Source organism: Salvelinus alpinus, unplaced genomic scaffold (genome assembly GCF_045679555.1).
Source record: "Salvelinus alpinus unplaced genomic scaffold, SLU_Salpinus.1 scaffold_41, whole genome shotgun sequence".
NCBI classification, from domain to species: domain Eukaryota; kingdom Metazoa; phylum Chordata; class Actinopteri; order Salmoniformes; family Salmonidae; genus Salvelinus; species Salvelinus alpinus.
In genome coordinates, this window is record NW_027255982.1 from 1,536,594 (window position 1) to 1,655,650 (window position 119,057).

Below are 119,057 nucleotides of genomic sequence, written 5' to 3' on the forward strand. Positions count from 1 at the left end.
GGAAACACCACGATCCTGGTTGTTGTGGATCAGTTTTCTAACTCCTGCCGTCTCCTTCCTTTGCCCAGTCTCCCTACGGCTCTACAGACTGCGGAGGCCCTGTTCACCCACGTCTTCCGGCACTACGGGGTGCCTGAGGATATAGTTTCTGATCGGGGTCGCCAGTTCACGTCTAGGGTCTGGAGGGCGTTTATGGAACGCCTGGGGGTCTCGGTCAGCATCACCTCAGAGTAAGTGGAGCAGGTGGAGAGAGTTAACCAGGATGTGGGTAGGTTCCTGCGGTCCTATTGCCAGGACCGACCGGGGGAGTGGGCGACTTTCATCCCCTGGGCAGTGATGGCCCAAAACTCCCTTCGCCACTCCTCCACTAACCTATCTCCTTTTCAATGTGTACTAGGTTATCAGCCGGTCCTGGCACCGTTCCATCAGAGCCAGATTGAAGCACCTGCGGTAGCCGAATGGTTTCGGCGCTCAGAAGAAACATGGGACGATGCCCATGTGCGCCTGCAGCGGGCCATCAGACGGCAGAAGGCGAGCGCCGACCGCCACCGCAGTGAGGGTCTGGCTCTCGACCCGAAAACCTACCCATTCGCCTGCCCTGCCGGAAGCTGGGTCCGCGGTTTGTGGAGCCATTTAAAGTCCTGAGGAGACTGAACGAGGTTACAGCTCCCTCCTGATTACCGTATTAACCCCTCGTTCCATGTGTCTCTCCTCAGGCCGGTGGTGGCTGGTCCGCTCCAGCAGTCTGAGGTGCGGGAGGTTCCTCCACCCCCTCTGGACATCGAGGGGGCCCCGGTGTATACTGTGCGAGCCATTATGGACTCAAGGCGTCGAGCGAGGGGCCTTCAGTACCTCGTGGAGTGGGAGGGGTACGGTCCGGAGGAGAGATGCTGGGTGCCGGTGGCGGACATCCTGGACCCTTCCTTACTGCAGGAATTTCACCGTCTCCACCCGGATCACCCTGCTGGAGCCGCGCGTCAAAGGGGGGATACTGTCACGACTTCCACCGAAGTTGGTGCCTCTCTTTGTTCGGGCGGCGTTCGACGTCACCGGCTTTCTAGCCTCCACCGATCTACATTTATTTTTCCATTTGTTTTGTCTGTATTGTACACAACTGGTTCCCATTACGTTTGAATTATTTCCCTATTTAACCCTCTGGAGCCATCATGGTTTTGTGCATGTTTATTGTTGTCAGTTGTCTCGTTTATGTGATTCTGGATTTTCGTTCTCCTTGTTGGAAGATTATTTTTGAGTAAAGTTACTATTATTACTCATCTCTGTGTCCTGCGCCTGACTCCGTCTTACCCACATCACCTAGACTCTGACATTTAAAAACGCTTCTGAAGTTTGTAATTTCCAAATTTCAGACATCATTTTCCCTTACGAAAAATGTATCAACCCCTACAAAAATGTCCATTAATTATAATCCATATAATAATAAACATTTCCTGTTTCTGCAGGATTCTTTTCCTGCTGTAGTAAACAGACCTTAATCTTAGAGCAGATTTAGACACAGCTAGTTTGAATCCTGCTTCAAAAATACATCAGGTTTAGTGCCTGAAGCATGTGAGATCCCAGAAACTATGTAAAACCTTGATTATCAGAAATTATATACAGTAAATGCATTGATTTATACCAGTGAAGTCCTTACAGTGAAAGTTCGCCAAAGACTTTAAAGGTCATGTATCATAATAAAAAATGTAAAAACTATAAGAAACACACTTTTTGGGGCGGGGGGGGGGTATTGCCATCTACAAGTGGTGTATATTCCATTTTTGGGGGGCAAAATTAAATTGCAACCTGGCCTTTAAAGATCCATAAGCCCAGATAAATGATTTAACCCATCACGAAACAGACATGTTTATGATCTGGTCTGTACCTAAAGCAGGCAGGGATTGATTGCCGGCCATTTTGTGAGATAAATGAGGAAGAGCTGCCTGGCTGCCAGAGCGAAGGCGGGAAACTGTGGTGGTTATCTCCTCCTTGGGAACAAATGTCCTGCTCTTTTAAGCAGGTTTCCAACCATGCAGGGTTAACAGCCAGCAGAGCAGACCAGGGCAAGGCTGCAGGTTGGGCTCTGTCTGTCCATCTCTCAACACTGTCTGCTGGTAGATGTACTGTAGCTAGCTTCGCCTTGGTCATGGCCCTCAAATGAACCTGTAAATACAGGTTCTCTCTCTCTCTCTCTCTCTCTCTCTCTCTCTCTCTCTCTCTCTCTCTCTCTGTGAAGGCTGGTAGGAGGAGCTATATATGAGGACGGCTCATTGTAATGGCTGGAATGGATTAAATGGAACGGTATCAAACACATAACACATATGGAAACCACGTTTTACTCAGGTCCATTTATTCCATTCCAGTCATTACAATGAGTCTGTCCTCCTATAGCTCCTCCCACCAGCCTCCACTGCTCTCCACTGACTCCCAGCTGCCGATTCTCTTATTTGGGTTATGTCTGGCTCAGGGGAAACTGAACTGGGATCAGGGGATACTGAATTCAGCCCACTGTGTACAACTGTAGGGTTATGTCTGGCTCAGGGGAAACTGAACTGGGATCAGGGGATGCTGAATTCAGCCCACTGGGTACAACTGTAGGGTTATGTCTGGCTCAGGGGAAACTGAACTGGGATCAGGGGATACTGAATTCAGCCCACTGGGTACACCTGTTTTTGTTCCAGCCCAATACTTACAAAAATAATATACAAAAGTGAGAATGTTATCTCAAAGATGCAAACATGTCACACCATCATGACAACTTTAACTTGACTGTACGTACATACCCCAACCAGAAGCCATAGATTACAGGCTACATCCGCACTAAGCTAAAGGGTAGAGCCGCCGCTTTCAAGGAGCGGGACTCTAACCCGGAAGCTTATATGAAATCTCGCTATCCCAAACAAGCAAAGCATCAATAGAGCACTAAGACTGAATCGTACTACACCGGCTCTGACGCTCGTCAGATGTGGCAGGACTTGGACAAACTATAACAGACTACAAAGGGAAAAACAGCCGCCCAGTGACACAAGCCTACCAGACGAGATAAATTACTTTTATGCTCACTTCGAGGCAAGTAACACTGAAACATGCATGAGAGCATCAGCTGTTCCGGACGACTGTGTGATCACGCTCTCAGTAGCCGATGTGAGTAAGACCTTTAAACAGGTCAAAATTCACAAGGCCGTAGGGCCAGACGGATTACCAGAACGTGTACTCCGAGCATGCGCTGACCAACTGACAAGTGTCTTCACTGACATTTTCAACCTGTCCCTGACTGAGTTTGTAATACCAACATGTTTCAAGCAGACCACCATAGTGCCTGTGCCCAAGAACACTAAGGTAACCTGCCTAAATAACTACCGACCAGTAGCACTCACGTCTGTAGCCATGAAGTTCTTTGAAAGGCTGGTCATGGCTCACATAAACACCATCACCCCCCCTCCTCCTCTCCCCTGTAACTATTCCCAAGGTCGTTGCTGTAAATGAGAATGTGTTCTCAGTCAACTTACCTGGTAAAATAAGGGTAAAATAAAAAATAAAACAATCCCAGAAACCCTAGACCCACTCCAATTTGCATACCGCATCAACAGATCCACAGAGGATGCAATCTCTATTCCACTCCACACTGCCCTTTCACACCTGGACAAAAGGAACACGTGAGAATGCTATTCATTGACTACAGCTCAGCGTTCAACACCATAGTGCCCTCAAAGCTCATCACTAAGCTAAGGACCCTGGGACTAAACACCTCCCTCTGCAACTGGATCCTGGAGATCCTGATGGGCCGACCCCAGGTGGTAAGGGTAGATAACAACACATCCTCCACGCTGATCCTCAACACGGGGGCCCCTCACAGGTGCGTGCTCAGTCCCCTCCTGTACTCTCTGTTCACTCATGACTGCAGGCCAGGCATGACTCCAACACCATCATTAAGTTTGCCGATGACACAACAGTGGTAGGCCTGATCCCTGACAACGACGAGACAGCCTATAGGGAGGAGGTCAGAGACCTGGCCGTGTGGTGCCAGGACAACAACCTCTCCCTCAACGTGATCAAGACAAAGCAGATGATTGTGGACTACAGGAAAAGGAGGACCGAGCACACCCCCATTCTCATCAACGGGGCTGTAGTGGAGCAGGTTGAGAGCTTCAAGTTCCTTGTCGTTAACATCACCAACAAACTATCATTGTCCAAACACACCAAGACAGTCGTGAAGAGGGCATGACAAAGACTATTCCCATTCAGGAGACTGAAAAGATTTGGCATGGGTCCTCAGATCCTCAAAAGGTTCTACAGCTGCACCATTGAGAGCATCCTGACTGGTTGCATCACTGCCTGGTATGGCAACTGCTCGGCCTCCGACCGCAAGGTGTAACAGTATAACTTTAGTACGTCCCCTTGCCCCGACCCGGGCGCGAACCAGGGACCCTCTGCACACATCAACAACGGTCGCCCACGAAGCATCGTTACCCATCGCTCCACAAAGGCCGCGGCCCTTGCAGAGCAAGGTGCAACACTACTTCTAGGTTTCAGAGCAAGTGACGTAACTGATTGAAACGCTACTAGCGCGTACCCGCTAACTAGCTAGCCATTTCACATCCGTTACACTCACCCCCCTTTCAACCTCCTCCTTTTCCGCAGCAACCAGTGATCCGGGTCAACAGCATCAATGTAACAGTATAACTTTAGTACCGTCCCCTCGCCCCGACCTCGGGCGCGAACCAGGGACCCTCTGCACACATCAACAACTGTCACCCACGAAGCGTCGTTACCCATCGCTCCACAAAGGCCGCGGCTCTTGCAGAGCAAGGTGCAACACTACTTCTAGGTTTCAGAGCAAGTGACGTAACTGATTGAAACGCTACTAGCGCGTACCCGCTAACTAGCTAGCCATTTCACATCCGTTACACTGGCACTACAGAGGGTAGTGCGTACGGCCCAGTACATCACTGGGGCCAAGCTTCCTGCCATCCAGGACCTCTATACCAGGCGGTGTCAGAGGAAGGCTTAAAAAGTGTAAAAGACTCTTGCCACCCTAGTCATAGACTGTTCTCTCTGCTACCGCAAGGGCAAAGAGGTACCGAAGCCCCAAGTCTAGGTCCAACAGCTTCTACCTCCAAGCAATAAGACTCCTGAAGAGCTAATCAAATGGCTACCCAGACTATTTGCATTGCACCCCCCCACCCCTTTTACGCTGCTGCTACTCTCTGTTTATTATCTATGCAGAGTCACTTTAACTCTACCTACATGTACATATTACCTCAATTACCTCGACTAACCGGTGTCCCCGCACATTGACTCTGTACCGGTACCCCCTGTATACAGCCTCGCTATTTTTATTTTACTGCTACTCTTTAATTGTTTGTTACTGTTCTTTTTTTCTTTTTTACTTAACACTTCTTTTTTCTTAAAACTTTATTGTTGGTTAACGGCTGGTAAGTAAGCATTTCACTGTAAGGTCTACACTTCTTGTATTCCCGCGCATGTGACAAATACAATTTGATACGATTTGGAGTGTCAGATCAGAAACTGAAATATAGCGCCATCCTGTGGACACAATTTCTCCAGTCATAACATGTTGCAATACTGTAATAAAACTGAGCTCCACTGTATCTCTCTATAAAGCCGAGAGAAATCACTGAATTCACCTCTATGACTGAGTGACGTGTCCAGTGTGCTGGTATTTATATATTATGGGTTATTAGTCACTCCTATCTAAGATCAAAGGATGTAGTCAGAGGAAAAGCACCAACATCCTGTTTTGATTTCACTCTGCTAACACTACACAGCAGAATGGTTTTTTATCATCTGAACAAGACTTGTGTATTATCATGTATCATTCCCACTACATATCATCATTAAGGCTAATTTGATGCTTATTTATGATTCATAGGCACTAAACACTTACTGTTGTTGATCTTCATAACCTATCTCTGACTAAGAAAGGTTGCTAGATTATGCAGCCAGTTCCTGCCAAGGGGGAAGTTGTAACAGTCTCATTAGGCCTATGCCCTATATGTCAGACAGTTTTTAACATATATCCACTTCAGGGTCTGTGGGTGTTTTTGTCTAGTACTCAAACAACAAGTTGGCATACAGTTAGTAAAACCTCACACCAGCACATTATTGCAGATAAATGTGCAAAATGTCAGCCTTGCAAAGCACAGTGCCATTGTCAAAGAGCAATACAGAGATTTCAAAGTGGTAAACAATGCATAATATACCTCTTTTTTTGCAACATGAATAGGGCTACTGTGTATTTTATTCATGTTGAATGTAGGCCTATTAGTAAATGTCGTATTTATAGCCTACTGCAATGTATTATTCTGTTCTACACTAAACAGTTTTTTGACAGCTGTCATGTTTATTTCATCTTGTTCAACGCTCTTGAGACGGGTTTCCTCCTATCCAAAAAGCATTTTGAGTATTAAGTATTAAAACTGAGAAACTCAACCATACTTCAAATGTAAAGGTGCCCTATTTCCAGCGCAATAGAGTACCTGTGCTCAGGAGCCTGCGACCGAACGCACTCCCCTCCCTCCCCTCCCCTCCACTCTCCCTCTCTCGTCCCCGCCACCCCTTCAGAGTGTGTATTGCACTCGTTACAGAAGGAGGGTTCATGTGCACAGAATGACGTCGCACTGCAAGTCTGTCTGACTCCTTCGCTGTTTTTATCAGGGCTAGAAAATCATAAATCTGCGGAATTATGGTCCGAATGTGAGAATATCTGATGCGTCCGATCTATATGTTGCTCTCGATTGGTGTCAAAGCAGCGTCTTGATGTTGAGGATTACGAGTGATATAGGCTACGCAGCTCAGCAGAGTTCTAGCCTACTGTTCTGTGCGTTGAGCTGTCAGAACTGAAACTAGTGGATGTATAGCAAGAGAAAATGCAGAATAGCTGAAGTGGGGGATATTGTAAAGAAGAAGAAATAAGGTACAGGCTTGGTTTCGTGTCTTCATTCTCTCTTCTGGATTATTGCCGCCCAGCAACACAGCCACTTGACACATCTGAATGTCGTAATTAAGGTAAGGGCGCAGAATGATATAGCTCGAGGTAGGTAAACGACTTGTGGTTATTATAATACTTAGGTTAATATGTCAACTCCCTAAACGAAATGTACATCACTTTAATTGTCACCTGAATTATCCCCAGGAAATCTTTAACTTTGAACTATGTCCTGAGGACCCGCTCAGGCAGATTGTGACCTACAGTATAGGCTATAAATACAATTAAAGGCTGCTCTCTTTCTCTCTAAACAATAAAAATAGCCTAATAATAATAATTTCACTTATTTGCGCCCAGCAAGCTATTGGCGCATTTATTTATTATGGAATCTAAACTTAAAATCAGTTGTTTATGACTTTTCAAAGATCAGTTAATAACAATTTGAACTTTGTCTCCAGCGACATTTCCAGTAGATAATCATTCTTTACAAAAAGAAATAATGGATAAGAGTACGGCTTGCTCTGATGTCATTGCAGAACTGCGATGTCTGAAATGATCTGCATTCTAACTATTAATGCACTTTGGAAATAGTTTTGCACACTCTTCGATCAGTTGCCATCAATGTCAAAACTGTGATGTGCATTTTGGTAGATCAGATTGCCCCCAAAAATATTGCATAGCCTTCATCTGTCGTTACAACCTGGCCATGTAGCCTACCTGTTTTTGTAGTTTGTGCGTCGACAACTATCCTATCTCATAAGCGTTCTCATTTAGTATAGCCTAACCCGTAATTAGGTTACCTCAATCAAAATATCACTGTTTTTCTTTAGTCCTTCTCTTTGACAGTAGGCTAAAACATAAGTTTACCAGGGCATAAGTTTAGGAACAACAACATTACGCATAATACAAAGGGCTAAATGTGATAGCACGGGTCAATATTGCGCATTGACTTATTCTCGAAAGTTGTTTTATGTTTTCCAGAAGACGCTCAAAGACAGATACCATTTTCAAGTTATGTCGCAGCTATGTTGTGTCTGAAAAAACAATAGGGGATTGACAGAATAGTCGGACCAATCCGTGAATGGCGTGATGAAAGTTTATGTGACGCTGGGTCTGTCTCTATCCAATGGAAGTGCCCAAGAGGAGGAAATGAACACTATAAAACTACGTCATGTGTTTAAAAAAAAAAATCTAACTGTACTGACTTGGCGATTTAACAGTACAGTTAGTGCAATTAATCCTGCAAACTAGAAATGATCATGTCATACATTTAAAGAAATGCATTTCAGAAGGAACTTGTTATGTAGGTTAACGTGTGATGGGGAATTGAGTCATAGAACTATTATTACTCAGACATGACAAGACACAATCTATAATAATAATTTAATAATCGTTCTATGACCCCCCCCCCCCCCCCCAGAGACATTCTCACGTCTCCAAACATGACTTAGGCTGTCCCAAATGACACCCTATTCCCCCATAAGGCTCTGGTCAAAAGTAGTGCACTTTAAAGGGAATAGGGTGCCATTTAGGACATCATGCCTTAGACAAAGTTCCCCTATATAACCATTTCAGGGATTCTTAGTTTAAAAACCAAAGCAAATAAACAGTTAACAAAGTGAGGAGGAATGTCTAAATGATTTTCCAGAAATGAATATGACTTGATTGATAGAGAACATGCTTGCTGATTTAAAAGGATACTTAACTTGGATACTGTCGATGTTTGGCATAATTTTCCCGCTATAAAACACACTTAAGTCAATCTTAATGAAATCGCCATCCATTAAATAAATACTTTACACTGTTCATGATTTAATAAATATTCGTGTTAAATTACAGTTTTTATATTCAGTAGTATGCTCTCAGCTTCGCCAATGTGAGATTCCAGCGGCTTTTGCATGATATGTGAATAATGCATAAAAAATACCCTACCACTTTGAATTCATATTTAAACAGCATTCATCTAATTAATGTATTCCTTCAACCTGCAGGTAAATCAATGACCCAGCGATGGAGACCAAAAGATACCCAAGTTTCTTCGAAGGATCCACGGACACAGAGAAGAACAGATGGTCCCATGTCCCCAGCAGTGCCATGGACTACTGCTGCAGCGGAGCCGAGGAGGCCGACAGCCTGAACCTGAACAGCAACAGTGATGTCCTGATGGACATAGTCAATGTCAGCTGCTCCCCCAGCAGCAACACGGCCGACAGCAAGGAGAGTAACAATAACAACGAAGAGAAGAAGAAGCCAGAGCAGCAGCCTACTCTCAAGCTGACCCAGAACCAACACCAGCCTTTTGTTCTCCCCCTCTTTAACAGTTCCCTCCATGGGAGGAAGCCAGAGATGATGGACTCCAAGGAGCTGTCCAAAACTGTGGCTGAGTCCATGGGCTTGTATATGAACGCGGCCAGGGAGGCCACAGACTTTGGCGGCTTCGGCCAACAGGGGGGTCATTGTAGTCCGGGGAAGATGTACCCAGCGGGAGTTTGCGGGCGCCCCTGTCTCGAGGACAGCCAGTGTGCTGCGTCCGCGGGGAGCCCCAAGGTGAAGTCCCCTTCTACGGGGTTCCCGAAGCAGCCAAGCTCCACCCCAGGGGATTGCTGCTCATCTGGAACCACAGCAGGGTCAGACGTCTTGGGCTTGTCTCTGTCCTGCAGCCCCCAGACGCCCAGCTCCATCTCCAGCCCCGGGGGCAGCAACAACCTAGTTTCGTCCACCACCAGCCCCACCTGCTTTGGGGGGCCGTTCGCCTGTACGACCATCAGTAACCCCGTCAACCAGCATAACGCTGTCGGATCAGCTCTGGCCCACAACCACGTCCACAGGAGGAACTCGGTCACCTGCAGCCCGGCAGGCTCCAGCACGGTGGGGTCGCCTCCGCTCACCAGCCCACTCAACGTGATGCGCTCGCCCATCTCCAGCCCCCAGAGCATGAGCAGCGTGCGCTCCCCACCGTCATGCAGCACCTCTACCAACATGAGGTCATCGTCTGTCTCCAGCCCCACTGGCAGCACCAACAACATGAGGGCTTCATCATCTATCTCCAGTCCGACCACGGGGGGCCCCATGGCAATGTCCTTGAGCCCCAGGAACCCCTCTGGCGGCGGGGGTGGGTTTGCTGTGTCCAGCCCTGCTAGTGAACTGGGCCTGGTCCAGAATGACTCCAACAGTCCCGAGGGACGAAGAGACCAGCAGGACTTCAAGGAGTTTGAGTTCCCCAAGGTGGAGAGCGTGGACGGGGAGATGTTCAACGTAGGCCTGGACCACATGGGTATGGTGAAGTTCATCAAGAATGAACCCGACACGGACTATAGGAGCATGTGTCTGGGTAATGGTAGCAACAACACAAAGTGTAACCAGGCCACCGGCTGCCCCGGCAATGGCTCACCTTTCATCACACAGATAAAAAGTGAGCCAAACAAAGATGGCGGCGGATGCATGAATCCTCAGTGCTACACTGAGCAGCAGCAGCAACACTCTATGGGTCTCTTCCAGTCAGGTCCGTCCGAGATCACCTACTTGTCTCTGAGGGACAACATTGACGAATACAGTCTCTCTGGGATCTTGGGACCTCCGGGCACGGAGATGAATGGCAGTTACGAAGCCGGCGTGTTCCCCCACAACCTCCTGTCTAAAGTTAAACAAGAGAACAACGATGGCAGCTACTACCAAGAGAACAACAACAACGTTGTGCCCACCTCGGCCATTGTGGGTGTTAATTCAGGCGGACACTCGTTTCACTACCAGATCGGAGCGCAGGGGACAATGTCTTTCTCACGGCACGACCCAAGGGATCACGGGACGAACCCCTTGTTGAATCTAATTTCGCCTGTTACCGCGTTAATGGAGTCGTGGAAATCTCGGCCCGGCATGTCGCAGGGTCCAAGAGGAGAAGGCTATCCAGGTCACGGCTGCATGCCAGACAGCATGTCAAGGTAAGAAAGAAATCAATGTATGGACAAAAACAAACAGCATTGTGGGTACTCTAGTGCTGCTGCACAACTCCAGCACAGTAAGAGCGGCTGGCTGGCTCAGAGATGTTTGTTACTTTCAAAATAGAACAGTTTAAAGAGAAAACAAACTGCATTGTGGGTACTGTAGTTCTGCTGTACAACTCCAGCACAGTAAGAGCGGCTGGCTGGCTCAGAAATGTTTGTCACTTTCAAAATAGAAAAGTTTAAAGAGAAAACAACTGCATTGTGCGTACTGTAGTGCTGCTGTACAACTCCAGCACAGTAAGAGCGGCTGGCCGGCTCAGAAATGTTTGTTACTTTCAAAATAGAAACGTTTAAAGAGAAAACAAACTGCATTGTGGGTACTGTAGTGCTGCTGCACAACTCCAGCACAGTAAGAGCGGCTGGCTGGCTCAGAAATGTTTGTTACTTTCAATATAGAAAAGTTGAAGGAGAAAACAAACAGCATTGTGGGTACTGTAGTGCTGCTGCACAACTCCAGTACAGTAAGAGTGCTGGCTCAGAAACTGTTATGTTACTTTAGACTTGTTATAAGACGTGATGGATTGTCCACAGCATCTGCACAAAGCACACCCAGTGGTATAATCCAAGGGCTCTCATGTGCAGAGAGATGCTCCCTGCTATGTAGCTTTTGGGTGGAACTGAGTCTGTTTACTACAGTGTGACAGGATGAATGAAGGGGACAGTGTGTCTGACTTAAAGACCATGTTGCTCAGGACCGAGGGGTTAAAGAAGGGCGTTTGCTCCGAGTCGGGGACTACCAAAATACTAATAACAACAAGGCTTGGGAAAGGGCTTGGAAAAGGCTTGGGAAAGGGAAAAGCAGTGGGATGTTGGCTTGGCTGGGAGAACAGGAACTAAGAGATGGGGTCCAGCATGGGAGAGCAACATCGCAACATACACTGCTGCCCTGGCTCTATTCTCTACTGTATCTAACAGAGGTTAAAGTTTGCTCTCTTATCAGAGCTATGTGTATGGACAAAAACAACATTTATTGTACTCTTATTGAGAGTTCCTGAAGGGACCTTGTGTAATGCAAATATATTTTTACGAGCCTGGGCTGGCCATTATGTGGCGACGTCATAAATTATTATGAATGATTGATCACATGCTTTTGTTGCCAGATGTAGGAAACAAACAGTTGCCTTGCAGGGCAGAGCCCCGGCCACCAAACAAAAACAAACATGCAGAAAAACGGTTTGTTTTGCACAGGCAAATATGGCAACGTCTAACTTTGACACAGTTGTTGTCCGGACAGTTTGTCTGATGTCCCAGTTGAGTGTGAAGCTAAATACAGCATTATGATATTAAGATCCAGGATGAATAAAACGAAAGTATCACAGCTATGAAACCAACCAGGAAATTGGAAAAAATTGTCCAACTTTGTTGCAATTTCAGTATGTGAAGGAGTTACATAAGGAATTCCTTCCTTGTAGAAGGAGTTGATTTGTTTACAGTTAATTTAAAGATATGAAGATATGATTATGGCTCTGGTATTTGGAGAGTTTTGCGTGTAATATATTTCTTCATTTTTTCATTTCACAGAGGGGATGTATATTAATGGTGGTATAAAATCTGAGCTGATCACCGAAGTCGTAAACGTATGCACGACATGGCACACTGTAAATGCCCTGCTTATTATTGCATTTTTACCAGCTCGAGTCAGTGCAGGAAGCACTAAACAAAGCTGCAAACGGTATCCCCTCCTGACTTACAAAACCTTGATAGTCAGATGTTTCCCGAAGAGAAATACATGTGATTATTTGTGGCAATGGGGCCTGGCTTGGTATGTTTGTGTTTGTTGGTTTTCCCCAGAGACAAGCAGAGAAGATTAGGCCGACTACTGCTAGGAACTAGGCTAGCAGAATGGGTCAATGTGTTCCAATTTGGTTGCAACCAATGATTTATATATACACTAGTTGACTGATAGGGGGCGCTGTGTTGAAACCACCATGCCTCCATTTTAGCACTCCCTTACGTTGTAAAACATATTTTGGAAGCTTTAGAAATGCATTTATTAACGTCTACATTAATTTTGCCACATGTATTATATTACAGACACCTTAATGCATAATCTTACATTATATTATGTGAGCTAAACATAAAAAATAAAATACATAATATATTTCCTTTAGTATATATTTTTTAGCTTACTAATGCTACTTTCCCCACTATAGCAAAAGATACTTCAATACATGTAATTTTGTCATCAAAACATTTAATTAAAATATTGTAGAATTCCATTCATTCCTATGGAGGACTGATCATACTGGGGGAAGTGCCAATATGTCCGACCGGTTACTTCAAAGCCTCTCAACGGCCAATACATATCATCAGCAATCCAGGGTTTATATACATCATTGGTCTTAACTAATGATTTCTCTCTCTCCCCAACCACTTTATTTGAACGCACTCACAAACAGATCTACAACAATTATCCAGTCTCACTCAAAATAGCACCAATAGCACCATCAGGCTGGTTAAAAATGGGGCAATGTTCATGTCAGCCTTTGTCCTGAGGCTGTTATGTTGGTCCAGGAGGTCAGTCCCTGTCCCATTGACCTCCTATCGATAGACCATGCTACAATTCATCCAGTTGTTCTGGCTGTCTGATCAGGGCTATTCTTGTCATACTTGGCTATGGAATGGTCAGTCCACTTTTGGCATTCAGGATGTACAGTAGAGTATGTGACAGGGGGTTAGGGCATGTATTCAAAAAGTGTTTTTAGAGTAGGAGTGCTGATCTAGGGTCAGGTTATAAAATGTTCATAAAATGTTATTCATTATGAACTAAAAGTCGTAACTGATCCTAGATCAGCACTCCTAATCTAAAGACTCTTTGTGAATATGGGCCCAGAGACATAGTTGAGATCAGGTGGGAATGAGTTAGATTTACATGCCATTCTGTCAGTTCAATTTCTATGGTTATATGCAAACTCATGTCATTTACTGTAACAACACAATACAAAAACTATTTTCTACTGCACTTCATGACCTAAATACTTGACTCTGCTTGTATAACTCTCTCGTACCCCCTCTTTCAAGATATCTGGCCTGGTTTGACCCCCCACTGATTTGAATAATGCTGGCTCATGATTAACAGAAATCAATTTCTCTTTCAACAGTGAGAATGATTATCCCTAGGGTACGAGCAGCAAATGAACTCAATGGTTTTTCCTAAACGGTTGGCCCGCCCCTGGCTTCATTGTGCTTTAAATCAATACTGGACACAGAGGAATAGACAGATGTTTGATTGGCAGAGGGAGCTGATGTCTATGTGCAGTGGAGTGACTATACGTGTGTTTGTCTTTACACACGTGTATTGGTGTGTGTGTGTGTGTGTGTGTGTGTGTGTGTGTGTGTGTGTGTGTGTGTGTGTGTGTGTGTGTGTGTGTGTGTGTGTGTGTGTGTGTGTGTGTGTGTGTGTGTGTGTGTGTGTGTGTGTGTGTGTGTGTGTATGTGTGCGTGTGTGCCAGCTGCGCCTGCCTACAGTATCTGTGGGTTTCTGTGGGATAACAAGGCATGCAGTTCCTGCCAAATGATCTGGCCGTTACCTTGGAGACAACCTGTCTCTTCCCCTATGGTGGGAGCCAGAGCTTCAAGTGATGTTGACGGGATCACTGCCACCCTAGGCCTAATGAGATACAGCTTAGCCCCCTAATGTCAGGCAGGATGACAGTCAGAGGTGGGGCCTGGCCTGGCCGTATGGCAGAGACCCAGATACAGACACAGCTCTGGAAATGCCCCTCTCTATAAAACTATACACTTAGCTCCTCACAGGAGAGGTTCAATCAAACACGCACTGGGGAAGACTAGCCAAGTCCTGATGTTCTCAGGGAAACAACACTTCATTCCAACTACACATAGCTCATCACAAGAGGAGGGGTTCAATCAAAACTGCACTGCAGAAGACCCATATGCCTGTGGTTAAGAAATATTGCTTAATTTAGTTATATTCCTGTGCTGAGATTGCTTGTTTTTATGTGATTAATCAAAGTTTTTTGGACTCATTTTTACTCAGTAAACAATGTATATGGTACCTATTAATTACATTTTATTAGGGTGTTTACAATCGTTCCAAGTAGCCAAGCGTTGCCGAACTGTGTGAGTTGGATTGACTTCCTGCCAGGATCACATAACCCCAAAAAGTCCAATTGCAGGAATTCTATGGTCCAGTTCAGCTCTGGATGGGTTAGTATTGTGCCCAGGCCAGTATTTCATCAGGAGAAAGTTACATAACCATTAAAAACCAGCAAGAAACTGGAACTTCCTTTGATCAACTGAAGCCTTGGATGGCAGGGAGGGAGGGAGAGAAGGAGGGAAAGAGAAAGAAAGATTGAAAGACAGAGAGACAGAGAGTGAGAGAGGGAGAGAAAATCGAGAGAGAGAGAGAGAGAGAGAGAGAGAGAGAGAGAAAATCGAGAGACTGCTAGGTCGAAGTAGAGAGAGAAATCCCTGTGCAGTTAGTATTTTTTTCAGGCTTCACTTTGGTTTCCTCTGTAAATGGGGTAATGTTTTTAATTAAAAATGACTGTTCGTCGGAGGAGTCTGGATTACTCAGAGCGAAAGCGTTTTCACTTTAATTCACAAGAGCAAAAAAAAAGAGAGAGAGAAAAAGAATCTCCTTGGCCCAGAATTATTTTCCGTCAGAGCCTGGTTTGCTTCAGTGCTTTGGGAGAAACAGGTGGCCAGCTGTATGCGGTGCAGGGATTGACATTTTGAATGCAGAGGATTTCCCCTGCTGTATTAAATAAGATTATATTTGACTGTATGTTTATAGGGAATCCGATAGAAGTATTTACTGTTTAAAGCTAGTAGTGACCCCTTAGGCCCATGTACAATACAGTACTACTTCAAAGTCTATGTAAAAGCTTAAAATCTTATTTTCAGTCTAGTTTCCTTACCTCCTCAATTGAGATATACACAGCCATGATCACATGATAAATTATCTGAACAAAATATATTATTATAAAATGACCTAGTTTTGGGTGCTGGATTATTTGTGTGCTCATTCCCTAAATCTCCAAATCTCTTGTAACCCTATTTAGAGAGTGCCCTGTTAAGCATTGACTGGGACTATGCTACAGTGTGTTGACATTTCTAGAGTTTTGTTTAAAACTCTTGAGACGCCATCCTAAATGACGAGCTACTTACAGGATAAATGATGTCAAGCACCATTAAGTCATGGCAATGGTGTTAGTGTTTAAATCAATGTGGCCAGGGACCAAATTAAGATACAACTCAAAAGGCCCAGTACACTTGTAGGTACCTAGTAGGTGGCTGGGTCTAAATCAGTACCACAAACATGCAAATACAAAAAGAAAACATATTTCTCTATCATCCTCCCACTAAATGTTATGCTTATGGATAAAAGAGAGTATTGATTTAATGTTACGCCGACGTTTATTTTTTGCACATACTACATCTAGTCATTGTACTTCTATGGCACCAGCCTGGAGAAGAGGAGTAGAATCGAGTCAGGCGGATGGGAGGAAGTGCCGGTTAAAAAGGAAAAGAGAACGCTTTGCCTCTGGACCTGGGCCAAGTCCCAATGTTCTACTGGCAGGATGAAAGGGCAGACTCCTGAGAGAACGCTAATAGCCCTTTAATTGTATGTTCTTCTACTAAATTAATGAGTAGCATTGATTTGATTAATTCAGACGCGGCTGGATACTAATATCTAATTAAATCCACGTCCTCGTGGTGTGGCTCGGTACGGCTGGCCCCGGTGCATTGTGGGTTGTGAGGCTGTGAGGGACGTTAGTTGCTCGTTTGGGATGTGAATGTGAGACAGGGGTGTTGGGGGTCATGTCCAAGGTGTCTTTACCTGCCCTAGCAAGGAAGGTGTTCCTTGAGGAGGTAAAAACATTGAAGCCTGGGTTGTTGCTAATTCTACGTGGTCACATCAGAACTACTGTATGTCGGGTCCTCACCTTTGTGTTTGTGTGTGAGTGTGGGACTTACACACACACTATTTTATGTTGAGTGCGGTATAATGCTGGATAAAAGAGGACTTATTAAACGACAGAGCTAACCGATGGGAAGTTAGTCATAGACTGGAGATATCACAGGGGTGATATATAAAAACACCAGTCATTATTGTCACTACAAGGATTATGAGAGAAATGTACTCAAAAAGAATTACTTGAAGCTATGGACTAAAATAAAATAATTATTACAGTTGTCTTATGAAATAAATGTTGTATTATGACATTCAAAGACTGCCTTAGTTAAAAACACGGAACATGATTCTCTTCATAAAAAGATGAGAGGAGAAAGGAAGGATCTGACCTAATTAATTGATACTCTTACAGTGGTAACTACTAGTTTCCTACCTCCCCGTCTTTCTCTGTTGCGGCATCTCCCCTCTCACTCTCTGACTGTACATTCCTCTCTCCCTTCCCCCCCTTTTCTCTCTCGTTCACTCTCTGACTGTACCTCCCGCCCTCTCTCCTTTCTCCTCTCTCTCCCTCTCCCTCTCTCTCTTACTGTACCTTCCTCCCTCCTTTCCCCTCTCTCTCTTACTGTACCTCCCTCCCTCCCTGTACCTTCCTCCCTCCCTCCTTTCCCCTCTCTCACTCTCTCTCTCTGACTGTACCGTTCTCCTTCTCCCTCCCTGCTGGGATCAGAATGCCTGTCCTCATTTCAACCTCTTCTTGAAACAGGGTTTGATGAAACTTGCCCAAATTTCCAGGGTGGGCCGTACTGTAGGCAGTAGGCACAGTGTGTGTGTGTGTGTGTGTGTGTGTGTGTGTGTGTGTGTGTGTGTGTGTGTGTGTGTGTGTGTGTGTGTGTGTGTGTGTGTGTGTGTGTGTGTGTGTGTGTGTGTGTGTGTGTGTGTGTGTGTGTGTGTGTGTGTGTTGTGTGTGTGTGTATGTTGTGTGTTGTGTGTGTGTGTGTGTATGTTGTGTGTTGTGTGTGTGTGTGTGCTCAGACTTTATTACCTATCGCTGACATACAGATGCTTGTCCCTGTCCGTCATTGAGCTCTTTTACATACTGTATGAAGAGAATGTAACTGTATACTTCTACCACTGCAACACTAAGCATGAGATTATTGTGACGACTGCCCTGGTTTCTATCAATAAAAGCTGTGTGAAATGGATGAGAATAGTGTCAGGCCTAGTTGATGAAAGAGTTATAAAGACACTGAGGCTCCTATCATTTATATAGACGACTGTTTATGAGCTTCCCCAATGCCCCTTTTAGTTTGTTCTTCATTGTTTGTGTAGGCTACGATTCATAACAGCAGAATTCAATTGTACGTTGTTGATATTACGGTAACTTAATTGAGTTCAGATGGATTTTAAGGTAGCAAATGTTTGATTTCTATCAGTTTGATGGACAAGGACATAATTCACATTCATCCGAGCTATAAAAAGCAATGTGATCCATACTACATTTAGTTGAGTTTTCTATGAGTGTGATCCATACTACATTTAGTTTAGTTCTTTGAGTGAAATCCATACTACATTTTAGTTTAGTTCTTTGAGTGAGATCCATACTACATTTTAGTTTAGTTTTCTTTGAGTGAGATCCATACTACATTTCAGTTTAGTTCTTTGAGTGAGATCCATACTACATTTCAGTTTAGTTCTTTGAGTGAGATCCATACTACATTTTAGTTTAGTTCTTTGAGTGAGATCCATACTACATTTTAGTTTAGTTTTCTTTGAGTGAGATCCATACTACATTTCAGTTTAGTTCTTTGAGTGAGATCCATACTACATTTCAGTTTAGTTCTTTGAGTGAGATCCATACTACATTTAGTTTAGTTCTTTGAGTGAGATCCATACTACATTTTAGTTTAGTTCTTTGAGTGAGATCCATACTACATTTAGTTTAGTTCTTTGAGTGAGATCCATACTACATTTAGTTTAGTTCTTTGAGTGAGATCCATACTACATTTAGTTTAGTTCTTTGAGTGAGATCCATACTACATTTAGTTTAGTTCTTTGAGTGAGATCCATACTACATTTCAGTTTAGTTTTCTGGGTGGATTTCCCTCCTCTCCTTCTCAGCGCATCATTGTCTTCCTCCCTGCATTCTGATCTGCTCTACTGACCAAATAAGGGCATGGCTCGATTCATCATTCATGTTTAATTGGAGTTTGTATTCAAGTTCTGATCTGCTGTGTTTACTTAGTCTAGCTAGCAGCTAGCTCATCGCTGGACATGACGGGACTCGACTCACTGACATAGGCGGAAATGGATGTCATTAAGGAAAACACTTCCAAAAAATGTTAATTGTTCTGCTTCAGCAGTCCGTTAACTAGGTCAACACACACCCACGTACACACACGCGCTGTTCTCATAGGAATATGTCTAATACATCTGAAGAAATGGCTAGCACTTTGGCTATGTGATGGCATCGACCTACAGTAGTAGTAGCATACTCTCACACAGAGCTTCTCTTTATATTCTAACCCGGTCTATGGGAAACAACAACGGCTGTGTCAGTCAGTGTGCTCTGTGCTTTGTCGGGTCTTGAGTTGCACCCATAAAGACCCACACCATAAAATCCCTGGTAGATTGTTATGACTCAGGCTATTGGGAGCTTGGCTTTGTCACAAAAATCATGTATGTAGCGCCCTGGGGACAGGCTCTGATAATGTAGCACCCTGGGGACAATCTCTGATAATGTAGCACCCTGGGGACAGGCTCTGATAATGTAGCACTCTGGGGACAATCTCTGATAATGTAGCACCCTGGGGACAGGCTCTGATAATGTAGCACCCTGGGGACAATCTCTGATAATGTATCACCCTGGGGACAATCTCTGATAATATATCACCCTGGGGACAGGTTCTGATAATGTAGCACCCTGGGGACAGGCTCTAATAATGTAGCACCCTGGGGACAGGCTCTGATAATGTAGCACCCTGGGGACAGGCTCTGATAATGTAGCACCCTGGGGACAATCTCTGATAATGTATCACCCTGGGGACAGGCTCTGATAATGTATCACCCTGGGGACAGGCTCTAATAATGTATCACCCTGGGGACAGGCTCTGATAATGTATCACCCTGGGGACCGGCTCTGATAATGTAGCACCTTTGGGACAGGCTCTGATACAGTGACCCGGCCAAGGTAAAAGGAGACTTCCAGGGGTCTGATGACAGTCCATAGAAAAGACACTGTATCACATTGCACGCAGAGCTGACGCGGACGCAATTGGGTGACCAAGACTTAAAAGGAGGTAAACTGGTTTAGCAGGAATCAAAATGGCTGCCTATTGCAGGAAGGGATGGAGGGTAGGGTTAGAGAATCATCCTGTAATTGCCAGAGCTTTTGTGTTAATGACAATGACATTGGCCCACAATGGCCCCTGTTATGCAGAACAGATCCACAGGTATTGTGTACAGGTTGTGTGAAGGTATGTGTTGGGGTGGCTCTGGCGCCCTAGAACACTTGTGTCTCTTACAGGCTGTTGTATTGTGTACAGGTTGTGTGAAGGTATGTGTTGGGGTGGCTCTGGCGCCCTAGAACACTTGTGTGACTTACAGACTGTTGTGCATACCATGTTGTGCATACGGAAAAATGTTGACTTGACAGTGATATTTTCATACAGCAATGGTGAGAGATATTTGTTCCCATGTCTTGTTTACGAGTGTGCCTGGCTGCCATGTCCAAATAGACTGGTGTCTTTTTAGGAGAAGACCTGGTCATAGGGCAACCTGGACCAACCTAGATCCAAAATGGCAGATCAGGATACAATAGAACCATTGTGTTCCCCTGTCAATTGGCTCCGTGGACCCACAACGTTTCTCTCAGTGCACTGCCCTAGGACTGGCAACCCCCTGGCCCTGGTTTTACTGCACTGTACCTGGCACAGGCCAGACATTCCCTGTTTACTGTCTGCTGTTGTTTCGGCTGCCACCAGCCACTTGGTTTCAGCTGCTTGGTTCAGTCTAATCGGTTAGGGAGACAGGGAGCTTTTATTTGGGTTTAGCCCTGTTAAGCAGGTGGGTTTCTGTTTCGGCTTCAATAGGAGCAATGTTTTATATACAAACTTGCCCTGGGTTAGAAAGCCAGAAGGGGTTAGGGTGGTTGTGTTGTTAGTTACAGTGGCCCATACTGTGAGATTATGGTTCCAGCCACAAAAGACACCTATGAAGTTATGTTAGTTTTACTTTTGAATAGTTACTATACATTATTCTCAACACAATACTTGTTATCTTCTTCTTTGAGTAATGTATTTATTGGCAAGGTAATTGAGAGGGTAGAATTATCCTGCATGCTTCAGGTGTCCATGCATATGATTCTTCTTGTGCTACTCCTGATTTCTAGGAGATTGACCTCCTTCAGCACACAAAACATATTTATCTTGCAGGAGCACCGTCTTGTCTAAAAAAAAAAGAAACAGAGAAAACAAACAGTGTTTTTTCCCCTCGATGCAAATTCAAGTAATACCCGTTGCAGAGTAAATCTTACTAATGCAAATGAGCATTTAATCCAGCGCTTAAGGCATAACTGGAGCACAACTCTGGAGTGATAATTTGCAGTTTTACGGTCTGAATGGATGGCTCACTCACATACTTAGAGGCTTGGGCCAGCCAGCCAGTCGGCACTTAAAACACAGTTAGTAATGCAGCTGGCTAGCTTGCTCCTTCAACCCAGCTTTAGCTAACACAATAACCCAGCTTCAGTAAACAACTCAAAACAACAACAACTAAATTTAGGCCCTCTAGATGGCTGTGGCACATTGTTTTTGTGGAATGAAACTAGCTCCTTTAGCAAAAGCGTCAGCTAACAGCTAACACTATGACACAGCTTCAGCTAACAGCTAACACTAAGACACAGCTAACAGCTAACACTATGACACAGCTTCAGCTAACACTATGACACAGCTTCAGCTAACACTATGACACAGCTTCAGCTAATAGGTAACACTATGGCACAGCTTCAGTAAACAACAACTCTTGCCCCAACACTGCACTGTAGCCCATCTAGATATGGCTGTGACATATTGTTTATGTGGTGCCCTCTCTGGTAGAGCCAGTCCACTTTTCTCCCCTCTGAATAAGGGAAGTCTGACCTATTTATGCTAATGCATTAGCTAGCAGTGTGCTTCAGCTTCACTTTGTATCAGCCCAGGCAACAGTTGTTATCTTTGGCCTTGGGTAGACCAGGATTGCATTCCAAATGGCACCCCTTTCTCTTTAGTGCACTACGTTTGACCAGGGCCCATAGGGAATAGGGTGCCTTTTGAGACGCACCCCAGGGCTAACAGGGCTGAGTGTCTGTCAAGCTACATCCAGGAGTGTTCATTAGGGCCTCTCTGCAAAACTAGCTGAGTAACCTGACTAAAGAGCTTGTAGACTACAAACGTTTCCATGGTAAATGACTGTGTGTCACTTTACTGCCCTTACATTTGCCATTGAAAGCCAATTGTTTTCCCTATACCCATCCACACAGTCAAATGTACCCTGACTTCCACATACTGTAGTTTCTTTGAACAGAGTAGTCTATTGTCAGTTCATTCTCTAAACTTCTCCTCTGATGTCTTCCCCAGTTTATTGACAAGGAACACGTGCAAAAGCTTCTGCAGCCGGTTTGTTTTTGGAGGAGGAGGATGTTTTCTTGGGTTGTTTTTGACAAGTTTGAGATGCCTGGAGTTCTTTCTTCCATTCCAGTGTACGTACTTACACCCCGGCAACATGTGCCCAGTAATTCTTCTATAATCGTACGATCATCTGTTTCAAGAGCATAGACGTTCAGGTGTGTGTATGCAAAGACGTTCAGGTGTGTGTATGCATAGACGTTCAGGTGTGTCTACCGTTCGGTGTCTACCGTTCAACTGACACCATTCCATCAGGCCTGCGGGATAGCTTGTTTGACAGGTCGTGTGAAAGGTGTTGAGCAGACCTGTTTGAGACCAGCCCAGGGAAGGATCCAAGTCACTCACAATAGAGCCTAGAGGCGTTTCCACAATCATCAAGTAAACCAGGGGACAGAAAGAAAGAGTTTGTGGCCTACATATGGTCTTACAGTTTAACAGCCTATATCTACAATGGAATAGGTGGTGTGGTATAATGCATAGCCTTGGTTATTATTCTTGCCAGTAGAGTTTCCCACGCAATGCTAACCTGACACTCCTGGGCCAACGCCCTCCCTCCGATCCTATTCATCACAACCAGAACTCCAACACGTCAGTCCCTGCTCACATGACAGATGCACTCCCCTAACCCTTGAACCCTGGGCCCTGAGCTATACCAACAATGCTCTGTTAATAGGGCCCCTTTACCCTTCACACGCTCATAAATAGATTTTTCTATGGATATTTTCTACTTCGTATGGATTCTTTTGTCCATATAGATTTTTCTTTCAATGACTGTCTGAATGAGAGGAATAAAACATCAGTGTACATTACACCGAGGTGTGGGAGGTTGAATAGCCCAATCACCACAATGTCCGGTTCATAGGCTCAGTCTGGAAATGTACGTTGTGTTTTGCCATTGCTTGTTATACTTCAGCCCACACCAGTTTCCTACAGTACAGTGCTGCTACTAACAGCCCATGTCCGAGGCAGTCACTTACAGACGCCATGGAGCGGACAAATCTATGTACAGTAAGATTCTGTTTATGTTGCTGGGCTGGTGTCCTCTGTGCTAAGAACAGGGTCACGGACATTCTAGAACCAGATGTTGAAAGCCAATAAAAACTGACAAGTCATACCAGAGTGACTGTCAGTTTGTCCCTGCTGTACATGACAAATAGAGGCTCTTTCCATCTCTGTGACTGAAGTTTGCCGACACTTCTTATAAAGTCAGAAGAGCACAGATTCAAATCGAAATAATCTACTGTAAAAACTGGCCAAACTACAATATAAGACTCGGAAGGCTACAGATTGGAATCTAAGCCATCTACCGTAAAAACGGGTCAAACTGCAACTGGTCAAACCACAACACTATCAACGAGGGCAGTTGTGTCCTGTTTTCTCCCGGCTGTGCTATAATGTTTATTAGAATCCCCTTTGTGGTTGTATTAGACATGCTCCAGTGCCGGTGTGGCATTTTCAACATCCGAACAAAGCTACATCTCATTACATAAAATATGAAAACACACACAACCACAAATGCACACACACACACACAGGCGTGCGCACACACTATCGCACACACATTAACACTGAACGCAGGCACACAAAGACACACATACAAACGTGTAGGCACACGCACATACACACATACACTCACATACTATGAAAAAAGTCCAAACACTCACAGTGTGAGGGGTGATTTCCCCATGTGATTACACTGGAAAGAGCCAAAACTCAACAAGAGAACATTTCCATACGGCAGAGGATGAAAACCTGTTAATAAGAACTGTGCACCCACAATGCAGTGTGTGCGTGCATGAGTGTGGTGTGTGTGTGTGTGTGTGTGTGTGTGTGTGTGTGTGTGTGTGTGTGTGTGTGTGTGTGTGCGTGCGTGCGTGCGTGCGTGCGTGCGTGCGTGCGTGCGTGCGTGCGTGCGTGCGATGGAGGTTGGACCTGGCAGAGCGGTGCATGGGTCATAAAGGTTTTACTTCTTATCTCACCCGTCATATTCTCACCCGGCATATTCTAAAGTTGTTGATTATGGTACTGGACTGATTTGATTTTGAAAAGGTTGAGAGAGGAGGAGAGGAGGAGGTGAAACACTTATTCCTGTCTGCCGGCAAGGCGAGCGGGAGGGCAGAAAGTAGATAAAATGAGAAAACAATTACAGCGAGTCACCATGCAGGTACCTAAGGTTATTGTTTTTAATGACAGCCACATCCTGGTACAGGAGCCAGACAACCAGACCGCGGCTATGCTGCACTGCCTCAATGGGAACTGAGAATTGAGCGGTGGGGTAAGCTTTGTCCCTCATCACAAGACGAAAACAGTGTGTGTGTGTGTGTGTGTCTCTGCCAACAAGGTGAGCATGTCTGCCGAACACACACAGATAAGCATGAACACACAAAAATGCTGAGTCAAGTTTACAGAATACCGTCCCGTGCATAGCCTTTTGTTTCACCTCAGGGTGAGTGTTTAATGTTCCACCCCCTCATAGACACTGAAATATATAGCCCTAGGAGATCTTTACTTTACATTATCCTAAAGTATCGACTCCTCAGTACTCTTGACACTCAACAGCTGCTGCAGATGATTGCTGTCTGTGACGCTACGACACACACACACACACTTGTTCGCCTATGGCTAAACCCTCCGTTTCTCTGTTCACAAAATTTCTAACGACGAAGGATCATAGAAATGGATTCTACTCACTAATCAGATCCTCAAACATTTACTGAACAATATGTAGCCAATCTTCCATTGTCTTAGTTGAGCCAGCGCCACCCTGAAGCATAGACCTACATTACATTGGTTTTGGCCACAGGGTGTGCTGGTTCCGTTTTCTTTCCCAATTGTGGTAGTCAGTAAACATCTGCAGGGCCGTACTATGCCAGTCATTCCCTCTGTGGTTTACTGTGGTTTGGCTTCCTCTGTGGTCCTCTAGTCTATAGACTCACACGTGGCTGTATGATGGGCTGTGGGTTGATGATGTGGCTGCTGATGTGGGGCACTGGTAGCAATACACAAAGTAAGCATGTACAAAGTTGTACAATGTTCAATTGTGTTATAATTGCAGACCTATAATATTAAGTCTTCATCGCAAATCTGCCCGAATGAAGGTCATGGTGAGATGATGAGCTTTGAAAAGACCAAACAACTATCTTTGGGTTTTGGGAGCCTATATTTCTTGGCCAGTTGTGATTGATTCTTGGATGAGAATGAGCGGGCGCTGTGGTGTGGCGTTGGATTACAAATTACATCCTTATTGGAAAGACGAGAATTCTTTGCCGGAGGTTCGACCTTGAGGCTAGCCCATTAGAAATCAATAGGCCTTTGCGTCTGAATTAGCTAAATGCTTTCCTTACGGACTTCTACCCCATAATCATCATATTACCGCCAATGTCGAGTGGAAATCTGTCTGTGGCAAAGACTAGGCAGTTTGAATCAAGATCAGGTGTGGGCTCTTTGCTAAACTTAAATGGCACAAGCTGTGATATTTACAGCTATAATACCCTCAACTTTATAGCAAACCAAGTGGCGGTCAATGGGTTGCCATTTTGTTGTTTTTCTAATTAAGGATTGGGCCTTTAAAAAATTAGGGAAGTGTACACAGGAGCAATGTGACACGGAGGACTAGAGTCACTTACAAGGAGAGTGAATGTATGACTGGGCATTTCTTTTTTGGGACGACACCAATCTATATTTAGCAAAAGGGTAATGATACAGGGCAGATACTGAAGGACAGGGAAATGTGTCAGACATACTCTTTTACTGCACGCTACATTGCTTAGGACTGGGGAGGACATTGATGAAAATGTCATTATCCAATGAATTAAGAATATATTTAGTGGGTGTGTTCGGGACATACTCGGATTGGTTGGGTTTTAATGAGTGATTTGCTTTGTCATTCTACTATTTAATACTTTGTGACTTGGCCTTAAATGACCCTAGTTAACGTCGAAACCTATATAGAATTGTATTATATAGGCCTAAGTCTAGAATATGTGTTTTACGTTTCATGAATGTCACATAGACCGTTATTGCAGAGGCCAGCTAAGAAGGTCAAATATACTGCCATGAGTTCAATCAACCATCTATAATTAGTTAATACTATATTCAAATTACTGTCAGTAAGCGAGGACATACACTTACAGTACATTTCCTGCTACATGAGTCTGTGCATGCTACTCAAGGCCAGTGGTTGTTTTGTCCATTGGCTACTATTTTTCTCCAAATCAAACATATTGTACCTGAATCAAATAACACTGTATGTTCTTAAATTAGAAACATCACTGGCTTAGCTAAATTGCTCAGTATTTCTACAGTAATGTAGTTATTCGCTTGTGGTAACTGTATTTCTACCGTAATGTAGTTAATCTCTTGTGGTTACTGTATTTCTACAGTAATGTAGTTAATCTCTTGTGGTTACTGTATTTCTACCGTAATGTAGTTAATCTCTTGTGGTTACTGTATTTCTACAGTAATGTAGTTAATCTCTTGTGGTTACTGTATTTCTACAGTAATGTAGTTAATCTCTTGTGGTTACTGTATTTCTACAGTAATGTAGTTAATCTCTTGTGGTTACTGTATTTCTACAGTAACGTAGTTAATCTCTTGTGGTTACTGTATTTCTACAGTAATGTAGTTAATCTCTTGTGGTTACTGTATTTCTACAGTAATGTAGTTAATCTCTTGTGGTTACTGTATTTCTACCGTAATGTAGTTAATCTCTTGTGGTTACTGTATTTCTACAGTAATGTAGTTAATCTCTTGTGGTTACTGTATTTCTACCGTAATGTAGTTAATCTCTTGTGGTTACTGTATTTCTACCGTAATGTAGTTAATCTCTTGTGGTTACTGTATTTCTACAGTAATGTAGTTAATCTCTTGTGGTTACTGTATTTCTACAGTAATGTAGTTAATCTCTTGTGGTTACTGTATTTCTACAGTAATGTAGTTAATCGCTTGTGGTTACTGTATTTCTACAGTAATGTAGTTAATCGCTTGTGGTTACTGTATTTCTACAGTAATGTAGTTAATCTCTTGTGGTAACTGTATTTCTACAGTAATGTAGTTAATCGCTTGTGGTTACTGTATTTCTACAGTAATGTAGTTAATCTCTTGTGGTTACTGTATTTCTACAGTAATGTAGTTAATCTCTTGTGGTTACTGTATTTCTACAGTAATGTAGTTAATCTCTTGTGGTTACTGTATTTCTACAGTAATGTAGTTAATCTCTTGTGGTTACTGTATTTCTACCGTAATGTAGTTAATCTCTTGTGGTTACTGTATTTCTACAGTAATGTAGTTAATCTCTTGTGGTTACTGTATTTCTACAGTAATGTAGTTAATCGCTTGTGGTTACTGTATTTCTACAGTAATGTAGTTAATCGCTTGTGGTTACTGTATTTCTATAATGCATTTGCAAGAGCTTTCTATCATTTTCACTGATTGCTCACGGTACTGCTATTTTCTAAATATGAATTTTATGATAAATGGAGTGTATTTGCTTTGGCCCCGATGTTTAAGTGTAGCCATATGTGAAAGCAATTTCAATTGGTTTAAGATTTAACTGTAAAGGATAATATAGAGAAAATAAAATAGTTTTTTAATTGAACACATTTGTATTTGTTTTGTTATTTTTTTTACCTCCAACCTCCCATCTCATCCCCTCAACCCCACCCAGCCAACATGTCTCCACCACCACGTCAGTCATCCACCACCCCCCCCACCCTGCCAGCGACCAGAGAAAACCTCCACATACCACTCCTTCCACATGCGCCTGAAAGCAAAGCAAATAAAAAAAAATGGAAAATAGGTATAAATATATTGTTTATTTGTATGTGTTGGGCTTTAACTAAGATTATTCTTTACAGAGTCAAGTATTTTGTTCAGGCCTCAATTGTTCCTTGACTAGCACCATTCATTCTCGCTGTCAATAATTCCAATGTTATAACTTCTAACAGTAACTGTATCCACTGGTGAATTGGGAGAGAGTGAGGTGGTTGCCATCAAAGAGCCAACATCTTTTTTTGCGGCAGTGCTGCCTGCCAGCAGTAATCGTCTCTGATTGATTGAGAGATTCAAGGATTCATTGTTAAGTAACATAATACTGTAGATGCATAGCATTGAATATTTATATTCATGCAATTCAAAATGAATTTTGTAACTTTGCCTCAGAAGTATTTCACTGCAGGGCATATCACATTTCGACACAAAAACTTTGGCAACAGACAGTGAACTTTTGGATAGAGAATCATTTCAGCTAAGGTTTTTCCTATTACACAACTGAATTCTATTTCCCCCTTCAAACATTTCATTATTTAATTACATATCTGAACTGTACAATACACCTCTCTACTCTCTATTCAGCTCTCATCACAGTGTGGGGAAGGAAAGCAAGTGGTAGAATGCGAGAAAGGATGAGGGAAACGAAGAGAAATGATGAGAGAGCAAAATCCGCTGAGGGCAAGAGGACAATCCTAGGTCTCTTATGAATCTTTATATCATTTCCCACTATAAAAAAAACTGGCTTATACACTCTTAGAAAAAAAAGGTTCCTAAATGGTTCTTCAGCTGTCTCCATAGGAGAACCCTTTTTGGTTCCAGGTATAACCCTTTCGGGTTCGAGGTAGAACTCTTTTGGGTTCCATCTAGAACCCTCTCTGTAAAGGGTTCTACATGGAACTCAAAATGGTTATAGCTGGAACCAAAAGGGTTATACCTGGAACCAAAAAGGGTCCTCCTATGGAACCAAAAAGGGTTCTTCAAAGGGTTCTCCTATGGGAACAGCTGAAAAAACTTTTTTGGAACTAGATAGCACATTTTTTTCTAAGAGTATAGAGTACAAAAACCTTAAAGGTCCAATGCCGCCATTTTTATCTCAATATCAAATAATTTCTGGGTAACAATTAAGTACCTTACTGTAATTGTTTTCAATTAAAATGGTCAAAGATAAACAAAAAAATAGCTTCTTAGCAAAGAGCAATTTCTCAAGAATTTTGCTAGGACTGTCTGGGAGTGGGTCTGAGTGGGGAGGGGAAAACTGAAAATGAGCTGTTATTGGCAGAGAGGCTTGGAACTCTCTTTCTTATTGGCAGGCCAAAACTCCATCCCACCAAAACAGGCTGAAATTTCAGGTGGTCTTTTCAAACAGCTCTTACACTAAAAGGGCATTGTCATAATCTTCACAATTTCACAGTATTATTCCAACCTCATAGTGTGGAAATATATATAATTCACGTTTTTGACTGCACTTGGCCTTTAATATAGCCCCTACATTAGCACAACTAAAACGACCCTGTATCATTGGACATCTCATTGGACTTATCCTCCATCCCCTGGACCTATTATAGGTTTACCCAGAAAATGAATAGTGGTATTCTTGGTAATCTATGCCTTATGTGTACAAAATCAGAACATTGTAATTTCCCCCTGCCGCCATCTGTGCATACAATTGATTGCATTTAGGTATAATAAGATTAAGGCTCAATGCAAATGTTCCGCCGATCTGTCGTATTATACAGTATACCCTTAAGTAGGAGGCAAATACACACAGTAACAGGACATTAAACAGTCACTAAAGGGAATAGCACACAGTAACAGGACATTGAGCAGTCGCTAAGGGGAATAGCACACAGTAACAGGACATTGAAAAGTCGCTAAGGGCATACAGTAACAGGACATTGAACAGTCGCTAAGGGGAATAGCACACAGTAACAGGACATTGAACAGTCGTTAAGGGGAATAGCACACAGTAACAGGACATTGAACAGTCGCTAAGGGCATACAGTAACAGGACATTGAACAGTCGCTAAGGGGAATAGCACACAGTAACAGGACATTGAACAGTCGTTAAGGGGAATAGCACACAGTAACAGGACATTGAACAGTCGCTAAGGGGAATAGCATACAGTAACAGGTCATTTAACAGTCGCTAAGGGGAATAGCACACAGTAACAGGACATTGAACAGTCGCTAAAGGGAATAGCATACAGTAACAGGACATTAAACAGTCGCTAAGGGGAATAGCATTCAGTAACAGGACATTAAACAGTCGCTAAGGGGGAAAACCATCAGCTGTTTGTGTAAATACATAGGATATTATGGGCTGTATACACTGTATTGATATTAAGGTCCAAAATGACTGGCACCCTTGATAAAGGTGAGCAAAAAAAACTATACAATAAATAATACAAATACTGAGCGAAATTGTATGCGCCAATAGTTTGTTGTCTTGTATTATTTTATACTAATTCAATTGCTAAGAGAAATAGATTTTGTTTAACAAGTAATCGTTTACTTAACACAAACAGGCAGGGGTAGTGACCTGTATAGCCTCAAGGGAGACCCTTTTGAAGTATACAGTAGTAGACGATTACATTATGTAGTGTAAGCAGCAATGTCTACAGTGCATCCGTCCGTCTTAACCTAACACTGTCTGATGTCCAGTGGCTTGGTAGACTGTGTTATACGTGTTAAAGCTCCAGCTTTATCTGTGTGCTGTACATTCAACCCATTCTTATAAACAGAGATTCTACACGGAGTATACAAAACATTAGGAACACATTCCTAATATTGAGTTGCATCCCCTTTTGCCCTCAGAACAGCCTCAATCCATCAGGGCATGGACTCTACAAGGTGTCGAAAGCGTTCCACAGGGATGCTGGCCCATGTTGACTCCAATGCTTCCCACAGTTGTATCAAGTTGGCTGGATGTTCTTTGGGTGGTGGGTCATTCTTGATACACACGGGAAACTGTTGAGTGTGAAAAACCCAGCAGCATAGCACACTCAACCAGGTGCACCTGGCACCTACTACCATACCCCGTTCAAAGGCACTTCAACATTTTGTCTTGCACAATCACTGAATGGCACACATACACAATCCATGTCTCAATTGTCTCAAAAATCTTAATTAACCAGTCTCCTCCCCATCATCTACACTGATTGAAGTAGATTTAACAAATGACATCAATAAGGGATCATAGCTTTCACCTGGATTGATCTGGTCAGTCTGCCTCATGGAAAGAGCAGGTGATCCTAATGTTTTGTACACTCAGTGTATGTTGGCTATGAAAGCAAAGTTCATATCTACTGATACCGGGCCTTTTCACATTGTCCCTATCAGCATGGTTCCAGCAATGATGGTGGATGCATAACCAGGCCAGCTAAGTACTTGTTTTGGTTCTGTTCGGGTCAGTAGTGTTAAAAGCCCTAGACAGGGTGTTAGCCCCACTGCTGAGGACAAGGTAACCTGACTGACCTGGAATCAGCGGGAGAGCAAATCTCACCTCAGGTCTGTTATGACCCTATCACTCCCTAGTCAATATTCTGGCCCCTATCCTCACATCACCTACAGGACAGCCCCCCTGGAACCAAATCCCTTGAAGTAAACCCGAGCCCACTTAGGTAACAGACCCAACACAGGTTAATGCAATAGCCACGAGCAGGGGGAACGGCTCAAAACATATGGGAACCTGACTTGGACTGACCTCAGCCTATACATTACACAAGTACTACTACTACTGTCTGTAACCTCGTTCCACACAGCCCCAATTAATTTCAATGCATAACATTTGGATAAGCAGATACCACACACATGGGTATAGAATCAGATTTAATCAGTGCAGAGGGTAAACATGTGTAATGAAAGCCAGACAAAGCAGAACGGGAAGGGGGAGGTCTGTTTGTGCCGGTCCACCTGTAGTCACTTACATGCCTCAACAGAACAGAGTGGAGGTATACTCTTCCGCCGTGCTGTTTCACAATGCCAGCGCAAACGCATAGACAGATGCTACTGGGCTACGTTCCAGCTGCTGCGATAATTTGGGCCACACAAATAGCTTCTACCTTCATAGAGTGTCTGTTACTGCCAGATAGTCAATGGATAAATCATTAGAAATGGCTCCTGAGGTTCCTTCCTTGAGACTGGCTGAATTGAATTCTGGGTAATTGGATTGAATGGGGCCACCTCATTGGCCTACATACGTATTTATATTGTACTTAAGGCGCTTAATGCCAATGACACTGATCTGATGGGACTGACATTAAAGCTTCTCTATCCGTAGGGCTGTTATGAGGTCTTTGGACGAGAGGGAGGGGAGGGAAAAAATAAGCTATACCCAGAACAGAATAGAAGAGAAACGACATTGCAGCCGCTTTGAAAAATGAGTTATTCTGTTTGCTCAGTGATTGACATACTTTCAGAGATGAAGGTTGTAGATTAGGAAGCACATTCAAATGACTATGGGTCTATAATCTGCAATGAAGGGAATAACAGAGATCTAATGACCCACAGTCTTGAGGGTATGAGCAGTTGACGTCAGGTAAGAGCATGGTACAGACTCTTAACCCTCGAGAGCCCATTCTTCAAGACACCGGCCTAAACAGGTTAATTGCATGGCTTAACATATAGCATGAACACATAGCATGCTATCTGCCCAATGGGCAGTCGGTAGGCTTGTCGTTATGCTCAAATGTACATTACATTTCCATGGATGAGGCAGAGAGACGTGAGTCACGTTACCACGTTTACTGAGAAGATATCATGGCAACAATACAGGTTATGGATCAGGGTCTTTGAACTTGACCATTACAAAACAAACTCTTTACAAGACATTGTTTACTACCGTGTTTGTACAATGCCTTTCTGTAAACAGGAAGTAAACAGGAAGTCAGATTACGACCCCTGTATGCCGCCCATCTGGCCATTAACATGCATTGAGAGAGATCCAAAATCCATTTAGCTAATAGCAAACAGGTTTCGTAATGTGCTATACTCCAAGTTGTCCCTAAGCATCCATTCATTCATACAACTGCATCATTAACTGATTGATCTTCGGAAGCCTTTGAAGGAGGCGGCTAGTTGGATTTCCATGATGAGACTATTAAAGAGACAATCATTTACTTTTGAAGTCACCTTGATTTGGTATTAAATAAGACAATTAACCCTGGACGACATGTTGATTTAACCAGTTAATGACTTATTGGCTTACTGCTGCGTGGCCCTCTTTGATGACTTCTTACTTCCTGGAGAATAATACAAACATTCCATATTGATCCGCTGCGTCTTACTCTTAGTTTGCTTACAGATTACTCAATAAGACAATTATCACTGAGAATGCAAGAGAGAGGGAGGGAGAGAGAGAATTAAGATAGAAAGTGATAGCAGGGGCTGAGAGAGAGAAAGTGATAGGAGGGGCTGAGAGAGCGAAAGTGATAGAAGGGGCTGAGAGAGAGAACATGATAGAAGAGGCTGAGAGAGAGAAAGTGATAGGAGGGGCTGAGGGAGAGAAAGTGATAGGAGGGGCTGAGAGAGAAAGTGATAGGAGGGGCTGAGAGAGAGAAAGTGATAGGAGGGGCTGAGAGAGAGAACATGATAGAAGGGGCTGAGAGAGAGAACGTGATAGAAGAGGCTGAGAGAGAGAAAGTGATAGGAGGGGCTGAGGGAGAGAAAGTGATAGGAGGGGCTGAGAGAGAGAACGTGATAGAAGAGGCTGAGAGAGATAAAGTGATAGGAGGGGCTGAGGGAGAGAAAGTGATAGGAGGGGCTGAGAGAGAGAAAGTGATAGGAGAGGCTGAGAGAGCGAAAGTGATAGGAGGGGCTGAGAGAGAGAGAACATGATAGCAGGGGCTGAGAGAGAGAACGTGATAGAAGAGGCTGGGAGAGAGAAAGTGATAGGAGGGGCTGAGAGATAGAAAGTGATAGGAGGGGCTGAGAGAGAGAAAGTGATAGGAGGGGCTGAGAGAGAGAAAGTGATAGGTGGGGCTGAGAGATAGAAAGTGATAGGAGGGGCTGAGAGAGAGAAAGTGATAGGTGGGGCTGAGAGAGAGAAAGTGATAGGAGGGGCTGAGAGAGAGAAAGTGATAGGAGGGGCTGAGAGAGAGAAAGTGATAGAAGGGGCTGAGAGAGAGAAAGTGATAGGTGGGGCTGAGAGAGAGAAAGTGATAGGAGGGGCTGAGAGAGAGAAAGTGATAGGAGGGGCTGAGAGAGAGAAAGTGATAGGAGGGGCTGAGAGAGAGAAAGTGATAAGAGGGGCTGAGAGAGAGAAAGTGATAGGAGGGGCTGATGGAGAGAAAGTGATAGGAGGGGCTGAGAGAGAGAAAGTGATAGGAGGGGCTGAGAGAGAGAAAGTGATAAGAGGGGCTGAGAGAGAGAAAGTGATAGGAGGGGCTGATGGAGAGAAAGTGATAGGAGGGGCTGAGGGAGAGAAAGTGATAGGAGGGACTGAGAGAGAGAAATTGATAGGAGGGGCTGAGAGAGAGAAATTAAGCCTGTGTGCGACCGAGTGTGAGAAAGTGAGAGAAAGAGAGAGAAGGAGAATAAGTGAGAGAGAGAGAGAGAGAGAGAGAGAGAGAGAGAGAGAGAGAGAGAGAGAGAGAGAGAGAGAGGATGGAATGGACCGAACATCAACAATATGAAATTAAAAGCAGTGAAAGGAAGAAACCAAACTGACACTTCACTTCAACTGAGGCCTGTTCAGTTCCTCTTGCCCAGCACAAAAATATATGCTTAAAAAAGAAAGCGAAATGGTCACTACAAAACGACAACTAACAGTGTATATGTTCTCTGATATTTTTCTACTTTATTATACTGTAAGAGAGGGTGAAAGGGAGAGCAAAGCAAAAGTTACCTCTACAACGTGTTGACCTTGGGCACATCAACGCTACACTCAAGGAGGACTTAGCCACTGTCGGCTAAGCACTCCAATTGATTTCTGTATGTGGCCCAGAGTTAGATTGGATTGAATTGTTTTCTACCAGGGACAAAGAAAGGCCCTAAAGGAACTACTGTTGGTATTGTTTTGGGGTTCTACATTGGTACTAACACTAAACTTTGGCCCAGTATAATAGTGTCTAGTGTAGGGCCCAACAGTGTTTGTCCACAGGGGAGAAGTCCACTGTTACAAATTCCCTGCCGGTTACTGTTATCAGCACCTCACAACCCTGAGCTGCACACTCCCCCCTCTATACCCCACGACTGACCGGTGTCTGAGAGTCTAGGGGGTACCATAAACCTGCCTCTCAAACTCTCCCTGACCTGTGGGACCTGTGCCCTGATAGGTTGCTAGAGATGTTACTAGGGGGCTGTACATCTGCCCATCCTCTTGACTCAAGTCACACAATACCATCAGTTTCTCTCAAGCAGTGGCAGAGTGCAACATCTCTGTCTCTGTCCATCAACAACTGGACTCAATAACACTTTCTGGACTGGTGGGATGCTGTGCGTGCACAAAGTGAGTTGTGTGACATTTGTATATTGTTCTTCACAGTTAGTTGTTACTATGGTTGTACACTGCCTTTGTGTATAGCTGGATTGTAATATGTACAGGTAGAATATACATTGTCATCCTTCCCATGTTAATAAGCTTGTTGTTATACTTCTGCTATCAGTTGTAGTATTGTGTACAGTGAATTAATTACCTCTGTTTCAAAAACCACCATCATTCCACTACCATTCCACTACCATTCCACTACCATTCCACTACCATTCTACTACCATTCCACTACCATTCCATTACCATTCCAATACCATTCCACTACCATTCCACTACCATTCCACTACCATTCCACTACCATTCTACTACCATACCATTACCATTCCACTACCATTCTACTACCATTCCACTACCATTCCACTACCATTCTACTACCATTCTACTACCATTCCATTACCATTCCACTACCATTCTACTACCATTCTACTACCATTCCATTACCATTCCACTACCATTCTACTACCATTCTACTACCATTCCACTACCATTCCACTACCATTCCACTACCATTCTACTACCATTCCACTACCATTCCACTACCATTCTACTACCATTCCACTACCATTCCATTACCATTCCACTACCATTCTACTACCATTCCACTACCATTCCACTACCATTCTACTACCATTCCACTACCATTCCACTACCATTCTACTACCATTCTACTACCATTCCACTACCATTCCACTACCATTCCACTACCATTCTACTACCATTCTACTACCATTCTACTACCATTCCACTACCATTCCACTACCATTCCACTACCATTCTACTACCATTCTACTACCATTCCACTACCATTCTACTACCATTCTACTACCATTCTACTACCATTCTACTACCATTCCACTACCATTCTACTACCATTCTACTACCATTCTACTACCATTCCACTACCATTCCACTACCATTCCACAGCCATTCTACTACCATTCCACTACCATTCCACTACCATTTCCACTTTTCATTCCCATGTTTATTTTTTATTTATTTTTATTTAACCTTTATTCAACTCATCCCCATGTTCATCTTCCTCAGTGTGTTTAAATAAAGTTCCTGTGTATGTTAACTCTTGGGCTGCTATGTTCCCCTCTAACTGGGGGTGTCACAAACCAGGAAAATAAGTAGAGCCGGGTCGCTCTCTTTCATCCACAGATAATGATTGACATGGTACTAACCCTAACCCTAATGATTGACATGGTACTAACCCTAACCCTAATGATTGACATGGTACTAACCCTAACCCTAATGATTGACATGGTACTAACCCTAACCCTAATGATTGACATGGTACTAACCCTAACCCTAATGATTGACATGGTACTAACCCTAACCCTAATGATTGACATGGTACTAACCCTAACCCTAATGATTGACATGGTACTAACCCTAACCCTAATGATTGACATGGTTCTAACCCTAACCCTAATGACTGACATGGTTCTAACCCTAACCCTAATGATTGACATGGTTCTAACCCTAACCCTAATGACTGACATGGTTCTAACCCTAACCCTAATGATTGACTTGGTTCTAACCCTAACCCTAATGATTGACATGGTTCTAACCCTAACCCTAATGACTGACATGGTTCTAACCCTAACCCTAATGATTGACTTGGTTCTAACCCTAACCCTAATGATTGACATGGTACTAACCCTAACCCTAATGATTGACATGGTACTAACCCTAACCCTAATGACTGACATGGTTCTAACCCTAACCCTAATGATTGACATGGTACTAACCCTAACCCTAATGATTGACATGGTACTAACCCTAACCCTAATGATTGACATGGTACTAACCCTAACCCTAATGACTGACATGGTTCTAACCCTAACCCTAATGATTGACATGGTACTAACCCTAACCCTAATGACTGACATGGTTCTAACCCTAACCCTAATGATTGACATGGTACTAACCCTAACCCTAATGATTGACATGGTACTAACTCTGCATCTAAATTCCCTACACTTCTGCTCTAAGTGTGCACCTGTTCACTTCCCCTCATTGCGTTTAGATGCATGGGGAGGAGTGCACTAGTGTACACTTTCCTAGAGAATTGGGATTCAGGCTAGCTAGTCGTTATTGCCATGGTAGAGGAGGTGATGTTTCAGTACAAACTGTAGCCAAGCCGGCATTCCCAACCAATTAAATCAGCAGTGACTGTATTGTTACTGATTGATGACCGACGGCAAGCGTCTCAGACAGACGGATTAATTTATCCTCCGTTTCCTGTTTGCCGTTAATAACAACTGATGGTATCACAATAAAACAAACAGGATTCAAAATGGAGCTCTGCACAACATCCTGACTCCGAAGGGGAAACTGGCTTTCAGGAGAAACTAGTATGCATCTTCATGTGAATTACCTTCAGTGCATAGAGTATACTGGTATTTTGCTGAATTAATAATAAATTGTGTAAATGGCATTGCCAAAAACCTATAGCATATTAACCCAAAACCAGAACACAGGAAGAGGGATTTGTCCATATATTAAGAGTCGAATTGTCTGGCCACCAGAAAATAAAAAATCTCTATACAGTACTGTGTGTATGTTTGACAAACAGAAGGAACTAAGAGACGAGGAGGAGGAGGAAACAGCTGAAGAAAGATGTGGTGTTTACAAGACCTTGTAGAGTACAGAAGTGGTGGCAGGCACAGGCCCTGTGGCGCTACAAAAAGACAGTCCCTGGTGCGTCCAAAATGGCATCCTATTTCCTATATAGTGCACTTTGTAGTGAATAGGGTGCCATTTGGATGCAGCCTCACAGAGAACAAAGGAGAACCAGGGGGCAAGGACTGGCCAGAAGAGTGGATTTACTACAGCCAGTGTAGCACATAGGGAAATGTGAATCTTACTCCTCAGCCTGAAGTGTCGCCACTTGCACCACCGAATAGCTAGCCTTGGTCAGGCGTTTCAGGAGGGCGGTGACATGTGCTAGCAAAGCAGAGGTCCTGGGTTCGAGTCTCAGTGTGAGCTGAATCAGGGGGAAGCGGTACTCGCTAAGCAGGCAGTGTGATGTCTGTTATACCAGGACATGAGGGGGAATTCAAAGCAAAGGTCAGAGGTCATGGAGGTTAGATTTACTGTATGTTTTACATTGTATACAAATCTGGGTTGGGGTCAATTCAGAAAGTAAACCAAATTGGAATTCCAGTATATTTCTTGAATTGAAATGGAATAGACCCCAACCCTGAAAAACATTTATATATTTTGAGGGCTTTTGTGTTGGGATAAGATGTGTTAGCAGAGGGGAAAGTGGTTTAGGAAACAACCATGGCAGTTTGATGAGTGGGGATATAGTTCAAAATATATACATCAAAAACCTATTTGAGTTATAGGATGTATTTTCTCCTTGTATCCTAACTGCCTGGTTCTTGCTGTGCAGAAAATAAAGCATCGACCGGGCAAAGAAGTGGAAGATAGACCCCAAAAAATGGAAGCAAAGCAAGAATAATGTTTTTTCATAATCTGACCTGTCTAGCCAGTTGCTGATTTATTGAATCTTTCAGATACACTTCAGAAGATATTTAACTACATCGCAATCAGAGTCCTGGGCCTGTATTCACAAAACTTCTCAGAGTATGAGCGCTAATCTAGGAGTAGTTTTGCCTCTTAGATCATAATGAATAATGTTATATGGACGGGGGACCTGATCCTAGATCAGCACTCTCAGACACTATGAATATGGGCCCTGAATGCACATCTGGCACCTATTTAGTTAAAGGCTATGTGGTATTGATGCTTGTGGGGTGGCATAGCCTAGCTCTGAGTCCGGAGTGACTGTAATGTATGTCTAAGTGACAACCCGTACGACGGTAGTGGTTGCCCAAAGACAACAGATTATATATACCATTGCTGGCCAGTTTATCTAGTAGAAGTAGACTGTGTGTGTAGAGACCGGAGGTGCTCAAAGGAAAATATGACCTATTGGTTCTCTAAAGACTAGCAGCGGTAAACCAGTTCAAAGGAGTGTGTGTGTGTGTCACCTCCTCTGGGGTTAAACTGTAACCAGAGAGTGTGTGTGTTTTGGCCCGGGATCATCCCAGCACAGGGCACTACTTACACTATAACACCGTGTTTTGACAAGCTTTCTTGTAAAAGTCGCTAAGGACAGGCAGACCCCAAGGGCAAAATACACAGAGAGAGAGAGGGGCGTATAGTCGAACCTCAAAGGCTGCCAGTGTGGTATACCTGGTGTCAAAACAGCACTATGTAGTATAGAGCACAGGGCCCATATTCAAAAAGCCTCTTAGTAGTGCTGATCTAAGATCAGGTCCCCCCTGTCGATATAATCCTAATCATTATGATCTTAAAGGCCTTAAAGGATCCTAGATCAGTACTAGAGCAGATGGGAGAATGCATATCCCTCGTTGTACTCCCCCCGTCTTAGTATTGTATTTCTAGCTCTCAATCAACTAATTATGCTTTATTTTCCATTAACAACAGCGAAACAGGGTTTCACAAGATGAATCAGAATTGTGAATATATAAATGCCACGGCTACAAGCAGCTTTTCCACCGTGAGTACAAAGCCCTGTCTTTTCAATAGGAAATCCTTTGTTCGCCGTACAAATCCCCACGGTCTCCCATTTAAGCACTCCTGAAAAAACGAATCTCACTTGAGACTAAACTCCAGCCCACAAAGAGTAATTAAAGAGGCCAGAAATCCACACTGACTGACTGACTGACTGACTGCAGTAGTGAAGCGCTGTTAGGACTTTTAGGAAGAGATCCATCTCCACCGATCTAGAACCCTGGCCTGTCTCCAGCTCCTGTAAAAAATTATACATTATTTTCACTTCCCACTTTAAACAAAGCAAACTCCCACACATACCTTCCAAATAAAGCACTATATATATTACCCCTCCCTCCTTGCCTGAGACCTAGCCGTCTCCCATCATTCCTAAATATTTATGAGTGAACTCGGAGGGATGTCATGTATTTATCCTAATCTTCAGAGTTTTATACACCTCCAACAATGAGACGTACTGTTTGCAGAAGACGGCAGCGAAAAAGAGGGGGATGAATTGACAGTATTTCCTTGGGACGGAAAATAGTGGTAGATATTCCCGGAGGCCCCAAGAATATTTGAGTTGGGCAGCGTTCTATTTGAACTGGGGCGTCTGAGCAGCAAAGCCTGGTCGGTGTGATGATTCATTAAAAGTGCGACGTGATAGGAATTATGATGGGGCTGCTTTGGATCAGCTGGGGAGAGAGACAGAGAGAAAGGAGAGAGGGAAGGGGTCAGATGAGGTGAGAGGAGAGGAGGGAGCCTGGAGAAGGAGGAGAAAGGGACAGAGATGGAGCTAGAGGGAGAGAGATAGGGAGACAGACAGACAGACAGACAGACAGACAGACAGACAGACAGACAGACAGACAGACAGACAGACAGACAGACAGACAGACAGACAGACAGACAGACAGACAGACAGACAGAGATAGAGAGACAGACAGAGAGAGAGAGAGAGAGAGAGAGAGAGAGAGAGAGAGAGAGAGAGAGAGTGAGAGCGAGAGAGAGAGAGAGAGAGACAGACAGAGAGAGAGAGACAGAGACAGAGAGAGAGAAACTGAGGTGGAAACTGAGCTGCACTTCCTAACCTCCTGCCCAATGTATGACCATATTAGAGAGACATATTTCCCTCAGATTACACAGATCCACAAAGAATTTGAAAACAAATCCAATTTTGATAAACTCCCATATCTACTGGGTGAAATTCCACAGTGTGCCATCACAGCAGCAAGATTTGTGACCTGTTGCCACAAGAAAAGGGCAACCAGTGAAGAACAAACACCATTGTAAATACAACCCATATTTATGCTTATTTATTTTAACTTGTGTGCTTTAACCATTTGTACATTGTTACAACACTGTATATATATAATATGACATTTGTAATGTCTTTCTTGTTTTGAAACTTCTGTATGTGTAATGTTTACTGTTAATTTGTATTGTTTATTTCACTTTTGTGTATTATCTACCTCACTTGCTTTGGCAATGTTAACACATGTTTCCCATGCCAATAAAGCCCCTTGAATTGAATTGAATTGAATTGAGAGAGAGAGAGAGAGAGTGAGATAGAGAGACAGAGAGAGAGAGAGAGTGAGATAGAGAGTGAGATAGCGAGACAGACAGAGAGAGAGAGAGAGAGAGAGAGAGAGAGAGAGAGAGAGAGAGAGAGAGAGAGAAAGAGAGAGAGAGAGAGAGAGAGAGAGAGAGAGAGAGAGAGAGAGAGAGAGAGAGAGAGAGGGAGCCTGGAGAGGAGGAGGAGGAGGAGGAGGAGAAGGTGGGGGGGAGGAGAGAAAGGGACAGAGAGGGACAGTTGTACTAGATTACTGTTTCTGGTGGTTACATAACTGTGTTCCACTGCTAGGTAGCTAGGCTACTCTCATTTAGCTGACTTGTAGCAATATTTTATGAGCAGGATTTCAAGCATAGTGTACATACTGGTGCAAGCACCACCACAACACTGTCTGCTGGTAGATGTACTGTAGCTAACTTCACCTTGGTCATCTCTGGCCATCTCTCCAGCCCCTAAATGAACCTGTAAATCCCATAGAGAAGTGCTCTCTCTCTCTCTCTCTCTCCCTCCCCCTCCCTCTCTCAACTGTACTGTACCGCCTGCCTGCTGACATCACCAGAAAATGGTGGTCCAAGGTGACATGGGCGCCCGGCTGAAAGGGCACAGCTTCTCTCGCCACTGCAAATATTTTTCACCTTATTAAATATACATCAGTAGACGGGTCCGGGGCCATATCTGAGGTAGCTATCTCTCACCTGAGCCAAGGTTACTGTGATTGATGTTATTTCTAACCTCTTGTTTTGAACGGCCGGCTGGGTTTTAGTTTTAGGGCTTTGCCCTCCCGTGGAACGGTCGTCTGTGTGGAAGGACAGCAGGGAGAGAGAGGGATGCAGAAAGGGGTGTGTGTTTTTGAGGGGGGGGGGGGGGGGAGTGAGTAGAGGGCAGGGAGTTTGTTCTTAGAAAGCATCCTGGTCTTTGAAGCATCTCTGACTGGCTAACTGCACATGGTTCTCTCTCTCTCTCTCTCTCTCTCTCTCTCTCTCTCTCTCTCTCTCTCTCTCTCTCTCTCTCTCTCTCTCTCTCTCTCTCTCTCTCTCTCTCTCTCTCTCTCTCTCTCTCTCTCTCTCTCTCTCTCTCTCTCTCTCTCTCTCTCTCTCTCTCTCTCTCTCTCTCTCTCTCTCTCTCTCTCTCTCTCGAAACATATGTCTACATTGCCAAAGCAAGTGAAATAGATAATAAACAAAAGTGAATGAACAGTAAACATTACACTCACAAAAGTTCCAAAAGAATAAAGACATTTCAAATGTCATATTATGTCTATATACAGTGTTGTAACAATGTCTCTCTCTCTCTCTCTCATGTTGTGTTGTGGGAAAGAAACCCAACCAAATGATTGGGGCAGAGAGAGTCTGTGGTGTACAGCCGCGCATGGCATGACTGCCTGGCTGTGCCTGGTTTGGGGTGCTGAACCCACTGTGTGATTGGAACTGGGATCAGAGTCAATCCAGAGACTTTGATGGTGAATCACTGTATTCCACACTGTTACAGTCCAAATCGACTCTCTGTGCATTTGAATAGTCTCCCTCCCATGACGGTTTCTCTGTCTTCAATGCTCCTTGTTGCACAACCGCCCGTGACCTTTCTCTTTGTATTTTTGAATAACACAGTCCAAATTGTGTGTAGAACTGGTTTAAACGAGAAAGCATCTTACAACTTTAATGTGACACAGCTTCTTCTTCTCATGCGACTGACTGACCGCATTATTATTGTTCTGATTAGAATCAGACGTTTCACAAGAACATTAATATCATCCACAGGAGGCTACTTGGGGGAGGACGGCTCATAATAATGGCTAGAATGGAGTGGATGGAATGGTAGCGAACTTATGGTTTTCATGTGTTTAATACCATTCCATTCCAGCCATTACTATGACCCTGTCCTTCCCAATTAAGATGCCACCAGCCACCTGTGATATCATCTGAGTTTGAGGATTTTAAACAACATATAGCACTGCTGGGCTTGTGGAAAAAGCAACACCAAATGCATTACGTTCCCTGGATAGTCTATTATTGTCTGTGAAGCTTTTCTTTTCTTTTATTACGGTTTTGTTTTTCACTGGGACGTGATTGCAGCGCGTCCTAGAACAGGTGTGGCATTGTTCGTCCAATGGCCATATGTGCCAGTAATCCGCTGACGTGCACAAATTCGATAAAGGTCATCGGGCAAGGACACATTTAGCTTTAGCAGAACCGGGTTTGTGTGTGTTTGTGTATGGTCCTAATGCTCTTGTTCCTTAACATTTTGTAGCACGTCTGTGTAGGATCCTTTGTACTACTGTGGTGGGTCAGAATCTCAAAGTTGACCTTTCAGAAGACAAAAAAAACGGTGCTTTGTAATGAGTGTTGCCCTGGGTTAAGCCAGTCAATTGAAATTTCAAATCAGTGTTTCCCCTAGGATTTTTTTCATCTGCGGTGGCAAAGTTAGCGGATGTGGTCTTCCTGGAGCATTTATCTATATTATATATATAAAAACATTTGGGCAGTGGCGGCCACGATTTAGGTTCGCCGCTGCTAAATGCATGTAGAGGAAACACCGAAAGCCTTGTTTTATTTTATTGACTCAGGTGTAAAAAAAAAATTGGGAGGGCAGTCTACAACTACATCCATTATCCTCAATTGAACCAGGATTAGAGAGTATTATATTACATTTGAGTATTATAGATGTGACCTCCCTTAAACTGTACTCTACCAGCCTCATATGGCTGATTGGACGTTGTTCATGTAATAACAGAAGCTGTGCAGCTACACAGGTCAGGTCAGTTGTTAGGCTTGTAGCAAAATGTGATGAGAGTGAAGACGTCGTCACGCACTATTCTCTCCCAACAAACACAGAGTTGTACAACGAACATAACAAAGTTATCATATAGAGGTATCATATAGCTATGTTTCTCATTTATAAAAGACCTGCACATTTGTTGGGAGGCAGGAGAGTTTCATGCATCATCAGGTCTTATGGTATATGGTACAGGCCTAAAGAAAAGGTACAGGTTCAGACAAGGACAGGTACAGGTACAGTAGCCAATAGCATAGTAGTCTGTAACTACATTTACTCAAAATGCCTGCAGAAACCTACATCTCAGTTGGTGGTCCAGCTAGCAAGCAGCTAGCTTAATGTTAGCCTGGTGAGCTAGCTAAAACAATAAAACCTTTTAAAATGATATATTTTTGCGTATTCATACCTGTCATTACACCCAGTCAGTTGATGTGTTGTTCTTTTTTGAGGGAGTAATATTCAACACAGCTTACCTGTCAACAAACTCTGAGGTTGTGCCCGGACTAGTCCATTTTAGAAATTAGTGGACGTGGAGACAAAGTACAAACTCAGAATCATCTTAGAAATACATTGTGAGATTACTACAGATAATGTTTATTCTTCATAGTCAAATGGTAATTTGTGCATTCTTGAAAATAAACATAATACATGCAAGTTGTTTGCCATTCTGTCTATACTTGAAATAGGCCCCCCCTTATCAGGAGGATGCATTTTGCCATTGCTCTCTATACATTTTTTATTTTACTAGGCAAGTCAGTTAATAAGAACAAATTCTTATTTTCAATGATGGCCTAGGAACAGTGGGTGCCTAGGAACTGCCTTGTTCAGGGGCAGAACGACAGATGTTGACCTTGTCAGCTCGGGGATTTGATCTTGCAACCTTCCGGTTACTAATCCAACACTCTAACCACTAGGCTACCTACCGCCCCGAGACATAGGCATAGTTGTACCTGAAGTTGGACATGACTTTAAATATGCTAAAGTTGTGATAACTGCATAAGCAAAATGTATATTTGGGCGATTTTTTTAACACAGTAAACAATGCATCAGAGCATCAATTCCTGCAGGGATCACATACATAATACTTACATGTATGCACTCTCTGTAGGCCTTCTGTTGAACTGCTTGGGATAAAAGCGTCTGCTAAGTGGCATGTATTGAAGTGGAGGTTGGCCTCACATGACACCTTGTTGTGACGGGTGCAAGCAGCTTACAGAGTTTTGCCTGGCCCTAGATGAGGGAATAAGTGTCCGTGGATAGGGCTTCTTGTTGGGCTCCAGAATGCAGCTATTCCATAGCTCAGCATGTCAAAGTATCCAAAACAGCACCCTATTTCCTATGTAGTGCCAAGGGCCCTGGTCAAACGTAGTGCACTACGTAGGGAATAGGGTGCCATTTTAGAATTCAGACGTAGTCAAATACTACATAAAGCCTGACTGGAAAGCTTTAACAGTGCTAGGCAGTCTAGCTAGCGCTCCCAATCCTATGCAGAATGTGCTGGTCTAGTGCTAACCACCTGGCAGTGTGCCAGCTAACGAGGGCCTTGGCTGGCAAGCAGTCCTGTGCAGTGCCTGCCTGCCTTGTAGTTTCTTGTGGTTGCGGTTTCATACTCTGTGACTTTACTGAGATGCTCAACCCTTACAGATGTAGGATCCTAATTTGAGCCAGTTTGCTACAGTAGGAAAATAATCCTGCAGCAACAGGAAATGTGAATTATTAAGTGGATTATAATTAATTTTTTGTAGGGGTTAATACATTTTTCATTAGAGCAAATCAAGTCTGACATATCAAAGTGGAAATTACACACTTCAGAAGCATTTTTTTTAAGGAATATTCTCAGCAACAAAATAATGATAAAATTAAGATCCTACATCTGTAACTGTACATACAGTTACAGTTACATACGCTACTGGCAGATCTGCTAGCTTGGCAGCTATACTGTAGTCTAGGAGGGGACCAGACACACTCTGAATATTGACGTATATCACTGGAGGCTGGTGGGAGGAGCTATAGGAGGACATGTTCATTGTAATGACAGGAATGGAATTAATGGAACAGAGTTAAACATGTGGTCCAGCCATTACAATGAGTTTGTCCTCCCACCATCCTCCTCTGATGTATATACAGTAGGTTAGAGAATTAGGCTACAGACCTACATCCCCACACACTGAATATTTTGAAGCATAGCACTATACTGTAGGAGTATTATATACAGTATATATGTACTGTATATTGTGTACCTATACAGTACATTAGAAGTAAGCTATATCCCCATTGCATAAGACATCTCTCAACCAGTCTCCTTCCAAAACCTATTCAATCTTTTATTTAGAATTCACTGACTGGTGGTAGGTGATGGATATTGCATGTGACAGCTGTGCTAATGTCTATGGTTGCTGGCAACACGTCACTGCCAGTGTAGCCGAGCTTCTCCATCTGCATTGCTTGCTCTTTGGGGTTTTAGGCTGGGTTTCTGTATAAGCACTTTGTGACATCTGCTGATGTAGAAAGGGATTTATAAATAGATTTGATTGATTGATTGATAGCCTACCTACATTACTGCTTTTTGTGCCCAGCTAACACCCACAGATTTAGAGCGAGGAAGACTTTTTTTCTAAATATCCTCATGTTACGATGAAGGTCATTCTTTAAATACGTTTCTGCAGATTACAATGTTATGCCAAGACTATGTGTTTGAACCATTAACGTACTAATACACTATTCAATTCAATACACAAAGTGGGCGATGTTAAAGAAAGACTAGGCCTATTAAATAGTAGTGTATCAACAGCAAGACTGAAGCCTACTCACAGATTTTATCGTAGCGTGTGTGTGTGTGTGTGTGGGGGGGGGGGGGGGGTCAATGGGTGCAGCCTCCTCCTTAATGCTCGTTTTTATCATGGGGATGAGAGAGAAAAAAGCTAATTTCCTACAATCTACACATTTTCCCATGGGGCTGAGAGAAAACTCAAACATAATAACAATGGCGGCCCCATGCCATGACATTGTTTACATTTTACATTCTCCCTGAATATGTAGTTTTTATTTTGGGGGTTGTTAGTTCTCAATGATGATCTCATAATAGCGCCATTATCTTTTCTACATACTTTATATCTGGTTTAGTTGTTCAAGTTAAATGAATATAGGGGAAACACTGTGTTTGTCTTTGTATCAATGCTGAGTGATTTTCACTTGTATGCGGACATCTGGCTACTGTAGCTATAATGTTTATATTGAACTGCAGGGACTCTCATACTCTCACATTTAACTCATTAAGATACTGAGATTGGTCAAGTTGGCTGTCTGACAAGCAGGAGGAGGAGCAGTCTGGGCCTGAGTTTGGCCGCTCATTGTTTATTGTGCTGTAGAGTAAACACACAGTCTAGATGCAATCTTCAAAGCTCAAGAGGAGGTTAGGGGTCATTGTACAGATGGAATTTATAAGGGAGGCTGGTTGCTGGGTTTCCCACTTGGCCAAAGGTCTTTTTACTGTAGTCACATGACTACAGCATGAAGCAGTGGAAAAATGGGACACGCCGTATAGTATTAAAACATAATTTCTTTAGGGGACTCCCAAGTGGTACAGCGGTCGAAGGCACTGCATCTCAGTGCTAGAGGTATCCCAACTGACCCTGGTTTGATTCCAGGCTGTATCACAACCAGCTGTGATTGGGAGTCTCATGGGGCGGCGCACAATTGGCTCAGCGTTGTCCAGGGTAGGCCGTCATTATAAATAAGAATTTGTTCTTAACTGACTTGCCCAGTTAAATAAATAATGGTACATAGTTTACTTGCATGCCCTAGATCAACATCTGGTTTTAGCTGCACTTCTAGAGTCCTACTCTTTACATTTATGCATGCTCAGGTCATGACCTCTCCACACATTTGAGTCTCTACACTTTCTCCCTACATGTGCACAATCCATCTTACTGGCCCAATACTACTGTACTCGGTGATGCGACACAAAGCCCATGCTTTAAAGTGTGAAATAACTGTTGCTGCAAAGTACAATAGAGAGGGAGGAGGGAGAGAGAGAGAGCTGTTAGCCTGGGTCGAGGTGCATGGCTCAGGTCAGTGCTAGGGCCTGATCCTCAAAAGATAATCTTGCACTTTAGAGATTTGCTTTTCCTGTTTGTCATAGCTACTCTAAACTGACTGTGTTTTGGTCCATACCCTGGCTTGGCATGTTGGGGCCAAACAGACAAGGCCTGGTATTGGAGCTGTAGAGAACCGTGGTATGGGGTAGGGCGAACAAAGGAGGGTGGGGGTGGCGTAGGAGGGGGTAGGAGGGCGGTAGGAGGTTAAACGCTAAGGGTGGCAAGGGTCACAAGTTCACCTGTGTCACCGAAAGCAGAGGATTTGTTGCCTTAGAGAAACAGGCTTTAGCAGTGCAGCTTTGACGCAGCAGGTTCTGTTTATGTCTATGGGCTACGTCACTAAGCTAGATTAGTGTAAATAGTGTGCCGGGTTACCCCAAAGGTGCTGAAAACATGGCCTTTTCTTCGGTTTGATTAGATTAAACGCCTAACGCCAACTCGTTCGCTTGTTTTCCTTGCTATTGTACAGGTTTTATTTTGAGGGGGGAAAATACGATCAAAGTCATTGCCTGGTGGTATTCATTTCATGTTTTGTTCTGTTTTTAAAGCTCATTGTGTTTATGACAAGGCTTCTTGTTTGGGGTATCTGACAATTTCCCATGGCCTGGAAATCAATCCTATGCCCAGTAAGTTTATTTCTCAACAAGTCGTCTTGCCAGCTGGTTGCTGACTGTGTTAAGTAGGCCTATTACTGGGAATTTTCTGGCTGCTTTCAGCACAACGTTCCTGGGAGTTTGCAGCTAAAAACAGAAACAATGAGGTTCATTAACTGATCAGAGAGCTGTACTGGACTTGTGAGGCATGGATTCTTCGAGTCAATACAGATATTGTCTCAGCTCCAGATCAAAGTGGTTCAGACTTGGGTTTGAGTCCCAAACGGCAGGGCCCATAGAGCTTTGGTCAAAAGTAGTGCAATGTAGGGAATTGGGTAATGGTGCAATTTGGGAGGCATCCTTGGACTGTTGATCAAGAGGTTTTCTCTGGTCAGATACAGAGCTGGCACAACCGGAATCAGTCATTACTCATTATCGGCCTAGTAGATAATTCAGTTGCAAAACAACAGCAAAGATGTCTACCAAGAACTATTTTAATCTGATGAACCCTATTTGGAAGACGGGGGTTCTTTGTAAGACGAAAGGTCCTACCTAAAACCTTTAACATACCAAGAATCGTTTTTGGAAGAAAGTGTTCTTTGATGATTCTTTGGAAGGCAAGAAGGGTTCTACTCTTCTGAATCTGAATACGCTTTTGTATTGTATTTTATTCTCTTTTTTTAGTAGTGTCTGAGCATTAGTGTTTATCTCAGTGTTTTTTAAATGTTTTAATTATTTATTACAAAAAAACACAAGGAAGGGGTAACATTAAAGTATTAGAACATGAAGGACAAACAATACAGCATCAAGACACTATCAAACATGTGTCAGTCTTTCCGCAACAGAGCCATCCTTATGTGTGAGGGTGCGTGTGCGTGATCGTGATATAAAATATATGTCATAGTTTCCTTTTTCATGATCACAATCTTGTGAAACCCGAACCCTCCAAAATCCCCCCACAGTTCCCCAATAGCTGTCCCTCAACCATTCAAGACCCCTCCCACAGCCCCCCCCCGGAAGAAAAAAAAGAAAAAATACAATTAATTCCACTCCCCCAAGAACCCCCCAATGCACTAACAACCAAGAGAATGAACTAAAGAGAAATAAAGGAAAGACAGAAGAAAACAGCAACAGCATTATTTAAAGAATAATATACCTCAGTGTTTGAGTGATCTGATCAATTTAAAAAGATATGTGTGAGAATTTAAAAATGTATGTACCTATATGAGAATATTTGTGCATGTATCTGGTATTTCTTTAATAATTTTACATACAGAACTGACATATATCTTTGCCATGATTTCTTTCTTTAAAAGTAGTATTTTCTGTGATTTTATTGAGCACAGAGTAGGAGAATAGAAGGGAGTATGAGTGAACTAGCAGTGTATTTTATTTCTTTTTAAAATGTTTTATTTAAATTGAACCTGTATTGTTTGGTACACAACCAATTGGCCAATATTACCATGTGTTGATTTTTAAGTGTAACATTTCTAGTGTTGATTCAGAAGTTAAATTAACTTAACACTCAGTGGTGTAAAATAATCACAGTGTTGGTGTTAATAACCAGAGTTGAGTGTGATTGTGTCATTTTTACTATGTGTAAAGTAAAACACTCAAAACCACACCCATCATTATCATATTTCCCAGCATTCTGTATTGGATGTTGATTTTCAGAAATCTTTGTTTCAATATTTGTGTTTTTGCATGTACATTGATTGGTTGATTAATCTTATGCTACACAAAGATAAATTACATTAATTTTCCTAAACTAATCCAATCTATTAGTAGTTGGATTTATTGCACCCGTTACTGAGATGGTTGTTCCAGTTTAGATGATTTAGGTAGTCTCATTACTCAGTCTTGCCTATCCTGGCAGTCATTCTGAATGCAGGTAACAGGTGATTAAAAGTTCCAATTGTTGGAAGTGTTATTCAAATCAACAGTGATGGAAAAGTACTCAAAAGTCATACTTGAGTAAAAGCAAAGATACCTTAATAGAAAATGACTCAAATAAAAGTAAAATACTACTTGTGTAAAACTCTAAAAATATTTGGTTTTAAATATACTTAAGTATCAAAAGTAAATGCAATTGCTAAAATGTACTTAAGTATCAAAAGTAAAAGGAAAGTATTCTAAGTCCTTATATTATGCAAAGCAGACAGCAAATTTCTTAGTTTTTTTTTTTTTTTACTTACGGATAGCCAGGGGCCCACTACAACACTCTGACATTAATTTACAAACAAAGCATTTGTGTTTAGTGAGTCCGCCAGATCAGAGGCAGTAGAGATGACCAGGGATGTCCTGTCAAAATGTAACAAGTACTTTTGGGTGTCAGGGAAAATGTATAGAGTAAAAAGTACATTATTTTATTTAGGAATGTAGTGAAGTAAAAGTTGCCCAAAATATAAATAGTAAAGTAAAGTACAGATACCCAAAAAACTACTTAAGTAGTACTTTAAAGTATTTTTACTTAAGTACTTTACACTACTGAAATTCAAAATATATTTTATATTTGAGATTCTTCAAAGTAGCCCTTTGCCTTGATGACAGCTTTGCACACTCTTGGCATTCTCTCAACCAGCTTCATGAGGTAGTCACCTCAAGTAAAAATGAGGTAGTCACCGGTAAAATAGTAGAACCATTTACAGGTGGTTCTATGAAAACCCCTCTGCAAAGGGTTCTACCTGGCACCAAAAAGGGTTCCCATATGCGGACAAACCAAAGAACCCTATATTATTCTACTTGGCACCTTTATTTCTACGAGTGTAGTACAGAGACATAGTTTGTGCGCTAGGCTAGACTGCAGATCATTCAAAGCCGTATCACATGACTGAGGCCGATGGATTTTATTACTACTTCTGTCTCTCTAGACTCTCTGATGTTGACAACCGGGAATTATGGGAGTTACCAGCCAGGAGTTAGTTCCTTCCCACTGAGATAATAACAGCCTGTCACTCACATCGCCGTGGAGATTCACGCGAACATTCTTAGATGGTTTCATTATCTCAGGCAATTAGTTACAGTCAGTGCTGCATCTGAAAGGCACCCCATATTATACCATATATAGTGCACTACATTTGACCAAGGCCTATAGGTGTGACAGTGAGTGATGGAGGCTAAATTTAAGTTCCATAATGGATTACTTTGTCCTCAGGCTTAGTTTTAATCACTAGATGTCAAGGTTCTAGCTTAAAGGAGGGTTATACCAGGTCAGCTCTATGTCTCTACTAACCTTTCACCTGGTATTCTAGGTTATTTAAGGTAAAGGTCAAAGTTCTCGGTCGGGAATGGGATACTGTGTTGTGAAATACAAGCATACTAGCATACCCAAAGACTTGCATTCATTGCGTTAACGCTATGGACACAGAGACATAAAAAGGGTATCCACTAGTTCGTCTGACTCTGGGGAAGTAGATAAAGGGCCTCGTTGCCAACATCCTGAAGTATCCCTTTAACTTGCCATAAAACGGACTATTCTCAGCTATATGTCAGGAGATACCCTAGGCAAGGTGCAGTTAGACCTGTGGATGTGGTTGGGCTGTTTTGCTAGCCATTAGGGCGGGGGTGAGGAGAGATATAATGTACAGTATGTATGTACATAGATCTGCATGATAGCATGCATCTTTCACCTACAGTACAGAGGAAGCCCTTATAATGTAGGCTGCCTCAATGGCAGTCTCTCTCTCTCTTTCAATTCAAATATTTAAAAAACATTTTTTATTTAAGGGCTTTATTGGCATGCGAAACGTATGTTTACATTGCCAAAGCAAGTGAAATAGATAAACAAAAGTGAAATAAACAATAAAACATGTTCAGTAAACATTACACTTACAAAAGTTCCAAAAGAATAAAGACATTTCAAATGTCATATGATGTATATATACAGTGTTGTAATGATGCGCAAATAGTTAAAGTACAAAAGGGAAAATAAATAAACATAAATATAGGTTGTATTTACAATGGTGTTTGTTCTTCACTGGTTGGCCTTTTTTTGTGGCAACACGTCACAAATCTTGCTGCTGTGATGACACACTGTGGTATTTCACCCAGTAGATATAGGAGTTTATCAAAATTGGATTTGTTTTCAAATTCTTTGTGGGTCTGTGTAATCTGAGGGAAATATGTGTCTCTAATATGGTCATACATTTCGCAGGAGGTTAGGAAGTGCATCTCAGTTTCCACCTCATGTGTGGGCAGTGTGCACAGCCTGTCTTCTCTTGAGAGCCAGGTCTGCCTTCGGCGGCCTTTCTCAATAGCAAGGCTATGCTCACTGTGTCTGTACATAGTCAAAGATTTCCTTCATTTTGGGTCAGTCACAGTGATCAGGTATTCTGCCACTGTGTACTCTCTGTTTAGGGCCAAATAGCATTCTAGTTTGCTCAGTTTTTTTGGTAAATTCTTTTCAATGTGTCAAGTAAATATCTTTTTGTTTTCTCATGATTTGGTTGGGTCTAATTGTGTTGCTGTCCTGGGGCCCTGTGGGGTCTGTTTGTGTTTGTGAACAGAGCCCCAGGACCAGCTTGCTTAGGGGGCTCTTCTCCAGGTTTATTTCTCCTTAGGTGATGGCTTTGTTATGGAAGGTTTGGGAATTGCTTCCTTTTAGGTGGTTGTGGAATTTAACGTCTCTTTTCTGGATTTTGATAATTAGCGGGTATCGGGCCTAATTCTGCTCTGCATGCATTATTTGGTGTTTTACGTTGTACACAGAGGATAGTTTTGCAGAATTCTGCATGCCTAGTCTAAAATGTTTCCTCCTCCTCCTCTCCAGGCTCTCTCTCTCTCTCTCTTTCTCTCTCTTCTCTTCTCTTATGAGAGAGAGAGAGAGAATGTAGATCTGTTGTTGTTATCAGGAGGGTCAGGGACAGTTTATGTGGTGAGGAGACAGCACAAAAACAGATAAGATACAATAGGGAATGCAATCACAGCCCAGATACAATCGGACAGTCAATTCATGTTCTGTTGCGCAAGAAAAAAAAATTGGGATGAAATACCCAGAATCCCAGATATGCCTCACTTTGTACACTACCGGTCAAAAGTTTTAGAACACCTACTCATTCAAGGGGTTTTATTTATTTTTTATTATTTTCTACATTGTAGAATAATAGTGAAGACATCAGAACTATGAAATAACACATATGGAATCATGTAGTAACCAAAAAAGTGTTAAACAAATATTTATATTTTAGATTGGAATGTATTTCAATTAACAGGTGTGCCTTCTTAAATGTTAATTTGTGGAATTGCTTTCCTTCTTAATGCATTTGAGCCAATCAGTTGTGTTGTGACAAGGTAGGGGTGGTATACAGAAATAGCACTATTTGGTAGACAGCTCAATTAAGTAAAGAGAAACGACAGTCCATCAAAGGCCATGATTTGAAGAGGGAGTGGTTACAGAAATCATTGGACAATACCCAGTAAGCAATACAAAAAAAAAAAGGAAAGGGAAAGGGGGATACCTAGTCAGTTGTCCAACTGAATGTATTCAACTGAAATGTGTCTTCTGCATTTAACCCAACCCCTCTGAATCAGAGAGGTGTGGGGGGCTGCCTTAATCTATACACATTCAAAAGTGAAAAACTGTAGATATGTTGTCAAAAATGCAACTCAAGACTAGAAGCATCAGAACCCATAGAAAGCAGCTTTGGCCACAGTTAACCTTTTACCACCTGTGCAACCACAGTGGCCAGTGTACAGTACTGTAAACATAGTATCACTGTAACAGAAGTCTGGCGTAGGGATACACATATCAGATTTCTGTGTGCTCAGGTACTCTCCAAACAGGCCTTATGCTAGGGTCACCTTCACACAGGCTGAAGTAAAGTAGCTCCCTAACAACAGTCTCTAATTCCACCTCAATAGACCCCTGTGTCTCGTTGGGAGGTGGTGAGTGGGTGTCCTAATGTTTAGGCTGTCTGACTACAAGTTACATAACTCGTTTTATCCGTTCTTTATCCCTCTCTCTGTTTGTTTTACATAACCTTTTTCTACATTTCGAGGTGTGGATTATATAAATAGTGTACGCTAGACCATAGCGGGTTACTATACTGTAGCGCTATTGTTTGCACAAGTCAAGGGTACTTCTCTTTCAAGACTGTGGGTTCAGTGAAGCTATGGCTCTTGTCTGACCCCTGTAATACAGTATAGCTAAGTGGAATGACTCAGTGACTAAATCGCTGTCTATGTACCCAAGGTAAGCCTACACACACACACACACACACGCGCCTAGTCACCTTACCCATATACATATCTACTGTACCTCTATCACTCCAGTATCCCTGCACATTGTAAATATGATATTGGAACTGACTCTGCATGTAGTTTCTCGTGTGTTTTTGTTCTACCTTGTTATTTTTAGTGCAACATTAATATTGATTACTGCATTGTTGGGTTTGGAGTTTGCAAGAAAGGCATTTCACTGTACTTGTGCACGTGACATTAAAACTTGAAACACACACACACACACGCACGCACGCGCACGCACACACGCACGCACGCACGCACACACACACACACACACGTCCATGACCCCCATCCTTTATGTCCACTCTGTGTGTAGTTCAGATGTGAGTGACAGAGAGATAGAAAGAGAGCAGTATAGTACATGCCTGATGACATCTTTGTCTTCTATCCAACAGAGCCCTTGTGAGGTTATCCAGGTTGTTTACGTGATATGTAATGTTAATGTCAACGGGTTTGATTCCCTCACATGGATTCTGCCTTAATGGTCACAGCGATGACATCTAAAATCACCCACGTAATGCGTTTACACAAGTAACCCTCTGAGAATGCCTCCCGTTACTTTGTCAATGACGGCAGATACCTTGTTATTTTCTGTTCAGTTTCCACGGTAACCATCCGACATCCAACCTCATTTCAGCGTTCATCTGACCCCAAGGGCACTCTCCTTTCCTGACCTGTGTTCTGGTCTTGGAGGCTAACTGACAGTGTTGAGCTAAAAACAAACTAACCCTTTCTCTCTCTAGCCGGGCATAATACACAGGCAACTGACACACTAAGACAGATTTGTAGTGAATAAATAAAATACATATTTAAAAAAACATTTGTATCGACAGACAATTATTGTAGGATATCCAATAGGCTGTTTATCATCCATAGCGATAAACAATCTCCAATAATATCTTTCTATGTGGATCCCTGCCTTTCCCCCTAATACCACCACCATTAACTTTAGCTAAATCACCAATCTTCACTAACTTAACTCATGCTGACAAAGCATTCCTTACACAGCTGAGAAAGTGTCCAGATATTTGAAGCATTCTGAGTATTCGCAGTGTTATCCTAGCGTGACATCCAAATTAGCCTGGTGTCTAGTTTGAGCTCCAACATCTGTCCTATTGTTGCCCAATAACGCATTCGCCGCACAGTCAGTGAGTGGCTCTTTTCTGGCTTCACACCCACAATCACATCGCCGGGCCTTATCTAGTTTTCCCATTATCATAGTCCCCTGAGACAAAATAGAGTCTCTAGTGAGATATTGCTGGGGGAATCAATCCCATAGATATTTTAGGGATTCATATGGAGCGAGAAAAAAAGGTTGTTTGCTCAAGTTCTTCTGACGAGAGATTTGTGCGATGAAATAAACTGTTATTGTATCGCCTGTGTTATTGTTTGAAGATTAAAGGTAGACTACAAACAATGAAAATGCTTCCCTGGGACTTTTTGTAAAAAAATATATTAAAAGAGACTGGGGTCAAGAGTGAAAAGAATAAGAGCTCCTTTTTAGACGTGTATCTTGAGGCTAGATATATCACCTGCTTTTGCATGTGTCTGGTGGGGGTAGAACATTGGGCTCTTAAAGGGATAGTTCGAGATTTTGGCAATGAGGCCCTTTATCTACTTCCCCAGAGTCAGATGGACTCGTGGATACTGTTTTTATGTATCTGCTTGCAGTTTGAAGTTGCTAACTAGCTTTAGCGCAATTGTTCACTAGCTTTAGCGCAATTGCTAACTAGCTTTAGCGCAATGACTGGAAGTCTATGGGAACGAGATTCCCTTAAAACACACCACTTTGATACAGCTACGACCGGAAGTTACTTTTTTGTAGCAGATTAGGACAATGTATGTAGCAGATTAGGAGAATTAGGTTAAAGTTAGGAAAAGGATTAGGATTAAGGTTAGGGAAAATGCCCTCCTAACCTGCTATGAAAAATCAGTTCCTGTCATAGCTGTATTGAAGTGGTGTGTTTTTTTAGGGAGTCGCCTATTGGAACAGCTAGCATGCTAGCTAGACTTAGAGTCATTATGCTAATGCATTATAAACTAAGTAAGTCATATAAACTGAGTATACAAAACGTTAAGGACACCAATTGACATAAATTGACCAGGTAAATCCAGGTGAAAGCTATGATCCCTTATTGATGTCACTTGTTAAATCCACTTCAATCAGTGTAGATGAAGGGGAGGAGACAGTTTAAATAATGATTTTTAAGCTTTGAGACAATTGAGACATGGATTGTGTATGTGTGCCATTCAGAGGGTGAATGGGTAAGACAAAATATTTAAGTGCCTTTGAACAGGGTATGGTAGTAGGTGCCAGGCACACCGGTTTGTGTCAAGAACTGCAACACTGCTGGGTTTTTAATGCTCAACAGTTTCCCTTGTGTATCAAGAATGGTCCACCACCCAAAGGACATTCAGCCAAGTTGACACAACAGTGGGAAGCAATGGAGTCAAATGGGACAGCATCCCTGTGGAACGCTTTCGACACCTTGTAGAGTCCATGCCCCGATGAATTGAAGCTGTTCCGCGGGGAAAATGGGGGGGATGAAACTCAATATTAGGAAGGTGTTCCTAATGTTTGGTATACTCCATGTATAAAGAGATGAACAGAAAAATTGGTAGATATTGACATTGTTGATTCTGATTCATCGCAGTGCTGGTTGAATGTTGCGTTATATACTTATGCTAACTGCAAGGGTTGATAGCATACTTCATGTTCAAAACAACACCAACAACACCCGAATATCATTTTCACAGACCAAACAAGTGATTCTGTTCATCAACTCGTACTCTGCGAAACATATAAAATGGCTGATTATTAGTGTTAGTTTGTTGCTGCATGCTTATAAAGCACATTTGGGTGTTGGCACGGTTTGGGCCAGGAACAGATGGAAGGATGACACTAATATCTGGCTGTAGTATGAAAAGAGGTTGAGCTCATTGCAATAAACAGACATTACTGGAGAGAGCTGTGGTTACGTTGATTCTGGTGAAAGTACAATAGAGCTCTTCATACAAATGGACAACTGTCTCTGTTTCTCCATAGAGCAGTGCCATGCAAAGTCGGGGTCGCGGGGGAACTGCAGTGGGGTCGCCAAAATGTTAAAAAAATTTGAGTACAGATTATTGAATGGGAAAATATACAAACGTTTTTGAGAAAGACAATTTGAAAAATAACATTTTATTGAGCAAATGTATTTATTGGTTTCTTTTCATTTTGATAAGAGTTAAAAATGCAATGAATTTACCGATTTTAAGGTTGTGTCATTAGATTTGAGGTATGGTGGGGTCACAAGAAAATATTAGGGAAAAATAAGGTCCCCAGAAATTCTGGGGAAAAGAATTGGGTACCAGCTGAAAAACTTTGAATACCACTGCCATAGAGGTTTAACAGTTTAACTGTACAGTAGAAATATGCTATTGAAATAAAGATATACCAACTAACAAGTATTAGATTCCAGAATGTTTGTTGTTGGTAGGTTCATGTAAAAAACATTCCAGCAACAGGTATGCAGAGATAGCCCATAGGGAATAGGGTGTCTGTATGTAGCCTATGTAAGTTCTTTATCCTGACTCCTGACTGGGCTGGGTGTTGTCTTCCTTCACTATACTACAGTTCTGTTGGAGCTGTGTGTGTGCACAGTCACTGCAGCCAGCCTTGGCCCGCTGTCTGTCTGCTTGTTTCATAAGCAGGAGTCGGGATGACCTACATAACTCCTCCCAGGGAGGGGAAGTCACCTTGTCGGGGACCGGCCGGCAGCGAGGCAGGGGCGGGGGGGAGGGTGGATGAGTTTATTGTGACGTGGCAAGGCAACTGGCTTACTGGCCCTGTATTCACCACGCATCTCTGCATCGTTTTGCTGATATTACAGAGTCCAGTCAATGCATTTTGGTGTGGGAAAGATGACTGGGTTTGTGAGAAATGAGGTCTGCTTAGCAGGCTGATCATAAATAGAACCACCCACACATACACACCCGTACACACACAGACACCCGTATACACACCCGTACACACACAGACACCCGTACACACACACACCCATACACACACCCATACACACACCCACACACACACCCACACACACACACACACACACACACACACACACACACACACACACACACACACACACACACACACACACATCTCGATAGACTCCTCTAAGCACGCTAAGAAATTGAATGTGTGTGTAGATGGTGAAGGTTGAATTAGATCAGCGCTCCTGATCCTATCTGCTTGCCGCTGTTGGTTTACCCCCTCCAGCAAGCCCTGGCAGGAGGTGTGTGTGGTAGAGCCAGTGTGTGTGCCTGAGTGTGTGTGTGTGTCTGTGAGAGAAGACAGCTCGTTTGATGAAGGATGTCGGTAGAATGCTAACCAGACAATCACCTTGTGTGTTATTGATTGAGACGAGAGAGGTAATTAGATGGAAGGAGGGGGGCTGGAGGGAGGTCGTTTTTAATGTCTTGATACGACGTGTCCTGTTTCTGTACCTATCTCCTTGTTTTTGTTGTTTCGGTGGGGGGTAGGGTGTGTGTGTGTGTTTCTATGCATGTGTGTTTGTGTGCATAGGTTATTTTTGTGTAAATCAGCAAAAATTTGTATTATAGACTAAACATATATTTTTACCATGTACAACTTTTACTCCACAGTACTGTAGCCTACATTAAACACTTCAAATACCCCAGGAATAATAAGCCTTCTTGTCAATAACAGCGCTGTGCTCTGTCTGGTTATTTTGTCTCTCTCTCTACATAGACTGCTTTTGGTAATGGCTGACTCAATATCTGGAGTAGACATTAATAACTGGCATTAATGAATGGCACGCCCTGAGAAACAAGGCTTCAATATGTTACCCACTGTACACAGTGTATTCACAACTGCTCCAGAGTTTACTCCCGCAATTTAGGCTGATGCCATGTGCATCATTTGAAAGGGTCACTTTCAAACCTTTCCACAGGACATCACTGTGCCGCTGCCGAGTTCCTGCCCCGAAAACTATGTCAGGTTTCACCCAACGATTTAATCTGATCTCTGCTGATTCAGCGAAACTATTTGGAGCACCCAGGCCTGGTCCGTTTTGTAAATGTTTGGGCTAAATGTATACTTCTCTCCTTCCCTTCCTCTCTCTATCTCTCAGTGCTCAGAGAAATGTATTTTATGGTACGTGTAACTAACAGTGTAGATTTGAACTTATCTACCGTAACGGCATAGCCATATCTTATCAAAGCCTCATTTTCGACCTTGCCTAAGTACAGCAGGCCAATTGACCAATGACACTGGCTACACAGTACGATATTGAGTCGTCACTCAGTATTTCTTGCATAACCCCAGTACGCTCTGGTTAAGTTGAACTAAGGCATAGGTGAACTCGTCTAGCATATTATTAGAAAATGACCCCGTAAGCTATAGTGACCCCGTAAGCCATAGCATGACTCACAACATAGATATGGAGAACAACATGATTGAGCAAACTTGTGTGATGTGTCATCACATCAATGCGTACATAAGTGGCCTACAATGCCCTGAGCCCAGTGACTAAGCGATCCACCTATATACCTCTGTGTGTGTGTGTGTGTGTGTGTGTGTGTGTGTGTGTGTGTGTGTGTGTGTGTGTGTGTGTGTGTGTGTGTGTGTGTGTGTGTGTGTGTGGTTAAGTGTTCGAACAACATGATTGAGCAAACTTGTGTGATGTGTCATCACATCAACGCGTACATAAGTGGCCTACAATGCCCTGAGCACAGTGACTAAGCGATCCACCTATATACCTGTGTGTGTGTGTGTGTGTGTGTGTGTGTGTGTGTGTGTGTGTGTGTGTGTGTGTGTGTGTGTGTGTGTGTGTGTGTGTGTGGTTAAGTGTTCGACCTATCCGTGTCATCAATAACAAGTTAAGTCCTCGCCCCCTGATTACCGCCTGGAGAATCATTAACTATGGAGCAAGACTCAGTGACATAACAGGATGTGAACTCTGCAGCCAGGTCAGTCCATAGTGGGAGCTGTCCCATTATCAACTTGGCTGATAGTCTATCTACATTGGTTTGACATATCTCTCCACACGTGGACAACGGCGTACGTCAGACCTATAGCCTACATATCTTAGAATCCATTATTTAGGAAACAGTTGTCTCAAAGTTGACCTTAGACATCAGCGATAGGTAGTTGAAGGGGAGATATTGTTAGGTCAGCCTAGTGTAACATCTGCTAACAGTTTCTGCCTTTCGACTGTAGTGTTTCTGACTTTAACCTGTACTCTGTCATCTGGGCCAAATCAACTCCACAGTCTTGCTGTTATTTTGTACGAATACGCACACACGCACGCATGCACGCATGCACGCACGCACACACACACACACACACACACACACACACACACACAAAAACACACACACCCCTCCTCACAGCCTCTTGTCTGTCCTTTGTTTTTCTTAGCCTGCTAAAGACATCTCCTCTGTGTTTCTGTCAGCGTCATTTCCAACTCGCTGCAGTAAATCTGACAAGTGCAAAGTCCTTTCTCTTTTCTGTCAGTTGGCAGGGATCCGTATGGTTAGCCACATTGTGCAGCTAATGTACTGTTTACGTAGTAAAAAATGTGAATGTTTCACAGTATCTCAGAGGCCTCCGTTTCTGATGTTGTTGGATAACAATTACTTTGTCAGCTTTAAAGGCTAAACTGTGTCGTCTCTGTGCTTTTGTTTCAGCGCGTCGCTGAGACACCCGTCGTCCACAGCCAAAGTGTGTCTGGTTTGCGGGGACGAGGCATCGGGATGTCACTACGGGGTTGTTACATGCGGCAGCTGCAAGGTCTTCTTCAAGAGAGCCGTAGAAGGTAGGAAAAGTATGATACGCCTTTCCGTTTGGGTCTGGGTTTGGGTGCTTACTAACATGCCTCCTGTTGAAGTCTGAGGAACCCTCCCTTCTATGTCCTCAGACTCCAAATGGGACACAGTGTAAAGTAAAGTCTTAAAGAAAGTGTGAAATGCATTTTAAAGAGCTTCTGTTTATAATCTGCTTTTCTGTCTATAGTAGTACAGTTGTTTGTGACAGAAGTATGCCTGGTCAGAAGATATGGCCTTTAAAGATAATTGTCGGCCATTTTGGTTGTGTGCAAAACACAACCCCTCCATTAGCGGGTTGAAACCTCAATGCTAAGTTAAGTTAGCGCCCTGGCGCTAGGCTAACTCACACCAGTCTCCGTATAGTCTCAGAGGAATAACCTCCAGGAGAAAATGCTGAGCTAGCAACAAAGTAGCTCAAACCCAAAACATACTCACCCAGAGAGAGGTGACACCAGACCAGTCAGTCTAAAAAAACACCAGTAAAGTTTAAAAGGATGTCGTAAACTGGTGTTTACGAATGACTCAATTTTTGGAGCTTCTAGATAATTACCTGTGAAATATTTATAGTTTTAAATAGAAATGTATGATTCAGTCAGAAACAAATAAGGTTAAATTGCTCAGCATGTACAGTTTGTGGCCTAAGATGACTGAAAATCATAAAAACCTCACAAACTATATACTTCTCCCATAACAGCCCTTTATGCTGTGTTTTAGCTGGGAAAATCAACAAAAACTCATAATGCGCTTTTCATTTCTGTGTGTAGCATGAGGCGCTGGGCTAAATCTCACACACACAAACATGCACGGGCACACACACACACACACACACACACACACACACACACACACACACTCTCCGAGGAGGCAGGCAAGCACCAACAAGGCAGTCGGTAGGTGTTTTTTCAGCAGTCAACTGAGGAACTACAGTCAACTCCTATTGAATTATCTTCATTTGATGATATTTACAAACAGTCAATATATGTATCCCTATGAAACCGGATTAGGTCTCCTGGGTTATCGGATCAGAAATGATATCATTCCACTCTGAGCGTGCCCGGGAGGGCTGGGAAGAGTTAACATATAACAGCTGAAGATCTGTGTGTTTGTGTGTGTGTGTGTGTGTGTGTGTGTGTGTGTGTGTGTGTGTGTGTGTGTGTGTGTGTGTGTGTGTGTGTGTGTGTGTGTGTGTGTGTGGTGTGTGTGTGTGTGTGTGTGTGCGCAGCTGTTTGTGCAGAAAGCAGGCAGCAGTTGGCCACATGAGGTTGGTTAAGAGTGTTATCACCCAAGCCTATTCAGTCTTATTTTAGGCTCATTCAATTCCAAATGGGATACACAGTAGGAATCTGTAGACTGTTTACCTCATGGGAAACTGCTGCGATTTCTGTGGAACAACTGCTGCTTTGTTTACTTGCTCAATTAGCCCCTAATCATGTCCTTTTTCTGTGTGTTAGATAGCCATGTCAAATGATCAAATCAAATTGTATTTGTCACATGCGCCAAAAACAACAGGTGTACACTTTACCGTGAAATGCTTACTTACGAGCCCTTTCCTAACAATGCAGAGTTAAAAAGTAAGACAAATGTATAAAACATGTAAAAGGAAATCATAATAAAAATGTAAAAGGAAACAATAAAATAACGAGACAATATACAAGAAATACCGGTACCAAGTCAATGTGCAGGGGTACGAGGTAGTTGATGTGAATGGGGGCGTTCTCGGCCCTCTGTTTCCTGTAGTCAATGAACAGCATACTCACGTAGGTGTTCCTTTTGTCCAGGTGGGAAAGGGCAGTGTGGAGTGCAATAGAGATTGCATCATCTGTGGATCTGTCGGGGAAGTATGATAATTGGAGTGGGTCCAGGGTGTCTGGGATGATGGTGTTGATGTGAGCCTTGACCAGCCTTTCAAAGCATTTCATGGCTACAGATGTGAGTGCTATGGGGTGATAGTAATTTAGACAGGTTACCTTGGCCTTCTTGGGCACAGGGACTATGGTGGTCTGCTTGAAACATGTAGGCATTACAGACTAGGTCAGGGAGAGGTTGAAAATATCAGGGACGACACTTGCCAGCTGGTCAGCGCATGCTCTGAGTCCTGGTAATCCGTCTGTGAATGTTAACCTGTTTAAAGGTCTTACTCACATAGGCTACGGAGAGCATGATCACACAGCCATCCGGAACAGCTGGTGCTCTCATGTATGGTTCAGTGGTGCTAGCCTCGAAGCGAACATAGAAGGCATTTAGCTTGTAGGCTGGGCAACACTGGGCAACTCGCGGCTGGGTTTCCCTTTGTAATCCTTGATAGTTTGCAAGACCTGCCACATCTGACGAGCATCAGAGAGGTGTAGTTGGATTCGATCTTAGTCCTGTATTGAAGCGTTGCCTGTTTATTGGTTCGTCAGAGGGTGTAGCGAGATTTCTTATAAGCGTCCGGACAAGTATCCTACTCCTTAAAATGACTTTTTAAGATTGTGTCACATCTAAACTGGTACTGTCAGGTATTGTAGGCCATCAATCTTTCTCTTAGATGTGGAATAGCCTAGTTACACGCTATAGGAATTGTGGGTAATGTAGTGTCTTGTATATTATATTTGAACTGACTACTCTGGGGTCTGTTCTGGTGCAGCTGCTGCCTGGTCAAACTCTATGTGAACTAGTGGGATGATGTCATCAAGGTTGCTTGTACTGTAGTATGTGTGTCCTTTGTGATGTGTGCAGTGAGCCCAGCTAGCGCTTACCTTACCTGACATCAGCATAGCTGCTATGCGGGGGAGGGTGGGGGAGTGAGGCTGAGAGGTAGAGTGGGAGGGAAATAAAGATAGAGGTGGGCGGGAAAGAAACGGGGGAGGGAAAGAGAGGTAGGGTATAGAATGAGAGTAGGAGAAAAAGACAGGGGAATTGCAAAAGAGAGACAGAGGGCAGAGACACAGACATAGAAGGGAGGGGGAGTGAGAGAATGAGGCAGACAGAAAGAATGAGAGAGCGAGAGGGGGAGACAGACAGACACAGAGAGGAGGGGCTGAGAGAGAAAGTAAGCGAGAGAGAGGGAACAAGAGCGAGAGAAAGAAAGAAAACTAAAGTGATGTGTCAGCACCGAGCTCCGGTGAGGTGTAAGTAGGACGTGAGGAGACGTTCTAGTTCTCCTCCTCCCCCTCTTCCTCTCTCCTCCTCCCCCTCTTCCTCTTCCTCTTTTCTCAATGTGAAAAACCTGGCCTCTGTGAGTCTGATAATGAGCTATGAGAGGAGACTGCAGAACAACGTCAATACAACGGGAGAAATAATCCATGTTTAATTTCTGTCAAGGCGCCCCCCAGCTGCCTCACAGGCACGACGGCCTCCTACTGCCTCCGCCCATTAGACCCAGTTACAGACCCAGAGTCTCAGACCCATTTACAACCCACAGCTAGTTAGTATTCTTTACTCATCGTCAGCTCACATTAAAATCCTGTGTACTAGGGAGGGGCCACTTCCTCTCAATGACAAAGTCGATGAGTCTATAGGCTGGTCTCAGATCTCTTTGTGTGGTATTGGCAATAACCATAGGATTAGGCGATACTGTACAAAGGACCATGCTACGGAGTGTGTGAGTAGTGGAAGGAACTGGAATATGATCTATAATTCAGGTTATAATTTTGGGTTAGACATAAGCTAGGTATGGACTGGGTTTGTGTGAATGGTCGTTTTTGGTGGTTTGGTAAGTGTAGCTTTAAACTGTGGTCAGCTGAATAGTATACCACTCTGATTTCAATGGAACTTCTCATATACAGTATATATTTCATGCCCTGACCTTAGAGAGCCTTTATATGTCTCTATTTGGTTTGGTCAGGGTGTGATTTGGGGTGGGCATTCTATGTTCTGTTTTCTAGGTTTGTGTATTTCTATGTTTTGGCCGGTATGCTTCTCAATGAGGGACAGCAGTCCATCGTTGTCTCTGATTGGGAATCATACTTAGGCAGCCTTTTCCCCTTGTGTCATTGTGGGAAGTTAACTTTGTTAGAGGCTTCATAGCCCTGTTAAGCTTCACGGTTGTTTTTCGTTTGTTGTTTTGTTGGCGACATTCAAATAAAAAGGAATATGTATGCTCACCACGCTGCATCTTGGTCTTCCTTCAACGACGGCCGTGACAATATACACCTCTTGGGCCAGTAACCGAAAAGTTGCTGGATCGAATCCCCGAGCTGACAAGGTCAAAATCTGTCGTTCTGCCCCTGAGCAAGGCCGTTAACCCACTGTTCCCCAGGCGCTGATGACGTGGATGTCAATTAAGATAGTCCCCCACCCGCCCCCCACCTCTCTTTGAATGCATTCAGTTGTACAACTGACTAGGTATCTCCCTTTCCCTTTCCACTCCATGCTGCCTCCCACCAGACTGAAACCAGATGATGTTTAATTCATTACGGAAATGTTCGCCCACTAACTGTTCCCTTAAAGTCAAGATTTCTCATTTCAATTAATAAATATTCCATAGTAATTTTGAGAATAACAGTGTATGCATTTTAATACTCATTCGTTTGTCTTTTATATACATTTAGTTGATATGACAAATAGCCTTCTCTGTGTAGCTGAGCACAAGGCATCATTTATTGAGCTTAGCAGCTGTTGCTAAATGAAAAGGGTTACGGTGGCGTATGAATAACACCCAGAGGTATTGCTGTAGAATCATTATCTCCTATAAAGTTATAGACAAATTATCATTCATTCTGAGCCTTGTTGGTCATTGTTTCACCTCATACAGTACCTACAAAACTAACTTTTCAGGCTTACTGTAGTCTCTGTTACCTCACGTAGGAATTTGGTTTGTACGTGACTTGAATTGACTTAGCATAGCAGACAATGTATATAAAAGTGGTTAGAAAAGTGTGGATATAGTACCTTTCCAAGCCAAGCATCTTCACATATTGAACTAGTCTCTACTACCCCCTCCCCTCCCTTATCCCTCCCCTCCCTTATCCCTGAAGTCATCCCAGAGACAGTGTGTTGATACAAGACAGCTGGGCTCTGTAAACCACTCCATGTGGACTGCTGCTCTGGGCTGCGTCTCAAACGGCACCTTATTTCCTAAACAGTGCATAGGGCTCTGGTCAAAACTAGTGCACTATAATAAATAGGGTGCCATTTGGGACGCATCCCCTTTCTGGTCTGGAAGACTAACTGTTGAGTGCTGCTAGCTTATTATTCACATGTCATCAGTGGTTTGGCATACCGTTCTGTTTAATAATATTTAGTACAGTTCCTTTATTCCATGACTTATTATTTTACTGGCTTTTACTTTATTGAACTCAAAGGTCTACTGTGAAACCGTTCAACCATGTTACAGGCTAGCTGTGTATAGTATTGCAGTATGTGGCACAGGGATGGTTAGCATTACACTGATGTTAAGCTCTCTCTCTCTCTCCCTCTCATTCTCTCTCTCGGTCTCTCTCTCTCTTCGGGCATCAGTGGAAAAGTTCATCTGAGGACACGAATGGTACTGTTTATGAGTTGACTGGCAAATCCGTGCTCCAATCAGATGGTTTATATTTTGACTGGCAGGTCCGTGCTCCAATTAGATGGTTTATATTTTGACTGACAGGTCTGTGCTCCAATCAGATGGTTTATATTTTTACTGACAGGTCTGTGCTCCAATCAGATGTGACACCTCCTCCCACCTACTCTAGCTGGGCTGGGTGTCTCAGGTTGTCTCATATAACAGCATCTGAAACCCAGCCATTTATTAGACTCAGTCCCCGTCTCAGTCCCTCAGACGAATGGCATACATGTCCTTCCATCAGACTTACAGTAAACATACATTGATGTAATGTTTATTACAGTCATGCTATATGCATTTTCACATTTTATAGAGCGTGATGTATAAAAGAGTAGTCAAAGGATGTGATGTCCTTTGACTACTCTGATATATTTTATATGAATTAGTCATGCTATATGCATAATAACCGGTTAATACCCATCATAACAATAAGCATGGTGTTCCAAAATTGCATATTTTTCCAAGTTGTACCATACAATGCACACCACTTGTCCCTTTAACGTAAGGTAAGGTGAAGTAAGCAATCATGGATTATATCAAAGCAGGCATTATAGCAATCTAATCCATACTAACAATGTTACATAAACTAACAGTAAGTCATTAAGACCACCTCTTAGGTTGTGTTTGACCCACTTCGTTAAGGTTACCTTAATCTCGGTAAACCCAGAACTAAAATTTTGCCTAATTACTGTAGGTCAACATTTATATTTACCTGTCTGTCCACGAGAAATTCAAGTTACCAAGACACCCAGTGAAAGCAGTTTTTGATCAGGCACCTTAGAGCCTATAGACACCTATATAATCCATGACGACAGTGCCCTCCCCTTGACCCCATTAACGACTGTCAACGTAATTAGTGAACGAGGCCAGACAGTGACTGACTGAGTGTGCAGAATTTCCTTAAGCCTCTAGTAATTATGCTAGATAATTAAAAGTAATTGTGTCATTAATGGAAGCCGAACCCTTTTCACACCACAGTTGTATTAATTAAATGTTGCAGGCAACAACAGCTGTGGATGATGCACTGATAAAACACTAGGCCTGAATACTATATATTTGTTACATTTACATTACATTTAAGTCATTTAGCAGATGCTCTTTTCCAGAGCGACTTACAAATTGGTGCATTCACCTTATGATATCCAGTGGAACAACCACTTTACAATAGTGCATCTAACTCTTTTAAGGGGGGGGGGGGGGTTAGAAGGATTACTTTATCCTATCCTAGGTATTCCTTAAAGAGGTGGGGTTTCAGGTGTCTCCGGAAGGTGGTGATTGACTCCGCTGACCTGGCGTCGTGAGGGAGTTTGTTCCACCATTGGGGTGCCAGAGCAGCGAACAGTTTTGACTGGGCTGAGCGGGAACTGTACTTCCTCAGAGGTAGGGAGGCGAGCAGGCCAGAGGTGGATGAACGCAGTGCCCTTGTTTGGGTGTAGGGCCTGATCAGAGCCTGAAGGTACGGAGGTGCCGTTCCCCTCACAGCTCCGTAGGCAAGCACCATGGTCTTGTAGCGGATGCGAGCTTCAACTGGAAGCCAGTGGAGAGAGCGGAGGAGCGGGGTGACGTGAGAGAACTTGGGAAAGTTGAACACCAGACGGGCTGCGGCGTTCTGGATGAGTTGTAGGGGTTTAATGGCACAGGCAGGGAGCCCAGCCAACAGCGAGTTGCAGTAATCCAGACGGGAGATGACAAGTGCCTGGATTAGGACCTGCACCCCTTCCTGCGTGAGGCAGGGTCGTACTCTGCGAATGTTGTAGAGCATGAACCTACAGGAACGGGTCACCGCCTTGATGTTAGTTGAGAACGACAGGGTGTTGTCCAGGATCACGCCAAGGTTCTTAGCACTCTGGGAGGAGGACACAATGGAGTTGTCAACCGTGATGGCGAGATCATGGAACGGGCAGTCCTTCCCCGGGAGGAAGAGCAGCTCCGTCTTGCCGAGGTTCAGCTTGAGGTGGTGATCCGTCATCCACACTGATATGTCTGCCAGACATGCAGAGATGCGATTCACTACCTGGTTATCAGAGGGGGGGAAAGGAGAAGATTAATTGTGTGTCGTCTGCATAGCAATGATAGGAGAGACCATGTGAGGATATGACAGAGCCAAGTGACTTGGTGTATAGCGAGAATAGGAGAGGGCCTAGAACAGAGCCCTGGGGGACACCAGTGGTGAGAGCACGTGGTGCGGAGACAGATTCTCGCCACGCCACCTGGTAGGAGCGACCTGTCAGGTAGGACGCAATCCAAGCGTGGGCCGCGCCAGAGATGCCCAGCTCGGAGAGGGTGGAGAGGAGGATCTGATGGTTCACAGTATCAAAGGCAGCCGATAGGTCTAGAAGGATGAGAGCAGAGGAGAGAGAGTTAGCTTTAGCAGTGCGGAGCGCCTCCGTGACACAGAGAAGAGCAGTCTCAGTTGAATGACTAGTCTTGAAACCTGACTGATTTGGATCAAGAAGGTCATTCTGAGAGAGATAGCAGGAGAGCTGGCCAAGGACGGCACGTTCAAGAGTTTTGGAGAGAAAAGAAAGAAGGGATACTGGTCTGTAGTTGTTGACATCGGAGGGATCGAGTGTAGGTTTTTTCAGAAGGGGTGCAACTCTCGCTCTCTTGAAGACGGAAGGGACGTAGCCAGCGGTCAAGGATGAGTTGATGAGCGAGGTGAGGTAAGGGAGAAGGTCTCCGGAAATGGTCTGGAGAAGAGAGGAGGGGATAGGGTCAAGCGGGCAGGTTGTTGGGCGGCCGGCCGTCACAAGACGCGAGATTTCATCTGGAGAGAGAGGGGAGAAAGAGGACAAAGCACAGGGTAGGGCAGTGTGAGCAGAACCAGCGGTGTCGTTTGACTTAGCAAACGAGGATCGGATGTCGTCGACCTTCTTTTCAAAATGGTTGACGAAGTCATCAGCAGAGAGGGAGGAGGGGGGAGGAGGGGGAGGAGGATTCAGGAGGGAGGAGAAGGTGGCAAAGAGCTTCCTAGGGTTAGAGGCAGATGCTTGGAATTTAGAGTGGTAGAAATTGGCTTTAGCAGCAGAGACAGAAGAGGAGAATGTAGAGAGGAGGGAGTGAAAGGATGCCAGGTCCGCAGGGAGGCGAGTTTTCCTCCATTTCCGCTCGGCTGCCCGGAGCCCTGTTCTGTGAGCTCGCAATGAGTCGTCGAGCCACGGAGCAGGAGGGGAGGACCGAGCCGGCCTGGAGGATAGGGGACATAGAGAGTCAAAGGATGCAGAAAGGGAGGAGAGGAGGGTTGAGGAGGCAGAATCAGGAGATAGGTTGGAGAAGGTTTGAGCAGAGGGAAGAGATGATAGGATGGAAGAGGAGAGAGTAGCGGGGGAGAGAGAGCGAAGGTTGGGACGGCGCGATACCATCCGAGTAGGGGCAGTGTGGGAAGTGTTGGATGAGAGCGAGAGGGAAAAGGATACAAGGTAGTGGTCGGAGACTTGGAGGGGAGTTGCAATGAGATTAGTGGGTGAGGTCAAAAGAGGAGAGGAGTGGAAAGAAGGAGGCAGAGAGGAATGAGTCAAAGGTAGACGTGGGGAGGTTAAAGTCACCCAGAACTGTGAGAGGTGAGCCATCCTCAGGAAAGGAACTTATCAGGGCGTCAAGCTCATTGATGAACTCTCCAAGGGAACCTGGAGGGCGATAAATGATAAGGATGTTAAGCTTGAAAGGGCTGGTAACTGTGACAGCATGGAATTCAAAGGAGGCGATAGACAGATGGGTCAGTGGAGAAAGAGAGAATGTCCACTTGGGAGAGATGAGGATCCCAGTGCCACCACCCCGCTGACCAGAAGCTCTCGGGGTGTGCGAGAACACGTGGGCAGACGAGGAGAGAGCAGTAGGAGTAGCAGTGTTATCAGTGGTAATCCATGTTTCCGTCAGTGCCAAGAAGTCGAGGGACTGGAGGGAAGCATAGGCTGAGATGAACTCTGCCTTGTTGGCCTCAGATCGGCAGTTCCAGAGGCTGCCTGAGACCTGGAACTCCACGTGGGTCGTGCACGCTGGGACCACCAGGTTAGAGTAGCAGCGGCCACGCGGTGTGAAGCGTTTGTATGGTCTGTGCAGAGAGGAGAGAACAGGGATAGACAGACACATAGTTGACAGGCTACAGAAGAGGCTAAAGTTAAGCTTACGTTGCAAAAAATCTTATTGACTAAAATGATATAGTACTGCTGGCTGGTGAAATAGGCTAGCTAGCAGTGGCTGCGTTGTTGACTTTGTTTGAAAGTGTAGCTGGCTAGGTAACCTCTAACTGGCTAGGTAACCTCGACAATTACTCTAGACTACACAATTATCTTGGATACAAAGACGGCTATGTAGCCAGCTAAGATCAAACAAATCAAACTGTTGTACTGTAATGAAATGAAATGTAATACTACCTGTAATACTACCTGTGGAGCAAAGCGGAATGCAACTACTCGCTCCAAACCAAACCGGAAGTGCGTACCGTAGAGGGAGAGGCAATAGAAGTGTTGTTTCTTGTATTATTGTCTTTTGTGTCTTTAGAGGACTGCTTCACCTTAATGTCCCCTTTCCCTTTTCTTCTGTCCTTATTTTGTCCCACTTTGTCCCTTCTTTGTCCCTTCTTCTCTTCTGCCAACTAGACACTCCTTGTTAGCTAGCTAGCTTCTTTCAGGAATGTCCCTAGCAACTGCCTAGCAACAGGTAAACAACTTAGCTAGCTAAGAAAACGGTATAATTTTATGAAAAATTGTTACTTTTTCAAAAGCCTTTCTTCTTTGTTTGCTGCTTGTTTGGTCTCCTATTCAGTTTGCAGTTTTCTTTTGATTTTTTTTCGATGTACTTTACTCTAAAAAAACATTTAAATTTCAATATTTGTAGGAGCTCATCTTTTCAGCTGCTGCTGCTTAATTTGGAACTCCGGAACAGTTTGTTTGCAGATTATAGTAATTGGTTTAGCAACATGAGTAAGTAGGCCAAGTACTAGGGTTACCCAAGGTTCATTCAACTATTGTCTATCCTCTGAATGCTAGTTACCTTAGTAGCAGTCCTGGTTTATTGTAAAGGGCTTTTAAACAGTGCTACGTGGATGTAGGCCTACGGCAGGCCTTCTTCAACTTGTCCAGCTCCAGACCCAAATGAGCCTACTGTATCAGTGGTTGCCAGTTATTATTAATTGGTTCATTCTAGTATTGTGCAGCTTAGATGAATGGTAGGCAGTAGTCTTAGTAGCAGTCCTAGTCCATTGTATAATAGATCTATGGCAGTGCTATGAGGATGTATCGTAACCGTGAGTGCCAGTTAATATTTAGCCAACAGACTGACCGGTCCCTCCGTGTTTCCTCTGTGTCCTTAACTCAACCTGACCTGAGATGACCCACATAGATGTGTGTGTGTGGAGCCACTCATGCCCTCGTTGCCCCATGGCACTAAAGGCCTCAATCACCACCCATCTACTTCCTATTCCAGGCTGATACCTTTGTTCTTTGACATCAATGCAAAGAGTGTTCCGAGCGCTGGGTCGCTGGGTAGGATACACCTTAAGTGTTTAACCAAATAACACCGCCAGGCCAATCAGATGGGCTTTATCAATGTTATCACTGGCCCATTGGTTTGTGGTTGATAGGGACAGTGTTGATACAGTTGTGGTGTGGGGTGTGTGTGTGTACTGTTGATGTGTGTATTGGTGTTGTGACTGTGCTTTGCAGAACGTTTTTGAAGAAAATATAGTAAGTTGTATGACTGTACCTACTACACCAAGCCAGATTAAATTGCGTAGGTCTATATTATGCTAAATATGCAAGTGTGCCAATTATCCTACACCTACAATATGCATGTCATTACATAGACTGTTGAATTATTGCATCGCAAATAGTAGAATTCCTATAGAGGGACTAAGCACTGTGGTTGTCGTGGTAAAGCAGGGAAGTTCAACCTGTAGGGGCGGATGTAGTTGCCATGGTTACTGGGTTAACCTTTAGGATAGGCGGTGAGTCAGGTCAGTCAGGTGACTTTATAAAAACAGCAAATCATGCGTACACCGTTGTGACAGACAGGGCAGTTGGGAAATCCAAGAGGGTTGTATATGTGTAACTATTAGCCCCAGAAACAGGTTCTGAAGCACTTTCTGATTTGGTTCATTTGGAAGAGAAGTCATGTTTGTTTTGGCCCGCTGCCGGAAATGTTCATTTTAAAAACCGCTCTATAAAAGAACGCTGCTCCTTCCTTCCAAATAGAAATCAGTTATATTGTCTTTCATGTTCATGTTATTAAATGTATGTCAATTGTAAAGTATTTTGTCTGTAATGTCTTTTTCGCTATGTGTTGGACCCCAGTAAGACTAGCTGTCACCATTGGCGTTGACTAATGGGGATCCTAATAAATCAAATGATGGAGGTCCAAGAGAACATCGACCACTAGATGAGGCGTGTGTGAGAGGGGAGGATGGAGAGGTAGGTTAAAGAATGGGGACTATACCTTCATGTTGAAATAAAACCACATTAGAATGGGGACTTGATATAGACTATACCCTTCATGTTGAAATAAAACCACATTAGAATGGGGACTTGATATAGACTATACCCTTCATGTTGAAATTAAACCACATTAGAATGTCCCGGTGAGAGAATAATGACCATGGAGATATGCAAGGCTGTGAGCCTGGGGTAAAATAACAGAAGTTTGAGATAATAGGGGAGTAGATCCAGATCAACTTGGATGGTGGGTGCCTATTCCCTCTCTTTGAATACAACATGTATAGAGTGTGTGTTTGAATGACTTCCTCAAGGTGTACCATGAATCTAATAGGAACGTGTTGAGAACTTCTATTGAAAAATACCACTCTGACAGACGTCGTCACTGACAACAAATTAGTGCTTTTCATTCTGAGCCTGTGTCAAATTCTCCAGCGTTTTTTTATCTGGTGAAAGCCATTTAGGAGCTGACTGTTACCTCTGATAACCAGGTGGTGAATCGCATCTCTGCATGTCTGGCAGACATATCAGTGTGGATGACGGATCACCACCTCAAGCTGAACCTCGGCAAGACGGAGCTGCTCTTCCTCCCGGGGAAGGACTGCCCGTTCCATGATCTCGCCATCACGGTTGACAACTCCATTGTGTCCTCCTCCCAGAGTGCTAAGAACCTTGGCGTGATCCTGGACAACACCCTGTCGTTCTCAACTAACATCAAGGCGGTGACCCGTTCCTGTAGGTTCATGCTCTACAACATTCGCAGAGTACGACCCTGCCTCACGCAGGAAGCGGCGCAGGTCCTAATCCAGGCACTTGTCATCTCCCGTCTGGATTACTGCAACTCGCTGTTGGCTGGGCTCCCTGCCTGTGCCATTAAACCCCTACAACTCATCCAGAACGCCGCAGCCCGTCTGGTGTTCAACTTTCCCAAGTTCTCTCACGTCACCCCGCTCCTCCGCTCTCTCCACTGGCTTCCAGTTGAAGCTCGCATCCGCTACAAGACCATGGTGCTTGCCTACGGAGCTGTGAGGGGAACGGCACCTCCGTACCTTCAGGCTCTGATCAGGCCCTACACCCAAACAAGGGCACTGCGTTCATCCACCTCTGGCCTGCTCGCCTCCCTACCTCTGAGGAAGTACAGTTCCCGCTCAGCCCAGTCAAAACTGTTCGCTGCTCTGGCACCCCAATGGTGGAACAAACTCCCTCACGACGCCAGGTCAGCGGAGTCAATCACCACCTTCCGGAGACACCTGAAACCCCACCTCTTTAAGGAATACCTAGGATAGGATAAAGTAATCCTTCTAACCCCCCCCCCCTTAAAAGAGTTAGATGCACTATTGTAAAGTGGTTGTTCCACTGGATATCATAAGGTGAATGCACCAATTTGTAAGTCGCTCTGGATAAGAGCGTCTGCTAAATGACTTAAATGTAAATGTAAATGTAATGTAAATGTGTGTGATGCTCGGTAAACACTAAATATAGCCTAGCCTAATGACACAAGTGTCTTAGACAACGCCTCTTCACTCAATGCGGGACAGATATCGGACAACCTATGACCACGAAACACGAGCCACGGTCTCAGGTTCAGACTATTTAAATAGGAACTGCTTAAAGGCTGCAGTACTGTATGGCCTAAACCTGAATCTGTGGAGGACATGGCCCTCTCAGACTCTTCTTTCAAGGACGTTCTCAGAGTTGTTCAAAAGGGTCTCCCATAGGGAGACATAGTATTCCCCACATAGTAATATCCCCATAGCTGTTTTATGCTCCAGTTGACAGGCAGGGTCCGCTCATAGGCCGGTTGCCAGATTTTGATGTCACAAATACAGCAAAAAGGAGACATCAATGGAGTCCATTCAGGAACTTCCTTGGTTGCCATGTAATGTGATGGAGTTCTCGCTCCTGGAGCTGGTTGAGCACTTACTGTAGTAATGTAGCCGTAGCCCTTTTAAGATGATTGCAGGAGATGTTATATTATATTTAAGTATAGTATTATAGAAAGGAAACTATGTACAAAATTTGTTTTTGGTATCATTATAAAAAGTATAATGTTGATTTGATCTGTTTCATGGTATATGAAAACATTATGATGTCATAATGGTCTACCATGTCCATCAGTGCACATTCACATTCTAGGAATGCTTTTATGGTGTTCAAATCGAGTCAATGGTTTCTTGGATTAAATCAAATACATTTTTATTTGTCACAAGCGCCAAATACTGCTTACTTACAAGCCCTTAACCAACAATGCAGTTAAAAAAAAAGAAAAAAAGAAAAAAAGGCAGAGATAAGAATAACAAATAATTAAAGAGCAGCAGTAAATAACAATAGCGGGGCTATATACAGGGAACAGAGTCAATGTGTGGGGACACCGGTATAGAGGTAATTGAGGTAATATATACATGTAGGTAGAGTTACTAAAGTAACTATGCATAGATAATAGAGTAGCAGCAATGTAGAAGGGGGGGCAATGCAAATAGTCTGGGTAGCCATTTGATTAGCTGTTCAGGAGTCTTATGGCTTGGGGGTAGAAGTTGTTTAGAAGCCTCTTGGACCTAGACTTGGTGCTCCAGTACCACTTGTCGTGCGGTAGCAGAAAGAACAGTCTATGACTAGGGTGGCTGGAGTCTTTGACAATTTTTAGGGTCTTCCTCTGACACCGCCTGGTATAGAGGTCCTGGATGGCAGGAAGCTTGGCCCCGGTGATGTACTGGGCCGTGCGCACTACCCTCTGTAGTGCCTTGCGGTCAGAGGCCGAGCAGTTGCCATACCAGGCAGTGATGCAACCGGTCAGGATACTCTTGATGGTGCAGCTGTAAAACCTTTTGAGGATCTGAGGACCCATGCCAAATCTTTTCAGTCTCCTGAGGGGGAATAGGTTTTGTCGTGCCCTCTTCACAACTGTCTTGGTGTGCTTGGACTATGTTAGTTTGTTGGTGATGTGGCCACCAAGGAACTTGAAGCTCTCAACCTGCTACACTACAGCCCCGTCGATGATAATGGTGCTCGGTCCTCCTTTTCCTGTAGTCCACAATCATCTGCTTTGTCTTGATCACGTTGAGGGAGAGGTTGTTGTCCTTGCACCACATGGTCAGATCTCTGACCTCTTCCTTATAAGCTGTCTCATCATTGTCGGTGATCAGGCTTACCACTGTTGTGTCATCAACTTAATGATGGTGTTGGAGTCGTGCCTGGCAGTGCAGTCATGAGTGAACAGGGAGTACAGGAGGGGACTGAGCACGCAACCCTGAGGGGCCCTGTGTTGAGGATCAGCGTGGCGGATGTGTTGTTACCTACCCTTACCACCTGGGGGCGGCCCGTCAGCAAGTCCAGGATCCAGTTTCAGAGGGAGGTGTTTAGTCCCAGGGTCCTTAGCTTAGTGATGAGCTTTGAGGGCACTATGGTGTTGAACGCTGAGCTGTAATCAATGAATAGCATTCTCACATAGGTGTTCCTTTTGTCCAGGTGTGAAAGGGCAGTGTGGAGTGAAATAGAGATTTCATCCTCTGTGGATCTGTTGGTGCGGTATGCAAATTGGAGTGGGTCTAGGGTTTCTGGGATAATGTTGTTGATGTGAGCCATGACCAGCCTTTCAAAGCATTTCATGGCTACAGACGTGAGTGCTACGGGTCGGTAGTCATTTAGGCAGGTTACCTTAGTGTTCTTGAGCACAGGGACTATGGTTGAAAATGTCAGTGAAGACACTTGCCAGTTGGTCGGCGCATGCTCGGAGTACACGTCCTGGTAATCCGTCTGGCCCTGCAGCCTTGTGAATGTTGACCTGTTTAAAGGTCTTACTCACATTGGCTACTGAGAGCATGATCACGCAGTCTTTCGGGACAGCTGGTGCTCTCATGCATGTTTCAGTGTTACTTGCCTCAAAGCGAGCATAGAAGTTATTTAGCTCGTCAGATAGGCTCATGTCACTGGGCAGCTCTCAGCTGTGCTTCCCTTTGTAGTATGTAATAGTTTGCAAGCCCTGCCACATCCGACAAGTGTCGGAGCCGGTGTAGTACGATTCGATCTTAGTCCTGTATTGATGCTTTGCCTGTTTGATGGTTCGTCAGAGGGCATAGCGGGAATTCTTATAAGCTTCAGAGTTAGAGTCCCGCTCCTTGAAAACGGCAGCTCTACCCTTTAGCTCTGTGCGAATGTTGCATGTAATCCATGGTTTCTGGTTGGGGTATGTACATACAGGCACTGTGGGGACGACATCCTTGATGCACTTATTGATAAAGCCAGTGACTGATGTGGTGTACTCAATGCCATCGGACGAATCCCGGAACATATTCCAGTCTGTGATAGCAAAACAGTCCTGTAGTTTAGCATCTGATTCATCTGCCAAATGGAGTGCGAGGGAGAGCTTTGTACACGTCTCTTTCTTTTCTCCCCCTGGTTGCACATTTATCATGCTGATAGAAATTAGGTAAACCTATTTAAGTTTCCCTGCATTAAAGTCCCCAGCTACTAGGAGCGCCGCCTCTGGATGAGCGTTTTCCTGTTAGCTTATGGCGGTATACAGTTCATTGAGTGCGGTTTTAGTGCCAGCATCGGTCTGTGGTGGTATGTAGACAGCTACAACAAATACAGATGAAAACTCTGTAGGTAGATAGTGTGGTCTGCAGGTTATCATGAGATACTCTACCTCAGGCGAGCAAAACCTTGAGACGTCCTTAGATATCGTGCACCAGCTGTTGTTCACATATATGCATAGGCTCCCGCCCTGTGTCTTACCAGAGGCTGCTGTTCTGTCCTGCCGATAGAGTGTATAACCTGCCAGCTCTATGTTCTTAATGTCGTCGTTCAGCCACGACTCGGTGAAACATAAGATATTACAGTTTTTAATGTCCCGTTGGTAGGATATACAGTGGGGAGAACAAGTATTTGATACACCGCCGATTTTGCAGGTTTTCCTACTTACAAAGCATGTAGAGGTCTGTCATTTTTATCATAGGTACACTTCAACTGTGAGAGACAGAATCTAAAACAAAAATCCAGAAAATCACATTGTATAATTTTTAAGTATTTAATTTGCATTTTATTGCATGACATAAGTATTTGATACATCAGAAAAGCAGAACTTAATATTTGGTACAGAAACCTTTGTTTGCAATTACAGAGTTCATACGTTTCCTGTAGTTCTTGACCAGGTTTCCACACACTGCAGCAGGGATTTTGGCCCACTCCTCCATACAGACCTTCTCCAGATCCTTCAGGTTTCGGGGCTGTCGCTGGGCAATACGGACTTTCAGCTCCCTCCAAAGATTTTCTATTGGGTTCAGGTCTGGAGACTGTCTAGGCCACTCCAGGACCTTGAAATGCTTCTTACGGAGCCACTCCTTAGTTGCCCTGGCTGTGTGTTTCGGGTCAAATAAAATAAAATCAAATCAAATTTTATTAGTCACATACACATGGTTAGCAGATGTTAATGCGAGTGTAGCGAAATGCTTGTGCTTCTAGTTCCGACAATGCAGTAATAACCAACAAGTAATCTAACCTAACAATTCCACAACTACTACCTTATACACACACACAAGTGTAAAGGGATAAAGAATATGTACATAAAGATATATGAATGAGTGGTGGTACAGAACGGCATGGCAAGATGCAGTAGATGGTATAGAGTACGGTATATACATATGAGATGAGTACTGTAGGGTATGTAAACATAAAGTGGCATAGTTTAAAGTGGCTAGTGGTACATGTATTACATAAAGATGGCAAGATGCAGTAGATGATATAGAGTACAGTATATACATATGAGATGGGTAATGTAGGGTATGTAAACATTATATTAAGTGGCATTGTTTAAAGTGGCTAGTGGTACATTTTTACATAATTTCCATCAATTCCCATTTTTAAAGTGGCTGGAGTTGAGTCAGTATGTTGGCAGCGGCCGCTAAATGTTAGTGGTGGCTGTTTAACAGTCTGATGGCCTTGAGATAGAAGCTGTTTTTCAGTCTCTCGGTCCCTGCTTTGATGCACCTGTACTGACCTCGCCTTCTGGATGATAGCGGGGTGAACAGGCAGTGGCTTGGGTGGTTGTTGTCCTTGATGATCTTTATGGCCTTCCTGTGACATCGGGTGGTGTAGGTGTCCTGGAGGGCAGGTAGTTTGCCCCCGGTGATGTGTTCTGCAGACCTCACTACCCTCTGGAGAGCCTTACGGTTGTGGGCGGAGCAGTTGCCGTACCAGGCGGTGATACAGCCCGACAGGATGCTCTCGATTGTGCATCTGTAGAAGTTTGTGAGTGCTTTTGGTGACAAGCCGAATTTCTTCAGCCTCCTGAGGTTGAAGAGGCGCTGCTGCGCCTTCTTCACAACGCTGTCTGTGTGGGTGGACCAATTCAGTTTGTCCGTGATGTGTACACCGAGGAACTTAAAACTTTCCACCTTCTCCACTACTGACCCGTCGATGTGGATAGGGGGGTGCTCCCTCTGCTGTTTCCTGAAGTCCACAATCATCTCCTTTGTTTTGTTGACGTTGAGTGTGAGGTTATTTTCCTGACACCACACTCCGAGGGCCCTCACCTCCTCCCTGTAGGCCGTCTCGTCGTTGTTGGTAATCAAGCCTACCACTGTAGTGTCATCCGCAAACTTGATGATTGAGTTGGAGGCGTGCATGGCCACACAGTCGTGGGTGAACAGGGAGTACAGGAGAGGGCTCAGAACGCACCCTTGTGGGGCCCCAGTGTTGAGGATCAGCGGGGTGGAGATGTTGTTACCTACCCTCACCACCTGGGGGCGGCCCGTCAGGAAGTCCAGGACCCAGTTGCACAGGGCGGGGTCGAGACCCAGGGTCTCGAGCTTGATGACGAGTTTGGAGGGTACTATGGTGTTAAATGCTGAGCTGTAATCGATGAACAGCATTCTCACATGGGTATTCCTCTTGTCCAGATGGGTTAGGGCAGTGTGCAGTGTGGTTGCGATTGCGTCGTCTGTGGACCTATTGGGTCGGTAAGCAAATTGGAGTGGGTCTAGGGTGTCCGGTAGGGTGGAGGTGATATGGTCCTTGACTAGTCTCTCAAAGCACTTCATGATGACGGAAGTGAGTGCTACGGGGCGGTAGTCGTTTAGCTCAGTTACCTTAGCTTTCTTGGGAACAGGAACAATGGTGGCTCTCTTGAAGCATGTGGGAACAGCAGACTGGGATAAGGATTGATTGAATATGTCCGTAAACACACCAGCCAGCTGGTCTGCGCATGCTCTGAGGACGCGGCTGGGAATGCCGTCTGGGCCTGCAGCCTTGCGAGGGTTAACACGTTTAAATGTTTTACTCACCTCGGCTGCAGTGAAGGAGAGCCCGCAGGTTTTGGTAGGGGGCCGTGTCAGTGGCACTGTATTGTCCTCAAAGCGGGCAAAAAAGTTGTTTAGCCTGTCTGGGAGCAAGACATCCTGGTCCGCGACGGGGCTGGTTTTCTTTTTGTAATCCGTGATTGACTGTAGACCCTGCCACATACCTCTTGTGTCTGAGCTGTTGAATTGCGACTCGATTTTGTCTCTGTACTGGGACTTAGCCTGTTTGATTGCCTTGCGGAGAGAATAGCTACACTGTTTGTATTCGGTCATGCTTCCGGTCACCTTGCCCTGGTTAAAAGCAGTGGTTCGCGCTTTCAGTTTCACGCGAATGCTGCCGTCAATCCACGGTTTCTGGTTTGGGAATGTTTTAATCGTTGCTGTGGGTACGACATCGTCAATGCACTTCCTAATGAACTCGCTCACCGAATCAGCATATTCGTCAATATTGTTGTTGGACGCAATGCGGAACATATTCCAATCCGCGTGATCGAAGCAGTCTTGAAGCGTGGATTCAGATTGGTCGGACCAGCGTTGAACAGACCTGAGCGCGGGAGCTTGTTGTTTTAGTTTCTGTTTGTAGGCTGGAATCAACAAAATGGAGTCGTGGTCAGCTTTTCCGAAAGGGGGGCGGGGGAGGGCCTTATATGCGTCGCGGAAATTAGTATAACAATGATCTAGGGTTTTTCCAGCCCTGGTAGCACAATCGATATGCTGATAGAATTTAGGGAGTTTTGTTTTTAGATTAGCCTTGTTAAAATCCCCAGCTACGATGAATGCAGCCTCAGGGTGTGTGGTTTCCAGTTTACAAAGAGTCAGATAAAGTTCGTTCAGGGCCATCGATGTGTCTGCTTGGGGGGGAATATATACGGCTGTGATTATGATTGAAGAGAATTCCCTTGGTAGATAATGCGGTCGACATTTGATTGTGAGGAGTTCTAGATCAGGTGAACAGAATGACTTGAGTTCCTGTGTGTTGTTATGATGATCACACCACGTCTCGTTAATCATAAGGCATACCCCCCCGCCCCTCTTCTTACCGGAAAGATGTTTGTTTCTGTCGGCGCGATGCATGAAGAAACCAGCTGGCTGCACCGACTCCGTTAGCGTCTCTTGAGTTAGCCATGTTTCCGTGAAGCAGAGCACGTTGCAATCCCTGATGTCTCTCTGGAATGCTACCCGTGCTCGGATTTCATCAACCTTATTGTCAAGAGACTGGACATTGGCGAGTAGTATGCTAGGGAGTGGAGCGCGATGTGCCCGTCTCCGAAGCCTGACCACGAGACCGCCTCGTTTGCCCCTTTTACGGCGTCGCACAGGGTCGCCGGCTGGGATCAGATCCATTGTATTGGGTGGAAGGCAAAACACTGGATCCGTTTCGGGAAAGTCATATTCCTGGTAGGAACGATGATGAGTTGACGTTAATCGTATATTCAGTAGTTCCTCCCGACTGTATGTAATGAAACCTAAGATTACCTGGGGTACCGATGTAAGAAATAACACATAAAAAAACAAAATACTGCATATTTTCCAAGGAACGCGAAGCGAGGCGGCCATCTCTTTTCGGCGCCGGAAGTGACAGGGTCGTTGTCATGCTGGAAGACCCAGCCACGACCCATCTTCAATGCTCTTACTGAGGGAAGGAGGTTGTTGGCCAAGATCTCGCGATACATGGCCAAATCCATCCTTCCCTCAATACAGTGCAGTCGTCCTGTCCCCTTTGCAGAAAAGCATCCCCAAAGAATGATGTTTCCACCTCCATGCTTCACGGTTGGGATGGTGTTCTTGGGGTTGTACTCATCCTTCTTCTTCCTCCAAACACGGCGAGTGGAGTTTAGACCAAAAAGCTCTATTTTTGTCTCATCAGACCACATGACCTTCTCCCATTCCTCCTCTGGATCATCCAGATGGTCATTGGCAAACTTCAGACGGGCCTGGACATGCACTGGCTTGAGCAGGGGGACCTTGCGTGCACTGCAGGATTTTAATCCATGACGGCGTGGTGTGTTACTAATGGTTTTCTTTGAGATTGTGGTCCCAGCTCTCTTCAGGTCATTGACCAGGTCCTGCCGTGTAGTTCTGGGCTGATCCCTCACCTTCTTCATGATCATTGATGCCCCACGAGGTGAGATCTTGCATGGAGCCCCAGACCGAGGGTGATTGACCGTCATCTTGAACGTCTTCCATTTTCTAATAATTGCGCCAACAGTTGTTGCCTTCTCACCAAGCTGTTTTTCTATTGTCCTGTAGCCCATCCCAGCCTTGTGCAGGTCTACAATTTTATCCCTGATGTCCTTACACAGCTCTCTGGTCTTGGCCATTGTGGAGAGGTTGGAGTCTGTTTGATTGAGTGTGTGGACAGGTGTCTTTTATACAGGTAACGAGTTCAAACAGGTGGAGTTAATACAGGTAATGAGTGGAGAACAGGAGGGCTTCTCAAAGAAAAACTAACAGGTCTGTGAGAGCCGGAATTCTTACTGGTTGGTAGGTGATCAAATACTTATGTCATGCAATAAAATGCAAATTAATGACTTAAAAATCATACAATGTGATTTTCTGGATTTTTGTTTTAGATTCCATCTCTCACAGTTGAAGTGTACCTATGATAAAAAGTACAGACCTCTACATGCTTTGTAAGTAGGAAAACCTGCAAAATTGACAGTGTATCAAATACTTGTTCTCCCCACTGTACGTGCTTTCAGTTCATCCCATTTATTTTCCAGCGATTGAACGTTAGCTAGCAGGATGGAAGGCAAAGGCAGATTTGCCACTCCTTGCCTGATCTTTACAAGGCACCCTGATCTTTTTCCGCGAAATCTCCGTTTCCTTCTCCAGCGAACGCTGGGGATCTGGGCCTGGTCGGGTGTCTGTAGTATCTCCCTCCCGTCCGACTCAATTAAGAAAAACTCGACGTCTAATCTGAGGTGAGTAATCGCAGTTCTGATGTCCAAAAGCTCTTTTCGGTCATAAGAGACGGTAGCAGCAACATTATGCAAACAACGCAAAAAAACGAACGTAATAGCATGGTTGGTTAAGAGCCGATTAGACGGCAGCCATATGCATATTTATTATAGTGGAGGACTAGATGATGAATCTGGAAATGGGGAAATCTGTTGGAGTAAATTGAGTTTCTAAGTATGTGAACGAATAGATTCTCTGTAGAGCCGATGAGGATAAACAATATTTGTCCGGTTCATATAAAGTGTACGGGGCGGAATCCCTGGAAAAGGGATTCATCACTTATCAGCAAACACACCTTTTGTAAATGTTGAGAAACATAAAATCCACACTCACCCACCAATACATACAGGAACAAACAAAATACTGTACATGTACACACACACAATTTGGAGTGTGTAACTTTCTGACAATGATTAACAGGATTCATGGGAATGAGCTGGACACTGGATAGAAGGGCTCCAAGACAAGTTTTTATTTTTTCAGAGTCTGAACCATCCAGTGAGGGGGCGGGAAGAGGGCAGGAGGGGGGTGGGGTTAGCGTTGTGCGTTTCCTGTGTCGCAGTTTACTGTTTTTTAGAGCAAGAAAAATGGGCTTATGTAAGAGTCATGTGATTTAGACAGAAATAGTGGAGGACTGGAGGGAGCTAGACCTAGCTACAGCTGCTGCCTCTCCTCCCTTCCCTCCTCTCCCCCCTCCCCTCCACTTTCCCCTGGCAGAGATCAGACTACACACACACTGTGCAGCTTGACACACACACACACACAGTATGGTCACACATACTGTACATTGACGCACAGACATGCATGCATGCACACAGAAGGCCAATGCAGCAATACTCTTGCATGCCAACACTCCCACAAACATACTCAGAAACGAGTATGCATGCAGGTACGCACGTACAGTAGGCACTCTCACACAAAAACACACATGCATGTACCAGTGGAGGCTGCTGAGGGGAGGACGGCTCATAATAATGGCTGAACTGGAGCAAATGGAATGGCATCAAACACCTGGAAACAATGTGTTTGATGTATTTGATACCATTCCACTGATTCCGCTCCAGCCATTACCATGAGCCCGTCCTCCCCAATTAAGGTCCCACCAACCTCCTGTGGCACGTACGCACACCCCCACTTACGTAGACACTCAGACTTTGTCAACATCAGATGAAATGTAATGAACTAATGTCACTGTATCCTGTTTTCTGGCTGTACTCTGTGCATCTCGCTTGGCCACTTCCTGTGGCTGTGACATACCATAGTGAAGGTTTTCGGGCCATAGCTCAGGTCAGTGTGTGTGTGTGTGTGTGTATGACAATCACGGTGTTTGTGTGTGTGTGTGTGTGTTGCTTCCGTGGTGCGGCGCAGGCGCGCTGAGCTGGCCGTCCCTGGCCTGGGGAACGAATGTGTGTGTGGGTGCGTGTGGCATTCTGAGGCTGGCGGACGTGTAGAGAGGAAAAGAAGAGAGGGGTGAATAGAGGAGAGGAAGAGGAGGAGGAGACGTACAGTGCTGGTCCAGTGGAGCGGAAGCTGGCTCTCTGAAACAGGAGATCATTTGGTTTAGCTGTGGGCTAGGCAGGGAGGCAGAGGGGGATTCTCTGCCTGTTAGCGTCACTGTCAGAGACTGGAGCAGCCCAGGCACTAGTCAGAGAGAGAGACACACACACACACACACACACACACACACACACACACACACACACAACCAATGCCTCAGCCAACCACACTCTAGTGTTTAGATATAGTACCCATGTACCATACAGAGACACCATTAGTGACTATTTATAGTTCTAGTGGAATAATCCCATTTGATGTTATGTGCAGTCAATTGTAAAGCCTACGTTTCTATGGATGTAGTATTCATATCATGAGACCATACTGGCCAGTTGAGGAAGTCCTCAGTATATGTACTGTATATGTCTGTGTGCAAGAATGGCTTAAGGTATCAATATTTCTTGGAATTTTAGGTTGTTACAGTATATTATGGAAACACTCCAATGCATTTGAGTACAGATGTAGGATCTTAATTTGAGCCAGTTTGCTACAGCAGGAAAATAATCCCGCTAACAGGATATGTCAACGATTATGTTGATTATAATTAATGGACATTTTTGTAGGGGTTGATAAATTGTTCGTAAGGGAAAATCAAGTCTGAAGTGTCAAAGTCTAAATATCTTCAGAAACATTTTTAAACATTAAGTACACAATGTTTTCCTGCAATAGGGTGATCAAATTAAGATCCTACATCTGTAAGGTATCCTATTGTCCTCCATATGTTTCAGCTTCCTGCTGTCTTGTCTCTCAGCGTTTGGCTCACTATTAAACTTCCTGTCTTCCTGTCTGTGTGTGTTAAGGCCAGCACAACTACCTGTGTGCCGGAAGGAATGACTGTATCATCGATAAGATCCGGAGGAAAAACTGTCCGGCCTGTCGAGTACGGAAGTGTCTCCAAGCCGGGATGAATCTCGGAGGTACGGAATCATAAATGCCAGACATCCTAAATCTGAACCTATACATCTAAAATAACACCCTATTCCAAGGGAATGTGAGCTTTCTAGGACTAAGGGCTATTATTGCTGAGCGGCCAATCAGATTCCTAGTCTGATCATAGGCAGGTTCAATGGCAGGAACCTGTGAAATATGTCGGTGCCCCGACTAGTCGTAGAACCGTAAAAACAAAGTTAAGAGCGTTAGCGTGTGGAGTCAAATTGTCGTCGAATCGGTGCTACTTTGAGACGTTCTGTATCATTACAGAATACACAGCCAAGTACAGTTTACAGGCCAGTATTAACGTGTGATACAGAGTTTGGATACTGCCAGGGAACCAAAATAGACTTGCTTATACAGCAAAAGAAGGTTTTCCGTTTTACCGCTATTGCAATATACAGAACAAATGTTTTCCTTACTGTACTTTGTCAAAGGTGGACAGTCTCCAAATCCTGATTCACTTCCTAACACACTTTCCCTCTGAAAGTTACAACGTCCCTGGAGAGAGGCAGAAAACAGTTCTGTTAGGATATCTTGAGCACTACTACATCTGACAAACAGAAATCAAAGTGCCGATAGAATATTTTATTTGAATTTTTGATTTAACCTTTAACTAGGCAAGTCAATTAAGAACAAATTCTTATTTTACAATGACGGCCTACCCCAACCACACCCTCCCCTAACCCTGACGATGCTGGGCCAATTGTGCACCGCCTTATGGAATGGTCAAAATGACACTTAGCTTCCAAAAGTCCAACAATTGCCAAACAAAGTTACGCTCAAATTCAGCTTGAATATTTGTAGCTACTTCAGTACGTACACTTTACATGCTCTCTGTCAACAGAACATTTTGAAACACCACAATGCAGAAACATCATGATAAGTTATACTTTAAGTTGGAGTGTCATTCTCTCTTCCTCCCTACAGCACGGAAGTCTAAGAAGCTAGGCAAGCTGAAGGGTGTGAACGAAGACTCGACCCCCACCAAGGAGGGGGGGCAGACGTGCCCTGGATCTGGAGGTGGAGGGGGGTACTTGTCCTCAGGTGAGAAGGAGCTGAGCACCAGCCCCACTAACGCCCTGGTGCCCCACGGCCCTGGAGGTGGGCTGGTGACCCCCTACCTGCCCCCGTCCATCTGCAGCGTGTTGGAGCTGATCGAGCCAGAGGTGGTGTTTGCGGGCTACGACAACACCCAGCCTGACACCACCGACCACCTGCTGTCCAGCCTCAACCAGCTGGCTGGGAAACAGATGATCCGTGTGGTCAAGTGGGCCAAAGTACTTCCAGGTTAGAGTGAGATACAGTATCTTCCTTTTTTTTCTAATTTCTTTGGTGGAGGCCAAACTCCTTCCAGGTTAGACAGACATGGGGGTTCTGGATGGGATTTGGCAGTACGGATGTAAGGAAGAGTGGGTTATCTTCCTTTCCTATACAATAATATCTTTGAAGGGACATCTGAAACAGATCAATGTCTAGAGTCAACTTGATCCCATTCCGTTCTAAATGCTTGGGGGCAGAGACATGGGTAAATCTCTTGAGTGGGCGTATTAGCTGTTAGGAGAAATCACTATCATGTATTTTATACTCCAGGGATATTTTGACATGGTGTGGTATTATTAACATTTGCGTCTTCTGAATATATTCGGCAGTAATTTTCCCGATCTCGTTAGGAAATTATTCTGCAATGCTTTAATGAGATTAGCGATAGCATCCTATTTAAAGCGAAAATGCAATCAAGATTTAAGATTTGGAAACTGGAGCTAATTTACATCCATCAGCCTTTTATAAATAATGTAAATCGAACTCGTTTACGCAAAATTTTACTTTAATATACCATTTGTTTTTTTAAAGAGGTGAGTAAGTTCCTAAAAACTGTCAGTTGGTGAAATATTCAAAAGATGCCTTACAGTCACCTCTTTGATGCTGTTTAATTTGCTGTATTGCAAATATTTGATACCTCTTCCAGGGTGTCTGCTTGCCGTATCCGGACGTATAAATAGAAAGACACAGTAGGTGGAAACCAGCCCCTCTCTCTCCCCTTTCCCTCTCTCCGAGTCTCTCTCTGACTTTGAAAGTTCCACTGCATTCAGTTTACATTTGGACTTAGCTCTGCTAATAAAAGCTCAGAAGCTCAACTCCAGAAGACTCGCACTAATAAGGCAGACTGCTTTGCGCTACATGGCTGCTGTAGACTATAAACAAGCCTTGTACTGTACTGGACAGTACAGTGCCACAGTACACAGGAAGCCTAGTATATGCTGTGAGCAGCATCCTGTACTGTAGTCACTGTAAACACTATTGACTTGTTGAGTGTCTTCAGTCTTCAAGCACTTTGATGGGCGACCCAAAAGTTAATATTTTAATAAGCATCTTAGACCCAGCTATAGATTCTTCCAGGGAGCACCATTGATGTACAGTAAGCCAGTTATTTGAATCAAGAGCTTTGAGTACTTTAAAAAACGCCACAGGCGTAGCCAGCAATACAACCCACACACTAATTCAACAATGAATTGATACCGTGACACATCGCGGGCTTGGCAGCGGTTGCATGGCTGACGACTGACATGCAAAGCCTGGAATAGTACCTAAGCTCTGATAAGTCACTTTCAGTTGCAGCATTCGCATCCTCGTTGGGTCTATGCATTACAGAATGAGGAAGAGTTTATATGTAATGTTCTGTATAAAGTTGGAGTGAGAGATTGGCAACTTTCCCGTTAGTCTATTTAAGGGCCCACATAGACAACAGGCCAATAATTAGAAGCCTTGGGAGATTTTGTGTAAAACAACACCGGGCAAATACTCTGCAGCGGTTTGTTCATGTCTGAACAAATATTGGTGCTGCTAGGCACCTTGCCATATGCGTATACAGTACACACACACACACACACACACACACACACACACACACACACACACACACACACACACACACACACACACACGAGACAGAGAGGAAAGACTGGGTGAATGCCTCATGGGTTGTTGTACCTGTATCTCTCTAGCTATGTCACAGGTCCTGCATTAACTACTGTACTCAATTTAAGACTCACTACCTCTCACCGTTTCCCTTCTCATCAGCCCCGTCGATTCAATTCAATAGCCTTCTAACAGTGGACTTCAGGGACTTTCATTGCCAAATCAAACATGCAGGAACATATCACATCAATAATGGTCCTCTCTCTCTTCCAGGTTTCCGGGGCCTGCCCATAGAGGACCAAATCACCCTGATCCAGTACTCTTGGATGTGTCTGTCCTCCTTCAGTCTCAGCTGGAGGTCCTACAAACACACCAACGGACAGATGCTCTACTTCGCCCCCGACCTCGTCTTCAACGAGTAAGTCTGTCTACCACCAACCTAGTCGTCTCGCACGCCACACTTTACAGATATGCAGTATTCAGAAGAAAAAGTTATAGAGTTCCAAACAAAGCCAAACGTCAAGTTCATAGTTCCTCCTACTTCTCCCAGAGTGACGACGGGCTTGAAAAAACTGCTCAGTGTCTTCTGACTGATAGTCGGATAACCCTGCTCCCTAACGCAAAGGCTTTTGTACCTCTAAACGGCTCCTCGATCCCCAGAGCACAGTTGATCAGAGCGGAGCGGGGAGTCAATGGGGCATGTGATACACTCTAATATATTTGAACAGGAGGAGGAAATGTATATGGGGCAGCTGCATATTGGAGCTGTGGTGCATGACTGGTGCATTGAAGTGGAGGGTAATGGTATGGGACCTGGACAGGGCCAGGGCAGAGGGAAAATACTGGCCCCTACAGGTGGCTGGGGAAAGTGCATCAAGCCCAGACGGAGTGTAATTGATAGTTGGCTTGTTTTATTTTGTAAAAGGACTTCAATGCAAGGTTTCCTGGCACACACACAAAAAGGACAGACAATAATGAAGTCATTGCAGAGACAAAGTATGCTGGGATACAATGTCATTACATGTAAAGTAAAATGAGAAAGTTACATTCTATCATTGAACTAATTCCATCTATGATCATGAAGTTAACTACAGTAGATGTCTTCCTAAGCATGTGCTGCTGATACATATTCTAAGAACTTCTGAAACGCCTGTGTGTGACGCAGTTACAGTGGAACTGCCTGTCTGAATGACAGATGGTCCAGGTATTCTGGGTGACGATCCCCATGAGACGTATCCTACACCAACTTGATTTACTGCATGGCCTGGATGTCGACTGGAATGTCCATAGTGCTCTGTCACGAAAACCTGCATGTCACCCTAGTGTCCCCACTATCCCCAGTGTGTCAGTGACTGACCATGGTATCAGGCCAAGGTCCCCAGTTAGGAGGAAGGCTATAGCATGTCCCTGTAGAGATAGAGACGTATAGAGAAACTAATCTGTCTGTCACTCTATAGCGCCGAGTAGAGAAACTAACCAGTCTGTCGCTCTATATCGACAAGTAGAGAAACTAACCCGTCTATCGCTCTATATCGACGAGTAAAAAAACTAACCCGTCTATCGCTCTATATCGACGAGTAAAAAAACTAACCCGTCTATCGCTCTATATCGACGAGTAAAAAAACTAACCCGTCTATCGCTCTATATCGACGAGTAAAAAAACTAACCCGTCTATCGCTCTATATCGACGAGTAGAGAAACTAACCCGTCTGTCGCTCTATAGAGATGAGTAGAGAAACTAACCCGTCTGTCGCTCTATAGCGACGAGTAGAGAAACTAACCAGTCTGTCGCTCTATAGAGATGAGTAGAGAAACTAACCTGTCTGTCGCTCTATAGAGATGAGTAGAGAAACTAACCTGTCTGTCGCTCTATAGAGATGAGTAGAGAAACTAACCTGTCTGTCGCTCTATAGAGACGAGTAGAGAAACTAACCTGTCTGTCGCTCTATAGAGACGAGTAGAGAAACTAACCCGTCTGTCGCTCTATAGCGACGTGTAGAGAAACTAACCCGTCTGTCGCTCTATATCGACGAGTAGAGAAACTAACCCGTCTGTCGCTCTATAGAGACGAGTAGAGAAACTAACCCGTCTGTCGCTCTATAGAGACGAGTAGAGATGCTAACCCGTCTGTCGCTCTATAGAGACGTGTAGAGAAACGAACCAGTCTGTCGCTCTATAGAGACGAGTAGAGAAACTAACCCGTCTGTCGCTCTATAGGGACGTGTAGAGAAGCTAACCCGTCTGTCGCTCTATAGAGACGTGTAGAGAAACGAACCAGTCTGTCGCTCTATATCGACGAGTAGAGAAACTAACCAGTCTGTCGCTCTATAGCGATGAGTAGAGAAACTAACCCGTCTGTCGCTCTATAGCGACGAGTAGAGAAACTAACCCGTCTGTCGCTCTATAGCGACGTGTAGAGAAACTAACCCGTCTGTCGCTCTATATCGACGAGTAGAGAAACTAACCCGTCTGTCGCTCTATAGAGACGAGTAGAGAAACTAACCCGTCTGTCGCTCTATAGAGACGAGTAGAGATGCTAACCCGTCTGTCGCTCTATAGAGACGTGTAGAGAAACGAACCAGTCTGTCGCTCTATAGAGACGAGTAGAGAAACTAACCCGTCTGTCGCTCTATAGGGACGTGTAGAGAAGCTAACCCGTCTGTCGCTCTATAGAGACGTGTAGAGAAACGAACCAGTCTGTCGCTCTATATCGACGAGTAGAGAAACTAACCAGTCTGTCGCTCTATAGCGATGAGTAGAGAAACTAACCCGTCTGTCGCTCTATAGCGACGAGTAGAGAAACTAACCCGTCTGTCGCTCTATAGAGACGTGTAGAGAAACTAACCTGTCTGTCGCTCTATAGAGATGAGTAGAGAAACTAACCTGTCTGTCGCTCTATATCGACGAGTAGAGAAACTAACCCGTCTGTCGCTCTATAGAGACGTGTAGAGAAACTAACCTGTCTCTCGCTCTATATCGACGAGTAGAGAAACTAACCCGTCTGTCGCTCTATATCGACGAGTAGAGAAACTAACCCGTCTGTCGCTCTATATCGACGAGTAGAGAAACTAACCCGTCTGTCGCTCTATATCGACGAGTAGAGAAACTAACCCATCTGTCGCTCTATAGAGACGAGTAGAGAAACTAACCCGTCTGTCGCTCTATAGAGACGTGTAGAGAAACTAACCCGTCTGTCGCTCTATAGCGACGAGTAGAGAAACTAACCAGTCTGTCGCTCTATAGCGATGAGTAGAGAAACTAACCAGTCTGTCGCTCTATAGAGACGAGTAGAGAAACTAACCTGTCTGTCGCTCTATAGAGACGAGTAGAGAAACTAACCTGTCTGTCGCTCTATAGAGACGAGTAGAGAAACTAACCAGTCTGTCGCTCTATAGCAATGAGTAGAGAAACTAACCAGTCTGTCGCTCTATAGCAATGAGTAGAGAAACTAACCTGTCTGTCGCTCTATAGCGATGAGTAGAGAAACTAACCAGTCTGTCGCTCTATAGAGACGAGTAGAGAAACTAACCTGTCTGTCGCTCTATAGCAATGAGTAGAGAAACTAACCAGTCTGTCGCTCTATAGCAATGAGTAGAGAAACTAACCTGTCTGTCGCTCTATAGCGATGAGTAGAGAAACTAACCTGTCTGTCGCTCTATAGAGACGAGTAGAGAAACTAACCAGTCTGTCGCTCTATAGCAATGAGTAGAGAAACTAACCTGTCTGTCGCTCTATAGCGATGAGTAGAGAAACTAACCTGTCTGTCGCTCTATAGAGACGTGTAGAGAAACTAACCCGTCTGTCGCTCTATAGAGACGAGTAGAGAAACTAACCTGTCTGTCGCTCTATAGAGACGTGTAGAGAAACTAACCCGTCTGTCGCTCTATAGAGACGAGTAGAGAAACTAACCCGTCTGTCGCTCTATAGAGATGAGTAGAGAAACTAACCCGTCTGTCGCTCTATAGAGACGAGTAGAGAAACTAAACAGTCTGTCGCTCTATAGAGACGTGTAGAGAAACTAACCTGTCTGTCGCTCTATAGAGACGAGTAGAGAAACTAAACAGTCTGTCGCTTTATAGCGACGAGTAGAGAAACTAACCTGTCTGTCGCTCTATAGAGACGAGTAGAGAAACTAAACAGTCTGTCGCTTTATAGCGACGAGTAGAGAAACTAACCCGTCTGTCGCTCTATATCGACGAGTAAAAAAACTAACCCGTCTGTCGCTCTATATCGACGAGTAAAAAAACTAACCCGTCTATCGCTCTATATCGACGAGTAGAGAAACTAACCCGTCTGTCGCTCTATATCGGCGAGTAAAAAAACGAACCCGTCTGTCGCTCTATATCGACGAGTAAAAAAACGAACCCGTCTGTCGCTCTATAGAGATGAGTAGAGAAACTAACCCGTCTGTCGCTCTATAGAGATGAGTAGAGAAACTAACCCGTCTGTCGCTCTATAGAGACGTGTAGAGAAACTAACATGTCTGCCGGCCTATAGAGACGTATAGAGAAACTAACCCGTCTGTCGCTCTATAGAGACGTGTAGAGAAACTAACATGTCTGCCGGCCTATAGAGACGTATAGAGAAACTAACCTGTCTGTCGGCCCATAGAGACGTATAGAGAAGATAAACTAACATGTCTGTCGGCCTATAGAGACGTATAGAGTAGATAAACTAACATGTCTGTCGGCCTATAGAGGAGAGAAACTAACCTGTCTATCAGCCTATAGAGACGTGTAGAGCAGAGAAACTAACCTGTCTATCGCTCTATAGAGACGTATAGAGTAGAGAAGCTACTCTGTCGCTCGATCCGTCTATCGGCCTACCTTTCTGTCTGCCCGTTTATCTTTGTCTTATGGTTTGCCCGTCTGTTTGTCTGCCAGTCAGTTAACAGCATCAGTATATCAAACAATCCATACTTTTTCCACATTTGTTCATCTAGTCCTCAAGGAGGAAGCAGTTTGTTCATCTCTAGTCCTCGAGGAGGAAGCAGTTTGTTCATCTCTAGTCCTCGAGGAAGCAGTTTGTTAACTGTATTGTTTCCATGGCTCCTTAGTGACTTCCTTGTCTTGACATTGTTTAATGAATTGATTGGCTGGAGCTGGATAGTCCGCCCACTTGGATTTTTCGTCCTAATTTAGTTAGGTCTACTGATTGAGAGAGAACAAAAAAAAGACAAATGTGCTCTTGATGTCAAAGACAAATACATCTAAATTAAAGAGCAACTGCCTTCAAAAAGCAACGAATCCCTTTGAAAACTATGTGGCATCGATATGAGTCAGAAACGGTTATTCTAGTGTCAAAATTGTCTACAATGTGTAAATAGGATAATTTTGGTCATAAAGTCAGTCTCGTCTTAAATGGAGTTTGGATCATCTGTGCGTCACATGTAAATGAAGGTTGGGTTTTGATTTGGCGATTTGTCCATTTTCCCACTAACATGGGGTGAACAGCTGCAGTGATTGCTGTCTATCCAATAGCATAGACAGTGAGACAGACCTACCCAGCAACTCCGACTTTGTTTACATAAGACAACACATCACACATTATTTACTTGAGAAATACTGCACCAAATACCTTAGTTAGATGTAAAATTGCACTACTAAAACATCATTGGCATAAATGTAAAAATGTATGAAAGATTTCTTGAGTTCTTAGATTTATTCTGGGGATTATGAGGAAATTAAATAGGCTTCTGCGTCTACAGTGTTTCATGGGGGACAAACGTCATTAACCAAATGCAGAATTGGTCAGGCACACACTTCCAAGACTGAAATCTCATCTTTCTAATGAGCAACAGAAAAAACACACATGCCAATCTGTGTTCAGTGGCTCTTTAAACTTAATTTATGCATTAATGTTTGATAATAGCTTGCAATAGCTCTATTAAAACGATTGTTCCAACTTTTGGGCCCGTAGTGGGTGCAAACTGTAGCGATTGACAGAGGAGAAGGGTCAAGAAGGTCATGCAAAGTTCCGTCTCGACCCAAGAGGACAGAAGATAACGAGGTATAAACAAGACTCTGAAAGACGTTTGCCAATAATATCCAGTGACCCCAAGAAAAACAACTCACAATACAAACTAGTGTATTTTAAGTGGGGGTTATACAGTTGTAGTTGCTTTGTCTATCAGGGATATTCACATTAGTGAAGTGAGTCTGACTTTTTACATTTTTTAAGTCCTCGCTCTTGCTTCCTGAATCTCTCCATGGCAACGGTGAGAGACAGCAGAGAGGAAAAACAGGGGCAGTGGGTTTCTTCTCATTTTGGGCAATGATTCAGCAAAATTGATTTCAGACAAAATATGTAGAGACTTTTTATACTCAGACCCAAGGTTCTCCAAATAATGAAATGCAGTTTGCAGAACTCCAACACAATGCTACTTCTAAAACACATACATTTTTCATATGTTCTTAAGTTAGTCAGATAAAGTCAGACAGACAGAAAGAGAACGAGACACTCAGCTAAACCAAGCCTCACGCAGCCAGATGTACATCGTATACAGTAAACTAATTGGACTCATTAGTATTTTAAACCTGCTTTATGCTTATAATGAGAACATATGCACCAATTCTCCCTTGTTGCTGCAAACCTGTTTCAGAATGTTAAGACTGGCTTGATTCACAGAGCAGAATCTCCCTCTGTCCTAGTGTTACGATGCGGTTTCTGCAGTAGTATCACATGAGCTGCATCCCAAATCACACCCTAGCCCCATAGGGCTCTGGTCAGAAGTAGTGCACTAAATAGGGCATGGGGTGCAATTTGCTATGCAGCCCTATGGTGAAGTCCCTTTCAAGTGGAGCCACACCGCTTGCATTTGATTATTCGAGTCTCGACATGATGGGTGATTTAAAGTGGAGAAGGTGGCTTCCAAAACACATCATTCCCTGGGATTTGCGGCATCTGCATAACACATAGCACATTTCTCATTGGCTCTCCCTCTCCATCAGACCAAACCTACTCTACTGTCCCTCTGCCCCGTTGTTGTTGGTTGCCGTTTCTGCACGTTGACAGGATTGAGATCAACTTCTCTGATATGGTGTGTGAGTGACTATGCTTAGGACAGAGTGTGTATGCTAGTGTATGTGTGTGTTTTCAGGTACCATGACTGGGGTGATGCAGTAAGTCTTTCCCAGCCTTTACACAGCGTACTGAAGCAGCTAAGTCATCTGTGTTGTGTTACTGTGTGTGTGCAGTGCTCTGCACTCTAGAGGAATTTGGCTCTCAACTCATCCCATCGAGTAGAATAACCATGTGGAAAGATGTTCCAAAGGGTTGAGGCGCAGTAGTGTGTGTGTGTGTGTGTGTGTGTGTGTGTGTGTAGGGGGGAGGATACAATATGTTGCATGTTATCATGTGGTGGATGGTGGGAAATGTACATATAAGAGTTTACATGGATGATTCACAGTGTTTTGGGGATGTTGGCTGTATTTCATGGACATCTGAGATTAGTTTGGCTGGATACAATACAGTCAATGCTAATGGGAGCTTACTGAGCCATCCCACTTGACACAGACGTCAATTCAACGTCTATTCCACATTGGTTCAACGGAATTTCGTGGAACTGACGTGGAATGCACTCAGTTGTTTTTAGAGGTAAACTTACAGCACTGTATAGTGAGAGCAAGAAGCAATAGGCCTCAGGCACTGACCAACCATCCTTTCTCCCCCCTCTCCTCCAGGGACCGCATGCAGCAGTCAGCCATGTACGACCTGTGTCTGGGCATGAGGCAGGTGAGCCAGGAGTTTGTCAGGCTGCAGCTCACCTACCAAGAGTTCCTCTCCATGAAAGTGTTGCTGCTGCTCAGCACAGGTAAGTCAGCTGAAGGTGTGTGGAAGGGGGGAGTGTGAGTTCCTTTGCCAGAAAAACATCCAACTCTAAGTGAGTGTGTGCATACAGCAGTGCGTTGTGTGTGTGTGAGAGAAAGAGAGTCTATATGGTGTGTGTGTTTGTGTTGCACCAATCAACAGCTAGCTGCAGTGAGGTAGTGTGTATCAGCCACATGTCAGTATACAAGCAGGTTGACAGAGTAAATAACAGGTACATCACTTGTCATTTGTTTGCTGAGCTTAGAGTTGGAACACAAACAGGAACCAGGGAATAACAATAATAACAGGTATACATACAGTGTCATGTCTATAATAAGCTGGAGTAGTATACATTCTAGGTATGCACGGCAAGCGGGATTGGGTGACACTACAGGATGCAACGATTATGCTATACCCCTGGCATGCAACCTGTCATGACACTAATGTGCCAGAGAGAAAGAGAAGGGAGAGGGCAATCGATGGAGAGAGAGTGAGAGGTAAAATAGTGAGAAAGTACACAGAGAGAGAAGAATCTCAGTGTGAGAGAGGGATTTACATTTTAGGCGTTAAGCAGACGCTCTTATCCAGAGCAACTTACAGTAGGGAGTGCACACATTTTTTTACTGGTCCCCCGCGGGAATCGAACCCACAACCCTGCCATCGCAAGCGCCATGCTCTAACAACTGAGCCACACGGGACATAAAGAAAGTGAGACCCCCATATTGTTTCACCATATGGCAACTGAGGACAAGGTTCTTGTTGGCATCCAGCAGTAAATGCAGTCGGGACAGAGCAGGCAGGCAGAGCTACAGGAGGGCAAGGCTACATAGGCCAGTTATGGGAGCTATTTTGGGGGGCCAGGCTTCAGCCCTCTACTCTGCTTTGAACTGCCGCCGTGCGGATTTGTAGGAATGTTTATTAGACTTGTCAGGCAGGCAGGGCCTCCGTTTGGAGGATGCTGGGTAGTCTCACGTGGAGCCAGAGGCAGCACTACTCAGCTTTCCATGGATTTCTGCCTGATTGATAATGGAAGCCTGGCTAGGAGTGTTGTTAGAGCAAACAGAGCGGAAAATGACAAACTATTAAAGGGATGCTTTGGGATTTTGACAATGAAGCCATTTATCTACTTCTGCAGTCGGATAAACTCATGGATTTACATTTGTACGTCTCTGCATCCAGAGGGAGTTATTAGAGGTAATTTCGCGAGCCAGTGCTAACTAGCGTTAGCAATTGCGCCAATGCTAGTTAGCAACTCCTTTCAAACTGCATGGAGAGACAAACATTGTATCCACGAGTTCATCTGGCTTTGGGGAAGTAAATACAGGGCTTCATTACAACAAAACATTGCAGCACCTCCACCCTCAAACTACTTCCCGCAGCTATGACCCCTTTAATACAAAATTACGTTATCGACACCTAATTTAGTTGCATATTGCTTTATCTACCTGCAAGGGGCGGCAGGTAGCCTCGAGGTTAGAGCGTTGGGCCAGTAGCCCAAAGGCTGCTGGTTTGAATATTGGAGCCAACAAGGTAAAACATTTTATAATAATCTGTTGATGAGCGCTTGAGCAAGGCACTTAACCCTAATTGCTCCAGCGACACTGGCCATGACCCCACTCGGGATATGCATTAAAAAAGAATAATAAAAAAATATAAAAATGTGTACCTTAAATGAAAATGAGATCAATCAATGACATAACACACTTGTGTAATTTGAATTAAATTAGATTTTAGTCTTTTCTAAGCATTCCCAAAGGGCATTGACACTGGCTTGACATAACCTGAGTGTCAGTAAATTAATCTGAAAGCAGGAGTGCTGTTGGAGTGGAAGTGGGACGGTGGGGAGAGGATGGATGGAATGAGAGAGAGAGAGATAGAAAAACTGACAGCACGAGAGAGCAGGGAGAGAGAGAGAGTAAGATGGAGGAAGAGGTAGAAAGAGAGTGAGAGAGAGAGAAACAGCCCAGAAAGAACGAGAGAGCTCTCTGGTCCGTCTGTTGTTGTTGCCTCTTCCCTCCTCATCCTCTAGAGCCTCCAAAGAGCCCTGCTGTACTTAATAAAGCCCAGTCAAGCACTGGGCAGCACTCCAAAACCTGCTGTTTTTCTCCTACTTCCTTCAAACATGGCCCAAATGGAGGGAGAGAGAGAGAGAGAGAGCGCTGTGGTGATCTGACTGGTCTTATGTGGCTGCATGAATCTGTCAGAATAGTGTTTTAGTAGCGTCCGTCAGAGATTGCATCCTACTGTAGGTCTTCTTGTGGATGATGATATTGAGGTTCTCATTTTAGCATCTCAATCCTTCTATACTGAAGTGACTATGAATTTTATGTTGTTTACTTTTTAGGTTTGTAAAAGGCTATTTCATCCTCTTTTAATATTTGGTGCGAACAGTGAAATTAGATCTGATACTTTCGAGACAGAGAAAACATTTCCAGCTACCACCTCCCTCCATATTCTTGAGCACAGACTGTAACCAACTAATGAAGAGAGATAAGGATAATGTGTGTGTGTGTGTGATGAGTTATTGTGGAAAGGTGTTTACCGAGAAGTAGTTGTGTTTGGAGCTGTTTTTTGTCTTTGACTTTGGTTAAGGGTTCACATGCCCTGCAGTGTCTCATGAGACCCTGTAGAATGGGTGTGATCTGATGAAAACAGATGAACCCTTCGGCTCCACAGTGATAATGTATGGAAACATTATCCTTTAAACAATACTCCGTAATAGAACGCCCCCTAATACATATTGTGGTGGATGATTTGGTCATAAAACGGTTTCTAAACTTGACATGCATTAGCCTCGCTCGCTAGCTGGGTGCTACACTAATGGTAGATAACGTGAGTTACCCCACATAAAGTAGTGTTCTAAAACTAGTAAAAAAAAGCACTATAATCATGATATAAACCATAATACATTATTATAATCTGATATATTTGTCAGATAGATAATAATCCTTTGAGTGTTATTCATTAGGGGGGCTGTTTTTGACATTGTTTTATTAAACGTTTCCGGTGCGACAGGATGCTATATCTTTCTGGATTAGGTTTTATCTAGGAGGATAACAGTCTACAAGCATATTTGTATGGCAGTCTTTATTTATTGAAGTACCCTGCATTTCCCTTTGTAAGCCGGTACATCATGGCTTGAATCAAGGCCAAGACACACAGTCAGTGAGGTATGAGCTGGTAAGACTAAAGCAGGAAGCTACATGTCTACCATGTCATGTGTGTTTAACGATTGTGAAAATATCCTATGACACCCAATATAATATATAGGCTATGTACAGAACATATCAGGAGGCAGAAGCAATGCAAGTATTTCTAGGTTGTGAAAAAAAAGGAGAAAAAAAGAACAGGGTTCAACAGGTTGCAATCCTGGGTCATATTCATTAGGAAGCACCGTAGCAAAAGGTTTTGCATTGGAAAATGAAAACAAGCATTTCTTATTGGACAAGTTCAGGTATAGATAGTCCCTCCCTATTTCAGTCAGTTTTCTTCCATTTGGTGCTTATTATTATTTATTAAACCCGGGCTGCTTAAGAAATATGGATGTGCGTGCGTGAGTGTGAAATACGGCCTGGTTGACATCTAGGTTGGGTACCTGCGTTGAGTAATTGCCCCACTTTCTGCCGGCCACGCCCCTAAATGACACTTTCTGCCAGCCACGCCCCTAAATGACACTTTCTACTGGCCAAGCCCCTAAATGACACTTTCTGACGGCCACGCCCCTAAATTTCACGTTCTGCCGGCCACGCCCCTAAAAGACACTGCCAGCCACGCCCCTAAATGACACTTGCCGGCCACGCCCCTAAATGGCACTTTCTGCCGGTCACGCCCCTAAATGGCACTTTCTGCCGGCCACGCCCCTAAATTACACTTTGCCGGCCACGCCCCTAAATAACACACTTTCTGCCGGCCCTAGACGCTAAATGCCAACTGGAGCTGAATTAAATTAGGGTCAGTGGGGCGAAAACAAAGGGCCCAAATGTGGCACTGGTTTTAGCATGTTCCTGTTAATAAGGGCCACAACACAAGCCGCGAAACAGAAAGAACAGAATCCCTCTCTCTCTCGCCTTGATGCTTTTCCAGAGCTCTCGTTATTGCTTTGTCGTTTTTTTGCTCTTGGTCTCTGCTACGTTCTAGGCTAGGTTTGTGTGTGTGTCTGTCGTGCCTGCGTACGTACGACTCTGAGCATTGCCATTCGCTGAGTGATTTCCTCCAAGATGCAATGCTAACTGACAGGCTCAAGTCCTACTCTTGCCTGTGGCTGTGTGTTCTAAGAAACAAAAAGTCCTGTCAACTGTATTTTCTCACATGGCTCTCAGCATCAACAGGTGTGTGTTTCTGTCTGCCACATGTTGGTTTGGGTTAAGTCTTCAAATGCAAAGCTTCAAACTAGGCTAACTAAACATAAAATCAAATCAAGTGTATTTGTCATATGTACATGACACACATGGTGTACACAGTACAATTAAATGTTTACTTGCAGGTGCACCACATTTACTACAGACAGAGTATAGTACAGATGTAGGATCTTAATTTGAGCCAGTTTGCTACAGAAGGAAAATAATCCTGTAGCAACAGGAAATGTGAATTATAATGAATGGACATTGTTGCAGGGCAGGCAACAGAGCGAATCAGTTGGATGGGCATTTGATTTCTAAAAACGGGCCGTTTTTTTCCCAGAAATTGTGTTATTGGGTGTGATAGTAAAGACCACAGGCAGCTCATAGTTTCAAGTTTGGGGAAGTTTACCATTTATCCTACCATTTCTACCGATCTACGTTCCAGTTAAGGATTATATTTTATATAAAAATATTTGTGGAACAGTTTCATTTCAATAACGTTTTCGTTTCTCAAAATTATTGTTCACGTTGTTAATCATAAAAATCTGAATCAAAATAAATAAAATCTAAAAGTTTAAATTCAACTAATGCAAGAGCACCAGCCTTTGCCACAATATGAACACATTGATACACCGTGATCCTTTGGCAGCTAAAGACATTAGTGCATGTTACTCAGAGGTAGCCTATAGGCCAATGCAGCAGTAGGCCTATAACTTCCATCGTCAACTAAGTAAAATACATAGACCTAAAGCCGACTAATAAATAAGCCTGATGAAAATTCAGGTTCTGTCAATTGTATTAATCTCTATACTACGCCTGTCTGCCTCCCTTTCTACCTGTCTTGACTTGAGCGATCGCTAGTAAAGTGCAATATTGTATCAACTCAGCAGGTTGGCGTGCCCGCTCCCTCAACCACCCACATCCGCATTGCTCACATGGAGCCCTCCAAACAAAAGACCCCAAAAATTGTCAAAACTCCTAAATTATGGTTATTACATTAACAAACTGATTTCTCTGCAAACAACGTTTCCACTCTTAGAATAAGAATAGTAAATGTCTGTAATACATTAACAGAAATGAATGTAGCCAGATGACAGGGATGAAGGGTACATTTAGTAGACCTACTCGTTACATATGTAATGGTGAATTGATAAAAAATGTAATCAAAGGGCAAACAATTCACACAATGAAACAATGAATGTGCAGCAGACAGCGGAGCACATTCTGGAGAACTGAGTGCATGTATTCTGGAGAAAGACGCCCATATCGTCGCCACACACACACACACACCACTCCCCTTCTTGTCTCAACACTTTAAAATGATACTCAAGACACATTATCTTCACACATTTAAGATCATTTTCACTGACACCCGCAACTAAATAATCAACTAGGCCTATTGCCAAGCGCGCTGCCCAGATTGCTGGCTTCCCAAATAGGCATAGGCCTCTGCATGTGATTTGAAACAATCCACAGATTTAAGTATGACATGCCATACTCCTTTTGTCCAGACTATCAGATACATGGTCTGCACATACGGAGACAGAGGGGTGCTGTTTCGCTCGCGCTGATACTTTATCTGAGATTGAGCCTTTCTGTCAGCGTGCATCTCAGTCAGATCAATATTTCATTTGGATGGGCAAGTAGGTACGGTAGGGCGGGCCAGACCCCCTAAGGCTCGCACATAACGCCGGCCCTGCATTGTTGTAGTGGTTGATACATACAAGGGGAAATCAAGTCTGGAATTTCAAAGTGGTATTAAACTTCAGAAGCCTTTTTAAACCTCAAATACACTACACGTTTCAAATGGCCTGCATAGCAGGAAAGGTCTCCTGTAACAGGGTGATCAAATTAAGATCCTAAATCTGTATATCAAATGCAGGCCTCAAGGGTCAAAACAGTGCCTGAACGCAGCCATAGGCAACCCAAAAAATAGCTTTTTTAATTTACATTTTTAAAGGTATCAAAACTGACCATAGAAACAGTACAAGGAGAGCAGCTTGTCATTAGTGTACCACTGTGAGGCAGGTCAAGCCACGCTGTGACACCAGAAGGATCTAGCCAGGCAGGTAGCTTATCCTCCTAGACTGGTCCTAGATCTGTTTGTGTTATCTTGCTATCTCCTAGGGTTATTGTCGTCATGTTGGCAAGCCTAGGCTTCTAGACTGATCCCAGATTGGTTTGTGCGGTCTTGCTAACTGCTATGGTCACTGTCATGTAATGTTTGGATCAGATCTGGGACCAGGCAGGTCCTAGACCTGTTTGTGCGGCATGATTATTCTGACCATAGGAGTTTGCTATACAGCACATACAGAACTGAGACCAGCTAAGGCCACGCCATGTCTGACCATAGGAGTTGGCTATACAGCACCAACAGATTTGGGACCAGCCTGGCAGGTAGCCTACTAACCTGGGCTACGGTGTGTCAGCCTTCTCCCTATGAAACAGGATGTCAATTAGACTTTAAAGTGTGTCATTTGGAACAGTTGGTTGCTCTGGTTTGAGGTAATCATTACCTGAAGCTGCTTAGTCAATTACCAACATTAGCTAGAGAACACCTGCCTTAGTGTGCCAACAGGGTGTGTGTGTGTGTGTGTGTGTAGAGTACCCTAACTAACACTGTCCCATGGTAGTGCACTTAATAAAACTAAACAATTGTGACCTATAGACCTGTTTTCAATATATGTCTGAATAACATGTCGTCTCTGTATGACCATAATAATGTAGGTTACTGTGTACTATGATAATCTACTGTAGTAGTAGCAGCTATGATAATCAACAGTGCACAGGAGGCTGCTGAGGGGAGAATGGCTCACTATAGAGTCAACAAAAACATAAAAACCATGCTGATACAATTCCACTGATTGCGCTCCAGCCATCACCCCTCCCCAATTAAGGTGCCACCAACCTCCAGTGCAACAGTGGAATAACAGTGGCAGAGTTGCATGCTACTAGTGATAAAGGCACAGTGCTGGTTAGTTTGATTACCGTACCTGCAGCACTTTGTTCATTACACCACAGTGTATATCAGAAGTGTTCCTGTAGGCCTACACTAGAAGAAAGATCTAAGAGAGACTGTGTTGGGAGACTTGAGAGACAGACATTCTTTGAGAGACGAGGTGTTTCTTAATCAGTTAGCCAGCCAGACGCGGAATGTCATTTAAGATGAGGTTGGCAGGCAGCCATATCGCCGTTAGTTTGTCCTCTACGGAGATATGAGCGAGGGAGAGAGAGAGAGAGAATGAGAGAGCTAAAGGGAAAGAGAGATTTAGAAATGGAGAAATGGAGAGGATACCTGCATCCATCCTGAGAAGACACATCTAATTTCTCACTTAAAATACTCTGTCTGTACATCCTGTTTCAATATGTTCATCACGCTCTTTGATAGTTATTTGACTGACGCTGTAAGTCAAAAGAGGACAACTACCATGTACTGAATTAAATGGGTGAAGTGACAAAGGGTTGATGTGGTTGGTCAACAATAATGGGAAAAAAAGAGTAAAAAAGGTAATTGATGAAAATACCTGTTATGACTGCTTATGACACCTTATGTCATGGTTAGAACTGTAGGGTGTGTGAACCGTACGGTGTTCAAATGAAATGTTCTCAGGTCAAGTTTAGGTCAAATTGCCATGTGCTTATACAATACATGTGTCTTGTGTTATGTAGGCTAGTTGTTTACACCTCCCATTAATACGTATCTTTTGGCTTCCTCTCTCCTCTCAGTTCCCAAAGAGGGTCTAAAGAACCAGGCAGCGTTTGAGGAGATGAGAGTGAACTACATCAAGGAGCTGAGGAGGTCTGTGGGTAAGGCCACCAACAACTCTGGACAGACGTGGCAGCGCTTCTTCCAGCTCACCAAGCTACTGGACGCCATGCATGATGTAAGCACTGGACCCACATCACTGTATCCATAACATCAGGCACTGTACCCAGCGCCACATCACCATGTCAAGTCCCATCAACAAGCCTTCTCTATGCTATGGATAGACAGAGCAAGTTCAAATAGCAGGTCCCCATCACTGACTGGAGTTTAACAATGTAAGGTAGTATCTCTGAAATAACATATTGCATTCCAATGACTAGCCCTAAAGTGTGTTTATTTTGGAATGGGCAGAGATTGCCCTGTATTGGTGAATGAATGGAACATGGAGGAATCAATGTCCAGGCTCAGAGTGGTGGCCTGGTGGGTCAATACAACTGTCTCCCTAACTAAATGCACTGAACGCACTGACTGTAGGGGTTATGCAAGGACAACTTAGCATGTGGTGAAACATTAGGAGCTAGAAGCATTAGGAAAAATACTCACATCTCACAAATGCTGGGAGAAGTCCCTGATATTGGGGCTATGACAGTCTAAAATCAGTCTGTCAAACCATACTTTTGAAGGAAGTAGGATTTGAAGTGATTGACATGCATCAGAAAGGTATTGGGAAGTTCAGAAGATCATCAGGCAATAATCTTGTTCATTTCTACACTGAAGATCATATATCCTCATTGATGTTCTTTTTTTCCCCAGTCTGATTTAGTGCCTGGTCTTGTCCACTCTGTTCTAATGAGTCCTGCACTGTTTGTGGGCATTGTAGACACATACGTGTTCATGAGTCTTATCCTTCAGTGATGGGGTCATAATATTTTGTAGCTTAAACCGTTCAAAAGAGAGACGCATTTGTAGGAAGACAACAGGAACCGCTCTGTTTATTACAACCACATCTAGCGGCTACCGGAGGTTACTGACGTAACCCTGGTTCTACGAACCAAGCAATTATTGTACTTATTTTCCCCCAGAGTTTCCCTCGTGATCCCATTTTCAAATCATGCAACCCCTAGTTTGGGAAACCATGCCCTATGTAGAAGAGGAAGTATAGTCTATTGAGAATCAGTAGCACCCCCTAGTGGTATGTCAGACTCATGAGTCGTGACCCCTAACCGATAAACAATTAGTTATATCAATGCCATGACAAAGTTAACCTAAGGATCTGGCTATGGTAGGTGGCATCACTCTGAATAAGGTACGGTAAGGTAACCGGACACATGTCAGAAAAGGGGAATGCCAATTCAAGGTCTCCCTGGGCACAAAGTTAACCCCAACTTCCAAGAACGAGGCTTTGATTGTACTGTGTATTATTCACACTTCATGATAAGCCAATGAAATCCCTATGCAAACACAGCTGGATTCTATCAAACTCTCCTTCCCGCTCTCCCTCCCCCGCTCCATGTGTATTTATTCCTTGTGTTCTTTTTTCTACATTTATCTCTCTGCATTGTTGGGAAGGACCCATTTCACTGTTAGTCCATATGTGACAAATAACATGTCATTGATTGATCCCTCCCTCTTTCTGTCCTCTAGCTGGTGGGGAACCTGCTAGACTTCTGTTTCTACACGTTCCGTGAGTCTCAGGCTCTGAAGGTGGAGTTTCCAGAGATGCTGGTGGAGATAATCAGTGACCAGATACCAAAGGTGGAGTCGGGCAACAAACACACCCTCTACTTCCACAAGAAGTGACTGTACTGAGTCCTTGGGAGGAAGAGAGGAGAGAATGAAATAACGAGAGGGGGAGGAGTGGGAGAGGAGGAAGGCCAAGGAAGGACCCTAGCCTCAGGAGTGGCCTAACTACTATGCCAGCCAATCGATCTGCTGCCCCCTCCCCTTTCTCAAATGGGACAGGAAGTGACACGTGAGGGGCAGGAAGTGAGGTGGAGGAAGTTGAGTCCCCCACACTGCAGTCTCCGTCCGCCGGTTAGAGGTGACGCTGAGTGAGTGACATCTCAGAGCCAAGGAAAATGCACTGAGGAGGACTTTTTAAAATGTGACAAAGAAGCATCCCGACCCTTAGCTTACCCCCTCCCAAAGACGATGATGATAATGTTTTTCTATGGATACGAAGCCATACATTTTTTTGGTTGCGCTACAGTCCATACATTCACACAGACCCACGTGTACAGTAATGCAGCACGCACACAGGTAGACAGTAACATACACCATCAAACCATCCTGAAAAATGTCAGATGATAACTGTGCTTTTGCATTGATTCATGGATACTAGTACTACTACTCTGACAATATGGAAAACAATGCTTAGATGTTGCTATGCAGTGTATTTTCATTAGGTTACATGGCAACATATACTTTTTTCATGACAGACTAAATGTAGGGTTTCTGTGAGAGGATCAAGGTCTATTTGAACATACTCCAAGGGCTATACAAGCTTAACAATAAACTGAATAGTTGCATAAAAAGCTAACCAATTCCACTTTTATTCTGCAGTGGTGTGCATTACAACACCCAAATGCCCACATAACTAAAATTGTTTTAACGTTGTATAACGATCAAAAAACGTAACTCTTATCAATATGCAAAAACTTCAAAATGAAGAATTTTCAAAGTATGGTGTTTTGTGTGATCCAGTGTGAAAAAAGTTAAGTAACAGTTAAAAGTGAATCTGCCATGTCATACGTGAAGGCTTTCTGATATATAGATGATTAACTACGCAACATTTGTCAATAGATTAATTCCATCCAAAATAGGTGCGGGAGTATGGAAAAACCTGATGGATTCACAATGACGACTTTCCCTCACATCGTAACGGAGGTACACCCAGTTAGTTATCCAGGGGTTCTCAACTTTTTGGGGCTGTGACCTCTTTTTTCATAGCAAATTCATCAGGAACCCATTCAGAATCAGAACACAACTCTAATGACTAAAAATAGCATAAAATTATTTTTACTAGGACTTTGGCAGTGCATGGCTGGACGAACCAAGTCTTGGGCCCTGGGAAAGACCATTTTAAAAGGCCCTTGGCATCGGAGAGAAAACGTTGCCATTTTCAAGCTAATTTCCTGCAATTCTACACATTTTGTCATGGGGATGGTTTTGTGTTGTAGCTTTAAAGCTAATATCCTAAAATTCTACACATTTTGCCATGAGGCAAAGAAAACTTAGCTGTTTAAAGCTTGAATTACAGTGCATATAAAAAACATTTTTGTGGAATACAAGAATAATTTATTTGGAATACTGATAATTGGTTGAGTACTGTGGATACCAATATCCCAGTGAGCCTCCCAGGCCCATGTTGCCCAGGGTTAAGAACATCAACTGTACAGTAGATTAATAATATGTATTACACCCTTTATATAGTATTATTCCACAGATCTCTTGGCACAGATTTGTTTAATCTGTTAATAATAATAAAAATACAAAAATAAATTATATATATTTTGAGATGTGGAGCCCACTTTGAGAACCCCTGAGTTATACAGTATAGTGAAAATATCAGAGCACCCATTTCTTGGTCTATTTCTACATACTTACAGTGCATCCAAACCAGCACCCTTTGTGAAGTCAACCGACACTTATCTACCGTTTCCAGAAATAATAATGAAGCATTTTGTAAGAGTGTTGTTGCAAAGTTTTTCGGTTTCATAAACCAGACATTTTACACTACGGTGCTTCTTTTTGTAAACGCAAAGAAGATGAAATAACACTTTTCTGGTAACTAACACATGTACAATTATCAGCATTAGATACAGGGTTGGGTAGGTTACTTTCTAAATGTAATCTGTTACAGTTACTAGCTACCTGTCCAAAATGTTAATCAGTAACATAATTTTGGTATTACCCAAACTCAGTAACGCAATCTGATTACTTTCAGGTACTTTTGGATTACTTTCCCCTTAACAGACATTAGAAGACAAAAATAATCCATCAAACGCATTGTGTGTGTCATCAGTGGTCTCCGAATTGTGATCAGACCCGCTCAGGTGGTACTTAAACTTGCGCCTTTCTCATTAAGATAACAGAAAGGTGTTGCAATGTATTTTTTTCACAATCATCCATTCTGACTTTAAAAGTAATCTAGGTTTTTAAAAGTAGGCATCGTAATCAGATAACAATATTTGTGCTGGTAAACTGATTACAGTTGCATTTTCTTGTAATCAGATTACATGTAACTCCCCAACCCTGATTAGATACAATAACATCCTTCAAACATACTGTATGATGTTGATATTGGAATTGAACGTTGGAAAATGCCATTACTATAGTCACAGTGCTTTCAGTAAATGCATAATGTATTCAAATTTACCTGGCAAGCAGCAAATACATACAGTAAATGCAATGGCACTTGCTTAGGTTACAGTCACATTTCCCCCACTGTTGTACAGAAACTGTTTTGGAAGTACATGTTGATACTGCTGATAAATGATTGACTCATTGCATTGGCCACCTGTCCTGATTTTGTGTTGTCCGTCTTGTCTTTGGGCCAACTCTAGATGTATGGCCAGTCATCTGGACCATTCTTACCAGACCTGGGTTCAAACATTATTCGAAACCTTTCAAACTACTTAGAGTGTTTGCTTTAGTCTGCCGGGACTGTCAGGTGGGTGGGGTTTGCATATGTTGGGACATTTCAATTGGTTCCATTGCAAAAGTCAAGCTCAATTAAGTACAGCTAAAGAATTTGAAACAATTTCAAATAGTACTTGAACCCAGGTCTTATTCTTACTAGTTTCACACCAGATTGACTGACTGCTTAACCATTGTGGAACACTATGATGCTACTGAATAGCGTGAGAGATAGAGTCGTTCGAGAGGAAAAACAGAGGGGGCGTTTGGTTCCATCGTTTCACCTCGTTTGTGAGTGTGTGTGGTTGTTTTGTTTTCCTGGCAAGCACGAGCAAAGTTGATCTGCTTTTTTTGAGGGCATTGTTAGTTTTCCTACGTTCTATAGGATTATGCGGAATATCCTAATTGCCTGAATTAGATTTGTACAGAAGAGATGTGACAATTGAGGCATTAACCCAGCTAGAACGTTGTGTGTCTGGTTGATAATAACTAAATGTGAATATATACGGGGAGACCCTGCATGAATAAGGCCTATAGTTTAAAGGGATAGTTCACTTCAAAATGTGAACTCCCCCTTTAAGGTGCTGTTGGTGTTTCACTATAGGTTCTACTTTGTAGGAAGCTGTCCAGAGTTGGACGTATAGAACAGAAAATGTCAGGAGGATCACGATTAAAGAAAAAGCCGGTCCCTATGCTTAAACGGTCTCATTTTGCAGTCTCTCCCTCCATCTCCCTTTTGTACATTGCTGTGTTGAAGTTGTGAACTGAAGGACCCTAAAGACACACTGTAAAGAACTATTATTTTTCTTCTTGTTTTGCTCCTCTTTACCCTCTCCTTTTTATTTTTTAAAAATAGTGTCAAAAAAGGTTCATAGGACGAATGGGGAAAGTATTTTTGAAAGAATTATATTTTGCTGGAAACAATATTTAAGTACTTTGTCTAAAAATAAAAAACATAACTTTTTTTGTAAAGTGAAATGTTTATGCATGCTTTTTTTGATGAGATGTTTACATTGTATTTAAGAAGGGAAAATTGTGCCTTTTTATCTCACCTGATTTAACATTTTACAGTATATATTGTAAATAATACAGAAAGTCATTATGTTTGAGTAGTGTAAAAAACATTTATACTTTAAAGGAATAATCCAGTCAAAAACTATTTTGGTATTGGTTTCATTAGTCCACTAATAATCGTTGAAAAAAATAAATAAATAAACTTTACTTCATCAGTCAAATTTTCAAGATGTAGGATTTTCAAGAAGCAAATGCTGTCGTGGGGGGGGGGGGTAGTTTTGAACCGTCTTTCAACTCGCAATTCCAACTCGGAAACTCGGGCATATTTCTAGAGCTCCAACTTTCTAACCCTGAAGAACACTGACATCACCCCGTTTTTTGTCTCGAAAGCACCAAAGTTACACTTTGCTTATTGAAAAACGTATATCTTGAAAACTTGACTGCTGACATGCAAAACATTGAGACTGTATCAACAGGGGACTAATGAAACAAATTAAATATAGTTTTTGAGCGGATTATTCCTTTAATTTACATCTTGTTGGAATATCTGCAGTTCATGCGGCTCCCACTTATGTTGTCGTTTTGGGTCATAGAAAGAAATGGCACAAGGTTCACACAAAAAAAGCTAGCCTGCTTCCAGATCTGTTTGTGCAGTATTGTCAACTCTTGCCAGTCATTGTGATGCCAAACATGATAACGATTGGCAGGAGTTGGCAAGACAGCACAAACAGATCTGGGACCAGGCTACAAAAAAGCCAATGGGTTAGAGTGAGCTATGAAAGTACCAAACATTGTGACAGACACTTTACTACCTGAATGTTAGAGAAAGAAATGAAATGTCATCTTTTTTTCTTCCTTTACAAATAATGTTAACTGTTTATCTGATTTGGCATTGTTTTGTACTTTTGTTTTGCATTTTATGTCAATGTGACTTTAAAAAAGTAGGTAAACATATGTCATTTTTGTTACAGAGAGTAGACAGTACCAAACTATGGATCAATGAGTTCTTGCTGTTGACATGATTATCTCCCAAACCCCTTGGCGATATGTGATTTAATAGCACCACACAAATCAATCAATAAAAAAAAAAGAAGATTAAAGCTGAAATACTGTAGGTTCAAAATACTCTTGCCTCTTCAGTTTGTTCAGCTATTAAGGTTCTAAGTCAGATACATTGTGAAAGACAGGTTGATGTGGTCACCACACTTGGGAATCATTTTACTACACTTCTAATCCATTTAGGAAATAATCTGGACATACCATTTGAATTGGAGGAAAAGGCTCATTGGGGTATAACTCTTGGATTGACTGAAAGTCTGACACCTAAATGGATTTGACTCCAATACTGGTGATAATATAGAACCCAAACCGTGCTACCCTGGGATTTCTAGAAACAACCATTTGTATCATTGAGCTATGGATGCATCATGACTGTTCACAGGTTTAGTTGGCTTGGTCTCAGGTTTTGCAGTGCTCCTAATGGAAGTTCTACTGTATATGGCTTACTGCCTTGCTCAGAAATAAGTTGGTGGTTATCTGCTCATCCTTCTACAGTACAACACCATGCATTTGTACAAAGGGATTTCCCACCACCATCTCATTTACAGTAGGCATATACTGTACAACAAATGAGGACTTTCAATTCCGATATATTCGAAACAAAGCTTATTACTCAACCTTCACAGCATTCATTTCTCTCTGTGCAAGGACATGGATGTACAGTAAACGCCAAAAGTATTGGGACAGTGACACATTTGTTGTTGTTTTGGCTCAGTACTTCGGATTTGAAATGATGCAATGACTATGAGAGGTTAAAGTGTATCATTATGCTAGGATATGGGACCAAATACTGAACTTTACACTACTTTATTACAGAAGTGAATTTGTCCTATTACTTTTGGTCCCCTAAAATGGGGGGACTACATACAAAAAGTGCTGTACTTTCTAAACGGTTCACCCGATAAGGATGAAAATACCCTCAAATTAAAGCTGACAGTCTGCTCTTTAACCTCCAGTCGTTGTATCATATCAAATCCAAAGTGCTGGAGTACAGAGACAAAACAACCAACAATGTGTCACTGTCCTAATACTTTGAGCTCACTATGTAGCTTACCATCGATTTCTGTCCTACTTTGCCGATTATTTGACGGTTACAGTTGTAATGGAGCCACAGCATTCCATTTTTTTAAACAAACATTAACCCAGTATATTGAGACTAAGCCATATCCCCAAAGCCACGTCCGAGCTCAGAGCAGCATTTCCTATTAATAGTACCTGGTTTGTTTTTATCCCAAAATACATTTTTAATCCAATACTTTGTACAATATTTGTCAGCAACTATCCACAGTACATGAATATCCTTCAGCGTGAATAAAAACAACTAGTTCCTACTACAAACTGTATATCTTGAAGCAGATATTTGCCATAACTGTGTTTGCAAAACTATCAAGAGATTCCAATAAAACCGTTAACAAATGTCATTTTTTGATTTGCAGTTTGTAAGTAACATCTAGCGTGTGTGTGAGGGCATGCGTCAGAAGGCCCCAATGAGATTGTCTGAAAGAGGAAAACAAGAGGGAATGCACACAGCTCGGGCCACTGGCTTATCCAATCTGTATATATAGATCCAGGACTGGGGAAATTGGAGTAGGAGGATGGGAGGAGGGCTAGAGAGCCAGATGACTAATTAAGATGTGCCAGGAAGAGAAGAAAATGAGAGTTGAGAGACAGAGGGAGAGAATTTAGCATGTTATCCAAATGCATGTTTGTTTGTTTTGCTAATATGAACTGATATTTTTTTTTAGCTCATACAGACTTAATAATTCGATAATGAAAGAGGGATGGATGGAAAACAGCAGAGGAAAATAGCAGAGAAAAACAGAGATAAGAGAACGAGAATAAAGAGACATTTATAATATTATAACCCCCCTCCGCCAGCCACCCTTGTAGACAGAATCACCATTAACCTCATTAAAAGCTGATCTGAAACTACTCCCGGATGCCAGACTGCAGCAACAGAACCCCGACCAGACAGTATTACTTTTGCTCATTTCTTTTCTCTCCCTCGCTCTCTCGAAAAATCCACAGCCCGCTTCCAAATCTCCCCCAGATTTCCAATAGCTTTCACTGTGTAGTCGTGCCAGATAAACAGAATCTATTGGATCAGTCCCATTTCACGGCTGCACCCGGCGGCTTCTGTGGCCCCCTCTCTCTCTCAGCTACCCCTTTCCTCTCCCAACATTCTACTTTACATTTATTTCTCTCTCATTTCTTCATCTGTTCTTTTCACCCTGCATTGGTTCTTATCGCTTTCATTTTTTGTCGTTGCCTAATCGCACTCTAGAAAAACTTTTCCCACCAAGATAGGCTAATATTCAGATATTCTGATTCAAAGGAATTGAGATTGCTATCCTAATACACCAGATCAAATCACATTGTGTTCGTCATATTCTTCTAAACGCTTACTTACGTCCCAGCAATCCAGAGAGAAAGAAAATAGAGAAATAATAGAAAAATAAAACACGTAAAAATACAAGTAATGATACACAATGAGTAACTTGGCTCTATACACGGGGTACCAGTACCGAGACGATGTGCAGGGGTACGAGGTAATTGAGGTAGATATACACATAACTAGCAATAAAGTGACAAGGCAACAGGATAGATAATAAACAGTGCAAAGGGTCAATGCAAACACACTGAACAAAAACAAACGCAACATGCAACAATTTTACTGAGTTACAGTTCATACTGTATAAGGAAAGCAGTCAATTTAAATAAATTGACTCGGCCCTAATCTATGGATTTCACATGACTAGGAATACAGATATGCATCTGTTGGTCACAGATACCTTAAAACAAAAGGAAGGGGCGTGGATCAGAAAACCAGGCAGTATCTGGTGTGACCACCATTTGCCTTATGCAGCACGACATCTCCTTTGCATAGAGTTGATCATGCTGTTGATTGTGGCCTGTGGAATGCCCACTGCCACCATGGGGCACTCTGTTCACAACTTTGACATCAGAAAACTGCTCGCCCACACAACGCCATACAGTACATGCTGTCTGCCATCTGCCTGGTACAGTTGAAAACAGGATTCATCTGTGAAAAACACTTCTCCAGCGTGCCAGTGGCCATCGAAGATGAGCATTTGCACACTGAAGTTGGTTACGATGCCGAACTGCAGTCAGGTCAAAACCCTGCTGATCTCAGACGATCCCGCAGGTGAAGAAGCCGGATGTGGAGGTCCTGGGCTGGCGTGGTTACACGTGGTCTGCGATCTTGAGGCAGCGTATGGTAGAAAAATTAACATTACATTCTCTGGCAACAGCTCTGGTAGACATTACTGCAGTGAGCATGCCAAAGGCATGATCCCTCAACCTCTGTGGCATTGTGTTGTGTGACAAAACTGCACATTTTAGAATGGCCTTTTATTGTCCCCATCACAAGGTGCACCTGTGTAATGATCATGCTATTTAATCAGCTTCTTGATATGCCACACTTGTCAGGTGGATGGATTATCTTGGCAAAGAGAAATGCTCAGTAACACAGGGATGTAAACTAATTTGTATACACAATTTTAGAGAAATAAGCTTTTTGTGCATATGTTAATTTTCTGGGGATCTTTTATTTCAGCTCATGAAACATAAGAACACCACTTTACATGTTGAGTTTATAGTTAACCAAATACCGACCCGGACTAACTACTTAGCAGTCTTATGGCTTGGGGTAGAAGCTGTTTAGAGTCCTGTTGGTTCCAGACTTGGTGCATCGGTACTGCTTGCCGTGAGGTAGCAGAGAGAACAGTCTATGACTTAGGGGGTTGGAGTCTGACAATATTTAGTGCCTTCCTCCGACACCGCCTGGTATAGAGGCCCTGGATGGCAGGGAGCTTGGCCCTAGTGGTGTACTGGGCAGTACGCACTACTCTCTGTAGTTCCTTGCGCTTGGATGCCAAGCAGTTGCCCTACCAAGCAGTAAGGCAGCCTCTGTTTCCTGTAGTCCACGATCAGCACCTTTGCCTTGCTGACGTTGAGGGAGAGGTTGTCTTGGCATCTTACTGCCAGGTCTTTGACCTCCCTATAGGCTGTCTCACCGTCGTCGGTGATCGGGCCTACCACTGTCATGTTGTCATGCATACTTAATGGTGTTGGAGTCGTGCGTGGCCACACAGTTGTGGGTGAACAGGAGGGGAACTAAGCACGAACCCCTGTAAGGTATTACAGATTGGGTCAGGGAAAGGTTGAACATTTCAGTGTAGACACTTGCCAGCTGGTCACCCACATATTATTTTATAAAAAGGAAAGTGTTGAGACTTCTGTTACGTCATAAGCTGAACACTGTCACTAGGCTAAGTGGTCTGACTGGGGCCATGATGTAATAAAAAACACGGTCTACTTTCAGGTGCTCAAGGGCACCGCGCAGCAGGTGGTGGAGGACAGCTGAGGCGCGGCCGAAGACTGCTGGCCGAGAAAATAAAAATATCCAGCAAGATTTTTGTATCAAACTACACTACAAGTGACGACATGGATTATTGGGCCTATACTGTAAATGAATCTCACAAATAGACGGACGGGCAGAGAGACAGGCAGGCAGGCAGACAGACAGCGAACTTGTTCTACGTGAGCAGCACCCAGCTCCTTCAAGTCCTAATTACAGTAATATTGGGTTAGCTCCTCAACAAGAGTCACCACAGTAGTATCAGTGATTTTCTTAAATTACCTCAATCTGCAGGGAGGGTGAAAGAAGTGGAGCAAACAGACGCTGAGTGAGACTGACAGAGCGAGAATGGGGCAGACAGAGGCTGACCACAAAGCTCGCTTTGCAAAATAAATGTACACATGTATGTTATTCAATCATTGCACCCACACTGCTCACGAGCGTCTGCGTAGCCAAGCGCTAAAATAGAACGTGGTTCTATTTGTGACGCTTGATGCGCTGCAAGTCCCGCCTCTCCCATCTCATCATTGGTTTTTAGGAGCATATACCCATTTGGGTGATAGAAAGATTAACTGAGGTCCACACTCCAGGCCAGTTGATGGTGGTAACTCATCTTAAAGTTGGTTACCAACCGCCATATAAAGTACAAAGAAGAAGCCAGAAAGAGGAGCGATTACTAGAAACAAAGTCTGTTTACCCTTTTATCTGTGGATTAATTGTCAGACGACTAGAGGACCTTGTGCATTTCAGGTAAAATAACCAAATGTTTATATCCCAGGACAAATTAGCTAGCAACAGCAAGCTAGCTAAATAGGACACATTAGCTAGCAAGTGCAAGCCAACTAGCCATACATGTTTAATGCTTTTCGACCTGTCGCCAAATTAATGTCATTGGTTCAGAGTTTGTTTTGATATTTTAACATGCGTGTCGTGATCGCGTTTGGTGTTGGGGACAAAATAAATGTATGCACGATAAACCGGTTTGGGTTCCGTGTAAAATGGACAGACGCAAAAAAGAGATGAGACAAAAAGAGAAATAAAATCGAGACAGATATAAAGACAAAGAGACAGGCAGATAGTAAAGACATACAGAGTGAGAGAGACACAATCGAGGCAGTCTGATAGTGAGAATAATTTGACCATCTCATTAGCTCAGCCTCATTTGATTATGTAACCACTGCTGTCACAGCCTCTTCTGCCGTCTTCATTTCGAGGGCACGTCGAGCCATTACTTCCCCCCACCCACACTACCCTGGACACAGACCACCCTGTATTTATTTTTAGTCTAAACATCCGACCCAGCTAGTCGGCATGTCCTGCTCTCCAGTACAGACTACGTAAGAGTGGATGTCTTATGGTGCTTTCAAGACAACTGGGAACTCTGGGGGGATAAAAAAAAATGTAACTAGGTAAAATCATGACGTTAGTGATCTTCAGGTCGGAGCTCTAGAAAGAGGCCCAAATTTCCGACTTGGCTGACCATTCAAAACAATGTTTCCCAGTCGGAGCTAGTCCCCCCCTTCCATCATGTTCCAAGCTGTCTTGAATGCACTGAAGTCAGATTTCTGAGTTGCGTTGTTTTGAACTCGGCAAGACTTGGAGACCAACGACGCGTGATAATTATCTAACACTGCATCACCCCAGTGGCCCGCTGGAAGCAGTTTGTACCTTAATTACGGCAGATGAAATCCCAAGGATTTTCACATGCGAGTGGAGATTGAGGTTTGATAGACATCACGTGGCCTGTTGATACAGCCTATGATCCTTTGGAAAATACTGTAATTGTACAGCTCCAATAGACTGGGACTAGAGCTTTCAGTCGGTCTATCCTAATGTATAATGCAAACTTAAGTAGGCCTCCATTATAAAGTGGAAGACCAACGAATGCAGACAGCGGGGCTGTAGCAGACTGAATCAGTGAAGAAAAATCTCTGCAGTGTCTATAGAGAAATATCTACTGAATATCTTATGACTCAATAAGTAGAAAGGACACATTCAGTAAGACTTCAAATGATTTCAATGTACTTAAAACACAGATACTGTTAATTTGTACCGCTAGAACAAGCAGGTAGAGGTTGATTCAGTAAAAACTGCAGTAGCCAAAGATGTCCATTTCTTAATTA

At 43.6% G+C, this 119,057-nt stretch overlaps 1 protein-coding gene across 2 annotated transcripts; it reads left to right on the plus strand.

Annotated features, from left to right (window-relative positions):
- Window positions 1-6,577: 6,577 nt before the first annotated feature.
- LOC139567068 (mineralocorticoid receptor-like) lies at window positions 6,578-108,376 on the plus strand. 2 transcript variants are annotated; one of them, XM_071388522.1, is made up of 9 exons: window positions 6,578-7,023; window positions 8,935-10,881; window positions 62,236-62,372; window positions 86,939-87,055; window positions 87,999-88,358; window positions 90,261-90,405; window positions 97,670-97,800; window positions 105,863-106,020; window positions 107,487-108,376. In XM_071388522.1, exons 2-9 carry the CDS (start codon window positions 8,954-8,956, stop codon window positions 107,640-107,642), a joined length of 3,132 nt encoding a protein of 1,043 aa, XP_071244623.1. In that variant the 5' UTR covers window positions 6,578-7,023; window positions 8,935-8,953; the 3' UTR covers window positions 107,643-108,376. The 2 variants fall into 2 exon arrangements, with proteins under 2 accessions (XP_071244623.1, XP_071244624.1); XM_071388523.1 differs by having other exon boundaries at window positions 62,236-62,363.
- The last annotated feature ends 10,681 nt before the right edge of the window (window positions 108,377-119,057 follow it).

Coding starts and splice junctions, on each gene's coding strand:
- LOC139567068 (XM_071388522.1), top strand. CDS start 8,954: ATGGAGACCAAAAGATACCCAAGTTTCTTCGAAGGATCCACGGACACA. Junction 88,359..90,260: donor GTGGGCCAAAGTACTTCCAG/GTTAGAGTGAGA, acceptor TCTCTCTTCCAG/GTTTCCGGGGCCTGCCCATA. Junction 97,801..105,862: donor GTTGCTGCTGCTCAGCACAG/GTAAGTCAGCTG, acceptor CTCTCCTCTCAG/TTCCCAAAGAGGGTCTAAAG.